Source organism: Bos mutus, chromosome 8 (genome assembly GCF_027580195.1).
Source record: "Bos mutus isolate GX-2022 chromosome 8, NWIPB_WYAK_1.1, whole genome shotgun sequence".
In the NCBI taxonomy this organism is placed as follows: Eukaryota; Metazoa; Chordata; class Mammalia; order Artiodactyla; family Bovidae; genus Bos; species Bos mutus.
Window position 1 is genome coordinate 8,688,959 of NC_091624.1, and position 144,179 is coordinate 8,833,137.

Genomic DNA, 144,179 nt, shown 5'->3' on the forward strand with positions numbered 1-144,179 from the left:
TTCCTTCCAAGGAGTAAGTGTCTTAATTTCATGGCTGCAGTCACCATCTGCAGTGATTTTGGAGCCCAGAAAAATAAAATGGAAGATCTGGACTGACACATACATACAACCACATACAAAACAGATAGCTAATAAAGACCTACTGTACAGCACAAGGAACTCCACCCAATACTCTGCAATAGCCTATACAGGGACAGAATCTGAAACCGAGTGGCTGTATATATATGCACAGCTGATTCACTTTGTTGGACACTTGAAACTAACACAACGTTGTAAATCAACTATTGGAGTAAGTCAACTCCAGTAAAATGTTTTAAAATAAACAAAAGAAAATTCAGTTTAAAAAAAATACAAGAAAGAAAGGAAGGAAGGAAGAATTGGCAGACAAGACAGAATTTGGTCTCACTAATGAGGATTCTGAGTTTCAGGGAAGAGACATGATTTTCTCAAGATAATTCACCTTGAAAATGGTTAAGATGGCTGGAATCCAAAACTGCTGTGCCAGTCCTATGCCTTTTCCACCTTTTCCATCGTTCAACTCATCATTCAGTCTTTTCACAGGAACATTAATTGACTTCTCAGTGCTTCAAGATGGAAGGCACAATTCTTGACCACGGGAAACTCTCACAGTGCCTTTGAGGAAATGGACGAGTAAGTCAGTGATAACAATAAAGGCAAAGGCTCTCATCACCTAGGAAATCATTTCAAGAAAGCTTTATGGTTTACCTAAAAATTCTGTCACAGATCAGAAGCCATTCTGAAAACCATGATATGCAGGAGCAATATTCAAAATAATTAACTAGTGGTATGGCATAGGTCGGAGAAGGCAATGGCACCCCACTCCAGTACTCTTGCTGGAAAATCCCATGGACGGAGGAGCCTGGGGGGCTGCAGTCCATGGGGTCGAGAAGAGTCGGACACGACTGAGCGACTTCACTTTTACTTTTCACTTTCCTACACTGGAGAAGGAAATGGCAACCCACTCCAGTGTTCTTGCCTGGAGAATCCCAGGGACGGTGGAGCCTGGTAGGCTGTGGTCTATGTGGTCGCACAGAGTCAGACACGACTGAAGTGACTTAGCAGCATGGCATAGGTGCCAACAATAAACAGATGCTGGCTACAGACAGATCTGTTAGTAAGCATGTGAAAAGGTATGGTGCCTACCCTCAAAGTGTTTATGACCTAATGAGCTAAAAAAGGCCAGTATACAATGTGCTAAAAATAAAAAAATATAAGCCTAGATGAGCATGGATGAGGCATCCTTCTCTCTGAAGGTAAGGTCATGAAAACTGTCTTAGAAGTAAATCTTGAAAAATAATATAGGAACTTGTCATGAAGCTAAAGTCCAGGGCAGGTTATTTAAGGGACTGGGAATGTACAAAGGCTTAGAGGCCTCTAAATTATTTTTTGAATTTTTTACTTAACATTTTTAAGTTGCTAATATCCTCAGGGATCTCTCATTTGGTAACCCATACCCTGAGAGCTATAAAAGAGAGGAGATTTGCTCAGAGTCACATTAAGGTCTGCAGCTTCAGGACGCAAACTTACTCTACACCAGAGCTCTTTCCCTTTGCTCTGCTGGCCAGACAACCTACTTTGGGTTGATTCACTGTATTCCAGCAGGCAGGGAAGCTCTCCTCTGTCCGTGCACTCATTCACTGATCAATGATGTCTTTGAGCTCTTCTGTCTTTAGTTGTCTAAGAAGTGAGAAGAGATGGAGAGGAAGAACTCTGAACAAAGCCTTGCAGACAGCAAGTCAGGGAACCCTGACCCTGAACAGGCGCATCTAACTGAATGACTAGCCCACTGTGCAGGACCCGAGCTCCTTCACTGCTTCGGGAGAGATTTCTGGCAGATACAGAGTCACGTGGGACTTTTAGAAGGAGTTAACGCATTAGATGAATCCCCAGAAGGAAGAGGAGGAGGTTGGGAGCAGTAGAGGAGCCAAGGGGTCCTATGGGAAGTGAATGCTAGACTTCTCAAAGAAATGGACACTCAGCTTCCTCAGACAGTACTGGTTCTGGCCTTTATTCCACTCACTGGATGTTTTATCTCAGGGGGGAAAAAATGTATTGCATCTAACAGACCTTCAAATAAGTGAGAATGATTTCACCTGAGGTGAACCCCTACAACCCTCAGCCTCCAAACCACATCCTCCATCCACTGGCTACCTGTGAATGAATGTAGCAGACAGACAACAAAACCAGGCTTGGGCTGAGGACTCCGTGCAGAGGTGATGTGTACACGCATTCACTCTACCCTCTCACGTGGGAAAAAGTGCTTAGTGTAGGGAGAAGAATGCAGCCATAAGAGGTGGGACGCCGAGAGGCGCTGCCTCTGCCAGCAGGAGGCTGAATGGCTATGAATTCCATTAACATCTTCTGCTGTAATGTCTAACACGGTTTGGTTGCTCAACTCTGACCTTGATGACCATCTACATGGAACGCAGCCCAGATGGCCTTGGGTAAGTCACTTAGCCTCCCTAGGTCCCCTCTCCTCACCTGTGAAATGGACGTGTTGGGCAATCTAGTTCCCTCTTCTGTTCTGAGTGAAACAAGAAGAACTGAATTATAAGACACAGCATGTCAAACGTTCACTGGTTCCTCCATTGCTTCTTTCATTCAATAAACATTTACTGAGCTGCTACAATCCCCAAGGTTCTCTGCTAGGCAAGGAAGAGCAGGTGTCACTACTGTCCTCTGGAAGCCTAGTGAGTAGGAGAAGAAACTAGATGTATACGCATATAGTTATACCATGTACAGGCAATGAATGCCCTAACAGACTTGTAACGGGCTATGGTGCATGGAAGCATTTCTTGTGGAAGACATCTAGAAAGCTGGTGAAGTTTGGCTTCTCCATTGGCTCAGATGGTAAAGAATCTGCCTGGAACGTGGAAGACCTGGGTTTCATCCCTGGGTCAGGAAGATCCCCTGGAGAAGGAAATGGCAACCCACTCCAGTATTCTTGCCTGGAGAATTCCATGGACAGAGGAGCCTGGAGGGCTGGAGTCCAAGGGGTCACAAAGTCAGACATGACCTAGCAATAAACACTTTCTTACACTTTCATGGTGAAGTTAGATCCAAATTGGATGCCAAGGGGATGTGCGAAGGTAGAGGTGAAGACTCCAGGCAGAGCGTACCATTAGCAACAGTACCAGTAGTGTACTGTCTCCAGGTATCGGAGAGCATATGGTGTGTGCAGACCCATTTTCCCGGAAGGGAGGCCGCAAAAGCCCCAGACAAAGATGAAAACAAGTGTCTTGTCTGGGTTCCTCTTACTTAAAAGCCAAGGTATGTTAAGATACCACAAAGGTTTTGGAGAAAACTCCTTTTATAAGTAACCTCTTTCTTAAAAATACACAAATAAAGCTAAACATCTCATTTTTATGTTACTGGAATATAGTTCTATGACAGCTAACTATTATATTATATTATATTATAAAGTTATGCTTTATAATGTTATTTGTTTTTCCACCGGCCTGTTTCCTGCCTTGAGGACCAGTCTGATTACACTTGGCTTTGTTTTTTTTTCTCCCTGCAATTGCAGGAGCCACTTGTAATGCGTGCCAAGTCGCTTTGGTTGAGTCAGACTCTTTGCGACCCCATGGAGCCTGCCAGGCTCCTCTGTCCATGGAATTCTCCAGGCAAGAATACTGAAGCAGTTGCCACTTCCTTCTCCAGGGGATCTTCCCAACCCAGGGATCAAATGCACATCTCCTGTATTGGCAGGTGGGATTCTTTACTGCTGAGCCACCGTGAAAGTCACTACAAGGATGGGGGCAAGGCTTGGGAGTTTCCCAGAAGAAGCCATAGGTATCACCCAGCTTTACAGCACACACTCTTATCCCATTTAAATATACACACGGTGACAAATATGTATTGATTATGTATTACATGTAAATATAGTCTTTATGCCATATAACGTGTATAATATACTATTCTAATATTGTATTCCCTACCCCAGGAGATAAAGTGAGCAGACATTGGAAAGCTAAGAGAAACAGAAGCACTCACTAATGGTAAGAAGACATGGCCTCATGCTACAACAATATGCTTTGGCTAAAACGCAGAATTAAAAACTTCCAAAACAACCAACATTTGAATCAGCCAAAATAGTTCAAAAGTTCAAATGAACTGTTTAATGACATGACTAGTTATGGGCTTTCTTGCCATCTGGGAAGTTCACTAAAGCAAAAAAATCCTAGAATACCAGGGCCAGAGAGACCATAGGAATGACCTTCATCTTGTCCCACTTTGTTCAGATGGGGAAACTGAGGCCCACAGCAACAATGATAGGTGTGGGGTGATATCTTCAGTACTGAAAACAGCTGAATTATTGAAATCTCTGTTATTAGTGATTAATTCTAAAAAAATTAAGGATCTCTGAATTAGCCCTGCAGAACAAAGACACAGCTTCCATATACAAATACAGCATGATTTTTACGCAAGCAGTGTTACGATCTACCAGGGCATAAAGCATTGTCTACATGTCGTCTGAACAATGTTCTGGGCTGTGACGTGCACTAGAACTGTGGATCCCAGGGCTGTCATTAAATGCTCCCAGGGTGTCTTCCAGTACTTCTCTGAACCTCAGTTTCTTTGTCTGTAAAAAGGGGACAGCAGGTATGCCTATTACACTTTCTGGTTAAAGGATGTAATGAGACAACGTCCATAAAGCACTTTGCGTGACACCTAATAGCGACTTCATAAAGGAGGGTCTGGCAGTAGCTGCAGGTTAAGTGATACCTCATTTCCCTCCAGGATCCCCCAAAGTACTAAGAGCTGTGACAAGCTCAAGCCTGGGTGCCCCGGCCTGGCCGCTTCCCCGCTCCCTCCCATGCCTGTGTGTGCCCTGAGGATTCCCACTGCATGCTAACCACCAAACTCACCGATGACTCAGAGCCTGGAAAGAATCCACAGCAGGCTGGAGAGCAAAGGCACAGCTTATGTTTCAAAGAGTAACTAGCTATTTTTTTTTTTCCTTATGATGGATACCTTTCAGCAATTGAGAAGAAACCTCAGGGAACTCTCTTAGAAGACGCAGCTTAGAAGACAGGATCACTGCACAGGGCATGAATGGTGTCAAAAAGCTACTCCCCTGTAGGATACCAGGGCTGGGACAATACTGCCTGTAAGCAGCTGGGCAAGGCTGCCTCCCCCTACAAAAGACACTGGGAACTGATCCGTGTGCCCAGCGCTGTTCCCACCTGCTGACAACTAATCCCTTATCTCTCTGCTGGCCCCAGAAACCCCAAACACCCCAGGCTTTTGAAAGGCTTTATTTATCTCCTCTTTCCAGGAATTCGGCTCAGGCCTTCCGCTCTCTCCAAGGTGCCACTGAGCAGCTGCTGCCCAGTGAGCACCCGGGGCTGGCTAGCCTGGGTCTCGGGTCTCGTTTCTGCGTTTCCAGCCTGCCTGGGGAGAGAGCCAGAGTTCCCCTCGCTCCCTGCGCTGCTGTCTCACAATTAGAAAATCCTTTTGGGGAGCAAAGCAAAAGTCACACTTTACTAACAGCTGCTCCCGGTCGGGGGCAGGAGAAGAGGGAAGAGGGAATTCCTACTTTTGCAATAAATTGTATGCAAATAGGTTCTTTCCCTGGCAGAGAGCAGACCGCGTCTTTCATGAGCTAACGCTGTTCCGCTGGGAGGGCTGTTCCTTTAATTCACCAACTGAAAAAGTGGGAAAGGATGTCTGGAGGCGAGGCGTCCCATTTCAGAGGAAGGAGCTCGCTATATAAGCCAGCCAAAGCTGGCTGCACCGGCCACAGTCTGCCTACTGTCACAAGCTCTCCCCGCGCAGGCACACACTCCGCGCCGCCGCTCCGCGCCCGCGCCGCCGGCCCTCTGCACAAAGACAGCGGGCTCTCGGTGACACTGGGGGGCTGCGCACTGGGAGCCCCGCTGCTCACATCCAGGTACTTGTTCCATGGAGCTGGTTCACTCAAGAATCTAGGGCTTTCCCAACTCCAGAAAGGTAAGTCTGTTTCACCCCATTACCAAAGATCACTATGATAGACTGCTTGCATTTCCGATACAAAGTGGTTGTGGTTTCCTAAATGATAAAACTTTGGCTTTATTTTGGCTGCTGGCAGAAAGTATTTGCTATGATCGGATGCACCTTGACTTGTCTTCTACTTGCCCTCTTCCAGTCTTGGAGATTTCTGTCTGCTTGTTTTAGTTCTATGAAGAGCTCCACGTGCAGGAAACTTTTTAGGAAGTTGTTATCGCTGCCATTCTTCAGAGGGAGAGTGAGAATTCACTCTTAACTTGCCACCTGGCTGACTCACCTGTGAATATTTCTGTTTAAGGGTTAAGGTAGCAGAGTTTTACAGTGGAGTTTCCTCGTGGCCTTTCCATGGAGTAGGTTAGGAGGAGATTCGTAGAAGATGGTAGAAGAACAATAAGATTTTACATCTCAGCAACCCTTACTTTACAGTTTACAAAGAGTTGTGTACTATCCGCTTGTCCCTACGACATCCACCCTGTGGTCAGACTTGGCAAGGGATGTGGGCTGGGTGAACAGAGAAGGTAACTCCTAGGGTCAGGTGGACAAGTACAGACTACAGGACGGGAGTGGTAGACACAGGCTTCTGTTCTGAAGGGCGGTGGGGTGGGTGGGTGGGGGGGGGACTCCCTAAGGATGCCTCCTGACTCATTGATCCCTGGGCTGGGCACCTGGGTGTATTTGAGGTGCTCAGAGTCAGCAGCATTCTATATCTTTCTAAAATCACCTCTCCCTTCTCACCTCTCATTGCAGAAAGCCCTGAGAAACAACTGCCCCTGGGGATGGGAAGCACAGCTCCCCTGGCAGACTGGAAAGAACATAGGGGGATTTCTCGGTCCCAGCAGTGTTGTAAGGGGATTAGGAACTTGGGTTTTGAAGCCAAGGATCCCTTTCGTATCCCCATAACCACCACACCACACACAGGACCCTGGTAAAAATATGTAACCTCTCCAAGCCTCAGTTTTCACTTCTTTAAAATGGGGACAATACATTCTGTTGTTATTATGAGGAAATGAAATATAAAGAGATTGGAGGAGCAAGGGCTCCAGAACTGGAAGTCTGGGTAATCACTGTCATTGCCCCCAACTTAGAGGGACTGAGGCACTAAGTCAATCTTGGAGTGTTTCTTGTGCGTTCCTCACCCCACCCCGACTTCTACTCCCTGACTTTCTGTCCCACCAGGTCTGAAGGCACCTCTCTAGCTGGCAGGTCAGACTCTTGGCTGTATTTTACAAGCTGGAGGTTATGTTGGCACAGCTTGGGAGAAAAGGGAGCAGCCTAGGTTGGACATAAAATGTCGAGCACTGATGCCAGAAGGCACAGGTTTTGAGTTTGGGCCTTTGCAGATTCTGAAGCTCTCGGTTATAAAGTACCATGCTGCTGCCGAGGGAGTCCTTGGAATGTGTTCCGTCCAGAGGGAGAGCAGGACAGGGAGCCTCCCTTGAAGAATGAATGCCTCTTTTTCATGTTTTTGTGAACTTCCCCCCTTTTGATGGTGTTTTCCCATCTGTGCTTTAGAAATAAAACCTGCTGCCTCCCCCGGCCGGCTTCCTGCCTTGTCCTGAGATGTGGTGAGGCTAACTTAGGAGTGGGGGAAAGCTTTGCTGGGTGCTGTTGAAACCTGTGGGAAGTCTGCTGGCATTGTGGGCATCCAGTCCTTTGCAGCAGACACAAGTGAGTGTGCGTTAAAACTGTGTGTCGCTGGGAGGTGATGGCGTTTGGGGGAAGAAAACGAATATGCCTATTCTCTGATTTGCACAAGTAGTGTGAACTGGATAAGGATTGAGAAGGGTGTTGCCAAGCTCTTAAGGTGTTAACTTTTTTTTTTCCTATGCTTTGAAAAACCTAGCTCCCCTTCTCCTTTCACCAACTCCCTCCCTCACCCAAAGGAACCAGCCTTGCAAACACTGGCTTTATCATCCATAGAGAGGAGGACCATCTGTATCTCACAGGGCTCTTGTGACCCTCGGTGAGATCATATATATCAAACTTGGCACAGAACCTGGCATGTAGTAAGAGCTCAATAAATGGAGATTTTCCTTGGTTTTCCTGTTTATGAGTTTGCAAGGACTTGGCCAAGATTAGTGTTCTGAGACAGTGGTTATCAAAAGGCAGTGGAAATATTCATCAAGTGAAATGGAAATGAACCAGGCAAAATCCTGCTATACGGCAGGTAAATGTGGGCCGATTTGATTGCAGCAGGGTTGGAGGTTCCAAAACTCACCCCAGGGCCCTCTGCCTCTGGGACATTTCCACAAAATCTCGAACACACAGAATATAGTTAAAAATTAGGAAGCTGTGTAGTGTGTGTTCAGGCTGCAGTTTTGCACTTTGACAAGGATGTGTACCCCTCATGATCCAGTGGAATTCCAAGAAGTTTCCCAGGTAACACAGTAGATAGACATATATTCCCCGGGCAGGGCGGGGGGGTGGGGGCAGGGGAGCGTGTTAAATGTTTAGTAAAGTACGAGTTTTTAATTAACAGTCATGACAGCAACAGCCAAAACACAAGGAAAGCCCACTCTCTAAATCTTTGTATACCTCATCTCACTGAAGATCCGCATGTGTCAGAAAGGGACCATTCCTACTGGACAAAGCTCGAAAAGCAGAGAGAATGAGTAACAGAGCTCAGAGGGATGGAGCCTTGTTTCAGACCCAGGTCCCCACGACCCTCAAATCAGGACCCGTTCTGCCACATTCCTGCTGAATGCTGTTGCTTCTTGAACTGCCTTTAGAAGGAAAAAAAAAAAATTCTTTCTGACTAAATCTGCCCCTCCAGCCAGACTGTGGCCACCCATAAATACAGCGGTAGCCTGATCATATAACCAGAATGGAATTTGGAAAGGGAATTCAAGCTGACAGAATGAAAAACATATCCCCCTTAATCCTACCCTTTCTAATGCTCACAATGGACTGTGAACACCTATTCTCACCTCCCCCTGGATTTCTACAAACAGCCATGCTTTCTTAGAGGAAAAAGTATCCAGCTGGCTTAATACACAAGTCACGCTGAAGTCACAGTGGTTTGGAATGCAGAGTAGGAAACAGACGTTTAAGTTAACTCCATATACAAGCCCTCTGTGATGATAACACACACACACACTCAAAAAAGTTAATGCAGAACTACATATTACATATGTGATAGGATGGTTTGCCTCTGGTTCCTCATCAGTTTTTCACTCCAACACTGCACGTTCTGAATTACTGGCCCCATTTCATGGCCAGAGAAATCGAGACCCAAGGAAGTTGAAATGATGCATCTGAGGGTTTCCATAAGTGAGGGCAGAGCTGGCTTTGAACCCAGACTTTTGGACCAACACCCTACTATTCTTTCCACTAGGCTGTATCACCTCCAGCAGTCAGGCTGGGCAGACTTCCATGAAACCCTGAAGGATGTCTCTTAGTGGTTGGCCAAGGTGGCAGAGAAGCCCTCTGCTGGCTTTGGTGTCTATTGATTTTGCAGAATAGCCCTGTGTATATCATTTTTCATGGTGCTCAGAAAAGGTCAGCTCCTGGTGTTGAAATGCTCTGCCTGGAGACAGAAACGTTCAAATTTCATGGCTGGGAGAGAGAAGGATGACCCTAGAGGCAGCGGTCAGGTCATTATTGCTGAGTTTCATTCTAGAAAAGTAGGCACGCCCTTTGCCTTGTTGGACAGGTGGGAGCTCTGACGGGGAAAGCAGGGCTGTACCTGTGCCTGGATCCTCTCTGAGAGCCAGGTATTTGAAAGCATGTTTTTAAAAGGGCTGATTGGAAGATGAAGTGAAGTCAGTGTGGCCAGCCTTGGGGCAGTGAATCCCAGGAGATCAGGAGATAGTTGTAAGCTCTAAGCCACACATTCCCCTGGTATGGTTCAGCTCAGACTCCCTGCTGTCTCACATGGAGCAGCTGCTCCAAGCCTTCATCCTGAAGACCAGTGTGTGTGATGCTGTCCTGGACCATAACCCCTCAGGCGTGCTCCTGCCCGACCCCTCTTCCCCGGGCGTTTCCATCGCTACCTATGTTGGTCTATGTCCTCAGGTCCTCGTTGGCTGCACCAAGCCTCCTCTGTTTCTTCCTGACTTTTAGAACCCCTCTAAAAGCCCTCCAGGCTTCCCTGGTTGCTCAGTGGTAAGGGATCCACCTGCAATGCAGGACACGCAGGTTTGATCCCCAGGTCGGGAAGATCCCCTGGAAAAGGAAATGGCAATCCACTTCAGTTTTCTTGTCTAAGGAGCCTGGCACGCTATAGTCCACAGGGTCAAAAAAGAATAGAATGCAATTTAGGGACTAAAAAACAGCATGGTTCAATCACATCTCACTTTGAGAAGATCACAGGGAATCCCCTTGAATCTAATCCCAGGCTAGTATGCACACCTTTGACATGTGGGAAACATTAGATGAAGGTTCGTTTCCAAGAAGGAAAGCCCCTCTAAACTCCCATAAATTCTAGGCAATAATTCCATCCAAAGCAAAGAGCAATGGCCTTACTATCAAAAGGGACTGTACACACCTACATGCCTACCTGATTCTCACCCCGGTGACCAGACTGCTTATTTTAGTTATGCCCTGAAGCCTAGAAATCCTTTTTGTGTTCCCTCCTCTGTTGTCTCATTTTTCTGGTATCTCCTTAACTTTAGCAGCCACATAAGTTCAACACGTCATCACTACCTTTGACCCTCCATCATGGAAAAAAATTCAGATGCCCACAGTGAAAGCAGATCGGGAATGGAAAATCCCTTTCATGTGTATTTTTAGTCTATTTGTGAGTGAAAATGAAAAAAAAAAAAGATCATTTCATGCCAAGTTGTTTCAGATTTTTTAAATATCCTGAAATTCACAGGCCCTTAATTATGCAGCCATGGTAACTCGAATAGCTTTGGATGGTCCTTTAACCTCCCCTCTGTCAAGAGCCAGAAATATTTCATAAGCTCTGAAAGTAGACGGCTTGTTTCAGAATTAACCATTGATCAACTGTTACCCTGGAGAAGGTGAGTTGGCAGCTACGAATTTCTACATGAACGTGTCCAAAAAGTTCTTCTAGGAGGGACTGACAACGGCAATAACTAATATTTACTGAGGACGCTACACGCATTGTGCCATTTAATCTGCAACAATTGCTTCCAGCAAGCAGAAATGCCTCTCAGTTCAAACCTAGGGGACCCGAGGCTGGAAAAGTTTAAGTGGCTTCCCCAAGGCCATGCAGATAGTGATTGCCGAAGTCAGAACTCAAAGGCAGTTCCAAGTCCTGAGCACGTGGTTATAACTGTCACACTCCACACTGAAATTCTATTCATCTCTGACAACAGACGAGGCTGGACAGAGAGCAGGGCTCAGAAAGAGTCAGAGATGTGTCTTTCAGACCTCAGTGTTCTCTTCAGCAGGTGGCTGCGGCTGCTCTCTCCAGCTCATTCCTTCAGGCCCCACTCCCTGCAGAAACTGTCAGGAAATAAGTAGTGTGTTATTTCTAGCATAGTATGGTTCCCCAGGGGCTTCCCAGGTGGCGCTAGTGGTAAAGAACCAGCCTGCCAATGCAGGAAACAAGAGACTTGGGTTTGATCCCTGGGTCAGGAAGATCCCCTGGAGAAGGAAATGGCAACCCACTCCAGTATTCTTGCCTGGAGAATTCCATGGACAGGGGAGCCTGGTGGGCTACAGTGCATGGGGTCACAAGAGTCAGATACGACGGAACAACTACACCACCACCACCTTCCCTGTAGTCTACAGTCATTTCTTAGGGCCTATTACTAGTGGCGAGGGGCTTTCCTGGGGGCTCAGTGGTAAAGAACACACCTGCCAATGCAGGAGCCTCAGGAGACACGGGTTTGATCCATGGGTTGCAAAGATCCCCTGGAGGAGGGCATGGCAACTCACTCCAGTATTTCTGGCCTGGAGAATCCCATGGATAGAGGAGCCTGGCTGGCTACAGAGGTCTCAAAGAGTCGGACACAACTGGAGTGACTTGGTAAGCATGCACGCGCATGTTTCCCCTACCAGGCTGGAAACGGCAGGAGGTGAAGCCTGATCCAGGCCTCACCCCTGATGCCAGTCGGACATGACTCAGGGACACGCACAGGTAAGCAAATGCTCATCCTACTGGCGGGCTCACACACCACTCTGACAGTTCCCGCAGAGCTCTGTACTTCCCCCACACACCTCTGTGCATCATAACTGCCCCAATGATCTCCTCCCCCCACCACCTGACTCACAGCATTGAGTACAAAGTCATGAGAGGCGGGAACCCTGTCTGCTGGAAGCTCATTCTCCCCAGAGCTTAGCCACCTGCTGGCAGGTGGCAGGCCCTCAGTAAAGTATTGCTGAAGAAACTCTGCTGTCCTAATGGAAATGAACAAAAAGCACAACATGGCTTGGCTTCCAAACTGGTTCCTACGGTGACAGAAGCATTTTTCACATGCCAGACACAGTTTCAAGAACACAGAATTCTCATACGTTTACAAAGGTATAAAATAAGTTTTCTCTGTGTCACTCTCAGATTTCCCAGCAACCAAATATTATTTCATAGTTAAGTAAACTGAGGCCACAAAAGGTTATCACCTGCACAGAGTAGAAAGTGGTGGCGTTGTGATTCTTCTCCAGGAACTCCCAAAACTGCGCTTCTCGCACTGTGTTGTTGGACATTCAGGTATTATTTCCATTTTCCAGATGAGAAAAGAGGCTAGAGGTAACAGGATACTTGCTAGAGGAACAGTCACATTTTACAAGAGTATTCAATAGAGAGAGTAATGCTTAATACAAATACAAGAATTTCCAATGGTAGGCTTTAGATAAAGAGATATATCAGACAACTTAAATTTAATCTCCCAGGGGTGCGTTCAGGATAAAAAACCGCACTTGGAGGTAGGCAGGAAAAAATGAGGCTTCTCATGCTGGCCAATGCAGGAGATGTGGGATTGATCCCTGGATCGGGAAGATCCCCTAGAGGAGGAAATGGCAACCCCTCCAGTATTCTTGCCTAGGAAATCCCATGGGTGGAGAAGCATTCAGTCCTCCAGGGCTGAAGCAGGCTACAGTCCATGGGGTTGCAAAGAGTCGGTCACGACTGAGCATGCACACACACACAAGAAAAAAAAGAGATGGGACATTGAATATTGAGTGCAAGTCAGTATATTTTGGTTCAAAGCAGATTGAATATTGAGTGCAAGTGCAAGTATATTTTGGATCTAGCTCTATGCCTATGGATGCCATGTAGGGAAAGCCTGGCTAATAGCAGTGCCCTGGGGAATTCTGCTAAGCATGCCATGCAATAAGCATATGCATAACCTTGCTGCAGAAAGCGACACACCACAGCCAGCACAAGAGACCTTAGAGCAACACTGGACTCCCTGCCAGCCAGAGACCCTCAGCAGAGACCCTCAGGAAGAGGACCAGAGACCCTCAGGAATACTGCGTCCAGGATAGGCTGGCACCAAGAAACCAACCAACCAACAACAACAATAGCAATAAAGCTTGTGAGGACCTCGGGCCAAGGACGCCATGACTGTCCACCGGGGGAAGAGACAGCTGCAGGGAGCACATACCTAATGAACTCTGATGGCACAGGAGAAACGCACCTGCGGGGGAGGTGGCTCGCAGTGGGCAGAGATACCTGCAGTGCCACCCCCAAGGAAGTGGTCTGCTCTCTGAGGTCCTTATGTCCTGGGTCCTAGGGTGGATGCACAGAGGTAGCTCTATGCAGAGATGTCACAGAAGGATGTTCCAATTGATAGGTGGGGGCGGGGGCTGGGAGTAAAAAGAATTTCCCTTGAGCCCATTGAATGTTGAAACTCAAAGGGCTTGTTGGTAGCCTCCAAGCCAGGGTCCTGGACAATTGACCTGAGAGGCTCCTCCGAGGTGTTCTGGGGGCTGCCGGGTAGAGGTGGAAAGGCCAAGCACTCAGCCTTATTTCAACCAAAGCCTTTCCACTCTTTTTTTAAAAAAATTATTTTATATTAGAGTGTAGCTGATTAACAGTGTTGTGATAGGTTCAGGTGAACAGCAAAGGGATTCAGCCATACATACACATGTATCCATTCTCCTCTAAACACCCCTCCCATCCAGGCTGGCACATAACGTTGAATAGAGTGCCCTGTGCTATACAGTAGGTCTTTGTTGGTTATCCATTTTAAATAAGCACTGTGTACATGTCCATCCCAAACTCTCTATCTCTTTCCCCAATTCGTCTCCCCGGCAACCATAAGTTTTTCTCTAAGTCTGTGAGTCTGTTTCTGTCTCGTAAATAAGTTCATTTGTAACATTTCCTTTTATATTCTGCATATAAGGATATCATATGATATTTCTCCTTCTCTGTCTGACTTACCTTCCCTCAGTAAGACAATCTCTAGGTTTGAGAGAGTCATTTCCTAGGCAGGTTGATAGGGAGTCTAGGGGTCCCCAAGGAGAGAGGGGTCTGGAATTCTCAAGGAGGAAGAAAGGACAAACTTTTTTTCTTTCTCCACATTCCTTAGGATTATATAACAATAATGTATCCTGCCTAAGGACAGTCTTTGGATTAAACCTTCTGTTATCTTAAAATGTAAATTATAGGAGTAGGTCTGATGAGGTCTTTACAACCTCCAGACATTCTTTGGATTATATAACTTCATTGTTAACTCTAGCAAGCGGGTACTCTTTCTGCCCCCTTCTGATGCCTATGTCAGAAGCTTTCTCTATCTCCTTTATACTTTAATAAAACTTTATTACACAAAAGCTCTGAGCGATCAAGCCTCGTCTCTGGCCCCGGATTGAATTCTTCTCCTCCGGGGGCCAAGAATCCTGGTGTCTTTGCGTGATTCAACAACAACCTTTCAGGTTCATCCATGTTGCTGCAAATGGCATTATTTCATTCTAAAACCCTTCCACTTATCTCTTTGGGGCACTAGCTTCCTCATGAAATGTCATTGGATGAAACAGTTCCATGGCCAAGGAAAAGCAAAAGGTTTTGGAAATTGCTGGCATAATTTATCTTCCCTCATTTTAAAGATGCTGAAACGGAGACATGGAAAAGGAAAAAGTCCTTCTAAGACCTCATGCCAGTTGGCAACAGGGTCAGCACTGAATCTGAGGTCTTCTAACTCATGCTCTTGGAAGACGGGGGCAATATAAAAAGTGTCAGAGCTAATACATTCTTTAGAAAGGAAAAATCAGCAGGGTTTTATTCCCTGAACAGCTTTAGCGCACGTGGGCTGAGCCAAGGAGTCCTCTGTATTAGTGATCTATCGTTACATAACCAATTCCCACAAAATTTGATCGTTTAGAACAACACACATTAATTATCCTGCAAGTTGTTGTAGGTCAGGATTTCAAGAACAGCTTAGATGGACACCCTGCATCATGGTCTCTCATGAGGCTGCAATCACAGGGTTGGCCAGGATTGGGGTCTCGTCTGAAGGGTCAACTGGGGAATGATTAAAGCTCACTTTTGTGGTTGTTGGCTAGATTCATTTCCTTTCTAGCTGTTGGTCTGAGGCCACCCTGACTTTATTGCCACGTGGGCCTCTCCAGCATAGCCTTCAGCATAGCCGCTTCATCAAAGCCAGCAAGAGAGAGAGCTTGCAAACAAGAGAAATATTACAATCTTGAGTAGCCTAATGGTGGATGTGATATCACTTTATCTTAGCCATGTTCTGTTGGTTTGAAGGAAGCCTCTAGCCACCCCACACGCAGCAAGGAATTACACAAGAATGTAAACAGCAGGAGGTAGAAACTGGAGCCAATCCTTTACCTGCTATTCACCTGCTACTGCCTCCATCATGCCAATGTCACCAATGTCTAACAACTTCTTATCAGTAAGTTCATCCAACCCACTTGCTGTCATATGGATGAGCAGTCAGTACTTACAGTAAACACTAGTGTGGACTTCGTCTTATTTCAACTTCTTGTCCATTCAGTACCAGGTAGAGCCTGGTATGTTGCATCAGATGTCATAGGAGAGCCATAGTCCTCTTGAATATAACCCCAGGGTAGGATCTTCCAAGGAATGACTTCAAAATGCATTTTACTAAAGGGCAAGACAATTCAAAGTGACCCAAATTGAAACTCACCCATCGTCCCCCTTCCCTGACCTGTTTCTCTCTTAGTAGATATTATAATGAAAACTTAACTCTAGGATTAACTCCTTTTCTTTTCCACATTTTTGTCACTATCCCATCATACACCAATTCTGTGAACTCTACTGCCTTGACCTGGAAATCAGTTCACTGCCTCCCACCCTCCCCATCATCACGCTAGCTCAGACTGTGATGTCTCACAGATGGATGACTGCAGCGTTTCCCTATTACTTCCCAGCCTTCCCTTCCATCTGTCCCTCAATATTGGATTATAGAAATCAAGATTCCCAGGCATAAAGCTTTTGCCAAATGATTCTCTTTTGGCCACAAAAGAATCCCTAGGAAGGCATCAGTTTTCCCCAGGATCTGGCCCAGGTCTCCAAATGAACCTGGTAACTTCAGCTGTAATCTGTGCTTTCCACACCAACCATTTTGTGCTTTTCATGTTTTTCCAAAAGCCATTCCTTCTTTCCCAGAATGTCCTTCCCTCTGTTTGTCACCTACTCATATTCTTTTGTCAAAATTCAGTTCAGGACCCACCTCCTCTAGGCAGAGTGAATGTCCCTTTGCTGTCATCCCATTCATGGCATCTTTCTATCATCACTTTATCATTATGGAATTCTCGTCTGCTCATAGGTCAACTCTTCCTTTAAAGTTTAAAAATAAGGATCTGTCTATCTAGTTTTTCTAAAATCAGATACAACTGGAATAAAATCCATTGTGTTCCAGATTTGGATTTTCCTATCTCACTAGAGCATGTTCAGAAAGCCTACAACCTGAACTTGTTTTCATGCTTAGCCCTCTAGGCTCTCAACTGTGCAAAGTGATGTCATAATACAGGACAGGGGGAAGTCAGCCCAGCCCTGAGACAGGAAACCATCTCAGGATGCAGACTTAGGGAATGTCCTTGCTTTCAGAGGTGGCCCCCAGGATCAAAGTTTGCATTGCCTGGGATTTTGAAAAACCAGTACCAAGGACAGAGGAGGCCCATCTAGGGATCTGAGGCTGAGTCACTAGAGACAGCGGAAAATCTGGCAGCTATAGCAAGGACCTGTCCACAGCTAGTGGGAGGAAGGAGAGGGCAGAGAATGAAGATAAGAAGTTTCTCTGTTTTAGGGCATGGAGCAATTCATAGCCCAGGGAAAGTGCTGGGTTAGGGTGAAGAGTATGGTTCTGGCATCAGAAAGCTCCAGGTCTGAGAGTTTGCTATTTGCTCTAAGCCTCATTTTTTTTCATCTGTATTAAAGGCAAAACATTAGTAACACCTACTCCATAAAGTTATTGTGATGATTAAATGATATAGTACAACTGCATTGCTTAGCCCAGAAATGCACTCAGTATCAACACCCTATTGTTATTGCTGCTCTTGTTATCTATCACTGAAGTAGTTCTTGGCAATAAAACTGCACTAGAGGAGTAGTTCCCCAAAGTGTGTCCTGTGGGAGAGTCTCCCCATGAGGTGCACCTCAAAAAAGTGTTCCATACAACTCAGGCTGAGAGAATGAACTTATGCTGGGGGAAGGGTAGGGGGGTGGGAGAAGGGGTAGTTAGGGAGTTTGGGGTGGACGTGTATACACTGCTACATTTAAGATGGATAACCAGCAAGGACCTATTCACAGGGAACTCAGCTCAATATTATGCAGTGGCCTGGATGGAAGGGGAATCTGGGGGAGAAAGGATACATGTATAGGTATGGCTGAGTCCCTTTGCTCTCCAACAGAAACTATCACAACACTGTTAATAGTCTATACTCCAGGATTTAAAAAAGAAAAAAAAATAAGTTAAAAAAATAAGTTTAAAAAGTGTCTGTGGCCAAGAGTGGAGAACACTTGACACTGTCCTGTTCTTGGAAATTCATAGCTCACGTATTCATTCAATACGTAATTCCAAGGGCTAGAAATACAACAGAAGACAAGACACAGAGGTGCTTTTATTCATGGAACTTATGGTGAAAGAGGTAGGCGAAAAAAAGGAAATCAAACTTACAGGATGGTCTCCAGAAGATACTTGCTGCTGCTGATGCTAAGTCGCTTCAGTCGTGTCCGACTCTGTGCGACCCCATAGACGGCAGCCCACCAGGCTCCCCCGTCCCTGGGATTCTCCAGGCAAGAACACTGGAGTGGGTTGCCATTTCCTTCTCCAATGCATCAAAGTGAAAAGTGAAAGTGAAGACGCTCAGTAGTGTCTGACTGTTAGCGACCCCATGGACTGCAGCCTACCAGGCTCCTCCGCCCATAGGATTTTCCAGGCAAGAGTACTGGAGTGGGGTGCCATTGCCTTCTCTGAGATACTTGCTAAGAAGTCTAAAACAGTGCAAGGGATCAGACAACAGCTGGTGGTGAGGGGGCTTGTTCTTTTAACTAGGATGAGACATGGAGATGATCTTTGAGCAGAGATCTGAATGCACTGAGGAAATGAGCTCTGTAGGCAGTGGTGAAGAGTTAGGATTTTATTCATTGTGACAGGAAGCCAGTGGGAGATTTGAGGTAGAAGAGTGTATGAGGTGAGACATTTTGTAGCAGTTAATGTTCAGCTTCATTCAACCCAGTACCTTCAGACATACATGAACACAAACACCGTTTCCCACTCTCAGACCTGGAGCTTTCTGATGCCAAAGCCATACTCTTAACCCTTACCAAGCCCTTAAACCTTAGCCCAGCTACCCAAGAACGTCTTGGAACATAGTCTGGTAAACATTGCACTGGCGTACCAGGCTTCATAGGTTTTAAAAGAGCTGTAAATTTAGATCTATAGTAAAAAGCCAAACAAACTCAGGCTGAAACAGGCAAGCTCAGAGTGGGAAAACCTAGCTCCAGAGGTAGAAAGAGACAAGCAGAGCGTCACTCTAATTAGCAGCTCTTCTTGGCTAAAATGGTCAGTGAGCACAGCCAGGCTTCAGCAGACTCTGGAACTCCATCTCAGGCCAAATAAAACTTGCCAACATCTGTCTAGCATCTAATAAGCATTTGCAAACAATACACCTTGGCTTAAGCATTCTCCAAGGCGGGTGGGGAGGGGAGTTATGAAACTTGAGGTCCAGCCAGACGCTCTGAAAGAAAGACAGGTCAAATATTTCTGCGCTTACACATGGACAGCCACCAGCTTGCTGTTGAAGCTCTGGGAAATGGAAGCTGACGGTGTCTGCTCCCCTTATCAAGAAGTGCTAATTTCAGTTTTCACCTTATATGAACTGCAGGACGTTTCTGAGTGCGTCACCCCAGTGTAGTGGTTGGAAACACATATTTCAGACTTGCAAATCAGGTCCAAAAGGGCCTTTGCCTCTTTTGTCAGTCGCTGAGCCTCCCTGAGCCTAGATTTAATTTCTAAATAGGTCTATTAATACCTGTCTCACCAGGTTGTCATGACAAAGGATAAGATAAATGATAACATGTTTTTAAAAAGCAGCTGGGATAAGGCTTGGAACAAAATAGGTATATAATTGGCTTCCCCAGTGGCTCAGTGGTAAAGAATCTGCCAAGGAAATGGCAACCCACTCAAGTATTCTTGCCTGGAGAGTCCCATGGACGGAGGAGCCTGGAGTGAAGCAGTCCATGGGGTCGCACAGAGTTGGACACGACTGAAGTGGCTAAGCAGCAGCAGCAGCAGGCTTCCCCAGTGGCTCAGCGGTAAAGAATCCGCCTGCTAATGCAGGAGATGCAGGTTCGATCCCTCGGTCAGGAAGACCCCCTGGAGGCGAGCATGGCAACCACTCCAGTATTCTTGCTGGGAAAATCCCGTGGACAGAGGAGCCTGGCAGGTTAGGTTACAGTCCATCGTGTCGCAAAGAGTTGGACACAGCTGAAGCTATTGAACATGCATGCATGCAGGCTTTCAACAAAATGTTAGTTTCCTTCCTGCCCATTTCAATCTGTATTTGCTTTTATAATAAGGTCATCACTTATTAACTAATTACTATATTCCAGCAAGCATCAGGAAAGTATGGGGTGACAGCCTATTTTGTAAATAAAGTTTTACTTGAACACATCCATGCTCACTCATTTATGTCATGATTAGGGCTACTTTACTACTGTAGAGTTGAATAGTTGTGACAGGCCATCTGCCTGCAAAGCCAAACATATTTACTGTCTACTCAAACAGATTTACTTAAGAAAAAGTTTATTGACTAGTCAGTGTGTTAAATTTATACATGTAATTTCCAATCACTACAATGCTGAAAATTGGATATATTATATTTATACGAATGAAGGAATTGAAGCACAAATAAAGGTTCATCTAGTAAGTCTTCATCCAAGAACATGAACCCAAATCCTATACCTAAAGGATGCTTAGAAAAATGAGAGAACAGTTATTCATTTGTATGGTCCAGCCTTGATTTGCTCCTGACTACCTCTGACTTTTATGTCTCTCAGGCTAAATTTCTTGACCTTTTGGCTACTGTTGTTGCTCAGCTGCTAAGTCGTCTCCGACTCTTTGCGACCCCATGGACTGCAGCACGCCAGGCTTCCCTGTCCTTCACTAGTGCCTGGAGTTTGTTCAAACTCATGTCCATTGAGTTGGTGATGCCATCCCACCATCTCATCCTCTGTCGCCCCCATCTCCTTCTGCCCTCAGTGTCTCCCAGCATCAGGGTCTTTTTCCAATGAGCTGGCTCTTCACATCAAGTGGCCAAAGTATATGCTGAACTAAATGATCAGCATATGGAAAGGTCCCCACCCCATCTGTTTCCTTATTTATCTATCGGTCCGTTTGTTCATATAAGTCCACTCTTTCAAAAATGAAAGCTGCAATTTCTAGAGCCTCTAAAATGCTCTCGTGTCTTAACTAATATCTTAGAAGTCATACTTTTTTTTTTTTGGAAAGCGCATAGCATGAGGCCCAAGCTTCCATCCAGGAGAGATTTTTAAGCTCCCCTGGCTGCTACTTCTCACTTAATCTCCCTCTCACTTACTCACTTTCTCTCCAGGCCAGACACATGGAGAATAGGCTGTTTCCAGGGACTTTAGAGATTTGCCTGAGATATAGATACTACAGTGCATTTGGCTTTGTGCCTCCTCTTCAAGTTCAAAACTGTGTAAGAGTTATGTGCGCCCCAAGCCCCAGTATCACCTTCCCAAGCGGTCCCATTTTAGAATTTCAGTAACTCTATATCAACGATGGTGGATATCCTGCTGATATTTATTGCATGAATACTAAATCCTCAAACTGAACAATGAATCTTGTTGCGAAAGATAGCACAGTATGGCAGAAAAAGCCTAGGCTTTGGAATTATAAGACTCAGCTCTTTATTCCGAGTCAACTGATTACTGACCGGGCAACTTGTTTAACCTTCTCAAATCTTCAGTTCTCTCTCTTGTTTTTCAAAGTTGACTTTTTATTTACTCATGGCTTCACTGTCGCATGTGGGCTTCTCTCTAGGTGTGGTGCGCAGGCTCCAGAGCCTGTGGGCTCATTATGTGGTGCACGGGCTTAGATGCTCTACAGCATGTGGGATCTTAGTGCTCTGACCAGGGGTCAAATGTGCATACCCTGCGTTGGAAAGCCAGTTCTTAACCACTGGATCACCAGGGAAGTCCTTAAACCTTCAATTCTCTTCACAGTAAAATACAAACAGTGCTTCCTAAGTCATAAGGTTGGTGTCAAAGTTAAATGGCCTCACTAATGTTCCCAGCACAGGACAAATGTTCAGTTGCTAGAGAGGCTCCATCCTGGAGCTACACAGTTATCATGGACGAGCCATTATTGGGGTGTCATTACTCTCACCTAACATGCAAGGAAATGAAAGAGGAGAAGGTTTAGGATTGCTTCCAAATCTGCACTTTCTCCACTCTGTGCCATCAAACTTATGACACACTTCAAACAGAATAATCAAATAAGTTTGGGAAACACTATGGATGTTCCCTTTCTTGGAGATTTCAGATAAACACAAACATATGAAAGACCCTAGAAGATCCTGAAGTAAAGAAGCCGGGGGTAATTTGTTTGGTTTAAAATAACATTTTCCAAGTAAGTTGAATTAGGAATCTCTTCTCTTTGCGTTAATAACTGTCAACATGTTGTAAATAGCACTCTAGAAAAGGCTGCTTAAAGTTGGTCAGCTAGATTAAACTCAAGGCAAGGGTTGGAAATAATCTCTATTTTTCAGGCTATGTGAAGCTTCTCCTGTTCTCTGTGTAAGTCATAAAGCTCTTTCATTGCCAGTAATTATTCTGGACCTTTATCACTGGGTCCTTTTGCAATTGGTCCTTTTAACTCAGTCATGCAAACCACTCCTGGACATCATTAAAGGAAGGCCGCAGAGCCAAGGGTTAGGAATGGAGCCTCTGACTCATGAGTCAGTCTACCCAAATTAAACTCCTGTTTCCCCTTTTTTGCTTTGTGACCTTGAGCTGTGCAAGCCTCTGTTTCCTTATCTATAAACTGAGGAAAATAAAGTCAGTCACCTCAAAGGTCTTGGAGAAGATTCAATAAGATAATCCACATAAGACACCTTATGCAGTTCCTGGCTCAAATGTGTTCAATCAATCTTAGTTATTATTGCAGCATTTAAATCACCCCTTTTTTGAGAAAGAAAAAGTAGACAATGAAGGTATGTCTGCCTTGCCTGGGATCATACTCATTAATTACTACAGTAGTTTGAGTTTTTTTCTGACAATCTAGTTTCCTGCTTCTAGTCTTAGAGGCATATTTCCATTTTAGGAGTCAACTTTCATCAAAATGTATCAAACATTATTGAAGTTGATTCATACAGGCTTTTATAATCGTCAGTGACTCCATCTGGCTCCCTCTGACACAGGCATCAGTCAAGCCGCATTCCATCCATTTAAATATCAGCACATAGAGTCGGAAAAGACGGCCAAAGCTAGGTAGTCTTGCTATGCCAAATATTTGCACACATACTAACACCAGCCCCCACCATGGAAGACATTGCTAATCCATCACAACACCTTTTTCCCTTGAGTTCAAACACGGCCATAGAATCTTTCTCAAAGTGGCTCCAGGCAGCCATTATCAGCTGATTGAAATTGACACATAAACTGAAAGTTGTCACCTCAAACCAGATTCAGCCTCTTAACCAACACTTGAGTAACCTCTACAGTATTATGATTTGTTTAAAAAAATATATATGTTCAGTGCTGTAGAGCTTCCTAATAGGGGAGGACAAGAAGGAAAAGGAGAGACAAGGAGAATACTAACATCTAGGTAGCACTTATTATTAATACACCAGGCATTTATAACTCCTTATCACACTCTGTCTCCAAAAACCCTGGGAAAATCTTTATGTTACACTGAAGAAGCCACAATTCAGAAAAGTTAGAGGACTTTGTCAAGGGCTCCCAGCAGGTAAACAATTTGATTTCAGGTCTTCCTAACTGAGAAGACAATTTCCTTCTCTCTCCCAACATAATTCCTCTTAAGAGTTTCCATATCCCCTCCCAAGACTCCATCTCTGGCCTTGGGTGGCTGATAATGAGTTGACAAAGGCCACCATGTTATGCAGCTCTTTTTAGAAAAGTCTCTTTTTTTTAGGGTTGAGTTATGAGTCCATCTATAACCTGCCCTTCCTAAATAAACCTCTTTATTTTTGTACCTTGCTCAAGAGTTCAGGAACCCATTTTCCAATACTTGTGCAAGAGCCAACGAGATTTCTTAAAATTCTGGATGAGAGCTGAAACAGAGGAGGTCATTGTTCCACTGGGAAATGAATTCAAATCTATTTTTGAAACAGTTTTCCAGAATTTTATAGGAACCTATATTGTTGCCACATGGTCAGACCCACTTTTTTTTTTTATTTTCTTTTCTGTCTAGGTAAAGAAATAGGACAGAGAAAGCAAGTGCTCTGCAGAATTTTTATTTCAAAAATTGAAACCAGACCATACCAGGGCAGTTTGTGGTCTGAATGTATCAATGGATCTAGTCATATTTCATCTGAGCTTTTCTTAGGTATACTAAACCACAAGTATGAATCTCATTATTGTGTCTGGGTGGAACTACTTTATGGATTAAGATTTGTGGGCTTAACTTGGTTGGTAATGAAACGTATGTTCAAGGGATGGGAGGGAGGAAGCCACGAAGCACTTCCAGTGCTTAGGCCAAACTCTAAAGAAAGAAACACTCAGGATTGGGCAGGGATGGGGGGGTGGGAGGTATTCTTAAAATTGGCCGTGTGACTTGGGTCTAAAAAAATGAAATCCAAAATTAGGTTCAGCAGAAATATTGCCGAATCAGCAGCGGACCACGCATCACTAGAACAAAAGAGACTCTAGAATTGAAACCATACACGACTCCTTGCAGCCCCAAGAGCGGCTGTGACTTGCCCACAGCAATTGGCAGAAGCGTGGCTCTCAGCTCACTGTGTAGCTTTTCAGTCTATGGCATGTGCTTCTATGTGGCCCCATGAGAGCCTCCAATCTCTAGGAGCTTAAAAATAAATAATGAAAATTCAAAATACAAAAGGAGAGAGAGTGTGACCTAAATTTAACAAATAACACTGCAATGAAACTGGAAGGATTCCTAGTAACCAAGGATGCTGCCTTTGCATTGAAATCAGAGTTTTACGCTATCTTACATGCCTGGTGAAGTCCAGCTCCTGCCAAAGGTCCAGCTGAGTATACTTCAGTCAGACAGAAAGCAGGCAGTACTGGGGCCTCCAGAACTCGAGGTATTGATTAGAATCTTATAGGAAAGAGTCAGGTCTGTCTTGGATATTTTTTGTAACACTTGTGCTTATGGCATCTGGCCCATAGAACTGATACAAACTCAGTGAATAGCCAAATGAGCAAAATGAACTAATTCCAGGAGTGGAGCTATAATGAATTCCTCGATACATCGTGCCTTAAAAGAGATCACAGGAGAGCCAATTACATTAAGGCCATTATGAAACAAAGATTATTTGTTCATCAATTCCACGAAAATAAGCATCAGCTAACTGTAGGTAAGCTCAAATCAAGAAATATATTTAGCTACATTTTATTAAAATATACTGTGCATTTATGATATTCAGAACACAATACTTGGTGTTGGGTATTAAGAGATGAATGACACAGATGTGGTTCCTGCCCTCGTGGGGCTTGCAGTATACATACAGTCTAGTTGTATGGAGATGAACTGCTAAGTTGAATGTAAGTACAAGACAGAATTTGCTTATTGCTGTAAGAGAGGAAGATATACACATGTGATAAAGCTACCCAAATCATTTTTAGAATGACATGTGATGGAAATAATATCAGATCAATACTCAGAGAATTCAGAAGAGGAAAAAAAGTTACCTGAGAAAGCTTCTAATAATAGATGATTTTTTTTGGAGCTGGATGTTGAAGGATAGAGAAATGTGCCTGCTCAGATGGGAACAGGACTACTGAGGAGACTTCAAGACATCTGAAATTCTTCCTCGGTAACAACTGAGCTCAACAGCGTCTCCAACGTGTCTGTCAGCATGCTTCGTTTCTACAGAACTGGCAGGTCATGTGGCATCTTAAGGCCCCAATCCCAGGATACTGATAGTATTACCCCCTTGAGCCAGGTGTTTGGCAGTTATATAGACAGAGCTTGGGTTTGGTCTTGAATCATAACTCCTTTCCTTGGCCCAGCACAAAAGACTTTATAAGATGGTGGCTCAGAGCACTTACGTTGGACTTGGATGGACCCATGTTCAAGTCCTAACTCCACTACTTAATGAATATCTGAACTGGCAGAGACGCTTACTTGTCCTCTGACTCAGTTTCCTCACCTGCAAAGTGAGGACAAAGATACCACCTCATATCACTTTGTAAGAGTTTAAACTGCAGATTTAAAATGCTTGGCACAAGCTCTGGCAATTAAGCACTCAGTGAATGATAGTTTATTACATTTTATTATCATTGTCATCATTTCAATTTTGTCTTGATCATACAAGGCCTCTTCAATTGGTATTTGGGGATCCTAAGCACTTCCTCCTCCAGGAAGTCCTCTGTGAACTTCCAAGCTCAGAGTGACACCTCTTCTCTCAATGCCTGCATCCGTACTCTCGCTGCTACTGGACCTTGTGTGTGTTCTAACTTCTGAGATTTCTGGAAACAGAGAAGAGGTCCTTACGCTGCTTAGTTTTCCCAGCACCCAACAACACATCAGGAGGCACATTATAAGTAAACTGCAGGTAGCTCCTGAAAGAGGCTTAACATTTCTACTCCCGCTCCTGGCTTAGAGTGTGCTGGGACACTTAGGAATATCACATATATTCAATCCACAGTACAAGGATTTAAAGTCAATTCTTCCAATGAAATGTGACTATCGATAAATAACCATTGTAAATGCATAAAAAATAAAGTTGATTCTATTTCATGACCTTTCCAGAGGAAACTACAAGCTTTTTGATAATACAGACTGTGCTTATCTTCTTCACTTTTATATCCCTCATGCTTAACTCAGGTCTTGGCATATGGTAGTCACTTAATAAAGGCATACTAAAAAGATATATAATTGGATGGATGAATGGATGGATGGCAATTGAAGAAATCCTATAGGACCAAGAAATCTAAACATCTCAACACAGATGCTCTCTAAGATCCCATTGCAGATCTTTCTTTCTGGGGACCATTATAGTGACCTCAGACTAAGAATTACTAGAAGTCTTTGTTGATGCCCTCCCAAGGGTCTCAGCAAATAGGTAAACCTTAATCAAATTCATTGAAAAAATAGGTAGGATATCCGGGATTTAATGTTTGCCTTATACTAATAGCCAATGAAACTCCCAATACTTTGGGCACCTCATGCAAAGAGTTGACTCATTTGAAAAGACTCTGTTGCTGGGAGGGATTGGGGGCAGGAGGAGAAGGGGATGACAGAGGATGAGATGGCTGTATGGCACCACCGACTCGATGGACATGAGTTTGGGTGAACTCCGGGAGTTGGTGATGGACAGGGAGGCCTGGCGTGCTGCAATTTATGGGGTTGCAAAGAGTTGGACACGACTGAGCGACTGAACTGAACTAAACTGAAGAGCCAGTGATCCTCTTTGGGTGTTTAGGTCCAGGCATTCTCTTTCATGGCATGTGTTACTTTTACTCAATTCCTTCTGGCTGCCTGAAGTGTCTAGTCCCCTAACTGTGAAGTGGAGCCCCAAGGAATTGTGCAGGCATCGATTAGCAATGTCTGCCACATACATGCTAAGGATGCACGTGGGTGCCTCAGATTTGCCACCAAGGACACGGTGATTTTCTCAGTTGCCTCTAACCCTTCTGAAGTCTGATTTAGATTCTCTAATCCAATGTCTGTTTGTGTCTATGGAAAGTACTGAAAATCAGAGCCAAACGTTTCCCGTCAGAAGCAGTGTCTTGAAAAACTAAACCGCAGGCAGTCTGTTGTGGAGAAAGCCCTGGCTGAGCAGCATGCACAGCCATCCCAGTAGCAGCACCGCCTCTTGGCCAAGACCTGCCCAAAAGAGCCCCACCCTGGGGTCATGGGCTTGCTTTTCTTGCTACTGAATGAGAATACGTAGGTGAGGAGGAAAACCAGGACTATAGACCCAGCCTCCTCTTCTCCTAAGGATTTCAGAGTGTCTCTGTCACTTGACAACTGAAATATTACAAATTATGCGTCTCCATGGAAAAAGCAAACAGTGGGCATGAGGTGGCTCCCCAAAATTCTCTCAGGAATCCCTCATCCTTCAGAAACTAGCCTTCCACAACTGCCTTCTCCAAACAAAAGACACAAGTCACCACACAATAACAGTACACCAGCTACTAAGACCTTCTTCCTGTCGCCCACTGTCCTAAATATTTCCAAGTGTGATCCCTTTTGATCTCACTTTTTTCTCACTTTCAGTTGAAAGAACTTTATTGTGGGGTTCTTATGAGTATTGCCATCTTACAGGCAAGAAAGTTGAGGCTTGTGTGTGTGTGTGTGTGTGTGTGTTCAGTCATGTCCAACTCTTTGCCATCCCATGGACTGGCATCCCACCAGGCGCCTCTGTCTAGGGAATTCTCCAGGCAAGAACACTGGAGTGGTTTGCTGTTTCCTACTTCAGGGGATCTTCCTGACCCAGGGATTGAACCTGTGTCTCTTGCCTCTCCGCCATTGGCATTCTCTACCACTGTGCCACTTGGGAAGCCCCAAGTTGAGGCTCACAGAGGCAGTGCTACACATCTAAGGTCAAAGCCACTAGATGGAGCCATATGAGGTTGCCTCTATCCAACCATATTTGACCTTGAAACTGACAGTTCCATTAGATTCAAATTAATAGCCATTGGCAGGACCAGAATCCATAGTACTTGGCTGATTCTAGAGCAGATACTCTGGAAAGCTGCACAGACTCTCCTTGGAGATTTGTCAGTTTTAGCATCTATCATTCTTCCCTGTGAGTATCTGTTTTCCTGCCTGTTTCCTTTCCTGAGCTGTGAGCTCTCTGAGAACAGGAACTATCCATCACTGGCCTCTGAAACACCTGACTACCTCTTGAGCTGTCCCACAGCCTGGTCTTAATCATCATTCAACTCCTCTCTGTTGATGCAAGAATGAATGATTTTAAGAGCAATTTAATTCCCAGGGCTGTGAAATGACTGCTAGCTCCACAAGCCTCCTAACTGGGTACCAGCTACGCGCCACCGTACTACCCAAATGGCTAAGTGCTTCTCAGTGCTGGAGCTCCTACACCTAGGGCTTGGAGGGCTTTTGGTTTTGGCAGGAAGTGTCTGCTCAATTCCTTTAAGACACAGGTTGTACTGGACTCCCTCAAGTGGAAGGATCAGATGTCCTCGGAAAAAATCCACACTTCAGGCTGTTTCTTGGCTCCTCTCTCTTCCTGACACAGTCCAAGAAGGAATTTATGGATGTTGGGAAGGACAAGGGGTGAGAATTTCTAGAACCTTTAAGAACACCCATGTAAGCAGCTCCATGCTTTACTGGCTGTGCACAATAAAATTCTCTTTCCTGTAAGCAGGAAGAAAAATGTGATCTGCCTCAGGTGTTGCCAAAATGATGTGGAAAGAAATTCATCTGGATTTTTAAACCATCAGGAATCTTCCTGGTTCCCCCAAGCCCAGACTATTTGACGTAAATGCCTAAGTCAACAAGATAAATATATTCTGTGAGTTACTAAGAGTGAAGTCATAAGTATTCTGAAATATGATTCTAGCCAGTTGGAAGTTTTATCTTTATCTAGAAATGAAACTGTTTATTCTCCAGCTGTGACCCGGAAAAAATTCAGAGATTGTTGACTCCTTCATCTAAGCAGTGGTCTTTGTCCTGTGATGAAGTGCCTAAAAATAACCGTTAGTTTATTTCATGCTGCTTCCAAAAGGTTAGCTATCAAACAGCTCTGCTGAGGCACCTCAGAATATACAATTATAAACCAAAAAAGTCTTGGGATGTGGCTGCCATGACCACACCGTGGTTTCTGCATCTACTGGATGAAGTGGTACCTCAGAGTAATGCTCCAAATAAAAACCTATAATGCCAAAATTTGGAAATATCATCCTATACTGGCAACATCTAATAATGAAGAGACTGAAACAAGAACTAATTTTTATCTTCCATAAATGATAAAATCCTGACATATTAACACTCACTCCCTCAAAAAAAAAGAAAAAAAAAAAGAGCCTTTAAGACCATTGTTTTCATCTTTTTTTTTCTTCAATAGCAGGCACCGTAAGTGTGCCAGGAATTTGCAGACCAAGGGACCAAATACAGAAGCCTATGTTTTGCCTAATCTGCATAGATGACACTGAGCAGTTAGGCACCTGGCCTTAAAAAGATACAGCAGTGCTCATCCAGCTCAGTACCAGCCCTTCACATTGACCATTACTGCTCTCCTTACTGGTTCTGTCAACTCCACATGCCCTCTTCTTTCCACTCCTGCGCACATCTTACACACCCCCGTGGAACCAGGATGTCGGTATTCCGTACGTGTGATTGCACTTTGGCCCACATCAGGGAGTCACGAAGGGAAGCTGCTGCTACTGCTGTCATCTCCCTTCATCTCCTCCTCACCCACGCGTTCCTTGCCTTTTCTCATGCTTCTCCCACTTTCTAGACACCTAAGCAGGAGAAGGCAATGGCACCCCACTCCAGTACTCTTGCCTGGAAAATCCCATGGATGGAGGAGCCTGGTGGGCTTGCAGTCCATGGGGTCGATAGGAGTCGGACACGACTGAGCGACTTCACTTTCACTTTTCACTTTCATGCATTGGAGAAGGAAATGGCAACCCACTCCAGTGTTCTTGCCTGGAGAATCCCAGGGACGGGGGAGCCTGGTGGGCTGCCGTCTATGGGGTCGCACAGAGTCGGACACGACTGAAGCGATGTAGCAGCAGCAGCAAGCAAGAAAGGTAGCTGGGTGAGGAGCAAATTCAATCCACCTACTCAATTGCATCCAACCACTTTTTAGAATCCCACCCAACCTTCAGGCTCAGGTCAGGTGCTACCCCTTTTAAGGTGTCTTTTTTCAGCCCCTCAAAAAAATGTAGTCACCCTCCACTTTGAAACTTAACAGACTTAGGTTAACAATCTCCTTTATTACCATTATATCGTAATCATAGCCATGCTGTAACTCCCTGATTCTCCCCCGCCTTCTGAATGCAAGCTTTCTAATCTACTATCTACTTGACCAGTGTCATTATTGTTGTTTCTGTTACCATTAGGTACCATATTAAGTACCTACTATGTGCCAGGCACATGCTAGTAGCTTTAAGTACACCTTCTCATCTTATCCCATCTTCTCATAACTCTATGAAATAGGCACATATATGGGGGCTTCCCTGATGGCTCAGAGGGGAAAGCATCTGCCTGCAATGCAGGAGACCTGGGTTCCATTCCTGAGTCAGGAAGATCCCCTGGAGAAGGAAATGGCAACCCACTCCAGTACCCTTGCCTGAAAAATCCATAGCCTTGTAGGAGATGAGGCAAGTGATACTTAGAGGGGGAAGTGAATGGCCACAGGTATCAGCTACTAAGTGGAAGACTTGGATTCTAACATAGGTCTATTTCTCTGCAAAGACCAGACTCTTTCTCCCATACTAGCTGCTTCATTGATAGAACTCTCCAGGGAGCTGAAGGAAATGGACTGAGTCCCCTCAAAAAGTCTGGAGCAAGGCATTGCAGAGTCAACAGAAGCAGGAGAGCCATGAGTTGATCTTGACCAGCTCTACCAGCTCCCAAGAGAAGGGTGAGGCTGGGCAGGACAAGATGTTAGACATAGTCAGAGTGGTTCCTGGGCAAGTTATCTTTGGTTTGATTTTAGAAGAATCTCATGGAGCACTTGGAGCTGTAACATACGCAGAAAGAAAAAGAAAAAATACCTTGTATTGCAAGTGTAGGAGGGGGATAGGATGATAACCTGGGGCAAGGTCTATGTCCTTTCAGATTTAAGGAGGACAATAGCCATAAAGACCACACATGTATCCAGGTACATATACTTGTACCTGGATATGTTTGAATATAGAAGGTATGAAATTAGTACACACATGTACTTGTTTATGTTACTGAAAAGGAGTCATCTTCTCTAGTCTCCTGGTACCTGGATGTGAGGTACACACAACTGTATTATAATAATATAGGAGACTTAACAGCTGTCCTAACTTTCTTTTTAGACTTTCTTTGACCTCTCTAAGCTCCAGTTTCCTCATTTGTACTATGGGCTTGATATTACCAAGCAGACTTCTAAACTAGTACTGGTGAATAGAACTTCCTACAATGATGGAATTGTTCCTTAGCCACAATATCTGATATCATGGCCACTCATCACATTGCTCTTAAGCACTTGAAATGTGAGTAGTACCACTGAGGACGGAATCTTCAGTTGTATTTGATTTTAATAACCGCCTGTGGCTAGTGACCTCCATACTGCACAGTGCAGCTCTAGACCAGTGAACTCAAAGACTTTTCTTCCTCTTAACCCTTTTCTCTCATGAAGAAATCTTTAAGGTTTTGTTGTTGCTGTTGTCATTATTCTCCAGATGAATCATGCTTAAGAAGTTAACAGGAAAGAAGGCATCTAAAGAATCACCAGCACAATCACAAGAGTTAATCTGGCTCTAACATTTTCTTTTGATAAAAATAGAAAGCAGAGTATGATCCACGTGTGTATTTTTCTGCATTTAGCATATATGCCAAGACAGGTTACAGAGCATGGCAACCTGCATGGCTTGGATAGAGCACTTTGTCCTGGATGTGTGACCCCAAGAATCTATGTATTGAGCCAATACAAAGGCTGTGTGTCTTCCTGCAGTCCTCCTTGGCAAACATTGACAAATAGCTCCTTTAGTCTTTAGGCCATAGAAGACAGAACATAGATGACTTGACAGATGGGAGATAGATAAGAGTTTTAGGTATAGCATAGAGATATAGACTTAGGTATAGGTGTAGGTGTGGGTATAGATGTAGACATAAAGATGAAGATGTAGATGTATGGATATAAAGGTAGAGAGACAATCTCCCAGGACATATTCGCCTGGGAATTCTGAGAAAGAGAGCGCTTCACTTCACTGCAGAACCCATCCTTGCTTAAAAAACAAAAACAACACAAAGACAGACTTACATATGCCAAGATAGGATTTTCAAGAGTTGGAAAAAGAAAATCCTGGAAAAAAATGCTCACTGAAGTCCATATTGTTCACTACAAAAGCTCTCACTGCTGCCAAAGACTGTCCTGTTCCTTCTACACACAGCATCTCACACAGACTCCACAGCAGTCCTACAAGAACACTCCTAGCATGTTTTATTGATGCCATGACTCTGGCTTGCATTATAGCTAACAGTTTGTCCAAGGAAGTGGTTGAACAATGACTCAAACTCAAGGCAGTTTGTCTATATATCTGTGCTCTTCAACACTCTTCATCTTATATACCAGTGACCTGGAGTTTGCTACATTATCCAAAGCCCTTCTATTGGGTAATTCCAATTAGAAATGTATCTCTCAAGTCTTTTCTCTACATCTACATCTCTATTCCTGCTGGACTTGTGGACATAGCAGGAGAAGGAAAGGATGGGATGAACTGAGAAAGTAGCATTGACGTATATACACTATCATGTATAAAACAGAGAGCTAATGGGAAGCTGCTGTATAACACAGGGAGCCCAGCCTGGTGCTCTACGATGACCTAGAGTGGTGGGAGTCAGGCTCAAGAGGGAGTGGACACACACACACACACACACATATAGTTATGATTATTACTGATTTGAGTTGCTGTATGCAGAAACCAACACAACATTGTAAAACAGTTATCCTCCAATTTTAAAAATTTAGCAAAAGAAATGTATTTCTCCTATTGTGCTGAAGTTTGCCTTCTTATAACCAATCCTCCTCTCCTCCTGCAACGCACACACATACTGGCTTGTTCTGTCCTTTGAGGCCACAGGGGACGAGCCAGCTCCTGGTTCCCCAGGGTTTATACAGAGTGATCCTGTTCCTCTCCACCTTGGCTTTCTCAACTACCGAATAAATATGCACAGGTCTGCATTCTTTCCTCCTGAGAGATCTTTTCCAGACCTTCCATCACCTGATCCCTGCCTAGGAAGATAAGAAGTGCTTCTGCTTGCGCTTTCTAAAGACTCATTCTCTGATTTTAAAAGCCGTACTATCAGAACACGATCCTTCGTGTCTAATTATAGGTAACAAACTGCAACCTAAAGTAATTTTCCCCAGGTCTGTCCTCAGAGAAGGCATGAATCAGTCAGCTATCTGTATGAGAATATTTTACATTTTTAAAGGTTGTTATTTGCTTTGTATGTTTGCTTCTCTGGTGTAAATATTTCCAGTTCTAGTACATTTATCTTCATAAAGTTTACCCCCTTACACATCAGTGATTTCTGCAGCTCCTCTTTGATCTAGATCCAAGTTGCTGCTGGGCTTAGGACTGGATTCAATGAGGAGGTTAAACTGAAGCAAAAGTAGGCTATTAGCTTGGACTCGTGCTAGGTTTTGTTCCTCAGAGTACAAAAAAAATAGCAGCTATTTTTTAATGTGTGCCTACTATGGCCTCGATACCATTTTGGGTGTTTTCTGTGCAGATCTTTAATTCATAATTCCCTCTGGAAGGATTTCGATCCCTCATTGTACAAGTGAGGTCATGGTTTAGAGAGGATTAATAGCTTGCCCAGGCTTCCCAGGTGGCGCTAATGGTAAAGAACCCGCCCGCCAGTGCAGGAGACCTAAGAGACGCAGGTTCAATCCCTGAGTCGGGAAGATCCCCTGGAGAAGAAAATGGCAACCCACTACAGTATTCTTGCCTGGAGAACTCCATGGACAGAGGAGCCTGGTGGGCTGTAATCCATAGGGTCTCAAAGAGTAGGACACAACTGAAGTGACTGAGGATGGACGGACAAGTAGTTTGCCCAAGTCAGAGTTAGTGAGTGGCATTTGTTCTCTGGTATGTCTAGCTCCAAAGTCTAGACATTTTCCACCATGTTGAAGCTATAATGAGTCTTTCCTGAAGCGCAAAAATATCCCGTTGCCCTCAGACCACCAGGAGCCAATATGGGAAATACACAACCCTCAAGAATCACATTTCCTTCCTCCAAACAACAGAGCATTTGGCTTTGCCAGTGCACGTCTCTTACATACAGAGTGAGAAATCCTCACTCAGCCCATACTCTGGTCAGTATTTCCCTAGACTCGTTGCCTTTAAGTCTCAACCAACGATTCTAACAGCCTTTTAGATGGAAATTTAAGTCATTTAGCAACACACACAAAAGTCTTGGGTAAAAGTCCAAAAGCATTTCAAACTTGGCCCGTGGCCCTTCCTCATAAAAAAAAAAAAAAAAAAAGGCAAAGAATTGATGGGAAGAGAGTGAGAAAGAAGGACTCTGTGGAAGGCTAAGAGAGTTCAAACAATTGCAATAGAATACCCAATCAATAAATATTTGTCCAGTAAACAACTAAGATGGGCTATGGTAGCTTGAAAGAAGACAACTTGCCAAGTTCTCCTCTTCATAATAATTTTCATCCAGTGGGCTTGCCTACATCAAAGATCCACAAATTCTTCTTAGGAGCCTAATTTGAATAATAAAGCATACTGACAGCCACCTTCTCTCCGTGTCCTCATACGGCCTTTCCTCTGTGCACAAGACAGAAAAGCCAAGTCAGAGAGAAATGTGGAGTCTCTTCCTCTTCTAAAGGACATCCTAATCTTCATCAGATTAGGATGCAGCCCTCATGACCTTCAATTAACCTTGATTACCTCCCTAAGAGCCTTATCTCCAAATATAGTCACACTGAGGGTTAAGGCTTCAGTTATGAGTTTGAGGGGAGGGGAAGAAAAAACACTCAGTAAGAATAGTTTAAGTACTTGTTGATTGCAGAAGACAGCAAGGGCTCATGGATACCATTTCTGAGTCATCTCTTGCCCTTGGTCATAGCTTGGATAACTGGTCCTGGAACATTCTGTCAAGTTCTTCTAAAAACCTGATATTTTAAAGTTTTAGAAATAAAAAGGAAGAGAAACTAAAGTTCAAAGATATAGAATATTGTTTCAACCGTCATATTACAAGATGTTAAGCTGGAATAAAAACTCAATTTGCCTTCTAAAGTCTTGGATTTTAACCTTTGCTTCCCACAGGAGAGGCAAACAGCAGATGGAGTTAATTTCAGATTGGAGAATCAATAATGAAGGGAGAAATTCCTCAACATCTATGCGACTGTGACCCTCACATCACTCAGTGTGCTCACTCAGCAAATATTGAAGGGATTCGGGAATATATGAGTGATTTCCTCAATGTTTTCACTTACATCATTACTTTGACTCTGATATTATGATCTTCACTGTACAGAAGTAAAATAAGACAAATAAAAGTTATATAACTCACCCAAAGGCCCAGAGTTAGGGCTTAGATCCAAACCACATCTGATCTGTCTTATTCCAAAGTTTTGTCCTTTCTCCTTTCTCCTTATATTTCCAAATACTGAATTGTGAGTAAAATCATTCCTTCATGATTGCAAAATTCTTTTAGAGACCATTTTATGACCACACTTCAGCACATACTGAAGGAATAAAAGGAGATCTTCAAACACAGGAAACAGAACATCAAAATTAACTAAGAACTGCAGATATTCAACAGACTCAATTAGCAACAGATACTAACAAGCTTTGGCTTTCCTTTGTTTACTCGTAGGAGAGGACTCCTTCAAGAAGATCAGGAGCAACTGATTTGGATTCTGCTCTCTGCTTCCGAATCTCCGATTCTACCTAAGAGTGAGATACCCTAGGACCACAAGCACCCTGAGACATTCAGCCAAACTCACCTCCACCATGGGGGTCATGACTCGGCTATGGGCAGGCCTCTTCCTAGCACTGCTTGCCCTTCCGGCCGAAGGTGGCGTCCTCAAGAAAGTCATCCGGCACAAGCAGCAGAGCGGGATGAACGTCACCCTGCCAGAGGAAAACCAGCCGGTGGTGTTCAATCACGTCTACAATATCAAGCTGCCCGTGGGGTCCCAGTGTTCGGTGGATCTGGAATCTGCCAGCGGGGAGAAAGACTTGGCCGCACCGTCAGAGCCCCGGGAAAGCTTCCAGGAGCACACGGTGGACGGGGAAAACCAGATCGTCTTCACTCACCGCATCAACATCCCCCGCCGGGCCTGTGGCTGTGCAGCTGCTCCTGATGTCAAGGAGCTTCTGAGCAGACTGGAGGAGCTGGAGAACCTGGTGTCTTCCCTGCGGGAACAGTGCACCTCGGGAGCGGGCTGCTGCCTGCAGTCTGCCGAAGGTAGGAGCTGGTGACGGGTCCAGCCCCTCACTGTATGGATGGGAGGAACGGTGAGCCAGGCAGGATTCTCAGTTGTTTCCAGAGTGGGTTCCCTGGGGAACCAGCCTCAGAAGGTGTTCATTCAAAAGAGATTTAATGGACCCACGACTGTGGAGAATGTAACCATATCTAATAGGCTCTGGGAGAGTCATGGTGACAAATGTTTCAGAGGAATTTTCAGGCCTCTGAGAAATCTTGCTTTGAAAAACCCTATCTTACTTTTAAGTACTAGTTTCTAAAACTAGGGCTTCCCTGGTGGCTCAGCTGATAAAGAATCCACCTGCAAGGCCAGAGACCTGGGTTTGATCCCTAGGTTGAGAAGATCCACTGGAGAAGGGAAAGGCTATCCACTCCAGTATTCTGGCCTGGAGAATTCCATGGACTGTATAGTCCATGGGGTCACAAAGAGTCAGACACGACTGAGCGACTTTCACTTCACTTCTAAAACTTCTTTGACAATGACATCTGCTCATGCCATACCCTGAAACCCTAATAATGTATTTTGAAATTTCTCACCCAAAGATCATTCTCTGAAAGGTAGTAATGTACCCCCATCACCCTGCTGTATAAATAAGGAAACTAAGGCCAAAAAGGAAGTTGGGATTCCCCAAGGTCCTGATCTAAGTGGCCAAGTTAGGACTTAAATGACAGTATTCCATACCCTGGTGTTCTCACAAAGTTACAACCTACAGTGATGTAAAATTTGGGGGAAATAGGAAAAAACGTTCCAGTTTAAAGGCAACAATGATGATGATCACATGTGAACTACGTCCTTTATATATTGGGTTGGCTTGTAGCCTACAGAAAACCCAAATGAACTTTTTGGCCAATTCAATACCAGGCACTATAATTCACTGTCTCATTTAATCCTCCCAACAACCCTTTGAGATAAAGTTTAATACCCCCATTCTACAGATCTAAGAAATGAGACTCAAAAAAAGTTAAGCAACTGGCACGAGAAGACACAAAGAGTGATGAGAAACAGGAGCTTTGGCGGTGCCTGTGTTTCCCAGAACTCTGCCTGTCTCCAGGTGCATCTTTTTTTTAAGGAATTTTGCCACTTTGGAATTCTGTCTTCATTTCCATTCCCTAAAGTTGATAAAAATACACGGGTCTCAACAACGCTAAATCAGAGGTGAAAATATCTATTTCTGCCACTCATAAAACAAGCAAACAAAATACTAGAAAGTATTTTGACAGATTATTTCAAGAGCAGCTCCAATCAAGAGCAACCCGAATCATCATAAATTGAGGCTACTGTAACTGCATGGACACCAGGCCCTTCTGCAGCGGTCAGGGCAACTTCAGCACTGAAGGCTGTGGCTGCATGTGGGAACCCAGCTGGAAAGGCTAATCAGCATAATAATAAGCCCTAATCATCATAAATTGAGAGTACCGTAGGACATCCTTTAGGTTTCCAAGGCAAAAAAAAAGTTTATGTACAAATTAGTTCATCTTCCACTTCTTTCAACCCCTAGTAAAATGCAGAGGGGATTTACAGAATAGGACTAATAGAACCCAAAGGAATTGCTTAAAAAACTCATTAATGTAGTGCTATCCATTAGAACTATGAGCCACTTATATAATTAATCATAACTTTTCCAGTAGTCATACTAATTAAATGAAAAAGGAACAGGTAAAATGATTTTAATCATTCATCCAATATAAGTAAATAATCTTTCAGCTTGGAAACTATACAAAAATTATTAATGGATATTTTACATTCTTTTCCTGTATGCTTTCTTTGAAATCCAGAGTGTTTCTAGTTCACATTTAGAGCACATCAAAATTCAGGCTCAGTTCAGTTCAGTTCACTTCAGTCACTCAGTCATGTCCGACTCTTTGTGACCCCATGAATTGCACCACGCCAGGCCTCCCTGTCCATCACCAACTCCCGGAGTTCACCCAGACTCACGTCCATCGAGTCAGTGATGCCATCCAGCCATCTCATCCTCTGTCATCCCCTTCTCCTCCTGCCCCCAACCCCTCCCAGCATCAGTCTTTTCCAATGAGTCAACTCTTTGCATGAGGTGGCCAAAGTACTGGAGTTTCAGCTCAGGCTAGCCACAGTTTAATGGTTTAGAGGCCAAATATGTCTAACAGCTACCATACTAGATGACATAGTTTTAGATTCTCACTTTTCAAGCCAACTTTTTTCTTAAAATTTACTTCCTTCCTGCTGTCAGGAAGGAGATACAATGTATTAATGCAACTGTATTTAGATGCAGATAAAATGGAGCAAGTTTTTTTTGTTTCTTTCCCTTGATTGCATGGAGGCCATACCGCCCACTGCTGCAACTTCAGCCAAGACATTGTGGGAAAAGATGGATGCACATGAGCTCTGTGGGGGCTGAGTCTAACGGAAAGCTGTCCTAGCAGAATCAGAAAGCCACTACTTAGCTGCCTCATTTCAGTTACTGAAAATTTAGAAAACTTTGGTCACCTAAGCACATATACCGACTTAAAGTGAACCAAGACCCTCTGCAAGAGGAAATCAGAATCAGCACAACGGTGGGTCCTTAATGTCCTCATTTAACCCAATCGACCCCAGGTGAGTGGGCCATGGGTCCCACCTGACGGATGGAGAATCTGAGCTCCAGAGTGTCTAAGTCATTTTGCAAATGCGGCACAGTTATTGAATCAAGGCATCAGAACTGAGTTCAGTTCAACAATTATTTCTTGGTGAAACACTTATTTTCTTACATGGCTAACCTTGGCTAACTATGGGAGAAGTAAAAACACAGCCCAGCAAGATGCATTCCACAGGCAATGGTTCGTAACCCTTGGAGTCACAGGAATACCTGAAAATCTGATGAAAACGAGTCTTCTCCCCAGGGATGGAAACACACACACACACACACACACACACACACACACACACGTACACACACAATTTCAGAGAGTATAGCTTAAGAATGCCTGCCTAGTGCCATTGGTTGTGAAAGTGTTAGTCACTCAGTCATGTCCAACTCTTTGCAACTGTATGGACTGTAGCCTACCAGGCTCTTCTGTCCGTGGAATTCTCCAGGCCAGAATACTGGAGTGGCTTGCCATTCCCTTTCTCCAGGGGATCTTCCTGATCCAGGTATCGAACCCAGGTCTCCTGCATTGCAGGCAGATCCTTTACTATCTGAGCCACCAGGGAAACCCAAAATAGAAGACCAGCCCAAGGTGGGGCTCCAACCCATGACCCTGAGATTAAGAGTCTCATGCTCTTAACAGACTGAGCTAGCCAGGCAGCCTCACCTGATTCCACACAATAACCAATTGATTTTCAAGCCAGACGGAGCCTGAGAGGCCACCTTGCTCTAATGGAATTTGAATCTGGGTTTTGTGGGTAGAAGCCAAGAAAGTGAGCTGCCCCTGCTCAGAGAGAGACTCTGTTCTCTTCCCTGCAGGCCGCGTGGACACCAGGCCCTTCTGCAGCGGCAGGGGCAACTTCAGCACAGAAGGCTGCGGTTGCGTGTGTGAACCCGGCTGGAAAGGCCCCAACTGCTCTGAGCCCGAGTGCCCAGGCAACTGTCACCTGCATGGCCAGTGTCTGGACGGCCAGTGCGTGTGCCACGAGGGCTTCACCGGCGAGGACTGCGGCCAGCTGGCCTGTCCCAGCGACTGCAACGACCAGGGCAAGTGCGTGGACGGGGCCTGCGTCTGCTTTGAAGGCTACTCCGGGCTCGACTGCAGCCAGGAGACATGCCCGGTGCCCTGCAGCGAGGAGCACGGCCGCTGCGTGGACGGCCGCTGCGTGTGCCAGGAGGGCTTCGCGGGAGAGGACTGCAGGGAGCCCCTGTGTCTGCACAACTGCCACGGCCGCGGGCGCTGTGTGGAGAATGAGTGTGTGTGCGACGAGGGCTTCACGGGTGACGACTGCGGGGAACTCGTCTGCCCCAACGACTGCTTTGACCGCGGCCGCTGCCTCAACGGCACCTGCTCCTGCGACGAGGGCTTCACGGGCGAGGACTGCGGCCAGCTCGCCTGTCCCCACGCCTGCCACGGCCACGGCCGCTGTGATGAAGGCCAGTGCGTGTGCGACGAGGGCTTTGCAGGCCCAGACTGCAGCGAGCGGCGCTGCCCCTCCGACTGCCATGAGCGCGGCCGCTGCGTGGACGGGCGTTGCGAGTGCAATGATGGCTTCACCGGCGCAGACTGCGGAGAGCTGCAGTGTCCCCGCGACTGCAGCGGCCATGGACGCTGCGTGAACGGGCAGTGCGTGTGCGACGAGGGCTACACTGGTGAGGACTGCGGGCAGCGGCGGTGCCCCTCCGACTGCCACGGCCGTGGGCGCTGCGTGGACGGGCGCTGTGAGTGCCAGCCTGGCTTCCAGGGTGATGACTGCGGCGAGATGAGCTGCCCGCACGATTGCCACCAGCACGGGCGCTGCGTGAACGGCATGTGTGTGTGTGACGACGCCTACACGGGCGAGGACTGCCGCGAACTCCGCTGCCCCGGGGACTGCAGCCAGCGCGGCCGCTGCGTGGACGGGCGCTGCGTGTGCGAGGACGGCTTCGCCGGCCCCGACTGCGCGGACCTCGCCTGTCCTGGCAACTGCCACGGCCGCGGGCGCTGCGTGGACGGCCAGTGCGTGTGCCTCGAGGGCTTCACCGGGCCCGACTGCGCGCAGCGCAGGTGTCCCGGCGACTGTCACGGCCAGGGCCGCTGCGTGGACGGCCAGTGCGTGTGCCATGAGGGCTTCACCGGACCCGACTGTGCACAGCGCTCCTGTCCCAACGACTGCAGCAACTGGGGGCAATGCGTCTCTGGCCGCTGCGTTTGCAATGAGGGATACACCGGGGAAGACTGCTCCCAGGGTGAGTAGCAGCCTCCAGCGAACTGGCGTCAGGTACTGGCACGTGCTGTAGATCTCTGTGTTACCCTAAACACACAAGCACACACAGAAGCACACTCTCTTTGAAGGAGCCCTGGTCTCTCACCCTGGTGTCTCAGAGCTTCCATTTGGGGGTCAGAGGCTCAGAGAGGTTCTGGAATTGTCCCAAGGACACACAGCTTATAGATCACACAGCTGGTACCTGAATCTGGGTAACTCCTCTATACTGAGTTTCATAACCGGTGCCCGAGATAAGGTAGATGAAATGATTATCTACCTTTTGCTAAACATCAACCTTCTTTCCTACTCTACACACTGACATGTAAAACTGATATGACATCATAAACTAAATCCCTCTATTTGGATGGAGTTAAAATTCAACTCAATTGAATGGACAGTGAGATTACATAAAACAAACTATTTTAAACGCATGCTCAGCTAAAGACCAATGTTGATCACCTATGAAGCAGACTTGTCTCTTAAATCATCTTTTTGTTGCTGTCCTTGATCCCAAGGACTCTGAGTGCCTTAGAGGAGTATTAGCCCAGCAGTTAGCACAGGGCATGTATTCAAGTCAAGAGAAACACACAAAGACCAATAATGTTCGTGTTTAATGAGGGTCTTTGTACTTCCCTTATCCACCATATATACTTGTAATGGAGAATATCAGCTTGATTAAAGCCATCAGCACATGAGAATAAACACGTGGCTCTGTGTGTGACATGGCCAAGCCAGGGAGGCCTGTATGGAAGGAACACCAGTCTGGCAGGGAGAAGTAAGTTCCAAATCTGATGAGTCAGCGAAGTAGAGCAAGTCCCACTCACCTCTAAGAAAAGGAAAGAGTTGGACTAGATGAGCCTACAACACCCTTCAAGGGCTAAGGATATATGACTTGAAGTTCAGAGCAGAAAGCCAAGCTCAGGCTGCACTTTCTCCTGCAGATGGCCTGAATCTGAACTAAGGTCCAAAGAATAGAAACAAGTTGAAAGCCACACTGCAGACCTGGAACTTGACCCTGAAGGCAAGGGGTGGCCCCCAAAAGTTTTGAAGATGAGACACAGTAGACTGGACCTGTCTCTTCCCCTGCCAATCACAGAGGCCCCAAATCTCCTTAAATGCAGACTCATCAAGTACGCCCCTGCTGTGACCCATAGAGTGTGTTACTGACACCATCTGACCCAAGCTGTCCTTCCTTTTTCCTGCCAGTGTCCCCTCCCAAAGACCTTGTCGTGACAGAAGTGACGGAAGAGACCGTAAACCTGGCCTGGGACAATGAGATGCGGGTCACGGAGTACCTCATCGTGTACACACCCACCCACGAGGATGGCCTGGAAATGCAGTTCCGGGTCCCTGGAGACCAGACGTCCGCCACCATCCGGGAGCTGGAGCCTGGAGTGGAGTACTTCATCCGTGTGTTCGCCATCCTGGAGAACAAGAAGAGCATTCCAGTCAGCGCCAGGGTGGCCACATGTGAGTGCACAGAACCCCTCTTGGCAGTCTCAACTGCCCCCTGCCTGCCCAGTGCATAACCCACCCCCACCGGCATGTTACTGCCTCACCTTTGCCCCACAGGCCAGTGGCTGACTTCATACAGTTATACCAGCTAAAACTCTGGAATCCAGTGACGTCCACTGAATTAAAAAAAAAAAAAGTTGAAATATAGTTGATTTACAATGTTGATTTCTGCCATATGGCAAAGTGATTCAGCTATACACACATACACACACATATATATATATACATTTTTTTACAGCTTACTGAATATTTTTAAAGACACTCATCACATGCTAACTCCTATAACTCACAATAACCCTGTGAGACAGGAGCTATTGCTAACCCATTTTACAGATGAGGAAACTGAGACCCCCAAATGGCTAAGCCTCTTGTTCCAAACCAAACAGTTAATAAGTGGTCGAGATGGAATTTGAACCCTGGCAGTCTTAAATACTCTGTTCTACTGTTACTTTTCTGTGGAACTCACTGTACAAATATTTAAAATATACAAAAGTAGAAACATTAAGTTTCAAGTTATTCTTCCTTTAAGAGTTCAACATCAGAAAAATTACCTCCACTCTTAAAAAGCAAGTTGTGGTTAGAAATTGGTCCTTTTTTGCTTCCTAAGAATAACCTTGGCAGCTTTTTATTAAACTTGTGCTTCAGGCCAGGAACCATGGCTAGCAGTCATTGTGGAATACATCATTTAGTCTCAAAACATTCCCCAGGGGCAGGCATACTTACCCTCCTTCTCTTGGGTGAAGAAACTAAGGTTCAGGACATTGTGTTCAACTCAACCAAGCACACAAAAGTTGTAATGATCGAGCTTATGATCATTACATACAATCAGCCCATATGTCTGATTCTAACATCTATGTTCATATTAAGTTTAAGCATATGAAATTACAAATATTCAATCATATGGCTGGCCCTTATATTAATTTTCATGATGCCTCAAAGTCAACAGCATCCCAGAAGAACCCTTAAAAAGACTCCAGCTCTGACGATCAGCCCCGTGGGGTTTGGTGGAATGATGTCTGTCCCTCCCCATCACACAAGGACTCATTCTTACCTCCTCTCTGTGCTCTTCCTGACAGACCTGCCTACACCTGAAGGTCTAAAATTCAAGTCCATCAAGGAGACATCTGTGGAAGTGGAGTGGGATCCTCTGGACATTGCTTTTGAAACATGGGAGGTCATCTTCCGGAATATGGTAAGGAGCACAGAAGAGAAGCAGGCATGTTCGTCCATGAGAACCAGAAAGATGCTCATGGGGTTCTGCAGACTTTTCCATCAACTCTGCTTCCCTGGCTTTGGGTGGGGGACAAGGCTCTAACTAAAAGGGCTTCCCTGGTGGCACAGTGGTAAAGAATCTTCCTGCGAATGCAAGAGACACAAGAGATGTGGGTTCTATCCCTGGGCCCGGAAGGTTCCCTGGAGAAGGAAATGGCAACCCATTCCAGTGTTCTTGCCTGGGATATACCATAGACAGAGGAGCCAGGTGGGCTACAGTCCACGGGATTGCAAAGAGTTAGACATGACCAAGCACACACGCACTCAAGGCTCTAATTAGACCCTGCATATTTGCATATATTTCACTTGATTTTAAGAAATCAAAAAGCATGGCATTTAGGACTGAGTGCCTAGACAAACAGATGGCAAGTCATCTCTAGGTTCTGATTGCCTGTTACAGTCTTGCAAATCTCCACTCAGAGGCAATAATGTGTATATAATAATGGTATATGTAGTAACTGATTCTATACAACAGAAACTAACACAACATCGTAAATCAACTATACTCCAATAATGTTTTAAACAAAGAAAATAAAATGGTCTCTGTCTCAAATGCCTCCAAGCATATCTGAGATTGAGCATCCTTTCTCTCTGTGCCTAAAAGCACATATGAGACAGGAAAGTGGGTCCCTGAGTTCAAAGCCAGGCTCTGCCACTTACAACTATGTGACGATGGGACAATCACCCGACTTTTAGGATGCCAGTTTCTTCATCTATGAAAGGAAGGACTGATTTTGTGGCTCCAGAGTGCCTGTGCTTCTCACACCTCTCAGTTTTCTTGAGTGTCAAAGGGGTGAGTAGAGAGGTCTATGGGAGGGCGTCTTTATTGTCTCTCTGTCCTCAGCACCCACCATACTGATCAGGTGCTTAGTAAGTGCCTAGTGAACAGATGGAAGCGTGAAAGAGGAAAGAAGGACACAAAATGAATGAATCATATAAACGAGGGGTCTGGCATTGCCTTAGGTCTTATGAAGGTGCCTCTATATTTCAGAATAAAGACGATGAGGAAGAGATCACCAAGAGCCTGCGGAGGCCGGAGACCACGTACCGGCAAACTGGCCTGGCTCCCGGGCAGGAGTATGAGATATCCTTGCACATTGTGAAAAACAATACCCGGGGCCCTGGCCTGAAGAGAGTGACAACTACCCGTGAGTATTACCTTTAATACCACTGTAAAGCTTATTGGACTGCAAAGCACCTCTAGTTGATAGCATGCTCTCTTACAGAGCTGCTGCTAAGTCACTTCAGTCGTGTCCAACTCTGTGCGACCCCACAGACGGCAGCCCACCAGGCTCCCCCGTCCCTGGGATTCTCCAGGCAAGAACACTGGAGTGGGTTGCCATTTCCTTCTCCAATGCATGAAAGTGAAAAGTGAAAGTGAAGTCACTCAGTCGTATCTGACTCTTAGCAACCCCATGGACTGCAGCCCACCAGGGTCCTCCATCCATGCGATTTTCCAGGCAAGAGTACTGGAATAGGGTGCCATCGCCTTCTCTGCTCTTACAGAGCAGCAGTGTCAATTCACTTTTGCTACCTAAAAAACAAACTCCAAACTTAGTAGCTTAAAACGATTGCACATTTGTGATCAGGGGTTGGACAATCTTCCTCTTCTCCACTGGACTCACTTAAAGCATCTGTGTGGGCTGGTTGACCTGGGATGGCCTCAGCCAGGATGGTGTCCTTCTGCCCCACACAGTCCCCCAGCCTCCCACAGGCTAGCCTGGACCTGGCCTCACAGCAGCTGAGCAAGTTCACAACCAGCACTGGGTCACTTCCACCAAAGCCAATCTCAGGGCCAGTCCAGATGGAAAGGGTGGGGAAACAGACCCATCTCTTTACGAGAGACGCTTCAGTGTGACATTTCAAAGGGGGCGCTGATACAGGAAAATACCGGAGATTCTAGCAAATGAGCCACCACACCATCCGATTTAATATTAGTAACCAGTCTTAATGAAAGAGGTAGGGCAAATATTAATGCTGTTCTTTTTCAAGAGTAGAAACTGAGGCTTAGGGAAGCGGAATCAGTTTGACTAACACCATGTGGTTAATCCTGTAAGGGCAAGAAGTTTTAAGCCCGGGTTTAGTTTTATGACTTTAACCCCATTACCAATAACACTGACTAGCCTCTGGGTTATATAGTGTTAATTCTTCAACAGGAACCCAAATAAAATGTAGCGCAGCACTAAAGATGTCAGAGCTGCTTGGGGGTCGATGTGGCACTGTTAGATCGTTTGGTGGGCGGACTAAAAATCCTGAATTTGGAATTGTTCTACAGAGAAGCAAATTTTTATAAATAAATAAATAAAATTATTCTGTGCTGACATTTGGGAAAATCTCTTTATCTTCTTCAAGATAACACGTATGCCAACTGCTTAAGGAATTGACTCTTCTTGGCAGGGAGTGATTGGAAAATTTACATCTGTTGACTAATGACAAGAAAGAACATCTTGCATTTAAATATTTGCACATTTTGCTTAACTCAGATCCAACAATTCAATTCATAAGACTGTCTTTTTTTATAAGCAAGTGTTTTCCATCATCTTGACAACATCCCACTGTGGTAGGGAGAAGACGGGCACCAACAAGAAAAACATCATTAGATCACCAGAAAGGCAGAGAAAAGATCAAACACAGAGACAGCACACTGAAACACAAAAGGCGTTTCTTTCATCTGCCCTTTGCTTTTTAATCTGAATTTGGGGACTGGTTGCTTTATTTTCTTCTTCTTGCAGGACAAACACCCCAACATCTGACGTTTCATAATCACATTAATACTAACACTGAGAGGCAGATTCTTACCTGTTTATTTTGCTGATACCTGGTCTTTTTCCAAATTTAAAGAAAGGATCTTAATGTTTTCATTTTCAGCTGCTTCCCTCTCGGCTCTATACAGAGATTGTATAACAACCATTTCTGATGCGTAAATGTTTTTGAGAGGCACTGACATTTAAGGAGAAGGAACATGGGTTTTAGATCCAAACAGTCCTGAGTTTGAATTCTAGCTTCAGCACTCACCACCACTTTAGGCAGATTCACTTCTTTAAGCCTCAGACTCACCATCTGGAAACTGGGTTCATAGTATCTTCCTATGGCATAGTCATGAGAGTTAAGACTTAAAGTGACAAAGCACTGTGATTGGCACACAGTACCTCAAGACCATGTTAACCTCCTGGATTGAAGGGATCCCAAGCTAGGAGAAGATCAGCGTCCTTAATTGAATCTCTATTTCTTTAATGAAAGGGCTGTTAAGAAAGACAGTAGGTATGGCTTGGGTGTTTCCCAACACCTCAAAGAACATAGAACACATGCTTCACTGTTGAATTGCAGCATCGGTTTCATTATGCACTTTATACTTTCATCGTCTGTGAGCTGAGACTTACGTATCAACGCCTAGGGTTCAAAAAATAGACATTGCAGGTTTCTCACAATCGACTCTGAATTATTCCTTCTCATGCCTTTTATAAAACCGAGTCCCCTTCATTCAATATTGTTTTCTCATGAATGCTGAAAACACAAACCTAACTATGTTTAAAAAAATGAAGAAAGAAACATTGACTGGATGCCTTAATGTCTTAATTTTATGCTTGGTATGTTTTAATGCATTAAAATTTTTACATAATTAGAAAAAAGTTAAAACATAGATGACAAAGCCTGATGGTATGCTGTGGATTCAGAAAGGTCAAAGACCCACTCTCTAAATGAATGAATGACTATATAGATGGCATGATGCAGTTTGAATAAACTGTAGAGAAATCTGTTTTGGAATAGTTAGAAAAGTACAGTATTCAAAAGCTCTTCTTTTTTATTTTGGTAAGAACACTAATCCTGAGCTCTATCCTCTTAATCCTGATGCTGGGAAAAATTGAGGGCAAGAGTAGAAGGGGATGACAGAGGATGAGATGGTCAGATGGCATCACCGACTCAATGGAAACATGCTTTCAAGAGTGTAATACAGTATTGTCGACTAGAGGTACAATGGTGTACAACACATCTCTAGAGCTCAGTCATCCTGCAGACTGAAACTTTTTACCCATAGGGGAGGGAGTGTGTGTTTATCTGTTTGCAACAGGGTCAGAAAAGGGTTTGTGTTAGAAAGTGACCTAGAAGAGGGATTTTGAAGGATGAAGAGGAGATTTCTAGGGAGAGGAGCAATCTCAGGAAGAAGAAACAGGGGAACCAAAAGTTCAAAGGCAGCAATGCACTGTTGGAGGAGAGGTACGCTGTCGGAGCAGGAAGCACAAGGCCTTTGGGGCAGGAGGAAGACTGAGATGAGGACTTGGAGACTGACAAGGCTTGAGATAGCCATGACCTTCTTGCTTGAGTTATTTCCATCAAAGCTAACTTTCCATACATTATCAAGATAGTCATTGCCTCAGTTTTCTGCTCCATTATTCTGATGGAGAAGTCACCAATTAGGGAGTTTTGTCTCACTGGAAAACCAGAGAGACTGAGTCGATGTTTTTCAAGTGAAACACCCGCTGTGTGTTTCTTACACTTATGATAATGATGATAGTCATAATAATAATAATAATCATGACTATTTATCATATAACTACTATGTAGCAGGCTCTGTGCTAGATGCTTGGCATGCATTATTTCCATTAACATTTGAAAAACCAAACAAAAAAAACCCTACAAGTTAGCAGTCATCCTCTGTGCTTAGCGCCACAGAGACTCCGATGATACTTACAGCTTATCAGATGGGAAACTGAGATTCCAAAAGACAAAATAAGTCAACTGGCCAGTATACAGCTAAATGTACACTCATGCACTTGGAAGACTGCAAGCCCCCTCTCTGCTCAGCCATTTGGCACTGGCCCTGGTCTCTAAAACTGCTGTCTCCTCTGCCTGTCACAGGCTTGGACGCCCCCAGCCAGATTGAAGTGAAAGATGTCACAGACACCACCGCTCTGATCACTTGGTCCAAGCCCCTGGCCGAGATTGATAGCATCGAGCTCATGTACGGGATCAAAGACGTGCCAGGAGATCGCACCAGCATCGATCTCACACACGAGGAGAACCAGTACTCCATTGGGAACTTGAAGCCGGACACCGAGTACGAGGTGGCCCTCATCTCCCGCAGGGCCGACATGTCCAGCAACCCCGCCAAAGAGACCTTCACAACAGGTACTACGCCCACTCCCGGCTGCTAACAGCCCCAGAAAAGGAAGGATCGCCAGACTCCTCCCCATTCTATGGCAGTGTGTCTCCCAGCCACCTTTTACAATAGAAAAAAATGGAAAGAGGATGTTTATTTTAGAATACTGTAGCAATTGATTGATTTTTCAAAGAAAAAAACTTACCCCCAATAACCTTCTAAGGATAAAGAAAGTTTTTTGCCTGCATAGAAGATGCTGGTCTGAGATTCTCAGACATTTTGGTTAAAATAAAATTCAAATAAATATTATAAGAGTAAAATGTAGTATACGGAAAGTATGAATGGCAAAGATGCCTTCTAACCTCTTAGACTAGGGCACCATTTTCAAGGTACCAGAGTGTCAATCATTCATTCACTAAATATTTTTTCAGAGCTCGGTAAGCTCTCTGTAAATCATTAAAAATCCAGTGATGAAGGCAGCACACCTGTTCTTCCAGCCACAGAGCCAATTTGCAAGCTTTTGTATAGTTTTTATTAAGTATAAAATCATTGGCAAACATGAATGATTGAGGTATCACGGCGATTTAATAATGAAGTGTCCAGTGAGTAGTATTTGTCCAGATGTGTGCTTCAGCTATTGAGCCAGAGGGGTGAGTGGGTCTTTTCTCTCCAATGGCAGACACCTTTCGCGTCTCACCATGAACTATCAAGGACTCCCAGTCTCCTGTGCCTGGCGCTCTCAGTACCAGTGCCCTTTCCTCTCCCAAACAGGCCTGGATGCGCCCAGGAATCTCCGCCGCATCTCCCAGACAGACAACAGCATCACCCTGGAGTGGAGGAACGTCAAGGCAGCCGCCGACAGTTACAGAATTAAGTATGCACCCATCTCTGGAGGCGACCACGCGGAAGTAGAAGTCCCCAGGAGCCAACAGACCACAACCAGAACCACGCTCACAGGTGAGCTCCACACCCCTACCCGCGCGGACCCGGGGGCGTATCCCCACCTTGCAGCCCTCCAGAGAGAGAAAAATAGCCAGTTCCCCATTGTCCCTCTCCCTCGGGCGTCAGTGAGTCAGGCCGTGGAACAGGCCAGCCATTGAGAAATCGTAGCCTTCAGGGCCTAGCTCAGGGGCCTTTTTATGGTCCTCTGAAAGTTTGTCCAGTTTTGTACTGAATCTCAACCTGCTCGTTCTCTCCTAGGGCTGAGGCCAGGAACTGAATATGGGATTGGGGTGTCTGCTGTGAAGGGAGACAAGGAGAGTGACCCAGCCACCATCAATGCGGCCACAGGTGAGCCGGCCTGGCTTCCCACCACCATGGGACAGGCACTAACAGACACGACCGGGGCCAGGAGGCAGGAAACCACCTAAAAAGAAGTGTAGATGCCCAGAGGAAAACAAGGCTTCAAGGATCACCCAGCCCAGATGTTCACATTCAAAAGGAGCATAAGGACCCAGGATCCAAGGCAGACCACTTATACATATCCTTTTTTTATCTTTTTATTTGGAGGTAACTGTAGGTTCACATGAACTCTAAGAAAGAATACAGAGAGATCTGTGCCCTTTGTCTAGTTCCTCCCAGTGTAACATTTGTGTAACTTAAGAACACTATCACAATCAGGAAATTGACACTGATATAATCTATCAAGTTTATTCAGATTTCGCTCCACTGTCTGTGTGTTTGTACGTGTATATTTAGTTCTATGAACTTGGAGCATGAACTTGGATGAATTCCGGGAGATGGTAAGGGACAGGGAGGCCTGGCATGCTGCAGTCCATAGGGTCTCAAAGGGCCAGATATGACTTAGTGACTGAATGACATTTAGTTCGATGTGATTTATCACCTGTAAATTTGGAATCCACCACTTCAGTCAAGAACGAATAGTTGCATCACACTGAGTCCTCCGTGCTACACTTTCCCATCCCCATGGTCACCACCCTCCCTCCACTTCACCCTAACCCTTGGCGTCACTGATCTGGTCTTTGTCCAGTTTCAAGAATGCTACATAAAAGGAATCATGCAGCACACGAACTTTAGAGACTGGCTTGTTCACTCAGAATAATTCTCTTTAGCCACCAGGGAAGCCCCATAATTCTCAGCATGAGTGTGAGAGAGTATGAAGGTCCCTCAGTTGTGTGTGATTCTTTGTGATCCCATGAACTGTAACTGACTAGACTCCTCTGTCCATGGAATTTTCCAGGCAAGAATACTGGGGTGGGTTTCCATTTCCTTCTCTAGGGGATCTTTCCGATCCAGTGATTGAACCTGGATCTCCTGCGTTAGAGGCAGATTCTTTACCATCTGAGCAACCAGGGAAAGAAAGGAAAGGAAAGGAAAGTCACTCAGTCATGTCCAAATCTCTGCAACCCCATGGAATGTAGCCTACCAGGCTCGTTGGTCCTTGGGATTTTCCAGGCAAGAGTACTGGAATGGGTTTCCATTTCCTTCTCCAGGAGATCTTCCCAACCCAGGAATTGAGCCTGGGTCTCCCGCATTGTAGGCAGATGCTTTATCATCTGAGCCACCAGGGAAGCCCCACTAACTCTCTTGAGATCCATCCAAATTGTGCCTTCTATCAGTAATCAGCTCCTTCTAAATGCTTTTGCGTATCATCTCAGTATGGATTTATCACTATAATCTTTTTAATCTTCCCAAACACAATGAGGTACCGTACAATGGCATTTCATACAGGTGAAAACTGAGACTCGGGTGAGATGCCTGAAGCCACACATCTCTACAGCAGACCTAGGACTGTGGCCCACAGCCACCCTTCAGTCCCAGAAGCAGCCCTGCCCTGAAGCCTGAAGGGTGTTCAACTCTCTGTTTTCCTCCCAGAGCTGGACACACCCAAGGACCTTCGGATTTCTGACCCTACGGAGACCAGCCTGACCCTCGTCTGGCAGACGCCGGTGGCCAAGTTTGACCGTTACCGCCTCAACTACAGTCTTCCCTCGGGCCAGCCAAAGGAGGTACAGCTCACCAGAGACACTACCTCCTTCGTCCTGAGAGGCTTGGAACCTGGGCAGGAATACAGCATCCTGCTCACAGCAGAGAAAGGCAGACACAAAAGCAAGCCGGCACGGGTGCAGGCGTCCACAGGTGAGGTGGATGTGCTCTGAGCTCTCTCCAGACCCTCTGATGACCCTGAGGCTGGCAGACCCATCAGCCAGATTGTCTTCAAATAAGAAGATCAGATGGGAAGACAGGGACTTTCTCTACTCATGAATCCTCTAAATGCCGTTTGAGTCACTTACAGATCTTTTCCTCTTGTCCACTGACATGTCCACAGCAAAGTTCCCTAGCTGGGCAATCAATAATGGCTTTTAAATATTTCTTCCTAGGAGAACTTAAAGCATGAGAGTTTGTGCTTGTCTTTGGTTCTTTGTATTTTAATTTCGTGTTTTCATGGAAATGAATGTTATTTTTTTTTTCTTGTTTTCCCCCTCTTTAGCACAGTCCATTAACTTTTCATTTTATTTCTTTTCAAGATGACCAAGAGGTTCAGAGTAATTCTTTGGTTATGACCCATTAAATATTTTTATTCCAGGTCTTTTGCCCTCCTCTCAGGTTACCTGAAATGCTGCACACAGTCCTGTGAGCCTGTCACAGAGCCCTTCTCCTTTTTCTCTTACTCGTTAAGTGATGAACTTTGTTTATCCATGACAGCTTAATCCTGACCTCCAGTATCCCTTCTAGCCCAAGTATCCTGTTCTTTGTACCTGCCCCCATGTTTCTTCAATGGCTAAATTGGGGGGGAAAAAAATCAGTTCTTCTTTTATGAATATGCATATTTAATTTTGGCTCCCAAATAGTCAAGAGGTATAGGTGGAAAATGTTAATTCTTCAGAATGTGATAAAAGCTTAGTTTCAGTTTAATTAGTATTTATTGAGAACCCATTGAATACATGGTATCATGCTGATATTTGAAGAAAAATTGATCGTGTACTTACTTAGCACTGTTATTTTGGCTCCTGTGCTCCTGCTCTTAGTCTGTGGGGAAGACCAGATAGTCTGAGTGTTAGATGGAACTCACCCAAAGAAAGGAAGTAATGGGGTAATCAGGACAAGCCAGAGAAAGTGTCTTGACAGAGACACTATTCCAGCTGAATCTCCATAAGCAGAAAAGGGGTTGCTGTGATGGGAAACCCTTTGGAAATGCCTTGAAAAGTCTCAGTCATTTATAAATACTTTCACCTACACATAACGGAAATCTCAAGTTGCAGAACTCTAGCAAGACACAGGGTGGTTTCCTCTCTCATAAAGTAAGTCGGAGGTTAGGTGGTTCGGTGCTGGCCCAGCAAGTCCAATTATCGGGGATTCGGGCTCCTTCTCTCCTTCTCTTGCACTAGTCTTAGTCCTTGGCCTGCATTCTCAAAGCCACCCCCATGTCACAATATGGCTGCTTCAGTGCAGCCTTCACATCGGTGTTATAGGCGGCATGAAGGAGGAAGAAACAGGAACAACGGATAGTGCCTCCCAGACGAGTCTGTCTGGAATCCTCCCCAATGACTTCTTACATTTTACTGGCCACTTCTAGCTATAAGTCAGTCTAGGAAAGGTAGTCTTTGAGCTGTGTGCATTGCTGCCCACAGAGTTTGTAAGGAAGAGGGGGTGGGTATTTGGTAGACAAAGAATAGCCTCTTCAGAAAAGACTTCAGCCTGCAGGCTCCTCTGCTCGTGAATTTCCCAGGCAAGAATACTGGAGTGGGTTGTCATTTCTTCCTCCAGCAGATCTCCCTGACGCAGGGACTGAACCTGTGTCTTCAGTGTCTGCTGCACTGGCAGGAGAGTTGTTTTTGTTTGTTTGTGTTTTTTACCAGCTGAGCTATAGATCCATTTGCTAAAGTGAACTTAGGTGGTCACTTCTATTGACTCTATGCATGGACTGCTTCCAGCCAGCTATGAGATGAGCATCAAGGATCCTTGGATGGGGCAGGGGTAGCTTAATCATAGACGAGGTGGGGAGAATAAATTGGAAAGAAATAAATCAATGGTAGAGATTTGAATGGTTCAGCTTGTAAAACATGAGCTTGTTGTAAGATGTGAAGGGGCCACAAATGAATCAGAGAAACAAGAGAATAATTTCTTCTTCTTTCCCTCCTCCTCTTCTTCTCCCTCCTCTTCTTCCTATTCTTCCTCTTCCTCCTTCCTTCCTCCCTCTCTGTCTCCCTCTCTCTTTCCTTTTCCCTCAGTTTCACAAATGCTAGATTATAGAGGATTTCCTGGCTCCTCTCAGTCATCTTACCCTCTGGCCATGACCACTTTATCTCTTATCTCCAGCAGGGAATCCCCAGGCTTCAGCAGCTCAGGGAGATGAAAGCTTTCAAGTGAATCACAGGCTGGAATTACTTTGCCTCTGACTAAGAGCCCAGTTTGGCATCCCAGAGGCTCAGTGGTTTCATTTTCCCAGCCGTGCCTTTTTTAACACCATTTAAAGAAATCACGTTGTATATTTAAAGACATTCCTCACTCATTACAGGAAAAAGTGTGCAAAGTTCCTTGTATGGGTTCTTCCTCCACTGTCTCTGAAATATTTCTTTCTATGGCTTTCTCCATAGAACTATTTTATTTCATTAAGAGTGAGGTGGACATTTCTGTCTGTCTCCTGAAGTCTATCTTCCCAATAAGCATCTCGTACATTATCTTCCCAGTAAGTATCTCCTACATTTACTCAGTCGGTAATGCGCTACAGCCATGTTCCATGCTAAGTTCTGGGGATACTAGGGCAATGGAGACAGGTCTGTGTTTCCAGGGAGCTCACTAGCAAACAGACACTTTCATTGCTGTAACTGGGGGTGTGGGGGTGCAGTGGGAGCAGAGGATACCTTCTAAGTATCAAGACAGGCTTAATACGGGACAAAGCCTTTGGGTAGACACAGAGGAGGCAGGCAGGACTGTGTTGTGGAATACATAAGGAAGTAGAAGTCCAAGCACCTGGCCTTGCTAAATACAGGGAGAAAAATGAAACAGGAAAAGTGGAAGCCCTCAGGGGAATGTACCATGTGGCTATGAGCCTTGAAATGTCAAAGGGCTGTAGGTTCAAACTCAGAAGAAAGGGCTTCCCAGCTCTGCATCTAGATTCTTAATAGCAGAAGTCTGAAAAACACTGCTCACTATCTGTGAGCTTTACAGAGAAAATGAGAAATCGGCTGCCCCAAAGCATCTTCCCCAGAGAATTCCAGGACTCTAAGTCATAGCACTGAGCCAAAGCACAAGCCTTTTCCTGGATGCAGCATCAAGTTAAAAGTATGCATTACCTGACTGCCCATCATACCTGAAATATAATGCAGGGACCCTACCACAGGCTACACAGCCCTAAATAATTTGGTCCCTCCCGTCGCCCTGACTTGTCGCCCCCACCACTTGTCCGCTTGCTCGTTTTACTGTGGGCACCCTGGCCCTTCTGCTGTTCCTTACATATGCCAAGCAGAAGCCTTTGCACATGCTTCTGCTGCTGCCTATATACCCTCCTCTCCCAGGTCTTCACCCAGCATCTCCCTCATTTCACTCAGCTCAAGGGTCATCTCAAAAGACATCTCTGTCTGCCAGTCTAAAAGGATGCCCTGTCCTCATTCACCCCTTCAGGCTGCTCCAGAGTTCCTCAGGACACTTGCCTGGCCTGATAGCACTCACTCTTTGGTTTACTTATCTATGGCCTGCCTCCTGTGTGCATGTGTGCCAAGTCGCTTCAGTCATCTCCGACTCTTTGAGACCCTATGGTGGACTGTAGCCCGCCAGGCTCCTCTGTCCATGGGATTCTCCAGGCAAGATTCCTGGAGTGGGTTGCCACGCCTTGCTCCATGGCCTGCCTCCTACTTCCGACCAGAATGTAAGGACTGTCTCTTACTCAGTGCTGCAACCCCAGCGCCTTGAATACGTGGCACAGGCTTCAGGAGCCTCTGGGGACCCCAGCTCCTCCAGAGGCAGTATTTCCACTGAATCTTCTGGTCTTTTGCTTTCACCCCTGCAGCAACAGCCCAAATTCTCTCCCTTAAGAGTTAAGGGAAAGGAAGCCGTTCTCCTGGAGTCTTTAATTAAGCTTGTGCTCAGTCGTGTCCGACTCTTCGCAACCCCATGAACTGCAGCCCACCAGGCTCCTCTGTTTACAGGATATTCCAGGCAAGAATACTGGAATGGGCTACCGTTTCCCGCTCCATAATTAATCTTACTCTGAATAAAACTGGGAGGAAAGAAAGAAGGAAAGATAGGAGGGAGGGAGAAAGAAAGAGGGAATAAAGGAAGGAAAGAAAAAAGGCACTAGTGGTAAAGAACCTGCCTGCCAACGCAGGAGACCTAAGAGATGCAGATCCAATCCCTGCGTTGGGAGGATCCCCTGGAGGAGGGCATGGCAACCCACTCCAGGATTCTTGCTTGGAGAATCCCGTGGAAAGAGGAACCTGGCGGGCTACAGTCCATAGGGTCGCACAGAGTCAGACGCGACTGGAGCATCTCAGCATGCACACATCCCTGTTAGCACAAATGAGTGTGTGCCAAGTGTGTGTCCCATACCCAGCATCTGTAGTCTAACAAACTCAACAAAACCCTGCTTGAAGTGGAGGCCATGATTTGCTGTGAGCAGTAAGGGACATAAAGCCAGGAGAATATGCAGATACACAAGGCCAATAAAGCATCTTTCCACACCATGTAAAACTCAACAGCGATACCCCCATAATTCTCAAGGGTCTGGGGGAGCAGAGAGGTGGAATTTTGTTTTTAGAAACAGCTGGAAGTAACAGAGAACACTCTGCTCTAATTGGCCTCTTTGATTTTTCTCATGGAGCAAACTGAAATTTAGTCAAATATTTATCCATCCAACAAATATTTATTTCTTACCTGCCATGGGTCAGGCAGCACTGGCATAAAGAACAGAAGGACACAACCCCTCCCGTCAGGAAATGATGCATACTGCAATGAGAATGAGAGAATGGAAACCAAAATTATAAGACTGTGACTAGTTTGTTTAGAGGCAAGTGTGGGAAGCTACAGGAGCACGGAGGCAAATACCCATCCCAGACTTGAGCAAAGTGAAGGCAGGGTATCAGAGGAGGCTTCTTGGGAGAGCTGGTACTTCACCGAGTCTTCAAAAAGAAACAAAAATTGGGCAAGTGGAGTGATGACATTTTCAGCTAGAGGAACAGCATGTAGCAAGTTCAAAAACATGAGAAACTTTGTTAGTGCAACGCCAGCCATACAGTCTGCTGTATGATGGAGCTGGAAAACAGGGTTCAAGGTCACGGACATCATCAGTATCTTCTACAAAGGGCAGTGAAGATCATGCTAAGGGGCTTGGGTTTCGTTCTTGACAGTGTTCAGTCCCCCAAAACTGTTAGAGCAGGCAAAGCTTTGAATTTCCATTAACTTTACAAGAGGAGATCAAAACAATTTAATCTCCCTTGGGTGGTCCTCAGGCTTGAATTTGGCCATTCTGCTGCTGTAGGAGAATCACTGTTTCCCATGAGTGAGCATTAAAAGTGGAAGCCTCATCAGTCAGCACTTGGTAATGACGATCTACATGATGGTAGAAATCTAAAGATTTAAAGTTGGCACAGCCAGAAATTCCTCCAGGCCAGCTGGTCAACTCACCGTGAGCCCAGAAATGGGATTTTGAAATTCTGATTTCCCAGGCCCACTGACATTGTTCAGAGGGTAGATGCCAGTGCACAGCTGTAAGGAAAAAGACAACAGCCTTTTCATAAAGAAAGGCCAAGAAATTCAGTGTGGAATATACAACGGAAACCCTGGGCTTCTGGGGCAGTAAGCCCACAAGTGTGTCATTTGCTGTTGAAATGCAGAGTCCGCATTTACATGAAGCCTCTTGGTCTCCATCTCAAGTGTTGCTTGCCGTATTTTTATTCATAGCATTCCCTCTCTTTTCATAATTCTTTCCCACCTCCCTTTATTTTAACTACTGATTTTATTCATTGGAATTACACTATTACTTTTGTGTCAGGCATTTGTTTAGTGAAGTGTTTTGGGTAGGGCACCAATAGCCAAAAATTTTGGTGGACTATTATGACTATTATCATTTGCTGAGCAACATGACATTATATGAAAATTAGTCTATCAGCTGTGCCAAGCGATGAAGCAGAATATGAGGGACATTGTATAATAGTATCTGAAGCATGTACAAAAGCTGATGCAAAGAGAAAAGATGGTTCTCATGAGAAAGAGACATTTTCTAAGGTGGATCTCCTCTTTCCAATCATCTTTACTGCAACAGCTTAATAGACAATCTGTAACCCTCCCTTTCCCGATTAGGTAATTCTCCCCACATCTCTTGCAACCTGGTATCTGAAAGTTCTTCCATGGGGAAAAAAATATATATTTTATGTCATAATTTAGAGAGAGAGCTTAAAAAGCAGTTACCTGAGAGGAAACACAGACTTAATTCACATGAAGGGGATCAATTGTCAATGTCCACTAAGTCCCTGACAAGCAGTTTTGACAACAGCAGGAGAAGAAAAAAGAAGAAAGTGGGATAAAAAAGGAGAGTTTGTGAGCCACAGAATTGATTCCCTTAACTTTGCAGTCTGACCTAGATTGGTTTTTGTCCCATGTCTCTTTACGGATGAGGGCTCTTGGCATATTTGAAAAGGTCACACTCCTGAGGCTAGTTGTGCTGAAAGTCCAAGTTCAAGGGAATGATTGCTGCTCCTGGAGCACTGCGCCCGGCTGCACAGAGGCCACGGGCTGAAAGATGGCTGACCATTTTTCCTTTCTTTCCCCAGAGGTATGGATAGATACATCCCTTTGAGCTTGGAGCCCTCTCTTCCTCACCTGGACTATGTTTGTGTGGTTAAGAACTGCTATGTGGTCTCGGACAAGGGCTCCAGGACACAGATTTGGGCTAAAGGAAGTGTCCGTAAGAATGACAGTCAAGGTCAGGTACGGCATATACTTTCTGCAAGGACAGTCAGTGTTTTAGGCTTTTCAGGCCATAGGGTCTCAGCTCCTCTGTTGCACCACTGCAGCACATAAGCAGCCATGAGCAGAACATGGATGCAGAGGCATGGCTGAGTCCCAGTGACATTTTACTTATGACATCAAAATTTGAATCTCATACATTTCATCTTCATGAAGTGTTCTTCTTTAGATTTTTGTAACCATTTGAAAAATTTTAAAGTGTTGTTAGCTCACTGATTACCAAATTGGCAGCAGGCTGAATCTGACCCTCAGATCCTAGCTAGCAGTCCCCTGTTGTAGATCAAACAGGATTTGAAGTAGTGTCAGGTTTTGCCAAACTAGAACAATCAGGAAGAACATTCCCCAGAAAGTAGAAAAGTCTGAATCAAATAGATTCTGGAGAAGAAACGTTTTCCCTTCTGAACCGATATCTTCAATCTAACAGCAGGCTAAGATTTTTGAATGAGAAGTCAGCTTTAATGGACACAGGAGGCTGATTTGAAATAAGCAGCAATATAAAGTATATATGGAGAGAAACAATGTATTCACTTACATAAGCTCAAGTCAGTTCTTACTCTGTTGTTTAGAGGATGTTTCCAGATAAAATCCTCTCTTCCCAGGTGATACAAAGACCACTTAGGCTCATTCCAGAGATGAATAAAGACAGCAAATTCAGCTTTAATTGAGCTTAATAACTGTTCTCCCAGGGCATTTCTTTCTGTCCAAAGAGGAAGAGCTCTGCAGAGACTCAGCTCTTTGTTCGGGACAGCCTTACTTGTCTCGTATTAATTTATCTCTGATCTGTCCACAGTGGTTTATGTAAACTGATTTGAGCCCCACAAACTGACAAAAATCCCAGCATAAAGAGACTGTGAAACGTGCCTTCCCAGGGAGATGGAGGAAGCACAGAAAGGAAGGGAATCTAAGAGGAGCCAATTTTCTCAAAATACAGCAGGCTGGCCAGCTCAGACTAAGGATCCCAAGAGGAGCAGCTGAAGGCTCTTCTTTATGATCTCACCCCTAGGATGAGAGACGCTTCTCAAAATGGAAACTGCAGCCTAGAGCAGTGCTAACACAGACGTGTAACACTTTCTAAATCCACAGGACGCTGGTCAATGGAAAAACATTTTCAAAACACAAACTCCAATATGCAACAAGGCAAAATAAGTATTATATTGACTTTCCTGCTAGTGTTTTGATGGCAACAGCATGACTCAGGGGTCCGGTGAGTAAAGCATGAGACCGGGCCCCACAGCCCCTCCGCACCCAAAGCGGGTTTGCATTTCCGAGTTCCCAAATGGAAAGCATTTTAGGCACGGTTTAACGGACGCCATCTCTGTCATTATTCAGACCACACCCCTGAACTGGGAAACCTCACCGTGACCAAGGCTGGCTGGGATGGCCTCAGACTCAACTGGACCGCCGCTGACCAGGCCTACGAGCATTTTGTCATTCAGGTGCAGGAGGCCAACGGGGTGGAGGCGGCTCAGAACCTCACGGTGCCCGGGAACCTGCGGGCTGTGGACGTCCCCGGCCTGAAGGCCGCCACCCCTTACAGAGTCACCATCCACGGGGTGATCCGGGGCTATAGGACCCCAGTGCTGTCTGCTGAGGCCTCCACAGGTACCTCTTACCTTTCTGTCTCTAGCTTCTGTTTTTCCCAACAGGAAACTGCCCAAGGATAATCAGACGCAGCTCGTTTTTAAACAGACTTGAATACCCCAAGATATAGCACTGTGGTGCTTGATAATGGGAAGAAATAAGGCTGCACAGCTCCTGGAGCAGCTTTCACAGTGCCCGTCATATGAACCACAGCCTTTCCGGCTCTGCAACGCCCAGCCTGGGGACTATGTGCTGAGCCCCTATGGCAGGGCCTTTTGGCTTCACAGGCTTCCTCCTGGGTAAGGAGGCTAAGGCATTAGATCTAAAAGGAAAAATAATCATAAGAATCTTCTTGTCTTCTGGAGGAGAAGGCAATTCCTTAATAAAATAAGATCACAAATGTTTTCCTACACCTCACCCCGTCGGCTCTATTTCTCAAATTTAGGAATCTGTGTGATGCATGGCTCTCTAAAGAAAGTCACATTCCTTTAAAAAAGTAACGTCAGGCCTGCTTTTCCATTACAGAGTCCCTGGATTGGCGTGTGTGATTTGATCATTAAACGAGTTCTTTGTCCTTCTCCAGGAGACACTCCCCACTTGGGAGAGGTCACGGTGTCCGAGGTGGGCTGGGAGGCCCTCAAACTCAACTGGACGGCTCCAGAAGGGGTCTACGAGCAGTTTCTCATTCAGGTGCAGGAGCCTGGCAAGGAGGAGGCAGCCCAGAACCTCACTGTCCCGGGAGGGCTGAGGTCCGTGGACCTGCCTGGGCTCAAGGCAGCCACTCACTATAGCATCACCATCCGTGGGGTCACTCGGGACTTCAGCACAGCCCCTCACTCTGTTGAAGCCTTAACAGGTACTCTAGACTGCTTCACTAACTTGCTTCCTCCCACTTAACAGGGATCCATGCTCTTCCCTCATCTACACTGGGCTCCGCTCCTGCCCCAGCGGGGAGTGCCATGATTCACCCAGAGGTCCTGTCCCTTGTTTGGCCAGGTCCTAGTCCTAGCATGGGAGCCAATTCCGTGGAAAGCTCCATGTTCTCTTCTCTTGCATAAATTAAGAGGTGACTTTTCTTTCAAAGCAAGTTTCAGCCGTATTATCTAAGAAGTTGGAAAGCACACTTGGCGAATGGGGGAAAAAAAATTGATCTGAGCTCATTTTAAGAATGCACCAAAGAACTCCCTGAAGCCCCATCTGTATGTCAAGAATGGAAGTTGTGAACAATTCTGAGAACTGTCTATGAAACACAAAGGCTGACTAGAAATGCCCTGGCTTCAGTGCCAATAGCTAGAGTGTGCTTGACACCTGCTGTAAATCACACATCTGTGATCAATACCAACCAGACAACTCTCCCGACCTCAGCCACAGTGCCATCTCACCTGAATCCCAAAATGCCATTGCCTTTTTTTAGTAACTTGGCAACTCTGTCTCCTTATGCAGAGGAGGTTCCAGGTCTGGGGAACCTCACAGTGACCAGGGTTAGCTGGGATGCCCTCAGACTGCACTGGACCAGCCCCGATGGGATCTATGAACGGTTTGTCATTAAGATCCGGGAGACTGACCAGCCCCAAGAAGTTCACAGTCTCACGGTTCCTGGCAGCCAGCACTCCGTGGAGATTCCAGGCCTCAAGGCTGGTACCTCTTACACAATCACCCTGCGTGGCGAGGTCAGGGACCACAGCACTCAACCCCTTGCTGTGGAGGTCATCACAGGTATACAACCCTCTTCCCTATGCCAGGGGCCCCAGCCTGTCATTGGAATAGAGAAAATTCCCCAGGAGTCAGGGACTGCTCTCAAAGCTATTGGCAGTCAGCATGAACACAAGCTCTAACTCCAGAGGGTCTGAGTTGGAATTCCACCTTACTGGCTGAATAACCTTGGGTATCTCATTTTATACCTCTGAGCCTTCTTTTCTCACCTTTGAATCAGAGATAATACTCTGACCTCAGAACACTGTCATGAGCAGTAAATGAGGTAATGGATGAGAGTTCTTAGCAAGGCACCCATTCTGTAGTAAATTTTGAATGGCAAATAGCTAAATTTATCCAATAGCAACACATCATAGTATAATTAACATACACAGCAGGGTTGTGACACAGAATACGGTCAGAAGTTTCTAGAGAAATCTTAGCATTAGTGGCCTCAGAGTCACTGATGGCCATCCATCTGGTAGTCAGACCACTGCAGAATAAACTCTGAAATGGTCTATCATCATATGCAGAAGTTAGCCAAGTCTGTCTCTCTCTCCTTAGCAGATCCTTGAAGCAGGGCTATTTCCAAGAAAGGACAGTCATGTTGGACTTCAGTGTTTTAGATTCAGTTTGGAGAGGAAAAACAATTCATCTCAATTTGTCCCCTGAAAATATGCAACTCCATCTGTTACAGAAAACTGTGCTGGTCATGAGGTTGCTAGAAACAGCTTTAAAAGGATCATGGAGAAATGGGTCTGATTTGGGGGATTAGGGTTTTTATGGGCTTCCCTTGTGGCTCAGCTGGTAAAGAATCTGCCTGCAATGAGGGATACCTGGGTTTGATCCCTGGGTTGGGAAGATCCCCTGGAGAAGGGAAAGGCTACCAACTCCAGTATTCTGGCCTGGAGTGTTTTTATGCTGGGCTCTAAGCCCATGCCCTTCTCTACACACCCTGTGTTTTAATGCCACCCAAATAACCTAATTAAATGAATTGTCTTTCTTGCTGAGATATACTGAATAAACCTGGTCCTTGCTAGAAGCTGTATAAGAAAAGTTATGTGGCAGTACACTTTACCTGGCCAGATTATCAATGGCCTGTGTTTCCTGAAATATTATCAAACCAAACAGGAGCAAAAGGGGCCTTTGGGACACATGAGATCTCAGAGCAGAGTATGGTGATCTACATCTGTAGTTTATAAACTTTGTGTCTTTAGCAGGAGAATTCCTTTTGCGTGGGCAGTCTTACAAGGAGACCCACCAAGAACAGCCCTTCTTGGTGAGCTGGGAAGGAGGAGAGGGCCTTCCACACCCATGTCTCCAACCCAGTTCTTCCATAAAAGGACCAGTTCTACAGTCTAAATGCAGCCCCTCCAAAAGGTCCAGTTTGCCCAGAGCCCCATTAGCACCGAATCCTGGAATACCTGAGAACCGGTACCTCATACTTTTTCTGATGGAAATCTTGCAGATATTGTCTTTTCTGACTTTGAATCCATGGTCACTTCAGCCTCAAAAAAAAAAAAAAAAAGGCTGGGAGATTACATTTAATCCTGAGTAGCAGTGAGTTTTTCCGTATCTGGAACGCAAACTTTCTATATCAGTAATGACTACATTAAATTTCCTTCCCACATTGTTCAGTTCAGTCGCTCAGTCATGTCCGACTCTTTGTGACCCCATGAACCGAAGCACGCCAGGCCTCCTGTCCTACATTGTAGAAAAATGAATGGTGTGCTCTGCTCTGCACCATCTGCAGAGCAAAACATAATCACTTTTAATTAAGAGTAGACACTCATTTCACACACAGGGCCTTGATTTGTGAAGCAAGCATTCTTCATTCAGACACAAAGTGCTGTCAGGAGAAGCTGGGAGGGAACATGCCAAGCCAAGAACTCAGTACGGACAGTTTGATCCCTGACAGATGAGAAAAGTCTGGAGATACAACATCAGACTTGTCCAAACCTGATTCAGCACATGCTTTGTGCACCCAGTCAGCTACCCTGTGGCCAGCAAAGAGAGGATCTCTCCTCTCTTTGTTCAGTAATGAGATGAAGCAGGGAATTCTCTCCCATGTGACCAAGAAGTTCCAAGGAGGAACATCAAAACATCTGTATATCCGTGGGTTCCACATTCTCAAATTCAACTAACCAATATCAAAAATATTAGGGGAAAGAATTCCGGGGAGCTTCAAAGAGCAAAACTTGAATTTGCCATGTGCTGGTAACTACATACCTAGCATTTACATTGCATTAGGTGTTATAAGTCATCTAGAGACGATTTTTAAAGTATACAGGAGGATACACGTGCTGCTGCTCCTGCTAAGTCGCTTCAGTCGTGTCTGACTCTGTGCAACCCCATAGATGGCAGCCCACCAGGCTCTCCCGTCCCTGGGATTCTCCAGGCAAGAACATTGGAGTGGGTTGCCATTTCGTCCTCCAGGGGATCTTTCTGACCCAGGAATGGAGCCCAGGTCTCCTGCATTGCAAGCAGATTCTTTACCATCTGAGCCATTAGGGAAGTCCCTATACTTTTAACCAATTCTTACTTCCCTTACCCTGACCCACAATGCCACCTTTTCCATGGCCTTTTAGGTGCTAGTCATGCATGATCCTCAGAGACCTCCCCATGGGTTGTCAATGGTTAAAAATATTCGGGGAAATATTGGCATCACCAAGTCAAGGATAAGCAACACAGATGATCCCCTTTGTGACCGTCTTCATCTCCCTAAGAAAGCTATGGCCAGTTACCGCAGTTCAAACTGAAATTTCCTGAGATCAGGAATGAGCACACACACACAAACACAAGAAAACCTTTTGCCCCTTTCTGTCTTCCCTAGAGCTGGGCTGTGGGACGTTCCTTCCTCATGTTTGGTTGGCAGGACTGACAAATTCCTCTCTGTCCTTCTTCAGCGGAGCTCCCCCAGCTGGGAGACTTAGTCGTGACTGAGGCTGGCTGGGATGGCCTCAGACTCAACTGGACCGCAGCTGATCAGGCCTTTGAGCACTTTGTCATTCAGGCGCAGGAGGCCAACAGGGTGGAGGCGGCTCAGAACCTCACAGTGCCCGGGAACATGCGGGCTGTGGACATCCCGGGCCTGAAGGCCGCCACCTCTTACAGAGTCACCATCCACGGGGTGATCCGGGGCTATAGGACCCCAGTGCTCTCTGCTGAGGCCTCCACAGGTACCTTGTTCTCCCTGTCCAGGGTGATTTCTCTCCAAGAGATCGTGCGAGGAGTCAGCTTGCATCCATACCTAAGTCCTTCCCATGTGCCCATTAGCTGCTGAACTTGCATGCTCAGAGCCTGCCCGTGGGCTGTGCCTTGGTCCAGATGCCTTTGACATCTCAGGAATGTACGTGCAAATGTGGCCTTTTCTGACCTCTAACCTCTCCCAGACCTTACCTGTCTAGTCCTGTAACTGCACCTCTTTTGAATGACAGCTTTCCATTTCATGAGCCAGCTTGATGGTCTCCGTTCTCTTCCCTCGAGGTTGGATGAAACCAGAAGCCAACCTTACCACAAGTGAGTTCTGGTGGAGCACATGTTATTTACTTTAGAGTCTTTTTGTTGCAAGTTGAAAATGGTGCTTTACTATTCCTAATCCCTCAAGGATATGGGCACCGTGGTTCTTGCATTTAAAAAGAAATGTTTTAATTTAAATGTTTCTCTAAAATGAACTGAGTGTAATAAGAGAACTGAATTACCCTCCTCCGAGCAGTTCTCTCAGATACTGAGTCATTGTTAGAACATAAAATTAGCAAATAGCTAGACCAGAAAAGAAAAAAAAAAATCACATAATTATGACTGGAGACTGTACCAAAGAAAAAGCCATTCATTAGCAGAAGTACACACAGCAGTGTTTGAAGCGATGAATGTCCCAGGCTATGAATGTCAAAGATCCGATGCCCTTTCTGTTCTTTTAATGAAGAGCTGCTCCTGGACTGTTGGCCTTTGGATGGCGCACTCTCCGCCCAGACCCAGGAGGGTGCATTTTAGTGTGCTCATCAGTCTGTGCCCATGACAGAGCATTCAGTGTTTCCCTGGACCTTGCTCAAGAGCACAGCCCCCCTGGCCCTGGTTTGTGCCTCCATTGGTCTGAAGTTGAGCAGAGGCTGGTTAGTTTGATTTTGAATATGCCTTTCCCATTTTCCGATAATTATTGCAACTTAAATTTCGTGTGAACTTTTATGTCCTAGTTGATTCTACTAAAAACATGGTTCTCCTTTTCAGCCTGCACCATTTCAGTAACTCTTACTGATACAAACATACAGCACAGACAACTGATGCATGAATGGTGACCTGAAATGCCTAAGAATTAGGGCTGAGGCTGCCCTGGATGGATCTGGGGCCCTTTTATCTAACATCCATAAACCATTCCCTCTCAGAAGGCAGAGACATCACCCACCACTTTTCATCTTTCCTGTAGATCTTGTGGTTTGGGTGTTCTTAGTATTTTTATGTTTTGTTTTTTGTTTTTTTATTTCTTTATAATGATACCAACATGCTTGCTTCTGATGAGTCGGTCTGTGGGGAGGAAGAGCCATAATTCCATCTGGTCTGCATTTCATCAGATCTCTTGGGAAGGGAGAGCTTTCTCCTGCCCTGCTAGAGAGACAATACTAGCTTTGCAAACCCTGCTCCTGCCTGCCCTCTGCATGTTTTATTCCTGTTGCTCAGAAAAGCATTGAGACAAAATGTTACTTCTTGGCCGGACAGGGCTGCCTGATGGCCTCATCCTGGCTCAGCTCTCTCCGTTGGCAAGGCAATACTAGCCTTCTTGGCCCCCGGAGAAGCAGTTAAGAAAGGACAAGCTATTTTAACAGAATCTGAGAACAGCTGGCCCTTGTCAGAAGTACGAAGAATCACACTGACAAATTGCCAGTTCTCTTTAAGTCACAAAATCAGAAGCCTCAAGGTACCACCGTGGGAGGGGAATGGCATCAGAATTATTTAGTCATCATCTGAATAGATGGGAACTCCCTCAAAGCAGAGGATATCTGCCTGCTGGCGGGAAGCAAGTGCACATGGTCTCCTGAGTGCAATTTAAGAGGCTGAAAGCTGCCAGCACTCGTATCTTTTGACGGACGGCCAGCATCCCTGAGGTGCGGCTCCCAGAAGCACTGGGGCCTCGGCAGAGCAGTTCCTGCCGCCAACACTGAGCCTGTCTCCTCACTCAGGCCAGATCTCAGGCAGGCCCTGATCAGGTGTGGCAGCTCCAGAGCAGGCAAATCTACTTGCTATACCTTCCTTTTTACATTTTTCCTTTTAACAAATCCCCCTTTTCTCTCCTATTGGCACTGACTGGTAACATTGCTTCGTTGCTTCATTTTGCCCTGACCCTGCACTGGCAGATCTTTCTACTCAGCTATTAACAACTACAGTCTTAAAACCCAAGCCCGTGACTAATTCAGATTTATTTGTTTCTTCTCTCCTACCCCTCCTTTTTCAGCCAGAGAACCTGAACTTGGAAACTTAAGTGTTTCCGACATCACTTCTGAGAGTTTCAATCTCTCCTGGACCGCTACTGATGGTGCCTTCGAGACCTTTACTGTTGAAATTATTGATTCCAATAGGTTCCTGGAGACCATGGAATATAACGTCTCTGGTGCTGAACGAACAGCCCACATCTCAGGGCTCCGCCCTAGTAATGACTTTATTGTCTACCTCTCTGGACTCGCTCCCAGCATGCAGACCAAAACCATCAGTGCCACGGCCAGCACAGGTACACGCACATTCGCCCATTCCTAACACCCTCTCTCCGGAGTCTTTTTTGCAGGATGAAGCCACTCCTTCACTCCCACGGAAGCCCAGGTCACAGGGCAGCAACTGTTCCCTGACACTAGCCTGGAGCACTGTTGACCATGCCTCTCTTCCAGCAGCAGCCCACATGGTGACTTTCCTACTTTATCACTGACCAAGCCATTTCCAGCATAATATATAGTGTGGCCCAGATTGCCAAGCTGAATCTGGAAAAAAGAATTCTCTTCCTCAGTAACGAAAAACCTCTGATGAGAGCTGTTCTTGACTTGGGAAGATGTCTATATTGGTCAAAGAGGTCTTAAAAAGTATATTGCGTGTTATATGATGGCTTTTGTCTTCCCAGTGCCTTTGAGTTCCCCAAACCCCAATATTCCAATGATTGAATGAGGACTTGGGAATTGAATTGGGAAAGTGAGGACAGTCAACAAAGGTTATTCATCAGAGGAGTGTAGGAGGAAGTCACGCTATTCAGACCACCCCAATTCCAAGGCTACCTCTAGAAGAAAAGACCAGAACATGCTGGCTTGCTCCCAGAACAGTGAATGGCAGATGGCAGAAACAGAGTAGGCGTGTTTATATATGGAACTTGGTTAACTGAAGAGTGACCTGCCCTCAGCAAGTCTGTGTTATCTGTGACATGCACACTCTCAGAGATGCTCTCTGGCATGCAGCAAAAGACAATTCTACGTGAATTCAACAAGGAGAGCCTTGTCCATTTCAAAATAGCATTCTTAGCACATTTTTGGACAATGCCTTCTCCTGACAGATAAAATTAGATATCACAGACTGAAATTAAAAGTCATTTGTGGAGTAAACAGGAGATTCTCTTCTTCTCACAAAAATGTTCCCATATTCTAGAAGAATTCAAGAAAAAGATTAACATTGCAGTATCCAAACTCCCTCATTTTAAGTTGCCCGAGGCTGAGGGAGGGTCTGTCCTCATTCTGCATGAGACTACAAATTGTTATCAGCATGGACCGCGGGAAAAACAGTGAGCTAGCCAGCAGTACCTCATTCTCATCCCAACCAGATGAAAGTTCATCAAAACCTACAGAAATCAAACACATGTATTTCTTTCTCATGGCTCAAGTTGGTTTTCAAAAAAGGGCAAGTTCCTTTATCAGAGGGTAAAGGTTAAAACTTGATGGATTTAGTCTTACATGTTTTGATTTTAACCTAATAGAGTTTTACATTGACATGCTGTTTGTATTTTCTTTTTTTTCTTCTCACTTTAGTAGCTGAGCCTCTCCTTAGCCACCTCACTGTCTCAAATGTGACTTCGGGCAGTGTGGCCATCTCATGGAAAGCTCAGGAGTCTGCCTTTGATAGCTTCCTTGTAGAAGTTAGGAATTCTGACCCCCTCCAGGAGACGGTGGTCCATTCTCTGCCTGCGGCGTCTCGCAGCTTTGTCATCACCAACCTCAAAGCTTCTTCTGATTACACTGCCCACCTCCACGGGCTGATTGGCAGGCAGCATGCTCAGACCCTGATGGTCCAAGCAACCACAGGTATTTCCCATGATGGGCTCTTCACTGTCTGGTGAACTTCCTCTGAAGAGGATTCCCCCCGAAATCACCTTCGACCCACTTTTCACCCTTCTATTCCTCTAGATCCTTCTCAAATTTGAGAGAACCACCCCGACTAGAACTTTAAAAGAAAATCTCTCACCCCAAATTAAGGAACTTCGGTGTCGACCTCTTTTTCCTAAATATCTGCTCACATCTGGCATTGTCTGTAGAGAGTTAACCTAACGTGCCTTGGTTGAATTTCTAAACCATCCTCTGATCTGCTCTTGAACATGATCATCTGCTTGTGGTCTTTCTAATCAGTTTTCCCATGTCTTGTTTAAAGGAGTGTGTGCATGCCCTTGTTGGTCACAGAGATCCACATTCTCTTTCTCTCCACCAAGCTTTTAAAAGTGGTGTTACTAGCATGCAGAGAAAAACACCCCAAAGCACACCCGAGACTCACACAAGAGGACCCAGTGGTCTCATCTTGTTCTTGAGAACTTTTATTTGCTTGTGTTCCCTAGAGACTGCTCTTTTTGACACTGACTCTGTCAAGCATGCTTTGTCATCCACTGATATCTATAACAGAGTGGCAGAGTCTTCCTTTCATCTGTCATCTTATCCAAATCTTGGTGCATGCGGTAAACATTCGGAGTATGAGGTTTTTGGAAATGTTTGTTTTTCCCAGAAGGGGACAGCATGCCAAGAAGTTGTTTCAAAGGGTTAGACGTGGTAACAGAAAAACATCCCTAGCTTGCATGGAACGCTGACTGGACCCTCACTACCATTCTCTGAGTTTCTTCTTGCATCTCACTTTTCAGCTTGGTTGCATCCTTTGGGAGACAGTTAGAGGTTCAGCTGACCTTGAAAACCCAAGTCTTATTCTGCATGATTGTTAATGTGTCGGCATTGCCAGTTTCCGTCTGGTAGCATAGGAAGAGTCCTAACATTCATCCTTAATTCAGGAGATTCCTTCCACAGCAACATATAAGGAAAAAGCAGACAGAGATTCATCGGAGGATTTCACTTTTTCTGTGGTTGAGGTAATTTGCCAATGCTGTAGCTGAAAGCTATAGCATCGTTAACTTCTCAATCTAATTGCTAAGTAGGAAATCTCATGACATTACTTCTGGCTACACTCTGCCTCTGAGCCAGATCCATTTGTCCTTCGAGACTTCATGGCTTCGAGTTACGCTCTGCAGTTGTCCACTTAAAGTTTATCCAAATGAGCCCCTTCTTTCCTCCAAATCCTGGAGCTGCAGCAAAACAATATCTGAGTCCTTGGAAGAAAGAGTTTGCTTCTTCCCAACACTAAATGCTAATCCTAGTATCGCAATTATCCTGGACTGTCGCTTCTCTCTAAAATTCGTCTGGGTTGAACTTATTTTAATGTCAGTATTATTTAATAAATGTGCACTTAGGTGGCCAGACCACATACGTCTCAGCTGAAACTAGTACTGTAGTCCCCCTACATTAAAGACAAGCTGTTCTCATCACAGATCATCTAGATTTTAAGCGACAAGAGAAACTTAACCTTAGTGGAACCATCCATCTTTCCAAATTAACCAATAAGTGAATTTCATATCAGAAAACACAAAGTCCAGCTTCAAGTTTTCCTTTAACTTTTACATATACCAGGGATTTTTGAGTGGAAGACAGCTTCACCTTTATAGTATTCAGAGTGAGATGTAGATTTTCTACATGGTGCATACATTTGGGTTTCTGAATACTACAAAGGATTTCTCTTGTGTGGATATTAACCTTTAATTTCTACAATCCAAACAGATCAAAGACTAAATCAGGAAATTCCAAAATAGCGTTTTCTAAGACATGCTCAGTGGCACACCAGCAACTTGAGATGTTCAGAGACTATTCCTCAGATAGGGTATCCATTCATCAATAAGTTAATGAAATGCTATGCTTAGTCACTCAGTCGTGTCTGACTCTGCGACCTCATGGACTGTAGCCCGCCAGGCTCTGTCCATGAGGATTCTCCAGGCAAGAATACTGGAGTGGACTGCCATGCCCTCCTCCAGGGGATCTTTCCCACCCAGGGATCAAACTCAGGTCTCCCGCATTTCAGGTGGATTCTTTACCATCTGAGCCACCAGGGTAGCGCTATGAAATGCTGGGCTAAATGAAATTAAGTAGGTTTCTTTACAGAACCGGCATTCCTTTAAAATGCTAGTATACTTCAAGAATCTCTAGGGTGAGATATATTATTCAATATAATGTGAAGCTATCTTGTCTTGGAACATCTCACAGAGCTAAGTGTCCCATCACATACCTTAGAAAATGTACTCTTAATACATCTTTACAATAATTCTATCTACTGCTATAATGGCTTCTTGACTTTTCTTTATACATGACCAGCAAATGGTCACGTCTCTACTTAAAAAAAAAAAAAGGCAAATCCACACCTGTAGAGAAACTGGTATATTTCCTAGCTTTATGACCGATGCAGGTGTGGACAAAGCTTGATACGCTACCTTTCAGCAAATATTTGGAGGGATTGATACTTTCATGTTCCATGGCTACATGCTGGAGAAATCGTCTGCTCCCTCTAATAATGTGTCTCTCTTTCTCTCTGCCCCTGTTCCTTTCCCCCTAGAGCCAGAGCCACAGTTGGGCACGCTAGTCCTTAGCAATATCACTCCTGACAGCTTCAACGTGTCATGGACCACTCAAGCTGGGCCTTTTGCAAAGATTGTTATCAATGTCAGCGATTCTCACTCGCTGCACGAGCCCCAGCAGTTCACAGTCTCAGGAGACGCACAGCACGCTCACGTCACGGGCTTGGTGGCGAACACTGGCTATGACGTTAGTGTGGCAGGGACCACCTGGGCTGGGGGCTCCACCAGGCCCCTCACTGCCTTTGTCGTGACAGGTACTCTTTCAAAGGCTCTGGTTTTGTTCGGAATTCTAAACTGGGGAAGGGAGGAAAGGGGATAGGCGTTCTAAAGGGAAATTCAACCCCCAGTATAGTCTTGATTCCATATGTGAACTTCTACATGAAAACAGAGCAAGTGCTATTTCCAAGAGAGACCCTTCACAGCCACTCTTAGGAAATGAAGATGGTAGACTCAACAGTCGTATAAAGCTTCCAAGGAATTCTGTGCCCAGTTTTATAGGCTGTCTGATTCACAGTTTGGAGACTCTGGCTGGAGAGTGAGTTTTAAGTTGGTAATGGCCCAAGGCAGGAATTTTGCCCATAAATCATGCTAGGTAAAGCAGCCCATAAACTACCTGCCCCAGAAATAAAATGATTTACTTTTTCTTCCATAAAGGGGTTACTTTTTAAAATTGACATCTACAACAGATTAAGGAAGGTTCAACCTTAGAGCAGACAAATCCCAATTTTAATTATACCCGATCTATTTATTGAACTCGACTTCTTCTCTTTGAATTACATAAAGAAATGGTTTTCTATTCCCTTTCCTGAAATTATCCTCAATCAATGGCAAAGGCTGAAAGGGGTATCAATTTACCAAATCTCTAACCTGCAAAGCCTCAGAAAATATTTAGAAGTCTCTTGCTTTCCACTAATGATCATTTTTAGGAGACCAACTTTGCTGGCTGATTTTCACATGAAACCAGGCGTCTCTTGAGGTCCAAATTGCTATAAATTGCTGTTTATTGACATAAATAAGATATATCAATAAGATCAGCTAAGTATTTAATTGGAGGCAGCATAGGTTTCCTAAAAGAGTGAGAATCTTGAGATCAGGCCTATGTGGTTTCTAATTCTCTCCCACATCTTTTTAACTACATGACCTTGACCAGCTCTTAACTTCTCTGAAACCCCACTCTCACATATATGAAAACAGAATACTAACAGGCACCTCTGACAGTTTCAGGATTTAATGGATATGGTGAAATGTAACTGCCTGGCATCCAGGCGGCATTTTACAGATGCTGAGTCCTTTCCTCTGTCTCCCAACAGTATGAGAAAAGTAGGTTCTTAAAGATAAGCAGCAACAACAATACAATAAATAAATAAAAGCAACAGCCTAGATAGAAACAATAGATCTGGCAGTCATGACTTTTCCTATTATTTTTAAGAGAACACTACGTTTTTTTTTTACTGTAAGATCAAAGAGAAGTAATGTTTTCTGTACAGTTGTCTAATGTGAATTCAACTGTCCTGTCTTCAAATGCAGAACATGGTCATTCCTTAGTGGGGCAGGGCAAGGAACAGACAGACAGATGACTGAGAACTTCACTGCCCCGGAGGGAAAGTATGCCCTGATGCAGATCCTCAGGCCCTTACTTGTAGCTTCTTGCAGGGTCTCCCACAGAACAGAGAGAAGAAAAAGGGGCTGGGAGAGCTGGTTTAGGGAATCCTGGATCCAGTTACAATATTGTCTCAGCTAATCCTGGATGTGAAAAGACTCTGCAGTTTAAAAGAAGCATATTTTTAAAAGAAATTAAAAAAAAACCCTGAACACGAGGGACTATAAATAGCTAGCCCTTGATGGACTAATTAGCCTGAATGCCCTCCTGTTCATTGGAATTCTCTGCTTTGATGGCCTGGAAGTTCACGGAGGCCAGTTATCAGAGAAAGGCGCCACGTATCCAAACAAAGTTCTGCAGCAGAATTTGAGACCCTTGTCTTGCAGACAAAGGAGCCTGTCAGCACAGTGTATGTGATTTCATCTTTGCCTTTGATAGAGTTATGATTTAGAGTAGATCTTTTTTTTTTTTTTTAAAGCCTCAAGACAAACACCACGCAGTTCAAAATAAGTACAGGAAATCCAAGCTGTGACAAAATTTAATCTCTGCTTAAGGGGTGAGGGCATTCATTCACTTGTTCATTCAGTCACCACACATGTCTTTTTAAAACGTTTTCCTTTACATTCCACGTATTAGACTCTGGGCATTAGTATAAGGTCATTTATCTCTTTGAATGTTTCCATTTAGCTTCAGTGAAATAACAGGCTCTAAACTAGATGTGGCTAAAGCACCCTTGGCCATGGAATTCCCACCCCCCGTACCCGCTCTGATAAAAATAAACACATGCACTCTTGCTGTGTTTCGTTTTACTGGAGGGAAGGCCCTGGGCCTTCTCCAGCGCCCCTGCTCACGCCTCAGGTCTTGCCAGCACCAATGGGGTTGACTAATTAGACTTTGGCTTAGGGTATGGAAAAAACACTGAACCTGGCGTCAGATGACCTAGGCTGGATCTCAGCTCAGCCACCTAGTGGATATGTCGCTCACTGAGTCGTCTAGTCGTGCCCAGCTCTTTGTGACCCCATGAACCATACCCTTCCAGGCTTCTCTGTCCATGGAATTCTCCAGGCAAGAGCACTGGAGTGTGTTGCCAGGCCCTCCTCCAGGGGATCTTCCTGACCCAGGGATTGAATTCATGACTTTTATGTCTCCTGCATCGGCAGGCGGGTTCTTTACCACTACACCACCTGGGAAGTCCCTTTACTACTGGGTCATGGAGAAATCCCTGACCTCTCTGCTTACTGTGTTGTCATAGGTGCGAAGAGAGGATAGTAATATCTACTTACAGTGTCATTATGAGGGTTCAATAGGATAATGGATGTGAAGCCTTGTCAGTTGAGAATTATTAACAGAAGTTCAGTTGATACAAGCTCACTCCTGTGGGGAATTCCAATGTGGAAAAAGACCCTTTGGTACCTATGGAATAAGAGGACCAGAGACACATGTTTGGTGACTGAATGAACAAATAATGACAGAATTTACTGAAGATCCTACCTTTATCCAGGAAAACAAAATTAACAAATCTTAGTATATGCCATAATCATAATTGGTTAAATTTGGACACACAAGAAAATCTTACCTCATCCCTTTATCTCAGCTGGTGAGGATATACATCACTAACTGGCCTGGTCAACTTAATGCTAAATAAGATCTAGCAGTGGAATAAAAACATATAAAATACACTAAAAAGGGAGTATGTTTTAAAAATAAATAAGCTGATTTTCTTCAAGACCATAAGTTAGTGGGAAATAGACAAAGGAGTCCAAACCCATTACAAGATATTCAGTTTTCTTGGGAAAAATCCATGGCCTTTGGAGTCAGACCCAGCTAGAGCCTTGTGCTGTCACATACTAGCCCTGCGACTTTGGCCAAGTCAGTCAACTTCTTCTGAAGCTCGGCTTTCTTACCTGTATCGTGGGAATGACGTCCATCTCAGAGACTTAAGAGATCTACACAAGACAACGGCACCTGGCAACTGATAAGCTCTTACCAAAAATGCATTTTCTGAGCACATTAACACATTTGATGATTGATTGTGCATCTCATCAGTTTTTGTGGAGACTTGTGCTGTCCTGGCAGAGTCAGCGCCGCTAACCTGAGTTCTTTTCACCCCTCCCTTCTTTCAGAGGCCCTGCCCCTTCTGGAAAACCTAACCATTTCCGACATTAATCCCTACGGGTTCACAGTTTCCTGGATGGCATCGGAGAATGCCTTTGACAGCTTCCTAGTCACGGTGGTGGATTCTGGGAAGCTGCTGGACCCCCAGGAATTCACCCTTTCAGGAACCCAGAGGAAGCTGGAGCTCAGAGGCCTTATAACTGGCATTGGCTATGAGGTCATGGTCTCTGGCTTCACCCAAGGGCACCAAACCAAGCCCTTGAGGGCTGAGATTATTACAGGTATTTTGGCTCAAGTGAGCCATTTTCTCCTCTTCCCAGTTCCCTCCATGTAATCCTTCTATGAGACCGCCATGGTTTTAACACTCTTGTCCATATTTCCTACTTAATCCATAGATGTGGCCTAGTCTTTGTGTCCCCACCCCCACCCCCAGCACTGTCTCTCGTCTCACGTCTCTAACGAGTGCTCCTTTCCTCCCACTCCAGAAACGAGAAGGTCGAAATGTCTCCACTAGGTGTCCCGAATCCTTTGACCGCATCTTGTCTGTAGCTCTTGTGTGTTACCCTCCTCTGTGTTCATCCGGCTGGTCCCCAGCTACGTTTCAGCCTTCTCAAGAGAAATATACCAAGGAGTATATTTCAAAAACTTATTTACTGCATTTGTCATCTCAAAGCCTCAACTGTGGTCTTGCCAAACTTGCCAGGTGGGCTTGTCATTGGAAAACCAACTGTGAACTTATACTGGTAAACACTAATATCATTGAGATTCTTCAACACAGACTAAATCCATAATTTTCAGCATACTCATAATTCCTAGAGAAATATAGCATGAACAACTTTAACAGTCAAAAATCTGTGTTTCCCAAAGTCTTTCTAGAGGGGACTAACTCCATATTCAGAGGTCCTACTTAATAAAGAAGTTCCATGTTCAAATAAATTTCTGAAACACTGAGTTACAGATCCTTGACCACAAGTCTCTAGAGAACATTGTAAAGTGCATGCTTCTCTCCAAGAGGGGCTTACCCAGGAAATTTTCCCACATTTATTTGACAATGAATGATGATCAAACAGGTACAGTTTGCTCTGAGTGTACTTTGGGAAACTCAGGTCTAAATCTACCTTGACACTGAGTTTTGTCTAGTTAAGCCAATCCAAGATCACAACTTTGGGTCTAAAGTATGTAGTACAAGAGGTTCCAAGTCTTGGTTCTACCATCTGAACACTTACTGAATGGTTAACAAAAAGCAAGCCAGTCAAGAGTAGGAGCCTCCTTTAGTATAGCAGCTCCAAGAAAAAGAGCATAACATTTATAATGTTTTAAAAGCCAAATGCTCAAGATCAAGGGAAATATAATCAGCCGTATCATCGTGGGCAGCTCTACAGATCGTTAATGCTGGTTTATTTGTCTTTGCAAAAAGAAAAGAAGAAGGTCTCGCAGACATGGGCGTTCAGCCACTGGCAGACAGAGAGCAAATGTAAACAAGTTACTGGCTTTGAAATTGTTTAATAATGCAGGGAAGGGGTCTTTGCTGAGTCCAGATGTGGATTTACAGAATTGCTTTTAGACAAAACTCACACATGTAAGCACCCACTTGACTTGTACTGAATGTATCAACTCTCTTTCTCCTCTCCTCGACCTACTGGACATGTCCATGTTGAATCATTTTATTTTCGGTACCTCAGGACACTTCTCACTCTGAGAGCCGGGACACGGCTGCATATCAATACCCCCACCAGAGAGACTATGGCACAGGCTGCTGAGTGATCTTCTCTCTCCTCCTTCCACCATTCTCTTCCCTTCTAGAAGCCGAGCCGGAAGTTGACAACCTTCTGGTTTCAGATGCCACCCCAGATGGGTTCCGTCTGTCCTGGACAGCTGATGAAGGAGTCTTCGACAGTTTTGTTCTCAAAATCAGAGATACCAAAAAGCAGTCCGAGCCACTGGAGATAACCCTCCTTGCCCCCGAACGAACCAGGGACATTACAGGTCTCAGAGAGGCCACTGAATATGAAATTGAGCTCTATGGAATAAGCAGTGGAAGGCGATCCCAGCCAGTCACTGCCATAGCAACAACAGGTACCATATATAAATGGGAGAGACTAGAGAAAAGTTCTCTGTTCCTCTTCTCACAGGGCTGGGAAATTATTAGAGATTTGCATGCAGACAAGCTTGGGTTTGAATCATGACTCTTGATTATAGACTGGATGATTGTGATTGTGATCATGGCTAAATGTTTATGCAAAAAGAGCATGATGCCACTTACCTAATAGTGTTGTGAGGATTGAATGAGATGATTCATGGAAAGCCCATAGGGAGGGCCTGGCACATAGCAAGGGCTGAGCTAATGAGAGCAAGTAACATTTTCGTTATTGTCATTAAGATAATCATTACAATCATTGCTTTTTCTTCAAATTCCAAAGATCCTTCTTTCTGCCTGTTATGTTTTATCCAGAGATATACTTCCGTGTTCTTTGGTCAAATGTTCAAGCTATGCAGGGTATAATGGAGAAGTGGTACCTCTACCTCTAAAGATTAATACTTCTAAAATTCTACATGTGAATAGTCAGTACCTTGATCAAGAAGGAAAAAAGAAGAGGTTAGCAGGTTTGGCGGGCTCACACATTTTATTTATACTCACAGCAACTCTAAAAAGCACTAGAGGCAGAAATGAAAATTCTATTCAATGTGAGTTCTTTCCAGAAGAATAAAGAAAAATGGCCATTACCAGATGGTTTAAAATGATAATATTAAGATTAACATGATTCTTTAAAGAGAAAAGGACAGACCTTCAATGGTAAGGTAGGGTGAATTCCTTCAGGAAACCAAGGCAGGTACAGAAATGGAGCATTTGCTAGAGACAGCTGCTTCAGAGGAACCAGAAGAAACAATCATAAAACCACAAGCAGAAGTACAAGGGACCTGAGGAATGGTGTATCCCAGACCCTTCTGTTTGTGCATGAGGAATCTGTGACCCAGAAGGGTGAAGTGATTGGCCTAAGGTCACACAGCCAGATTTGGAGTAGAACCTAAATACCAAGCTATTTTACTACTATTAAATAGAGGCAGGCTAGATAACATAACCAACTACTATACACGCTTGCCACCTCTGACATGCAAAGAGCACAACACTAGACTACACCTTCCCTTTGTCCAGAGTATCTTATGATGCCAACTTTCAGGACCAAATGAGCTCTGAGAAGCCACCTGTAGAAATAAAAATTGGTATTTGTAGACGTAGAGGAAATGCTGAGATCCAGGCAGTAATTCAGCCAGAGGAAATATCCTGTTTCTTATTAACACAGAGGCCCCATCTCCCGGGACATGAGTCCCTGTCTCCTCCTCCCTGTGGCTTCCCACAAAACAACTCTAGATCAGAGGCAGAGGCTGGTTTTGACCCTGGTTTATAAACACTGCTTTTCAAAGTTTACTTCTGATCGGCGATTTTGTTTTGCTGATCTTTTTTTTTCCCCAAAGGCTCTGCAGTTTTAAAGCAAAAAAGAGAACGAATAATCATGAGCTCTTTTTTTAAGAACAAAAGAAAAGGCTCTGTAAGATAGCCCTTTCTTTGACTTCTTTCTCTGGGGCATTGTATTTCACAGCTGAAGAGACGCGTCTGTGTCTGTGTGTGTATGTGTACACACATGTGCTCTGGTATTTGGAATGACGGGAGAGGTGACTCTGGAGCACAGTAGACATCTCAGTCACCTCATCAGCTTCAGAAAGTTTCCCTTTTGTCTTTTCACTCTTTCTCCTTGTAAACCCTTCTTTCTGCTCCTCTTTTTCTTTATAAAAGCTGCTGCAGCATCTCCTCTCACTCCCTGAGCACAGGCTGGCAGCCCCGAGTGCCCCCGCACAGAGACAGTGGCTGGAGGCAGTGTAGCCAAGTGGTTAAGCCTACAGCCTCTGGGCAGATCTCTTGGCGTCTGACCCCTGCTCCTGAGCAAGTCTCCTTTCCCCTCTGAGTGTCTGTCCCCTCCCTTGGCCAATAGGCCCTAACTCAAAGGTCAGCTATGAGGTTCCCGTCAGATCAGGAATGTTGAGTATATTTCCTTGCCCATTGTAACAATTTTAGCTGATACTATGGGTGTTTTAATTTACATTTTTTAATGGTCCACTTGGTTGAAAATTTAAAGGTTAAAAAGAAGAATATACAATGAGGTCTCTATTCTGCTGTCCTCACTAAGTTGCTCTATCTAGAAGCAGTCAGCATGACTACTTTCTTCTGAATCTCTGCAGAAATACTCTTACAGACAGACAAGATTAGACCGGAGTCTGTGTTCTCTCTTTTTTCCAGGTTTTTTTTGGCACAGTGATTAACACACCCACTCTTCCACACACTGGTGTGTGTGTGTGTGTTCCTTGCTTATTAATAGATCTCAGATATATTCCCACATATCTTGTTTATTTAACTATTCCCCTACTGCCAGACCTTAGGTTATGGGTTGTTCTCTCCTCTGCCAATCCCTGCATCTCCAGTGGCTGCTCTTCCTCTTCATGGATTGAGCCACTTCTTCACAATGGCCTTGGTCCCCCTTTGGGAAGCCAGAGGAGCTTCTCTTATCTCTGGGAAGTTAAATGCCAATACGCTTCTGGGTACCATCTGGATGGTCCCTAGAATAGAAAAGAAAATACTTCAAAATCCAAAACCAGAGTAAGATGACTCTGTCATTTTCTTCTGGAGGTTCCTACTGCCTACCTTGGGGATAGTGAGGACCTTCAAATGTTTCTTAAACTGCCCCATCACCACCCTAACTGTACACCCCTTCCGCACCCTGAAGCCAAGGGGGAAACCCCTCTCCAAGCCCCAGAATGTACCCCCTCTCACCCCATCTCACTTTCCCAGCCAGGCAGCCTCCCAGCCCCTCCAGTCAGTTCCAGTTCGATGCACTTGAAACCACAAACCACAGAGCTGCAATGGCATCGTGTCTGGAGACACGTGCTCAGCAGTCCTTCCTCTACAGGAGCCAACTCTCTGTGCCTCGTGCCTTTGGCTCTGACTCTCATTAAGTGTAAAGATGATAACCACCTATTGTAGAGCTTGCACTTCATGCCACCCATAGCAGTGCAACTGACACACTTTTCCTCACTGATTCACGTGACACAGACAGTCCAGCTGAGCGACACATTCAGCCCCATTTCACAGAGACCTAAGGGGCTAAGGTGCTGTTATCTAGTAAAGCCAGAATGGGATTCAAAACCAGGTCAGTGTACCTCCAAGTCCTTGCTCTTAAACCATGCTGGCTACCATCTCCTTAGCTTCTCACAGGATTCACATATATTAAGTATTTATAAAACTATGTTGAAGGTAAAAGGTTTTTAAATGATTGTGAATGGAGACATTATTAAAGAAATTTGCTCCAGATTTGGGGAGGCAACATTTTATGCAGAGAACAAACAGAAGTCCTCTTCAACCTCCTTGAGAATTTCTAGCAATTTCTAATGCTTCCCTAATGGAACTTTTATTGAAAACCAAGAGTCTACTCAGAAAGAGAGTCAGAGGCATTGCCTTTCCTGGGTCCTCCTAGCTTTTCAATAGGCAAAATTTGGTTATTCTATGAGGCTCCGCCTTCAGGCTCCCGTTGGCCCTCCCTTCCCCTTCGGTGCTGGAGACTCGTGGGCCCTGTTTACGGCAGCAGGACACATGCTAAAATAACAAAGTGTCTTCCGCACCTAGGAAGGTCTGTTGTCTAAAAATACCACTGACCCTGGAATTCCACCACCACTGCGCCGTTCTTCAGACGACACGCGGCTCTCTGCCTGCTGTCGCTTTCCAGTGTATCACTCAGGAGTGCGTGACAGATGAGGTTACTAATTCTCATGGGTTTGTTTTGTTTTGTTTTAAAGACAGGGCAGATAATATTGCCATTGTGCAACTGAGAAAACTGGGATCTAGATAGGGGAGCTGTGGCCAGATGCACCTTCTAAAGTGTGCCAGGACCTGGCCTGATGAGTTTCACAGAGTGGAGGTCCGAGTGAACCAGGCTTGCTGCAAGAGAGCCCCTGTGCCTGAGTTTACACACCTCACTGGGGTTTGTTTTTTTTTTTCTTATTCTGCCTCATCTAGATCTTTCCTGGGTGACTACTTCAAAATTCAGGTTGCCCATGGTGGGGGGAAAAAAAGAGTCACATGGGAAAGAAAAAAAAAAAGCAAGCATTTACTGAATTCTCACTGTGTGCCAAGTTCTGTGCTAGGATTTTACATCAATCATCTCTGCTAATCCTCAAAACATTCCTGAAAGTGGGCACCACTTTTCCCACTGAGATGGAGCAAGGGAGGCTCCTATGAGGCACAGGAGCTGCCCTAGTCGCCCAGCCTCTCCAGGGTGTTCGGACAATCAAGATCATCCCACTCCAGAGCCATGTGGCTTCCAAAGCCCTCCAAGGAGAAGGCAAAACCCCAGGCAGCCACAGAATCTGGGGGTGGCTAGCAGATCACAGGAGAATGCGTCGGAGGAGGGAGAAAGAGCAGAAATGGAGAGGGGAAAAAAAAAACTCCCCAAAGTGGGCTGTGGGTTTCAGAACTTAATGATCAACGTGGGCTGCAGAGGGAAAAAGATGAGGAAATGAGCTCCCTGGAGACCCGAAAATTGTTTCCTGGATTGTATGGTTAAGCATGGTCAGCTGAAGAGGGCAAAAAGCTAAGCCAAAAAATACACAGAGAAAAGCCAAAGGAAACTGGGTTTGCGGGGGAGGTATTTACGTAGCAAAAAGTGTTCCCCAGGGCATGGCTTTCCCCACAGGTAGACCCAGTATTCAAGAGGGGCTTGCCTTGGGCATGGTTCTGAGCTCCCTCCTCTGGCTCTGAATCTCCATCTAATTCTGGGAATGAGTTTGTCGAGGTCAGTTTCCACGTAAACATTATTTCCAGAATCCCAGGGCTATGCCCAGCTCTGCCGCCCAGTCCTGGGACTTAGATCACATCACAAGAGTATTCATTGGAGAACTGAGCCTCAGTTTGCTGCTGCTGCTGCTAAGTCGCTTCAGTCGTGTCTGACTCTGTGCGACCCCGTAGACGGCAGCCCACCAGGCTCCAGTCCCTGGCATTCTCCAGGCAAGAATACTGGAGTGGGTTGCCATTTCCTTCTCCAATGCATGAAAGTGAAAAGTGAAAGTGGAGCCTCAGTTTGGTCTCCTGTAAATTGGCTACAACCACACCTTCTTCTCAGTGGTTTCTGAGTGAGGGTTAATCCTTATAAAGCGAAAGAACTGAGCACTTACCAAGTCTTGAAAGTGAAAATGTTAGTCGCTCAGTCATGTCCAACTCTTTGTAATGCCATGGACTGTAGCCCACCAGGCTCCTCTGACCGTGGAATTCTCCAGGCAACAATACTGGAGTGGGTAGTATCTCCTCCTTCGGGGGATATTCCAGACACAGGGATCAAACCCAGGTCTCTCACGTTGCAGGCAGATTGTCTACCATCTGAGCCACCAGGGAAGACCCATCAAGACTTGATATCATTTAATATCAAATTTTCTTTAATCATAAAAGGAATTAAAAGGCAAAGATTTGAAAAAAAAATGATAAACATCAAAAATGAAAGGAAGGTTATTTCAAACTGTGAAACTACCCACTTACCCTCACTTTTTAGATGTCAGCTATGCTAACATTCTTTTTGGATGAAACCAAATGGCAGCTCTGCAGCTCTGGGCCCTGTACCTGAATGAAAGAGCAATTGTTTCCATCAAGTCATAACTTGACCACAAATCACCACATCCTCCATCCTAAGGGCTTGGCTCAGATGTAAACTGAGCTTTCATGGATAAGGAATTCAGGAAGAATCACTGATGAGCAAGAGAGTTAACTGTTTCTGGGTTTCTCCTGTGCTTTCTCCTCAACAGCCATGGGCTCCCCGAAGGAAATCATTTTCTCAGACATCACTGAAAACGCAGCCAGTGTCAGCTGGATGGCACCCACTACCCAGGTGGAGAGCTTCCGGGTCACCTATGTGCCCATTGCAGGAGGTAGGGCGCTTGGTGGGGAGAGGGAAGGGATCTGGAGTGTTTGGGTGGAATTGTGACTCAGACAATTCCATCCTCCTCTTCATATTTGAGACCATCTGAATAGACTTCATTTGTAAAGTGCTATGAGATCCTTGAAAGAAACTATACCTTGAGGAATCATGTTAAAAAGATCATTTCCAGTCTCATAATTCTAAAATTCTATGAGCAATAGATCCCCAATAATGTTTTCACACAAGGACAAAAGACTCTAAACCCATTGACCTTTTTTGTTTGGCAAAACTGATCTTTGCCTCTTGGTCCCCAAATCTGTCTGTCTCAGCAAAGGATGGGAAGCTGTGACTTTGCAGAGTTGAAAGTTCTAGTTCAGGCACATGGGCCATAATAGAGACCACAAGACCACGGGGGGGGGTAGGGGGAGGAAGCATATTCAAATCTATCTAAAGACATTCTGGGAGGTAGTGAGCTCCCTATTGGTGGAAGTGTACACAAAGATGATAGTTGATAAGTATATGCAAAGTGTATACAAAGATGATTATCTCTTCAGAGACACGCTGCAGCATCTCTGTCGGGAGTTCGGTCAACTGATACACAAGCTCCTCAAAAGCCCCCAGATTCTAAAAAACAAAAATTTTGGACTTTTTAATAGATATAAGAGTACAAATTAGACCATGATCATCTTCTTCAGTCGTAGAATATCTGCTAGTAAGAGATAAGTCTATATATAATTAAGCGAATACAATGGATTAAATATATCAGATATACATTACACAGTGAGCTTCCCATATCCTTTGTGGGAAGAAATAGATAAATAAAATTTATACAGCATGCCAGCTCTCTACTGAATGGAAACTTGCCATTTGTAGCACATTGTGACCTCATAATTTTTCCTCCCCTGGCTTAGTTTTTGGCCTCTGCATGGATGGAAAAAAACATTATACAAAGAGTAAAACCTCTTCTCTTATGCTAGAGGGTAGGAGCAAATGAGAAGAAGTGAAGAAAATGCTGGATAAATGCAGTGTCACTGCCAAACCGGTTACGCCCACTCTTGGGACAGGTGTGCTTAAGTCCCTCCTGCTTTTCCTGTGTTCCAGGTGCGCCCTCAGCGGTGACTGTGGATGGGACCAAGACCCAGACCAGGCTGCTGAGACTCTTACCTGGAGCGGATTACCTGGTCAGCGTCATCGCCCTGAAGGGCTTTGAGGAAAGCGAGCCTGTCTCGGGGACGCTCACCACAGGTGTTTTTCTCACCTGCAGCATCATTGCTCATGATCCAGCAGTTAGAAGAAAAATGTTTTTGTTTAGGAAATTCTAGCGGAAAGTGGGCTGGCCTGGGAGCACCAGAGGCCTCCTCTGTGACGCAGTTGTAGCCTCTTCTGAGCTTCATCCTCAGCCTCCCTGGGCCGCCATGTCCCAGGGAATTGTGGGGAAAAGGGTGGAAGCTGGGGAGTCATACTGACCTGGTGCGAATCCCAGGTTCTGCCCCTTCTGGACACAGAGCTGTCGGTCAACGTCCTGAGGATCTAGTTTCTTTCTTGGAAAACGGGTGCAGTTCTTCTCGCACTGCAGGATGCTATAAGAACCTTAGGAAACTGTGTGTAAAGCGTCTGTAAATATAGATCATTGCACGCATTAATCCACCTCCTTCCCTTCCAAGCAGATGCTTCACACAGACACGTGAATCGTTATAGCTATAAAGTAACAACTCTCGATGTGGCAGCTACAGTATTTCAGGGCTGTTCCTCAACCATTCCCATGTAAACCAACATAGCTAACATCCTTCTCATAGCTAATATCCTTCCCATTTTACAGAGGGAAAAACTGAAGTCAGGGCAATCGCATGCCTTGGCCAAGTCCACATAACTAGTAAATGCTGGAAGCAAACCTGAGCTCAGGTCAGGCTGCCTCCAAATTGTGCGTCCCTCTTAGATAAAGGATGATTTTCCTATTATAACCTGATTTGTACAGCACATTATAAGGAGGGAAAAAATAATGAATTGCATTGAAGGAGAATGAAGTGGAAAATTTCTCTTTAGGCTCCCATGTCTCTAAACAATTTATCCTTTGATATATGAGAAATTATCCAGCCTAATCCATTAAGGGATCTGAAGAATGGGCCTCATAGGAAATTTTAAAAATATCCTAATAGTCTAAAAGGGTTGCTAATATGCAATTAAAACCTCCCGTCTGAACCCAGAGTCCTGACCACCCTGCCACACAGATCCTCATCCCCCGCCTAGAAATCTTTCATTTGTGACTTCTCCATGGCAACTGATTGCAAAGCCTGGGTCTTTTTCCTCTGGAGGCCCCATTGTCCTCATTGTTAAAGGAGACTCTGTCCACGTAAGATGAGACAGGAAGGACCTCCGGGTGGACGGGGTGGGTGCCCCCAAATTACTCCACCCCTTCCTGAGACCCTCAGGCCGGTCGTTTCATCTCCTGGGGCTCAGGCACCTCAGCTGTGAAGTCAGCTGATGATGGCTGCCTGCCCTCCATCTTCCCAGAGCTGTGGTCCCGGAGTAACTGAGTCATAAATGTGAACGAAATTGGAAACCAGTCACATGTAGGTTGGTTTCTAAGAAGGGGGTGTTGGGTTGTAGCAGTGGTCAGTTCAAAGGGCCAAGAACTGTGACTCTCCATGCCTTCTCAGCACAAGTCACTTAGGAATCATTCTGAAAACTCCAAATAACTTTAATAGTCATGTTAAGACCAACTGCAATTATTGAGTGCTGCCCCGAGCACATTTCACACACATCGTCTAGCTCATCCTTACAGCAGCCTTCTGTGACAACTGAGGAGAGTGAGGTGTGGAGAAGGAAGATGACCCAAAGGCACACAGACCCACAACAGGGAATCCAAGGTAGAGCCTGGGACCACCGGCCCCTGGAGCCTGCCCCTGTGTTCTCCATAGCCCACCGAACCAGAGCTATTACTCAAAACCAAAGACATCACAGGCAGCCCTCACTCTGTACCTGTCCTGGTTTTGTGAAGCCTTTCCCTGGAGAAAGTAATGTGAACTATAAATATAAATCCTTGTCATGTGTTCAGCTCTTTGCAGTTCACAGAGCACCTTTCCACCTATAATATCATGTGAAAACCAAAGTATAATTGAAAACAAAGCCAAGCAGAGCTTCTATACCCATTTTACAGATGAGAAACAGAGACCCAAGATGACCCAGACAGCAAGGGAAGGAGTCATGTCTCAAACTCAGGTCATCCTGGCTCCAAGGTCAGAACTCTTGCATGCTTCTGACACTGTGTCCCACACCAGGAGGCCAGGAGCAGGGTAGACAGCAGAGTAGCTGTGGTCTGATGCGCTACCCCATGGCTGACTATCTCTCCAACACATCACTGTGTTTCCTTGCAGCTCTGGATGGCCCATCTAGCTTGGTGACAGCCAACATCACTGACTCAGAAGCCTTGGCCATGTGGCAGCCAGCCATCGCCCCTGTGGATAATTATGTCATCTCCTACACAGGGGAGAGAGGTAAGGTCATGTCCGAGACCCTCCCTCTCTGAGGAGCATCTGTCCAGCTCTAAACTTCCTGTTCTTCTTTCTTTGTGCCACTTTTGGTTGCTTTTGCTGTTTAGTCACTCAGTCATGGCCGACTCTTTGCGACCCCATGGACTGCACACGCCAGGCTTCCCTTCCTTCATCATCTCCCGGAGTTTGCTCAAACTCATGACCGTTGAGTCAGTGATGCCAACTAACCATCTCATCCTCTGTCATCCCCTTCTCCTCCAGCCTTCAATCTTTCCTAGCCTCAGGGTCTTTTCCAGGAAATCATCTCTTTGCATCAGGTAGCCAAAGTACGGGAGCTTCAGCATCAGTTCTTTGAATGAATATTCAGTGTTGATTTCCTTTAGGATTGATGTACAAAGATGCGAGGGTAGGTTGGTGAGTCCAGCAATGTTCTTATGGTTCTCAGTTGCCACCTGAGAACAGACTCATGGGCTGGGGCAGGGGCTGGTGAATGGATGGGTGTGAAGGGGCCTGTGCAAGTGGTGGCGAGAGCAGCCCAACCTGTATCTTCCCGCTGTGGTCAAATGGAAAAGCATCAATACCACGATTATACCAAGGAGGCTAACAGGCCATTTAAAGAAAAGCAGATGGTGCATCTGCAGCCTGTTCCTCCTCTCCTGCTGGTCTCTGCTGTCACCATGAGCCACCCTCTACAGGCACAGCTCTCACCTCTTACAAAGGAGTCCACAATCTGAAATCTTAAATAGACTACTTCAGGCAGCTTTGGGGAGACTGCACTTCCTGGATGCCGCAGACAGGGCTGATCTGACTAAGAAATCAGAAATGATCTCCCCTTGCCTTTTTAACCATCTGTGCTCATTTACTCAGCCGGCAGATTCAATACTGGTAACTTGTTTGGGGCACCAGTGAGTTATAGCCACTAGCACGTAAAATTAAATACAAATAAGAGAGAAAAGAAAGATTCCTTTTCAATGAACAAGTCCCTATTCTTCAGGAACTAGATTAGGAAAAAATATGTTATTTTAATGTCACAGTATATGTGAGTTTCATATCTGATGGTTGTTTTACTTTCAGTAACAGCGTGAGAGCATACCATCAGCTGTGCAGGGGGTCTCTGAAAATCTTAACTCAGCCCTGGCGACCTCCTGTAAGAGAGGGTTCCTTGTGAGGATTGGCGGATCAGGGGGTGGGGCTAGAGGAATTCTTGGGTTTCTTTTTTTCTACTTTTTTTATTTTTAAATATTCCCCGTGAGCAAACTCTTATAAGTCAGGGAAGATGATGTTGTCTCACCTAAAATAAACCAGAGTATAGTTCATCGGAATCATGGAAACTGTGGCTGCAGGCATAGACATGTCCTCATCCAGAAGAGTGTGTGTGTGTGTGTGTGTGTGTGTGGAGGGGGATCATGGATGACAAGGAGGGTGAGCATCTCAGCCCAGTTTGCCCTGAACTTTCCCAGTTTTAGCCTTTTAAATCCCATACCCTGAGAAACCTCTCAGGCCTTGGCGAGCCAGGCCATCTGGTCACCTGTGACAAGGAAGGTGACACCTGGATGCCATGGCTTGGGGTCCGCCCTTGGTCCTGACCCAATGAGACTGAGAACCAGTAATCAGGTTTTGGTCTGTCTATACCACCTGATTTTTCTGGTTCCCCAGCCTAAAGATATGACATTTAGCAAGTTATAAAGGATGTGAGAGTAAGTGGGAAAAAATGGGAGAGCAAGCAAGGGGACAAATTAAATCTGGGTAGCCTGAGGCATGGGGATGTTACCTGCAACTCTACTCTAGCTGGATCCTGTGCAACACTGTGCTCAAGAGAGAGAAAGGAGTGTAAGTCATCTCAGAAATCAAACCTGCTTTTCTGTAGGACCGCTGAAAGCTTCTGTGTTAGGAGGTGCGTGCACTGTTGGCCAAGCCCACTGATGGCCCAGACAGGGAGAGGTAACTGCCGTGGTGTGTATATTTCCTGTATAGTGCCAGAAATTACCCGCACGGTGTCCGGGAACACGGTGGAGTATGCACTGACCAATCTCGAGCCTGCCACAGAATACACGCTGAGGATCTTTGCAGAGAAAGGGCCCCAGAAGAGCTCAACCATCACCACCAAGTTCACCACAGGTACAAAGACACTGAAGAGCTGGAAAAAGCCCACCCACTGCCTCTATCTTTAACAGTATCCCTCTCCATCTATTATTTCTCAAGTCAGCTCCCTGCAATGTGATGACATCAGCAGCAACTCAATCCACCAATGCCCCCTCAATCAAGACTTAAGAAATACACCATTTCCTTTTGAACTGAAATGACCTTGCTCTCCCCACAGACTAGGAAATGATTTTAAGAGGAGGGCTTTTTAAGTGGAAAACCAGTCCCCACTGGCCCTAAACCCAGTAGTTAATGATCCATGTTCTAGGCAGGGAAATATTTTTAAGAGAAAGATTTTAAAGGCAGATTTTCCTAGATGTCCGCTGGATTTTTTATATACATTGAGATCTTTTTTTCAGATTGCAATGGGGAAAGGAATGGAAGCGGTGTCCACTGAGTAGGGGGGAGGGCCCATACCAGCGTTCATCTGTCCTCTTTAGAAACAAAGGGAGGCATTCTAATTATGTTCATGGCTGTGTCTTTCTCCCCTAATTCAACTAAAGCCAGTTGCGATCCTATTGGGCTCAGGAAAACATGGCCCTTAGGATGAGCTGAAACACAGAGAACATGTGTCTTTAGAGGTCACGTGGCTCAACCTCTTCATTTACAGATGGGAAAGGTTTCACCCGAGGTCATATAGGTCAATGCTAGGGAAAGGACTTGAACTCAGGCCTCCTGGTAGGGACTTTATCCTACACCTGATGACCTGTGCTGTGCTGTGCTCAGTCACTCAGTCGTGTCCAACTCTTTGTGACCCCATGATGGACTATAGCCTGCCAGGCTCCTCTGTCCATGGGGATTCTCCAGGCAAGAATACTGGAGTGGGTTGCCATGCCCTCCTCCAGGGGATCTTCCCAACCCAGGGATCAAACCCAGGTCTCCCATATTGCAGGCGGATTCTTTACTGTCTGAGCCACCAGGGAAGCCCGTACCTGCTGACTTATTTGATATTAAATGTCTTCTCTTCTCCAGACCTTGATTCTCCAAGAGACTTTACTGCTACAGAGGTTCAGTCGGAAACTGCCCTCCTCACCTGGAGACCTCCCCGGGCATCCGTCACTGGTTACCTATTGGTGTATGAATCCGTGGATGGTACAATCAAGGTATCTTGATGTATATAAACAAATCCCCATGGCTGAATGAAATAGTTACATGAGTCTCAAAGTCAGGAAGAATTATCTGAAGTCTGTTTCTCCTACGCTAGTGTGACTAGGGAGCTGGAAAGAAATTAGTAGGAACTGGACACCATGCCAGACTTTCTGAATCATAAGTTGTAGCCTCCGGTCTCATTTTAACCAGACTCCAGTTTTGATAGCCAGCCAAGGTCAAGAACTACTGCTCACAAGACTTGAGGGCATTTTAGGAGCTGGACTCTTTGTCCTTTAGTGTTTTATTGAGCAAAGGCCAAAAGCTTCTTCTGCATCTTTGCCATATATCTCACAGATGGTATCATTCTGTTATATAATGATATATATATCACCATGTGCTTATGACATCAACTGTTTACAGCAGTTTTTATTTCTATTCTCTACCCATGAATTTTTTTCCTTCTACTTTTTAACTTGAAATAACTTTAGAAAGTGAAAGAAGTTTTCTAACCTTTACCTTCTAAACATGTTATTGATGTCTTAATGTTGGTCACCATCCTTTAAATTTCCAAGATCTTTTCCTTATTTTCTGCATGTTGACCTTTTTCTGGCATATTGTTTCTATATCCTGTATCTTCTTCTCTTTATGTCTAAGAATATATGTTCTTGGGATTTTCTTCCTCTGCCTGCAGAGTGTTTCCTCCAAGGTCTCTTTTCTGGTTTGCTGCTGTTTGGTTTGATTTGGGTCACCATGTTTCATGTTGGAGACTTACCCCTAATGTTGGTTGACCTTTTTGTACTGGAGCCAAGAATGAAATAGCTGATTGGGAGGTCTAAGAGCACAGAATGTGCTTGTCAACTTTGGAGCTCGCTATAGAGCAATTGGGCACAGTCAGTTCAGTTCAGTCGTTCAGTCGTGTCTGACTTTGTGACCCCGTGGACTGCAGCACACCAGGCCTCCCTGTCCATCACCAACTCCTGGAGCCTACTCAAACTCATGTCCATTGCATCGGTGATGCCATCCAACCATCTCATCCTCTGCCATCCCCTTCTCCTCCTGCCCTCAATCTTTCCTAGCATCAGGGTCTTTTCAAACGAGTCGGCTCTTCGCATCAGGTAGCCAAAGTATTGGAGTTTCAGCTTCAGCATCAGTCCTTCCAACAAACATTCAGGACTGATTTCCTTTAGGACTGACTGGTTGGATCTCCTTGCAGTCCAAGGGACTCTCAAGAGTCTCCTCCAACACCACAGGGCAAAAACATCAATTCTTCGGCACATACACAGCAATTTTCTTGGGAGGATTCCCAAGCATCAAGACTGTAAGCTCTATTTCTCAGGCTCATCACTCTCCTTGGAGGATCCTCCACAAAACTCCTTCACACCAGGCTGCCAGAAGCCTCGCTGGAGAAGAGGCCTGGGCTCCCACTGTGTATACACCTTCAGTTCTCCTCTAGCCAGTGCAGCACCTGAGGCTCCCCTGCAGCTGGGCATGATAGATTTGAATCCAGAGTCTCCTCTCTAGCTCAGCCTGTCCAGACAGGAAACCTCAGCCTTTCACCTGGGCTGGGAAGGACAGTCATCCAGACTGCTGGGGGATGAAGAGAACTGGGAATCTGTTTATTGTACAAAGTTGTAAACAAACCTTCGTTCAACCACACCCCACACGGGCCTTCAAAGGCATCTTTGCTTGTGCGTGCACTCCGTTTCTGAGCTTGCTGGGCTCTGCAGCATTCATCAACCAGCCTCCGAGCGACTCCATCCACTGAGGCTTCCACCGTTCTGTCATCTCCGCTGTCACTCCACCACCCACACTTCTCACCGATCAAGATTCTGGTGACATCGCATGCCTGCTGCTGTCTCCTCTGCCACTCCCCTCTTCCTGTGGGTTTATACTTTATATCTCTCCCTCTCATTTCAGTGGGTATCAGAAGCAAGTAGAAATAAACTGGCATGTTCAATATGCTATGGTTAACCAGAAGTGGACACACATCTCTAGTTATCGTCTTGGCCCTTCTAGGAGTCAGCGTAACGGTAAACTAGCTCACTGTGTGAGCAGAGACAAGTCCCTTGCCTTCTCTGGCTGTCAGTGTTCACATCTGTAAAATGAGTGCATTGGAGGCCCCAGCCTGTGAGGGCCCTTCCTGGTCAGGCATCCTGCTTGCCTGAAGCCATGAGTCTCATTTCAATCTACCCTAATTGCTTAGAAACAGACTTTGTGCAGCAGCTTAGAAAGCTGATAGGTAATTGTATCCCCAGGTAACTTAAGGAAGGCAGCTTTATACCTTATCCTTCCGCAGGGACCAGACCTGAAGCTACACAAAAGTTACTGGGTCACTGGCATCATACGGGCTCTCACCTGGGTCTATCTCCCTGCATGTCCAATCCCCAGCTTTATCTGTTTCACTCAAGAAAATCAGCCTGGTAGAGGAGGAAAGAGTCCTGGACAGGGAGTTAGGAGACAGATGCAAGACCACCCCGTCACTGACAAATTATGGAGTGCAGGTCTCTTAGCTTCTCTGAAACTACTCACCCCTCCAAACCCACCCACCCACTCCCATATTGGAAAAAATCAGAATAATGTCATATTCCTGGTGGTGAGGATGCCAGTGAACCTTCCAGGGGCCTCCACACTGACTCCTTACTGCCTAAATCCGAGCAGCTATGTTTGCAGGTTGTAGAGAGCATTGTTGTATTTGGTTAGCTAGGAATGCAGGTGGAATTCCAATCCCTGACACCAGGGTCATCTCCTAAAAGGTGACTGCACAGGCACTAGACGTTTTGAAAAAGAGGATCTGAAAGAACAAGGATTTCCTGCAAAACTGAAAGCGATCCCGTCCTCTGGACATCCGCACAGTGACGCGTCACAAACTGCAGGTGGACTTAGAATGGGCCTAGGCAGCTGCGCACCTCTGCCCCTCCTGGATACGCCCATTCTAGACAAGAGACCTGCTGGGGCAGCTCACGCCATCATCACACCCCGATCAGGCTCTGACGATTCAGTCACTCTAGGATGGGGCCCAGGCACTGTTTTATTTTAAAGCTTCCCAGAGGGCTGTGAAAAAGAGCCATATTAGAGACGACTGACTTCAGTTCAGTTCAATTCAATTCAGTTGCTCAGTCATGTCCGACTCTTTGCGACCCCATGAATCGCAGCACGCCAGGCCTCCCTGTCCATCACCAACTCCCGGAGTTCACTCAGACTCACGTCCATCGAGTCGGTGATGCCATCCAGCCATCTCATCCTCTGTCGTCCCCTTTTCCTCTTGCCCCCAATCCTTCCCAGCATCAGACTCTTTTCCAATGAGTCAACTCTTCGCATGAGGTAGCCAAAGTACTGGAGTTTCAGCTTTAGCATCATTCCTTCCAAAGAAATCCCAGGGCTGAACTCCTTCAGAATGGACTGGTTGGATCTCCTTGCAGTCCAAGGGACTCTCAGGAGTCTTCTCCAACACCACAGTTCAAAAGCATTAATTCTTCAGCACTCAGCTTTTTCACAGTCCAACTCTCGCATCCATACATGACCACTGGAAAAACCATAGCCTTGACTAAACGTATCTTTGTTGGCAAAATAATGTCTCTGCTTTTCAATATGCTGTCTAGGTTGGTCATAACTTTTCTTCCAAGGAGTAATCGTCTTTTAATTTCATGGCTGCAGTCACCATCTGCAGTGATTTTGGAGCCCAAAAAGATAAAGTCTGACACTGTTTCCACTGTTTCCCCATCTATTTCCCATGAAGTGATGGGACCAGATGCCATGATCTTCGTTTTCTGAATGTTGAGCTTTAAGCCAACTTTTTCACTTTCCTCTTTCACCTTCATCAAGAGGCTTTTGAGTTCCTCTTCACTTTCTGCCATAAGGGTGGTGTCATCTGCATATCTGAGGTTATTGATACTTCTTCCGGCAATCTTGATTCCAGCTTGTGCTTCTTCCAGCCCAGCATTTCTCATGATATGCTCTTCATATAAGTTAAAAAGCAGGGTGACAATATACAGCCTTGACGTACTCCTTTTCCTATTTGGAACCAGTCTGTTGTTCCATGTCTAAACCTTTGCCCTTTGTGTGATTCATCTTCCTACCAGATTAAGCTGAGATCATGGCATTCACTTTTTCAAAGTACTTTCTAGGAACCTCCATTCCTTATCATGATAAACTTCAAAGTCCATAGGTTGACACTGAAGGTCTTTTATAATCTGGTGTCTTCCCACCTCTTCTGCTGCTCCCCTCAGTGAAGTATGGTTGAGGCAGCTCATTGCCTCCTCCTATGACTTGAATTTGCTCTGCCCCTTCTGGCCCCAGGAGCTTTGCTCACAGGGTACTCTCCTCATGTCTAAGTCCCTGACATGAGCATGGAGCCTGGCACAGAGTGGGGCTCAGTGTATTCTTGCTGAACAAAGAAATGAATGGATGGGTGAATAAAGGAATATATCATCTATACCCTGTGGATTTATGTGACCAAAGGCTATTTTATCTTTCTTCTGCCCTTAGGAAGTCGTTCTGGATCCAGACACCACCTCTTACAGCCTGACGGATCTGAGCCCATCCACCTACTACACAGCCAGGATTCAGGCACTGAACGGGACCCTAAGGAGCAAGACAGTCAAGACCATCTTCACCACGAGTAAGGGGCTCTGGGTGGGGGTGGGGGGCCGGCGGGGGCCAGCCAGGCCTTGAAATCACACTCTGTGAGACTGAACCAACCCTCCACTTCTCCTCTGACTGCTACTTTAAATGCTTCTATCACATTTTGATAAAAATCAATTACCTGCAGTTACCTGAAAAGCTGGAGGAATGTGGATGTAGCAGGTTACAGGACTCATGGTGGGAGGGAAGGAGGGCCAGCAGTGGGAACAGCTGGATTCACTCCCCATCGCCACCTGCTCTGTGTGATGGAGGAGAGTTACTGCCATTCTGCAAGTCTCAGTTTCTTTATCCATATGATGGGATTAATAATGAGCCCTTCTTCATGAGGATCTTGGGAGAATCTCTGTACTGAACTCCTAGCCCAGTGGGTAGCCATTGTTGGGGCTCCTTATGAACTCAGTGTTCTCCTTCAGCATGTGGGCATTTATAAAGCCTCCTTATCCTCTAAAATCACAAACAGGCCTCCCATGTAGGCCAGGACTATCTTGCCCAGTTTTCTGGTGGGGAACAGAGGCCCCCAGAGACTAAATGACCCGCTCAGGGTTATACCATGAGTTAGAGTCTGGTCTGGGCTCCAGTGTTGCAGGAGCAGGGAACCACACCCAAACCCAGCCAATGGAGAAGAGGAAAGGAGGAGGGGGGCTTTGGAGAGCTTTGAACTGGGTATACAGACTATATCCCAGCGCTGCCTCCTGCCCTTCACACTTCACTCTGGTCACTCCGCACACACCTGCTGAAGGAGGGGTGGATGCTAAAGCACCTGTCTTCCAGATCTAATGCCAGGTGTGAATGTGCCCTAAAGATGCTCTCAGACCAGGTTGTGAAACAGACAAGAAAATACCTAATGAGACAATCTCAGGGGAAGGTAACATACATTGAGGAGGTCAGAACAACAACAAAAAAGAGCTGCTATGATCATCACTTCTCAAGTCTACCTGCTAATAAGCATAGTCCCAAGATCATCCGTTTCTATCCAGTGTTGAATTTTTTGCACCATGTTACCACAAATAGAAATTCCCCAGACATTCCTATGTTAGCCTTCTAAGATTCCCAGGCTCAGAGCAGTTATATGACTTCTCCAGTGTCCGAAGGCAAGGAAGCAGCAAGTTCAGGACTAGAACCCTTCCTTGTTTTTGGCTTCAGAATCCTTTGAAGAGTCTGAGATGCATGCAGCCTGCCAGAGTGTCCTGACCCACGGTGAGCCACGCCCTGGGTGCTAGAGACCCAGTCATCCTGGCCAACACCTGGGTGTCCATCAGGTGTTCATGGAGTGCTGCCTGCATGCTCCTGATTGATCATAGTCAACCTGACACAGCCCTCAAGCAGATCAGCGCTCCTCCCACTGGTATCATGGTGGCTCCCATCAATACAAAAGGCTGAAATGGGTCCCTTTTATCCATAACCTCTGCGCCTCGCTGCACTCCCACAAAATAGTTTTAATCCCCCCCTTGCACACAAGAGAACAGAGTCTCAGAGAGGTGAAGCTGCTTGTCCTTAGGTGCCTAGCCAACAAGCACTTAGCCTGTGACTTCAAAGCTCCTGCTCCCGAGAATCATTCCTCCTTCTCATCCTGCAGTTGGAGTCCTGTACCAATTCCCCAGGGACTGCTCCCAGGCAATGCTGAATGGAGACACGACCTCTGGCGTCTACACCATTTATCTGAACAATGACAAGACCCAGAAGCAGGAAGTCTTCTGTGACATGACCTCTGACGGGGGTGGATGGATTGTGAGTATCATGGAGACAGGCTCCAGGCCTCTCAGACAGGAGGGGTGGGGGCAGAGGAGAGGCGGGGAGGTCCCCTCCATGCCCTCTGACCTTAATGTGCCTGAGGGTTTGCAAGACAGTGCCTGTCACATGGAAACACTCAGGAATTCTCTCTTAAAGTAATGGGAAAGAAGCTGAGGATAAAGAGCAGTTCCTCATTTTCTCGTAATTTATCTTATTTGATCCTCAAACAGCTCTGTGATGTATAAATGGCAGTGATGTATAAATGATGTATAAATCCTCGAGCCCATTAAGTTTACTGATTAACACTGGCCATCTACCAGGCACTAGCGTGCTAAGAGTTTTCCATGAATGATTTCAGTGCCATTACCATATGAGCTAAGTAGTACTTTTTAAAATTATTGCTGTTATTCGGTCGCTCTCTTCATGACCCCATGGACTATAGCATGCCAGGCTTCCCTGTCCTTCACTATCTCCCAGAGTTTGCATAAACTCATGTCCACTGAGTCAGTGATGCCAGCCAACCATTTCATCCTCTGTTGCCCGCTTCTCCTCCTGCCTTTAGTCTTTCCCAGCAGCAGGCTCTTTTCCAATGAGTCAGCTCTTCACATCATGTGCCCAAAGAATTGGAGCTTCAGCTTCAGCATCAGTCCTTCCAATGAATATTTAATTATTAAATTTTATTTTTTAGAGCAGTTTTAAATTGGCAGCAGAATTGAGCAGGAGGTTCACTGAGTCCCCACATGTATGGCCTACCCGGACACATCACAATCACCCAAAGCTGGGTGGTGGTCTTACTCATCCCTGTCTCGGGGGAGAACGCTGAGACTCCGAGAGGGGAGGTGGCGTGTGTGCACTGACTTGCACGCCAGATTAGTGAGGACAGAGGTGGGGTCCGGTGCCTTTCCCACAGTGAGCATTTCCTCCTCTCAGAAAGACACCTTCTCGTTCCTTCAATGGCTTAAGCTCACCCGGATTCATTGCTTGTGTTTATAGGTGTTCCTGAGACGCAAAAATGGACGTGAGGACTTCTATCGAAACTGGAAGGCCTACGCTGCTGGATTTGGGGACTTAAAAGAAGAGTTCTGGCTTGGTAATACAGCCTGCGCGTTCATGCCCCAAATGCCCATTCGGCAACCCTGTCGTCTGTCCTAACCCACAGCGAAAAGTGGGAGAGAAACGGATTAGGAGGAAACGATAGCTCTGGTGGTCGACACAGAATATCAGATTCTCAATGGAAAAAACTTGAGATTCTCTGGGTCATTAAAAATAAAAATCTGTTCAGAGGAGAGCCAATAGCCGGACCCTAAGAATAAGCCTAGCCTTCCGTCAACCCCTGGGCCACCTGGAGCATTATCCTCACTGATGTCCTTCACCTATGCTGACTGGGTCCCTCAGAGCCACACCCTCCAAGCCTCCCAGCAGCCCCACAGTGTACAAAGCTCCCATCTTGCACCTGGGAAAATAGCCCCAAAGAGGTTAAACTGCTGACCGTAGGGATCTAGCCAATAAAGACGTGAGTGGCACCCGAATTCTCTCAGCCAGCACTACCGTGGCATCCCCCACCCCCCACTGTGACTCACACTTTGCCATAACCTGCCCCTGGCACAGGGCACCGTCATACATTCCAGCATCTGAGCCTGGGAATATCTGCCCCATTGCCTTTCACAGGTAACGAGCTTAGAGTGGAAAAGGTACGCTCTCCACCTTATTTCCTTTGATATTCACAGCACACTAGGAGATGGGCAGGGCAAAGAGGTCAACCCAATCTTAGCTGAGGCTCGGACACTGCATATGTGTCACCTGATGCTGTAACAGCAAGGAGCCGAGCAGGTGCGTCAGGCAAAGCTCTTTAGTACACATGGAGCCGCTGCTCTCAGGCGGTGAGGAGGAATGAACGCCTCGGTCACTGTGCTTCTTCGGTAACCCTCGCCTGTCGTCCACAGGGCTGGACACTTTGAGCAAAATCACAGCCCAGGGGCAGTACGAGCTCCGGGTGGACCTGCGGGACCACGGGGAGTCGGCCTACGCCGTCTACGACAAGTTCAGCGTGGGAGATGCCCGGACGCGCTACCGGCTGAAGGTGGAGGGGTACAGTGGCACGGCAGGTGAGTGCAGCGGCGTGGCAGGTACGCACAGCCACTCGCGGAGCCCACGGGACCTCGAACACGTCTCGGGCTTTCAGCTAGTTCCCCACTCAGCAGTCCTTCCTGCATCGGCCCATCCACTTATCCACAAACATTTGATAGGTACTAATCTGGCAGAACTACAATTTAACAGGGCTAGGTAGATACTTGGGAGAAGGAAATGGCAACCCACTCCAGTACTCTTGCCTGGAAACTCCCATGGACAGAGGAGCCTGGTAGGCGACAGTCCATGGGGTCAGGAAGAGTCGGATAAGACTGAGTGACTTCACTTTCACTTTTCACTCTCATGCATTGGAAAAGGAAATGGCAACCCACTCCAGTATTCTTGCCTGGAGAATCCCAGGGACGAGGGGGTGCCTGGTGGGCTGCCATCTATGGGGTCGCACTGGGTTGGACATGACTGAAGCAACTTAACAGCAGCAGCAGCAGCAGGTAGATACTTGATCACCAAAACCTAGGGTAGGTTGGGAAATAGGACATTTAAGATGTATTTGTAGCTACCTGAAAGTGAAAGTGAAGTCACTCAGTCCTGTCTGACTCTTTTCGACCCGTGGACTGTAGCCCACCAGGCTCCTCCATCCATGGGATTCTCCAGGCAAGAATACTGGAGTGGGTTGCCATTTCCTTCTCCAGGGGATCTTCCTGACCCAGGGATCGAACCCAGGCCTCCTGCATTGCAGGCAGACGCTGTAACCTCTGAGCCACCAGGGAAGCCCTACTCCGTGTTTAGATACCAATTTTACACAGAGAGGCAAGCAGTGTCTTGGGAGCTTTAATACTCATGCACTCCCGTGCCTCTCTGTTTATTACACACATATGACCCCTGGGGGATCCTGTTGGTGAGCTGACACAGTGTGTCTGGGGTGAAACGGAGACGCGCCATTTCTGACAAGGGCCCTCGTGATACCGGTGTCGTGGCACTGCTGGTCCGTGGCCTGCACTTTGAGTAGCAGACAGTCCACTCCATTACCCACCCAGATAAGTCTTTTCTAAGGCCTTCCTGCCACATGGCCTTGCAGCCTCAGCTGGCACATCCACATGACCAGAGAAGCTCCCTACCTCTCTGGCAGTCCTTCACTCTTTGACTAGTACAGAACCTAGCTCAGGTTTGGAAGATGTCTTTGACTTGAAATGACCTTTGTGTGGTTTTCTGGCACCATGTTACAAGAGAAACAAACAAGGAAACCATATGCATTCAGGCAAATGAGGTGCAGCCTCTTTTTGCTGATGTTTCATATGCATTGTGAAAGTGAAAGTGTTCATCGCTCAGTTGTGTCCAACTCTTTCTGACACCATGGACTGTAGCCCGCCAGGCTCCTCTGTCCATGGAATTCTCCAGGCAAGAACACTGGAGTGGGGTGCTATTTCCTTCTCCAGGGGATCTTCCCAACCCAGGGATCAAACCTGGATCTCCTGCATTGCAGGCAGATTCTTTACCATTTGAGCCACCAGGGAAACCTCATTTCATTTGCATTATAAATTATATAATAAATGATACATATATGATACAGATCATATATATGTATCCAAGGAGATATTGCTATTATACAGGTGAGGAAACTGAGCCTCAGAGAAGTTTGGCGATTTGCCCAAGATGTAACAGCTTGAGGAAGGTGGGCCCAGGGGACAAGCCTAGCTGCTCACAGGTGGTTTTGGTAACAAGGGAGATCAGGTATAAGAGCCTGACCACCCCATGCCAAGCCCTGCCGGCTTTGGGGTGGCTCCCCATTACGTTTATGAGAACAGAGGAGACAGATGCTATAGCACATTCCCAACCTCTGGGCCCTGAAAGAACACACCCATAATGGGAAAAGTCTCCAGACATGATTTGCCAGAAGCAGGTCTCAACCTAAGGAGAGTCAGAGCTCTTTAGAGGTCAGACTGGTGGTAATGAAGAGAGAGACCCAGAGCAAACATTGTTTTCATTCTTGCATCGTCAAGGAATTCTCACATTTTCTTACCTAGCAACAAATACCTCTTTTGTTGAGATGGCTTCAGGCAAGGAAGGTCTTGTTACAGGGCAAGCAAAGGCACTTTGGGCAAGAAGGCAGCAGGAATGTGGCCTCCACCCATTGCTCTCTGTATTTCCAACAGAAAAGGAGCCATAATCTACCCCTTCATTTCAGAAGCTCACCCTTGGAAACACCTCCTCCTGTGTGTACTGAGGGCAGCCAGCCCTTCCCCAGGAGAGCATCTTGTTTCATCATATCTAGCTTCATATACTTCATCATATCTAGCTTTCATCATATTCTAGCTCTTGGGAGCTTCATCAGTTAACAAGGCACTCAAGTCCCGATGGATAAAGAATCTGCCTGCAATGCAGGAGACCCAGGTCCAATCCCTAGGTTGGGAAGATCCCTATCAAGTCCCCATGATAACTTGCTCCCATATATCAGGGTAGAATGCCTCAATGTCTTGCAACTTTTCTGCCCAGCATTGGCCAGGGTTGGAAGTGAGCGAACACAGAAATGGCACTTAAATACTCCTAAAATTCAATATATTAAATTACAAGCTAGATTCCCATGTAGCACTACATGTAAACAGGCTTTTTGTCTAAGAATCAGGGGAAATTGGTCCCATCACTTTGAAAAATAAATGTACAATATACTAGCTATTTGGTGACATCTAAAACCTGAAAGGTTTGATTGTAAGTATAGCTCTGTAGGCTGAGACTTAAGGCAGACTGGCTCAGGATACCTCTGGAAACGCAGCATGGCAGAGTGGTAAACTAAACTCATTAGAACTTGCTAAATATATGTGTAAATAAATGAGCGAGTGAGTGTGAGTTAATGAATAAGCGTGTGTGTGCTAAGTCACTTCAGTCGTGTCCAACTGCAGCCCACCAGCTCCTCTGTCCATGGGATCCTCCACGTGGCTTGCTATTTCCTCCTTCAGCGGATCTTCCCGACCCAGGGATTGAACCTGTATCTCCGATGTCTCCTGCATCGGCAGTCCAGTCCTTCACCACTAGCGCTACCTAGGACTAAATGGGTAATAAATAAATACATCCCTGGAGGAGGGCGTGGCAACCCACTCCAGTACTCTTGCCTGGAGAATCCCATGGACAGAGGAGCCTGGTGGGCTGCAGTCCATGGGCTCTCCAAGAGTCGGACACGACTGAGCGACTAAGCATAAATAAATACATGGAAAAAAAAACTGAAGTCTAAATACTTGCATTTGGGGGAAAAGCACATCATTATTAAATACAGGTTTCCCACCTTACTCTCTGAGTTCCTTTGCATCAAGTGAATGCAGAAACAGTCATGAAAGTAACAACAGTCATAGCTATTTGCGCTCCATACCGCCTGTTCAGCATACACTTCGTATCAGTTGTTCCCACAGCCCCGAGGTGAACCAAATCAATGTGCCGTGCCCATTCCATTCCACAGATGGGAAAACTGAGGTTCCACAAGCGGCTTGATTTGTGCAAGGACACAACCAGGGTGTGAGAAAGATGGGATTGGAGCGAGACCCTCCAAACATACCTGCAGCCCTCTTTCTACCACCTTGTGCCACTTCTATCAGAAATGAGGCTCCCGGCGGTACTCATGTTCCATCCAGGCCCGTGTTGGATCCTACCTCTGGGCCTGTCATTGGAGACCGGCCCACCCAAGGCCCTTGGGTTGTCGCCCTGGTGCTCCCACAGCCCCCCAGGAGCTCCAGCCCTGAGTCGGTACGCTCTCTCCCCCAGGTGACTCCATGGCCTACCACAATGGCAGATCCTTCTCCACCTTCGACAAGGACACAGACTCGGCCATCACCAACTGTGCCCTGTCCTACAAGGGGGCTTTCTGGTACAAGAACTGCCACCGTGTCAACCTGATGGGGAGATACGGGGACAACAGCCACAGTCAGGTGAGAGCCTGCAAGGGCCCAAGCAGGGCTGAGACGGGGAGGCAGGGACCTCAGGGGCAAGACCTCAGGTTCTTCACATCAGGGAGAAGTCCATGGCACCCCGGGCCAGGTAAACCACAGAGACAGCGTGTATTAGCCCATGAAGATCCCGAGGAGAACCACTGGTCAAGGGGATGCCGGGCATACAAAGCTTTCCCTGGATTATCTGTGTCTGAACCCCACAAGGAAACAGACGGCAGTGGAGGCTGTTTGGGTAGAGCAGGGGGTGATGCAGGCCCTGGCCTGGAGGCACCTCCAGAGCCCCAAGAACATCTTAGAATGAAGATCCCAGATTCTAAGTTCCTTCCTCTTATGAATCCTAAGACCGAGGTCCAGAAAAAGCTGACTTTCCTGAGGTCATGGGCCAAAGCTGGGGACAGACAGAAATCCTCCAGGCCACACCCTGCCCCCAAATTTCCCTGCACCATACAGGATGCTGTGACACAATTTCTGCAATCATAGAAACAGATTTATTTTTTACAGTTTCTGTGGAAATGGGTAAACAAAACCCAATTCAACTATTTTCTCACGCTGAGCCCTGCCTACATGAGCAGGTGCCTGAAAAGTGGATGAAGTCAGGTGGGCCCAGCTACTTAACCATGATGGCCGCTTCTCAGCAGCCATCCCTGCACCACACAGCAGAGAACGGTATTCGCACAGAGCCATCCAGACTGATCCCTGGGCTGGGTCTCAGGGAGCCTTACCCAGCCTGCAACCCAGGTGGTGGTTGTTGTTCAGTCACTAAGTCATGTCCGACTCTCTGACTCCCTGGACTGCAGCATGCCAGGGTCCTCTGTCCTCCACTCTCTCCTGGAGTTTGCTCAAGTTCATGTCCACTGAGCTGCTGATGCTAACTAACCATCTCATCCCCTGCTGTCCCCTTCTTTCATCTTCAATCTTTCCCAGCATTAGGGTCTTTTCCAATGAGTCAGCTCTTTGCACCAGGTGGCCAAAGTATAGGAACTTCAACTGTAGCAATAATCCTTCCAATGTAGATGCAGGGTTGATTTCCTTTAGGATTGACTGGTTTGATCTCCTTGCTGTCCAAGGGACTCTCAAGAGTCTTCTCCAGTACCACGGTTTGAAAGTATCAATCTTCAGCACTCAGCCTTCTTATGGTCCAGCTCTCACATGGTCCTGACTACTGGAAAAACCATAGCTTTGACCTTTGTTGGCAAAGTGATGTCTCTGCTTTTTAATCCACTGTCTAGATTTGTTATATCTTTCCTTCCAAGGAACAAGTGTCTTAATTTCATGGCTGCAGTCACTGTCAGCAGTGATTTTAGAGACCCAGAAGATAAAATCTGCCATTGTTTCCACTATTCCCCCTTCTGTTTGCCATGAAGTGATGGGACCTGATGCCATGATCTTAGCTTTTAATGTTGAGTTTTAAGCCAGCTTTTTCACTCTCCTCTTTCACTCTCATCAAGAGACTCTTTAGTTCCTCTTCACTTTCTGCCAGTAGAGTCAAATCATCTGCATATCTGAGGTTGTTGATATTTCTCCCAACAATCTGGGATCCCTTTGTAAGAAGGCAAAGGTCCAAATCACACCAAATGGCCCCAGGGATTCCGATCGGGGGTCCTAGGCAAGATGCAGCATCTCATCATCTTGCTTACTTATACTTTTGTTCTTGGGCTTGTTTTGGCAGCTTTTGGGTTGTTGGGTTTGGGGGTTTTTTTGTTTTGTTTTTACCAGCTGCATGGACAAAGGAGCCCGGCAGGCTACAGTCCATGGGGTTGCAAAAGAGTCGGACATGACTTAATGACTAAACAAGAACAACAGCTCTGTTATTAATGGTTTTGATAGATGTGTTTATGTTGAGTTAACTACCTGGAAATGATTTCTGTGACCTTAAATGTACACCTTATCTTGATAATTTCTGACACTTTCAAAGCATTATCACCTTCTCTCTCCCGTGCGCATCACCTTTGCTCTGTGAGGGGACCAGGACATGGCTTTTTGTGTCTATTTTACAGAGGAGGCAAGACTTGAAGGACACATGTGAACACCAGTCTTGTATTTTCTCTACCCTATATGCGGCCTCAATAATACACCCACTCTGAGAACTACTGCACTCCTTTATCTCCTGGTTCCCTAACATCAGTATAACACAAGGTCCTTTGGGAGGGGGAAAAAAAGGTACATGCCAGAAGGAAACTTCCTCGTCCATCCTTCCATCCAACTTTGGAAGAAGGAGCTGACATAGAAGGCCACAGAGTTCACAGGAGCTCAGTCCCAGCGCTGGCTCTGCTCTGGCTGTCGTGTGGCCTCCGTGAAGCCACTTTCCCTCTCTGGCTTCAGTCTCCACCGTAGCATTAGGAGGACTCACTTCCAGCTCTGAACCTCAGTCGGAGGAGAGGACGAGGGCAGAGGAAGGGAGAACAGGACCAAGCTGAGTTCATTGCAAACACATCTGCCCTAAATTGAGTCGGGGAGTCTCAGATCCCATCCGCCTGTCAGGTTCAGAGGCTGTCCAGTATCAATCAATGCCAAAAATTAGCATTAAACAAAGCATCTGTATTTTCCTCCATTTCACCAGCCACTATCTTCTCTGTGGACGTGTTCCATCCCAGCCCTACGAAACCTGAAGAGAAGAGGGCTCAGTGCATGGAGCGGGGTGGGAGGGGGGTAGGGGAGACCCCACAGGAGGACTCTCTGAAGCTGACCCCCACCCTAGGAGGACAAGGGGTCTGTGGGACTCAGAAGGCAGAGTCGACCACCTGTCGACTTTGCTGAAAAGCCAAACCCAGAACCAGGAGGCCCTGAGACAAGTACAGTCTTTTCTTGAGGAACATCTTTGGCCAGAGTTCTGAGGCTATGCCTCCATACTTGAGATGGGGTAATATTTACTGAGCGCCTATGATGGGCCCAGCAGGGTGGCAGGTCCTTTACAGACTCATTTAATCTTCACAGTATTCTTCTAAGGTTAGCATTATCAACCCTAAAGAAGAAAAATAGTAAAACTGAGGCCCAGAACCTTTTGATAACTTGTTCAAGACGTTTATCTCTCAAGTAAGAACACAAAGATTCAACTTTATGTGTCAGGTTGCAAAACTTGTGTCCACCTATGTTCTTTGTAAAACATGTCATAGGAATCCTGTGAAGTATAGACCCACCCACCCCACCCACCCCCCGCCGCCCACCGCATATAGCCACTCAATTCCGTAAGCTCTGATCATGACCCAAATTCCTGCAGCATGTAATCCTAATGATGGCCAGTTTCATCAGCCACCACTTTATCTCAAGGTGGCAGATCAAAGTTCAGTGCAAACTCAGGTGACTTCTGACTAAAGTTAAAAACGAAAACAACTGATTCAGCCAGGTCTCTTGAAAGTTTTGATTATGCAAATCAATAAACAGATCAGCAGGATACAGCCGTGAGCTTCCAAGTGGTCAAACTGAAACAGAGCTCTTCTTCCTTTAAATTAATTTTTATTGGAGTATAGTTGTTTTAGAATGTTGTGTTAGTTTCTACTGTACAACAAAGTGAGTCAGCTACATGTGCACACACACACACACATGCACACACACACACATATGTTGCTGTTGTTATTTAGTTGCTAAGTCATATCTGACTCTTTGCCACCCCAAGAACTGTAGCCAGCCAGGCTCCTCTGTCCATGGGATTTCCCAGGCAAGAATTCTGGAGTGGGTTGCCATATCTTTCTCCAGGGGATCTTTCTGACCCAGGGATCAAACCCATGTCTCCTGCATTGGCAGGTGGATTCTTCACTGTTGAGCCACCAGGGAAGCCCCACGTGTATGTGTATATATATATATATATATATATATATATATACATCTCCACTCATTTTTGGGTTTCCTTCCCATTTACATCATCACAGGACATTGAGAAGAGCTCCCTGTGCTCTACAGTAGGTTCTGGTTAATAGAACCTACGATTAACTAGATAAATAGTTACCTATTTATACATAGTTGTCAATAGTGTATATATGACAATCCCAGTCTCCGAATTCATCCTCTCCTTCCCCCCTGGAATCCATATGTTTGAAATAGGGCTCATTTTGTCCCCCTAACTAAATAGCAATGGTCAGTGAATACTTTGTCTGATGGAAACCAATCTGAAGGTCTTCTCTCCTTCACAGGGTGTTAACTGGTTCCACTGGAAGGGCCACGAGCATTCAATCCAGTTTGCTGAGATGAAGCTGAGACCCAGCAACTTCCGAAACCTCGAAGGCAGGCGCAAAAGGGCATAAGTTTCCGGGGACAACTGGGGGAGAGGAGAAGGGCCCAGAGATTGAAGATAATTTTACCAAAGCATCAATGTGAGCAGTCCGACCATTAAGCCACACCTGGGCGTCTGGCAGGAGCTAAAGTTGACCATGGATCGTCGGGGCCTGCGGCAGCTGGCCTCAGCCACTCCGCGATGACTTCCTTCACACCAAAGACCACAGTGTCCGGCAGGTTTCCATTCTGTTGTTTGATTCGGCAAAAGTCTTGCAGCAACAGCATCACAGTGGTATTCCTTCTCTTGGGTGGCTCTGGGGATGGGAGCGGGGTAGCCTGTACAGTGGTAGCTTGTCTTAGAACCAGCTGGATTTTACACAAAGCTGTATAATTAATTATCATTATTTTTGTTAGCAGTGATTCAATGTGTGTCTTGAAGCCGTCCCTTTTTTTACGTTCAGAAAAGCAATGCTGTTTCAATTTTAAGGATACGATTAATATTATTAATATAATAATGATGATGATGATGATGATGTAAACTAAGGATTTTTAAAGAGATCTTCCTCTCCAAAACACATCTGGACAGTACCTGATTGTATTTTTTTTTTTTTTTTTAATAAAAGCACAAGTACTTTTAAATTTGACTGTTGGTTTTCCTTTCATTGACTGTTAAGCCTGAATTCCACCAAAGACAATGTATCTGAACAAAGTGGGCGAGGAGGGAAGGGAGAGGTAAGGAGGGGTGGTGGCCAAGAGGGAGTGGGAGAAGGAAAGGGAGACTGCGGGCTGGGAGAGAGGAAAATATTTTTTAGTTTGAACAAGTCTGGAAAATGCTTGTAACTTAAGATTCGGGACTTCCCTGGTGGTCCAGTGCAGGGAACCTGGGTTCAGTTCCTGCACAGGAACCAGAACCCCCATGCCTCGATTAAAAATCCCATGAGCTGCAACTAAGACCTGGAGCAGCCAAATAAATTAATATCTAAAAAAAAAAAGATTCAGCTTCCCGCTCAACACTTCCAAGACTAGCAGTTTATTATTTTAAAAGACACCTTTATACCCATTTTCTAAAGTAATCTCCTAAATGCCACAGGCAAGGTAAGAACTGTGATCGAGCGAGGGTGGAAGTCCCCAGAGGCCTAAGCTCTGACCTTGCCTCCACCATTCCTTAGTTCCTTAACCTCTCCAGGCCTCAGTTTTCTGATCAATAACGTGGGGATACATGGACTTGTTAATTTCATAGCATTTCTGTGGAAAATAAAAGACATCATCCCATGAGGCCCTTTGCAAGGTGCCCAGCATAAGTATGGGTGGTGGCTACTATCACTCAGTACATGGTGGACTGGGCAGGGGGTCATAGGATGGAAGGACCTGTGGGTGGCGACTTTGTTGTTATTGTTGAGCTCTCAGTTGTGTCCGACTCTTTGTGACCCCATGGACGGCAGCACACCAGGCTTCCCTATCCCTCACCATCTCCCAAAGTTTGCTCGAACTCATATCCATTGAGTCAGTGATGCCATCCAACCATCTCACCCTCTGTCGTCCCCTTCTCCTGCCTTCAGTCTTTTCCAGCATCATGATCTTTTGCACATCAGGGTCTTTTCCAATGAGTCTTTGGGTCAGGTCAGCTCTTTGCATCAGGTGGCTAAAGTATTGGAGCTTCAGCTTCAGCATCAGTCCTTCCTGTGAAGATTCAGGGTTGATTTCAGTGGCTACCGTCCCAGTAATTGTAGAACTAGGATTTAAACTCAGGTTTTCTGGTCCCCATGTCCTTGCTCTCCCCCAAGTCCCTGATGACACTCCCCCCTTCCCTGGGATACATGTGCCGTGGTGCAGAATGAGGGGTGTGGGGAAGTCACCAGGATCCATCATTAGGCTCATATGACCTGAAGTCTCAGGGACAATGTCTCCTAGGAACGTCCCCTTCTCCCCCCGCTCGACGCCCCTAAAGGAAGAGAGCCCTGAGTCACCCAGTTTGGTCTGAATACCCCTAGTGATGGAGGGGACTCACTGCCCAGAACAGCAGACCTGTTTGTACTCAGACAGTGTGAGTCAGAACCACACATTACACATTTCTCTTTTCAAACAGGGATTGGGGGTGGAGGGAGGGGGCGACTCTCAGTTCATTCTCTTAGGGATTTTCAACAAATCGACTTTATTTAATGGAAATGTTTGGCCCAATAGGGCTCACTCAAATGGAATGTGATGGCTCAGAAAGGAGAATCAGAGGAATTTATGGCTCCAGCCAGATCCTTTGCTGCTGCGTTTATCTTGCTTTAATAAATGCCGTCATGCTATATACACAGTTTGCTCTTCCAGATCATAAGACTTGTTGCCTGCAAGCCAGCCATAGCAACACTAGCCTTGCTGTGTAAACCCAAATAAACTGGCTCCCTGGAACAACCAGACCTTACATGGGGGCTTAACCCTCTACTGACTGCCGACTCGGGAGCCCCTGAGCCTCAGCCTACCCCTCCCAAGAAAGACAGATACAGTAAGCTGGTAAGGTGTTCCCCAGAAGCTACACAAGAGTCAAAGTCTCTTGGTGAAGAGGCCACATCAAACAAGAGTCCTTATTCAAAAGGCCTTCAGAAGATTGCAGTTGTGTCCACACGGGGACTAGCTGGGCAGAAGGCCTGAGGCCACGGCATTCAAAACCTCCACAGTGGGTCTCTGCACTCCACAAGTACTGGTCCGAAGTGTGAGTTTAGTATTTCTTAAACACATCTTTCAGTGACTGGCTTGGTGGCTTTGTTCAAGCACCCACCTCCATCTTGAAAGGTCTTGTGAAATCCTAGTCCCCCCTCAAGGTGCAAGCCCGCTTCCACTTCCATGATGCAGTCTGTAGCTCTCCATCAAAAGCGCATTTCCAGGGTGTTTGGTCTTCTCTTTACCCTTCTCCATCTGCTCTGCTCCTTGCTTCCTGCTCTGTATCCTAAAGACCACCCTTCAAGAATGAGACCAATGGACTCCCATGCCCCCAGGCTTCTGGCAGGCAGCACAGGGACGTGGAAGGAAGGAGACTGGTGGAGATGGGTGGGGGATGAGTCAGGGAATTCCTTTTCCAGAGCCATCTCAGCAAGGAATACAGGCCAAAGAGCCTCTGAGGTGCACAACCACCTTCAGCATCGGCCCACAGAGCCCCGTCCTTTGGGACCACGATCCAGCCCACCTTCTCCCCTTCTCGGCTTGCCTTGCCCCGCCACTCTCCTTCCAGCACACCTGGCCAGCCCCAGCGTATCCAGGGGGCTCCGTGGGGGCTCCGCTGATGGCTCTCGTCTCCCAAGATTCTCGTTTCCCTTTTCATTTAAAAGTCCGTGCTGAGTAACCCACATGTGCCCGGCGCTAAGTGGACAAACCAACACACGTCCCGCCCTCACGCAGCCTTCATGCAACCTTCCTGCCAGGAAGAGGCTGGCGTTATGGGTTATACATTCACATCAGACAAGCAAATGGATTACTGCAGACTGAAGGCACGCCCTGGAAGCCAATACAAGGGACTAGCAGAACATCTAGCCGGGACCGGACTAGGATAGCTTCCCCGAGGAAGGGCACGTGAATCACAGCCTACATGATGAGCAGGAGTTGACCAGTGACAGAGGGAGCGGAGGCAGAGGGTAGGGTATTCCTAGAGGCCCTGAGGCTGCCAGGCTGCTCAGAAAGAAAGCCAGAGGCCCAGGAGCTAGGGAGACTGCGGCAGCAACAAGAACCCAATTCCACAGGTTCTTTGGGTCCAGAATAAGGGTTTTGCTCTTTTCCCCGAATACAACAGGAAGCTACCAAGGAATTTTAAGCAGAGGAGTATAATGTTCATGCCTGTTTGTTTGTTTGTTTGTTTAATCTTTTTGAGAATGAAATAATGCCATGTGCAGCAACCTGGATGGACTTAGAGATTATCACACTGCAAGAGGTAAATTAGACAAAGACAAATGTCACATGATATCACTTATCTGTGGAATCAAAAAAAAAAAAGAAAGAAAGAACTTTTTTTTTGCAAAACAGAAAGAGACTCACAGACATAGAAAACAAATGTATGGTTATCAAAAGGGAAACAGGAGTGGAGGGAGGGATAAATTAAGAGGTTGGGATTAACACATACACACTACTGTGTATAAAATAGATAAGCAGCAGGGCCTACTATATAGCACAGGGAACTCTATTCAATATTCTGTGATGACCTATAAGGGAAAAGAATATGAAAAAAACACATATGTGTAAATGAATGAGTAAATGTGTGAATCGCCATGCTGTACACCTAGAATTAACACAATACTGTAAATCAATTATTCTTCAATTAAAGAAAAAAATCTTTTTGCTGCAGTTTGTATTGGGGCTGGAAGTACAGATGGGAGAGAGCTGTACGGAGGTCACTGCAGGAGGCCAGGTTAAAGGTGACGGAGTTTGCGTAAGTGTGTTCCTATTAATAGACACGAAGCATATGGTTCTGAGAGATGTTTAGAAGGGAAAATCCATAGGGCTTGAAGTCTCAGCAAGATTATCCACGTCTGCTGCTGCTGCTGTTTAGTCACTAAGTCCCGTCTGACTCTTTGCAGCCCCCATGGACTGTAGCCTGCCAGGCTCCTCTGTAAATAGAATTTCCCAGACAAGAATACTGGAGTGGGTTGCCATTTCCTTCTCCAGGGGAATCTTCCCAACCCAGGCAACCTGTGTCTCCTGCTTGGTAAGTAGATTCTTTACCACTGAGCCACCAGAGAAACCCTGCTTCATTGAGACAACAGGGAAAATCCCCTGTAGGAATTGAGGGCAGCTCAAAAACAGGAGTGTTATTCATGTCTACACCCCTGTTTTTGAGGTGCCTTCAATTCCTACAGGGGATTTTCCCTGTGGTCTCAGTGAAGCCAGACTAATTAAGGATGTGGCGAGCTGGAGTCAAGGTTCCATTAGGTCTCGGAACAGGGAGGACTGCAGGGCCTGGGAGTGCTAAGGCATTGCTCTTCAGCATTTGGGTAGGAGAATCGGGGAGGCCCCTCGAGGTTGCTGTGGCTAGCATGGGGACAGTGGTGATGCCAGGGCAAGCTGAGGCTGGACACCATGGGTGAAGGCGTGCAGGGCCTCACCTTGAAGGTGAAAGGTTGTTGAATCACGCGAATACACCGGGATTCTTGGCCCCCAGAGGAGAAGAATTCAATCCGGGGCCAGAGACGAGGCTTGATCGCTCAGAGCTTTTGTGTAATAAAGTTTTATTGAAGTATAAAGGAGATAGAGAAAGCTTCTGACATAGGCATCAGAAGGGGGCAGAAAGAGTACCCCCCTGCTAGTCTTCAGCTGGATGTTATATAGTCACTAGCAGTCTGTTAATGAAAGAAAGGAATGTCTTAAAATTCAGAATGGCACCAGGCCCCTCACCCATAAGATGCATTTTGGGATAATCGTGGCACCAAATGGTTTATCCTGGGCCATAAAACAATTAACTTGAATCTTGAAGAAGGGCAGACCACCATACAAATAGTTTCATTTACATAGATTAGGGGAACAATATCCATACTGGTTTGTCAAGTAGATTCTGGGCCAAGAGGCGGAACCGACTTGGAGACAGAGTTTGGGGTAAAGTCATAGCACATTAGCATAGCTTAAGACGGACATTTCCATAAGAAAAAGGCATTGGTTATCTCTAGGCTCGAGAATAGCTAACTTCAGGCGAACCCTGGTGTCATTATGGCAACACAGTATTTTAAGAGAAACCTCCCTTTAAATTTGTATAGAGAAGGAACAAATATTGCTAGTTTGTTTCCTCCTGCTACTTAAGAGAGATAAAAATGTCTGACACTTGCAGGCTATTTCCTCCATTTGGAGACCCCTGGCCTTCCTGCCTGTTACCCTCTCATTTTCATCGACTCCAGTCCCCAGGTCCTGGTCTACAAAGACTGTGAAAAGTTTGTCCTTTCTTCCTCCTTGAGAATTCCAGACCCCTCTCTCCTTGGGGACCCCTAGATTTCCTATCAACCTGCCTAGGAAATGACTCTCTCAAAGGCTTTGCATCTTCTGGGCAGAGCTGAGAATGCCAGAGGTGTTTAGGCCAAGAGATACATAACCAGCACATCCTTGAGACAGCTCGCTCCTGCACTGGAAAGGCATCTGTCTGTCCACTTTTGTCCACTGGGGCCCTGGACTCCTGCTGCCTGCACCTTGCCAGGATTTGGGTGCTGTGGTATATCAGGAGCCAGCAGAGGGCTCACTCCCTCGTCCTCCTCCCTGCCCAGAAAGTGCTAGTCGCTCAGTTGTGTCCAACTCTTTTCAACCCCAGAGTAGCCCGCCAGGCTCCTCTGTCCATCAAATTCTCCAGGCAAGAATACTGGAGTGGGTAGCCATTCCCTTCTCCAGGGGATCTTCCCAACCCAGGGATCGAACCTGGGTCTCCTGAATTGTAGGCAGACTCTTTACCGTCTGAGCAGAAGAATGTAGATAGAGCTGGGAAGGGGGACAGGGAGAAGCTATCCTCTTGAGAATCGCTCCAGCCTCACCAAGACTGGAAAATAAACTGCAAGATGTTACAGAAAGAAAACACACAGAAAGACACACATACACACAGTCAAAACAAGTAGCTCCCACAATTATCCCAGCACGTTTGCAGTTACAGATAAAGCTGTGTGTCAGAGCTCTGAGATGGCCTCTCCAAGGTCACCAGACCTGAAAGGCCAGAGCTGGGACTGAAACCTGAGTCCGTGGGCCCCTGGGATGCAGCACCTTGGGGCGCATCCATCCATCTGTCCGTCCATCCATCCACAGATCTATCCTGTCTCCACTTTTCCACTCAACACACCCAGAACACCTCCCATTTGCTGGTCCCCTCACAACACTCACAGTTTGCATAGCTGATGTGAACATAACAACTTCTTCAAGTAGTCATGTTTGTAGTCAGGGCTGAGCTTGAATTCCAAGTTTTCCAGTTTCTGAATGACCTAGATCTGGGTACTTAATTTTTTTGAGCATCCCTAAAAACGAGAATAAAGAGGACATATGCTGATGAGAATCGGTGATGATTTAAAGGGCTTCCCTGATGGCTCATATGGTAAAGAATCTGCCTGCAATGTTTTATGGGCAGCGCCTGACCTGGAGAAAATGCCCACGCAGATGATTCTCTAACATTGAAAGATTTTTGTCCAAAGCGGAGCACCTGGGTGAAATACTGCAGTCAACCAGCAGATGGCAGCCTCCCCCGGCTTTAGGAGAGCGCTTCTTTGTAGATGTGTTGATGGGGCTAGGGGCTCCCAGGCTCACAGGACACTCTCAGGAAAACTCCTTCTCTACTATTACTCTAGTCCCTCATTCCAGGAGGGGTTCACACCCAGTCCAAGGCAGCAAGGCACGGCAGGCACCCCTTCTGCCCTCGCCTCCCTCTCTGCTACACAGAGCCTCCCATCAACAACCACAAACCCTCTTGCTCATCACCTCTTGCAAAAGTACACTGAGTGGGGAGATGGGCAGAACAGGGTGGGGACAGGGAGGGAAGGTTATGGCCCTTGTGTCCAGTCCCCACTCAGATTCTGCCAGGACCCCTGGCGAGGACCCCACTTCCCCGGCATGCATCCATATGCATGGATGTCCCATCACTAATTAACTTTTGCGTGTTAATCCCCGATTGCTGCTTGTGAAGGCCAAGCTCCTGTTTTCTACTTCCCTGTGCCTTTGGTTTGTCCCAGGCCTTGCAGCTACAAAACTTCTGTCCTCCTTCCTGACCGCTTCCTGCAGACAAAGGGAGGCTCGTCTAGACTGCAGACCAACACCTGCTGCCCTCAGGCGCTACTGTTTTACTTTCTCTTCGCCTCTAAAGCCTGGTTCAGACAGCAGTCACTCCAGATTATCCTGAGCATCTTGAGCAGCGTTGAAAAGGAAGCCAAGGACCCTCTGTCCCAAGGCCTAGCCCCTCAGTGCCACCTTCCTGAAATGTTGAGTTGTGTTCCTCTGCTTAAAAGCCCCCAGAGCTCACCTTCTGGCTTGGAGCAGAGCCAAGGTGTCACAGTGGCCTTCGAAGCCCGGAGTGATCTGTGTCCTGATGCTTCCTTGGCCTCGACTCTTTTATCCTGATCACAAGATGTTCTGACACACTGGCCTCCTGCTGCTCTGTGAATCCAACAATCAGCGATGGCTCTGCCACTGCAGACCCTTGGCCTGGAGTGTTCCCCACCCACCCAGGTGTGGCCCACAGGCACACGTCCTTCACGTGTCCTCCCAGCGTCATCTTGATGAGCCTTTCCCTCATCTCCTACATAAACACACACGTGCTCTCCCATCCCCAGGACTCTCTTTTTCTCCATAGCGTATATTTCCACTGAACATGCTACTGGTCTACTTACGTGTGTATATATTTTCCAGAAACCAAGCTTTATGACAACAGGGATTTCAAATGCATTTCCCCTCTGCTGTATTTCAGCACCTAGAATGCAGCCTGTTCCGTTGTTTCTCAGTCATTACATGTTAATGGAATACATTTGATCAGACCTAGGAGGAGAGGTCTTTAAGCCTCATCTTATTTTGCTATTCAGTTCACTGACTTTGTTCCCAGATCATCACTGTAAGTGGAAACAAACAAACTCAGAAAAGAAGTAATTTCTCCCAAGTGGCCAGACAGTCAATATGGATTTGAACTCAGTCCCATTCACCCACCTCTTTATCTCCTGGGTCAGAATCTAATGGCAGGATTTTAAGAAACAGGAAAGGAACTGCTCTACCAAGAGCCCCAGACAGCAGCCTCTCCTGTGCCTATGGGCTGAGACTGTCCCACAGCCAAGGAGAGAGAAATCCAGCAGGACATTCAGAGGAAAAAAACACCATAAATATCAGTCATTTCAAAGACACAGCACTATACATGCCCCGTGAAAATGACTTCTCCAGGGACTTTCCACACATGCGGCCGCTTGGAGAGCATCCTCCAATTTTGGTCAGAGGCTCCACCACCCCACCACACAAAACCCTCCTTTCTCAAGGGCTGATGGGAAGTGAGCAAAAGCAGCTGACCTCTCAAGTTTTTTTATTTACAAGCATTAACTTTGAAGGGTTACTAAAATAGAAAGAAAGGAAGGGAATTTTCCAGGTATGGCTGGAACATCACTGAATTGAACTGACCTAGGTGTGGCTACATAAGCGAAAGAGGCTTATCCAAAAGTGCATCTGCTTTCCAGAGCAAAATGAGGCCTGGGTTACCCCAATTACCTCAGTGCGCCCGGGGCACTGAGCGTCTCCGCAGCTGTACTTTCCCACAATCAAGGACTTCTAAGCAATTGGGAGAAGGCAGAGTGGAGCAGGTCCCGGGTGTGGAAACAGAATTTGAGACACAAGGACACAGCAGACCCAGCTCAGCGGAGCCAAAAGACTCCACTCCACCTGGACACCCTTCAGGTGAGCATTAGAATCAGCTTTCAAAGGCATCCATCTCCACCCCAAATCCCAGTTCAAGGCAGCAAAGGGCTTCCAACTCAGTTAGCTCCCAGGGTTAGCTTCAGAGCAAGCTGAGAATTCCATGAGGGCATGGACTGTTCTTCTGTGTTCACATCTGTAGGACACAGAGCTTCAACACAGCAGCTGCACAATTAAGGTTTGTTTATTAAGGAATCAATTTATAATAAGGGCTTCCCCAGTGGTTCAGGGGTAAAGAATCTGCCTGCAATGCAGGAGACTCACAGGAGATGCGGGTTCGATCCCTGTGTTGGGAAGATTCCTTGGAGAAGGAAATGGCAACCCACTCCAGTACTCTTGCCTGGAAACCTCCATGGACAGAGGAGCCTGGTGGGCTACAGTCCATGGGGTTGCAAAGAGTCAGACACAACTGAGTGACTAAAGAACAACAGCAAATTTATAACAGCTGCCTGGAAGTTATTGGGAAGAGTTGTGAGGTCACAAACAGGCCCATTCGAAAAGGTTGCACTCAATTAATAGATGTTTCATTAATATATTTGTCTTTTTTTTTTCTTAATTTACTTTTGGCTAGTCTGGGTCTTCACTGATGCTCAGGCTGCTCTCTAGTTGCAGTGACCAGGCTTCTGGCTAGTCTGGGTCTTCACTGATGCTCAGGCTGCTGTCTAGTTGCAGTGACCAGGCTTCTGGCTAGTCTGGGTCTTCACTGATGCTCAGGCTGCTGTCTAGTTGCAGTGACCAGGCTTCTGGCTAGTCTGGGTCTTCACTGATGCTCAGGCTGCTCTCTAGTTGCAGTGACCAGGCTTCTGGCTAGTCTGGGTCTTCACTGATGCTCAGGCTGCTCTCTGGTTGCAGTGACCAGGCTTCTCACTGCATCTTGTGGAGCACAGGTTCCAGGGTGTGGGCTCAGTAGTCGTGCTGCCTGGGCTTTATTGCCCCTCGGCCTGCGGGATCTTCCAGGACCAGGGATCAGAACGCCTGTCCCCTGGATTGCAAGGTGGATTGCGAACCACTGAACCACCAGGGAAGTCCCAATCAATCTTTCAGTTTTTGAATGCTGCATATTGAGAAAATCGGGATCGTGAGAATTTTAGAATCCCCAGCTCTTTAGACAAAGAAAAATGGAATGGCCCCTGCTCACCGCAACAAGGGAGAGACCCTCTGTTTCCAACTCTCTAAAGGTCTGTCATGGAAAGGACAGAGCAGACTTACTCTGTTAGGTGACAGAAGAAGAATGAGAGTCCAACAGTGAAATCTACACGGGGACAAATGGCCCTCACATCAGAAAAGAAATTCTAGTGACCAAAGCCACCCAGAGAACAGGCAGCCACGGAAGCAGTGAGCCCCGGACAGTGGAGGCATCTCAGGGCTTGGCAGTGGCCAGAGATTAAACAGAGCAGTGTAAGGTCCTTTCAGCCCCCAAATGGACTTTGCACCTCTGGTTCAGCTACAAGGCATCTAGAATATTTCTACTTCAGGCTTTCAGGCTCCATCCTGAGGCTCTAATACAACAAAAGGAAGGGCTATCAAGAAAGAATGAAGATACCACAAAACCCAGATGTTGGTCTTATGAAGAAGGTGGCCCCTTGGGGAGACAGAGGCGTAAAAGAAAAGAAAAACAGTGTCGACTGGCCCTTCCTCCAGGGAACACCATGGTCGGGGAGCCATATTTGCAAGCTGGCAACACTACGAACCTCCTAAGAATTCTGGGTTTACTTGGTTTCTCCGAAGCCAGCTCGTTATAGGAAGAGAAACCTGCAGCCTCAACTCCGACTTATCGCCAGAGAACCTCACTGCCTCCCCTGCCAGGACTCTGCTACAAGGGATTGCTCCAGGCTAGATTTCACTTTCTAAACTTCTCTTGGGAAATTACTGGAGGCTTGGTCACAGACACTGTCTCCATAAAGGAGATCTTCAGTGTAAAAAGTATTTAACATTATCATTCATCTCCCTTTCTCAGATACACTTCATTCTTTCTTCTCCACTTAACCTAAACACCAAGAGCATTCAAATGGATGTAAATGACTTCATGGACAGAATATAATACATGTTTTTAATACTAAGGCTTCAGATTGATTATAGCAAGGTCACTAGGCAAGGAATTAGAAAACTGCCTCCCCAACCAGACTGCAGATGTGGTGAAGGCAGGAATCACTTCTTAGCAGAATCAGGCACGGAAGACAGAAATGTGCTAAATCGATAAACAAACCGATTGATTGATGGTTTCAAGTTCTAGTTCTGCTACAGAACCAGCTATGTGATCTTTGTTAAGCTACATAACTTCTCTAAGCCTCGATCGCTTTTATCCATAAACTGGAAATAATAATAGCTACCTCAAATGACTACGACAAATGCAACAATATGTATAAAGTGTCCCAGTAAGTGTCTGGCATAGACTCGGTGCTGAGTAAATGGTCTCCTTCTTCTGCTCCCTAGGACCACACGGTACATACATGGTGACTGGCTGCTGAGCATCTGCCTGGCTGGTTTACAGATGGGACTGATGCGGATTCTTGCAGTTAATTCAGGAATAGCAGACAGGCGCATTCACGTGCCCTAGGTTCAGGGAGCTGCTCCATGGAAGAGTTTGGGGCAGAGGGAGGGAAGGAAATCTAAAATTTAAGTATACGTCTGCTAGGTGAGAGGCAGCTAACACTTATAATGTGTTTTTCATTTACCCGATGATTTTTAACTTAGTATTTCAGCTCCAAAAAGCAAAGTCTCTGGATCTTCCAGAGGAGTCACGTAAGATTCACACATTTGACTGCTTTTCATTAGTAAAACTGGATACACAGCCATAGTAAACTCCACTCCGAGTCATTTATACATAAAGGAACCACATAATAGATTCCTATTGTGTCTGACCCCCACCTCCCTGCCCCCAGTGAGTTCATTTCTGCAAATGGATGTGTACCTGAGGTTGTGATCAGGAAGAGAAACATATGTCATCTGGCATGTTTGCTCACTGTCTAAACTGCCAGTAAATTAAAGACAAGTTCATTGGCCACTATTCAAATCGTCACGGCTTAGGTCTGAAGCATAATCTACTCCTTCTAGATCCTTCCTGTTTCCTTTTGCAACCCAGTGACTCAATTTTGCTTCTGTTTAACCCATAGGTAGGTAGGCTTAGTTGCTAAGTTGTGTCTGACTCTTGAGACCCCATGGACTGTAACCTGTCAGGCTGCCCCGTCCGTGGGATTTCCCAGGCAAGAATACAGGAGTGGGTTGCCATTTCCCTCTCCAAGGGATCTTCCTAACCTAGGGATTGAATCTAAGGATCCTGCACAGCAGGCAGATTCTTTACTGATGGAACCACCGGGGAAATGTAAACCATCACAAAGCTCTTTGCAAAAAAGTAAGATAGAAGATAAGGAAAATGAAAAAGTGTACACCGGCTCCCAACGTGGGCTCCTCTAGTTTGAAAATAATACCTGATTTCTCTCCCTCAAATTCACCATCTTTAAATGAGTGATGATGCCAAAAATAATATCATCAAACCCTTGAAACAGTTCTAGATATATGCTAAGTACTATTGTAAGTGCTTCTCAGGTAGAAACACATGTAACTTTCACGCATACACACACACGTGCGCACAAATCCTAAGAGATAAATGATGCCAGTATGTCCATTATCCAGAGGAGGAAACTGAGACACAGAAAGATTAGATAACTTCAAAACTACACTCTTGAGGCGGTGGTTTACTTAAAGCATTTAGGATTAAAATGGAACACTAACTTAGAACCTCATCATCCAGGAATCATGACTCCGGCTGTGGACAGTCAGTCTGCCCTCTGTATCTACAGTTCCGCATTCCCAGATTCAGCCAACCACGGATCCCACAGTACATATTTACTGAAAAAATAATCCCTGTATACAGGATGTGAACAGTTCAAACTCCTGTTGTTCAAAGGTCAACTGGACATGATACACTGCAAAGGCTGGCCACGGAGCCAGCCCACACTGTAGACCCTGGTTTTAAGGGTAAAGGAGTATGTCTTTCCTCTACCACTCAAGCTTCACTCTCAGAAACTGCAGAACCCAACTGTACGAACACTGAAAGAGGCTGTTGGTTGCAACTGAGTTAGAAGGGAAGAGGATCCATACACGTAAGGGCCCGACCTACTGCTTTCTCTGTCTCCCAGGCCGACACATTATTCTGCAGGCTCTTCCTGACTTGAGGCCTGCCTCCCAGCGTGGGGAATTGAGACAGGGATCTCGAGGTCCTTGAGAAACGAACACCTGAGCTGGCCTACAGAGCAGTGACCGCTCTCATCTGGGGCTTGGAAAGCTATGGTCTCTAGAAGGCAGGGCCCTGCTCTTCTGCATTCCAGAATTCTAGGGGCCACTTCAGGCCACTTCCCCTTTGGACTAAGACTCAAAAAGAGACTCCTTCCTGGTCTTAAAATCCCATTACCTTCAGGGTTTCAAAATGACCTACAGGATAGAAACGTGTCTTCACTGGGGTGTGTACACAAGTCGTCACTTCTCCCAACCTTGAATGACATCACTGGTGTGGTCACATCAAGGGAGACAACCAGAGATGGGAAAGTGCCCTTCAAATGACAAAGCAGAACTAGAAGGCACATCTTGTCCTTCCCCAAGAGACTCCTGCCCGCCTGGCACTGTCTGTGGAAATAACACCGGACCTTCAGTCTCCTCCTGAGTTCCCACTTCCTACTGCTTGGTTAGTTTTTGCTAGGTACTTACGTCGCCTGCGTTCCTGACTCTGACATTTCCTACCCCAATATCTGACAATCAATCAAAGCTATAGCACTCCTTTGGCATCTTCTCCCTGGACCAGCACTGACATTTGACCCCTAGTTTTCTATAAAGATGAAGAAGGAAATGGCAACCCACTCCAGTATCCCATGGACAGAGGAGCCTGGTGGGCTACAGTCCATAGGGTCGCAAAGAGTCGGATGCGACTGAAGCAACTTAGCACACACACACTTCTGTAAGAGGGCTTCCCATGTAGTCCTGCTAGTAGTAAAGAACCCATCTGCAAATGCAGGAGACATAAGAGACATGCGGTCAATCCCTGTATCGGGAAGATCCCCTGGAAGAGGGCACAGCAACCCACTCCAGTAGTCTTGCTGGGAAAACCCCATGAACGGAGGAGCCTGGTGGGTTACAGTTCATAGGGTCGCAAAGAGTCAGACATGATTGAAGTGACTTCGCATGCATGCACTTTTGTAACGACCCCAACCCAAGCCTGGTGCAGGTCTTGTGTGAACCTGTCCCAACACCCAGACAACCTATCTAGGCTAGTAGGTTTTCAGCTCCACTGGCCAGTTTGCCGGAGAAGGGTCTGGAAGGGAAAATGGGGAGTGGAGTAATCACAGCTGGGCACCTTCAGATAGGATGCTAGGAAAGCCCCTTTCAAGAAGGTGACTTCTGAACCTAGACCATAGAGTGAGCAGGGCATGGGCGGAGTGGAAGGCCCCAAGTGAGAAGCAGCTTGCTGAGCTGCTCCTGTGGACTCTGCCTGTATCCGACATCCTCCGGCTATCAGGGTGGCTGCAGGGGGCGACTGTCCCTCAAGCACGTGCCTCTAAGCCTCCCCACCCTCTGCCTCAGGGCTTTCTTCAGAGCCTGGGAAGCCTCCTGGGGTCTAACTCAGGGATGTTTCTGAAGTGGGAGGTGGGACTGCCCTGAGAAGCTCTGACATCCCAAGTGGGATGAAGACAGCGCTACAACCTCTCCTTCCCTGGGACAATTTCGAGGTGCGACCAGCAAGGCTTCTCACAGGAGCCCTGGTGGGATGGAGCCACAGCTGCCCAGGGCAAGAACTGCAGACCAGAGCCCGAGCTGGTCCTCCCTGCCACATCCTGCCCACGCCCTTACGCCTGCATCCCGGGACCAGCTGCAGAGCTCTCCTCTCAGGCTCGGCCTCAGGCCTGCCAGACTGAGGCGGTGAAGCTCAGGGTGGCTGTAATGAGGAGCAGGAGGGCCATCTCAGACCAGGTCCATGAGCTTGACACAAGCCAGACCGTGAACGGGCCGTGGGGAGGCTCGAGATTTCAGGCTGAGCCGCCCGGCGCGGTCAGCACGGAGGAGCCCCGCCTAGGAACCAGCCCACCAGCCATGGTGGCTGGAGGGGTCCCGCCTTGACTGGATCCTCTGAGAAGCCCACTGAGATGCAGGGAAGGAATTGGGACAGACAGGGAGGGGACACTGAGGCAAAAGTCCGCTTATTGAAATGGGGCCACCGGGAAGCCACAAGGTAAGGTTCTGACTCATCCCTTATACAAGTGCCCAGAACTCATGTCTCTAGCATGTTGGACATGGCATAAAAAGAACCGCAGCTTTCCTGACTGCCGCCTCTTTTCACTCTGCTCAGCAGTTTTCATAATGAGACTCTTTCGTTCTCATAACGGCTGTGTAAGGCATTCTCCCTGTGGTGTAGATGAGGAAAGTGAGCCCACTGAGCGCTACAACCTGAGACTCTGGATTCCCAATTCCATGCAATAGGCCAACCAACTACCCTTCCAGCCTCCAAGGGCATGGCAGCCCGGCTTCAAGGTCAACCACTGACCCTGTGGCTGCAAGCTTGATGGCTCCAGGTGGCAGGGGCGGGGAGAGGTGGGAACTGATTGCCTGTGTCCACACGCACACACACAGCACATGGACACACAGCATCTGGGGAGAGATGACCCCCTGTGCCTCAAATGCAGCGGTAGTGACCACGCTCGAGGCAGTCACACTGCAGCTCTCTTTCCATCCATTAGTGAGGTTTCTCAGATCTCCTTTCAGGGTCTGAAGTAAAGATGTCCTTCCAGGTCAGGGTGGACAGGCTGCTGAGTTCTCTGTCACTTGGAGAAGAAACCACAGCCAGGCTTCCACCTGCAGGGCACACATCCGTTTATAAAACATATTCCAGGGCTCGAAATCTCAGGGCTGCGGGTGGGAAGAGCAGGCTGCATGGTTCCCATTCCTGAGAGGAGTAAACAGGATCAAGGACACTGAGAGGCAGGGTAGTGTGGTTGAAATACTAGCCCTGGGCCGTGGGGCCAGACACGCCTCCTCCAGCCTGCTATGCCCCTGACTGGCCCGGACTCACGGCTCCCTCTACTCACCTTGGACACTGATGTTGCAGGCTGGGGGTGGGAGATGGAAGAGTCTGCAGATGAAGGAGCCTGACTCCCCCAACAACCCCAGACAGCAGAGACCAAGCCCACCCAGCAGGAGCATCGGGCCGTGATATGATCAAGCCATCGGTACAGCATTTTGCCACATGGTGTCATGGTGTCTGCTGTGGCAGTGAGCCAACCCTGGCCAGTACAGTCTTATGCCATCAAGACAGCTTTCTCCTGTGACCTGAGTCCAGAGAACTCAGCATGTGCATCTGGCACTTACAAGTTGGGCTTTGCTGCAGGCGTGTTCCCCGGCTTCTGTGGTGTTCGCTCCTGCCCCCAAGCCTTTCCCCGTGCCCTTCTGCTTCGGCCCTAAGATCAGTGAGACTATAAAGCCATTCACCACCCGCTCTCCTCCCTGTCAGAGAAGAGCCAAAAGTCAGATCGAAGGGCTCCAGACCTGCACCCAGGAGGCTGGTATTGACTTTAGCCTGGCTTCTAATTCACCACGTCACTTGCAGCCTGCTTCCTTGGCTCCTTGGTCTAGCTTTCCCATTATTATGGAAATTACAGGGTTAACTTCACTGATACCAAAGCATCTTGCTCACATTTTAAATCCTAATATGTACACCCAAGGCCCAAGACAGAAAGATGTAGGTTAATTAGTCAAAGCTGTGGGATAATTAATGAAGGTGAGTTGAGGTGGCGAGTGTCAGCTGATGTCATGCTGATGAAGGCGAAGGACCAGACCAGCTTCATATTAGCAAGTCCCAGTGTTGGAGAGGAAGAGGAAGGTTGCCAGGGCCATAGGCTGTGGGGTCCAGACTGACCTGGGTTCAAATTCCACCTTCACTCCCAGTGACTGTGATGGCAGGAATTCACGTCACATCTCTAAGCCTCTGTTTTATCACCTACAAAATTCTATATCTCAGAAAGTTGTGGTAATTAATTAAAAGAGCTCATTTGAGTAATACATGTTGCAAGTCGTGGCAGGGACTTCCTTTTACTCTCGTCATGCTGGGGTGAGGGAAGCAGCTAGATTGGGAAAGCAGGCGGTGCCTTTCCTTCATTCGTGTATCTGTTCATTTATCTCAACATTCTGTGCCAGGAGCAGGCAGTACAGGGGTGCCAGCCCACAGCCTCAAGGAATTCAGCATCTGAGGAAAAGACGGACACAGGCACAGGTTCTTGAGGCCCTTGTGTGAGAACAGCCTCATACAATAAAGCCAGCAGTCCGCGCCTCGAAGCACAACATAGAGAGAGAAGCATCTGTGTTCATGGAAACGCATACCGTGCCCCCACTTACTTTCAGCAGATACGTTCCAAGACCCCCAGCGCATGCCTGAAATCACAGGTCATACGGAACTCTTTACACACAGTGTCTTGTCAGAGTCGCTACTCTTGCACTTCGGGCCCATAAGCGTGACTTGAACAGAAGCACTGAGACACCACAGGAGTGGACTGACAACCGATACATCTACAAAGTGACTAATAGGTGAGAAGCCCTGGACAAAGGGATGACTCACATCCTGGCTGGGACGCAGCAGGACAGCCGGAGGTTTCATCATAATGGTGAGCAAATGAAAACTTATATAAATTGCTCATTTCTGGAATTTTCCATCTAGTAGTTTTTGGACCCTCATGGACCACAGGTAAAGTGAAACTGCAGGAAGTGAAACCACAGGTCAAGGCAGACTACTGTGCAGAGATGTCCACTGAAACCTGGCTGCACATTTTAAAGTAAGGAAGAAAACAGAATGCCTATCAACAGGAAAGTAAATGAAACGTAGCAGCTGGATAAGTAGAACCATTAGAATGTAGTCTCATTAAGAATGAACGAAAAATGCAGTTATTGAATTATAAATACAGGTGGGTACCATCTGGTTGTATTTTAAACACATACACAGTATTTTGTATTTTTCCTGGATGTGTGCATTTGTATAGATAAAGGTATTTTCCAGTGGACAAGAACACACATCAAACTCGTGAACCTGGTTGCTTCTGGGGAAGACAGGAGGAAAGCGGGTCTGGGGATAAGGGTAAAGGGGGGCTGTATTTCATCCGTAGTGTTTCACGTGTGTCTAGAAAACTAGAAACAAATATGACAAGGCCTTAGCGTTTGTTCCTCTGGGTAGTGGTAATGCATGGGATATTATTCTTTTTACCTTTCAATATTTTTCTTTTCTTCCTCAAAATAAAAGTCACGGAAGTGTAGCAACATTGTAGAAGAATGATGGGCGTGTCCCTCCTTCAATTTGCCGAAGCTGACCTTGGAGTGAACGCCAGCTTTGAAATGTGTTGCTTTCCCTAAAGAACCCAGAGATCTAATCTTCAAGCCAGTGAGCCAGATAAAAATGTGGACTTTAAGTTTTATATAATTTATACTTAATTTGCACCAGTAATTGAAATACTAATAAACGCTTTAGAAATTTCTCAGTTTCTCTACAAGAGAAAGGTCCAATCTCTAAAGTGATGGTTTGACCCTGCCATCCCCAATTCTTCTTCAGGATGACGCCTAGGTGCGGCTTATGGAACCTTAGGATGGAAGGGAAACGCTGGAGCCCCAAGGCACAAAGCCTGCTGGAGGCTGGTATCAGAAGAAACGCCATTGATCTCCCTGGCTCCAGGCTGATCTTCTAGCATTTACAACCAAGTATGAAACACGTGCAGTTGGAGGTCTGTGTGTTTCTCTCGCTCTTCCTCGGCTTGGGCGAAGTCTGGTAACTCAGCCCTACCACCTCGACACCTTTCTGAGGTCTGGCTGTGAGTCCACTGGACCTCAGCTCCAGTGGTTTGTCATCTCTGCTGTTCTCCACAAAACGATCCTGGTCCTGCTATGATGGATCGGCTAACCAGTCCCCGGCCCCAGCGCCTAGCTACTGGGGACGAGTGAACAGCACACAGGACCCGCAGGAACAGAAGGCAACTCGAGAGGACTCAGCCTCGTGGCCTCCCAGACGCCACCCTGCATGTTCACTGGTAGATACCTGCCCTTACGTTTGTCTGATACCCTGTGAGGCAGTTCTGTCGGCAGCTCCCCAGCCAGAGTGGGAAACAACAAGAATAGCGTTCTGTTCTAGACGTTTCTTTCATTTATCTAAAGTACTTCTGTTTTCTTGGTCAAATACCCACACAGATGATTCAGTCCCCTCTCCTTCCCTCCTAGTCTCCTTTCCATAAAAGTCTTGGCTGACGTGGTGGTTAATTCTGTGTGTCAATTTAGCTAGGCTATGATACCCAGATATTTGATCAAGCATGTCTGGATGTTGCTGTGGAGGTATTTTTTTAGATGAGGTCAGCATAGGATGAGATGGGTGGATAGCATCATTGACTCAATGGACATGAGTTTGAACTAACTCCGGAAGATAGTGAGGACAGGGAAGCCTGGCATGCTGCAGTCCATGGGGTTGCAAAGAGTCAGACAAAACTGAGGGACTGAACAAGAATAAACATTTAAATCAGTCAACTTTGAGGGAAGAATATGGCTCTAGAGCCTTAATGTAGGTGGGCCTCAACCAATCATTTGAAAGCCTCAAGGAAAAAACTGACCTCCCTCAAAGAAAAGGGAGTTCTGCAGGCAGATGGGCTTCAGACTCAAGCTTCAACACCAGCTCCACCTTGGGTCTCCAAGGGCCAGCTGATCACCTTTTTTTGCCTCTGGTTTGCAAGGCTATGGTCTTACTAAGGAAGACAGGACCTGGGATGAAGGGCTTGAAAGAGTTAGGAGACTTTAAGGAAACCATGGTTAAGAGAGAGACATTTAAATGTGTTGTTACAAATTCTCATCGCTCATCGCTATGTGGCCTTTTCACATCTCTGAGCTTCTTTTAGTCTCACAAAGTTCCTCCACTAATCAAGATATGATCAGGATATTATCATCCTTTGTGGTAGTACTTGTTTTTGGAGATTCTACCACGTCACAGGGCAAAGTTTTCCTGGGATCTTGGGATGGTGACTGTTTGAGGAGTTTGAGGTTTTGCAGAGGTGGGGATCAGATGATGAAGTCAGTGTTTGGGGACCACAGTGAGGGTGGCAGAGACCAGAAGTGCACAAGGGAAGTGTTAGGTGGCCCAGTCATGGCTGGATTCTAAGATCCAGATGGAGGGTCAAGCTGAGGCTAGCACGTGGTCAGCTGTGATAGGACCCGCGCTGTGGAGGCAGTGGGATCACAGTGGAGACACAGAGAGTAACAGCAGCTATTTCTTCCCTCATCTCTTGTCCTGGAAGATGGGATCCCAGTAAGCTTGTCTTTGATCCCCCCTCAAAACCTCTGTGCTAAAGCCAGCTTCACCTTCTGCCCTGCCAGGTAAGGAGCGAATGTTCTAGCAACTACATGCCTGGAGTCTGCGGATGGGGAATTCCCCTGGAAGCCCAGAATGAGCCCAGGCCAAACTCTGGGCTTTTTTCTGAGCAAACATTTTGAGAGAAACCAAACATGATGATGTGGAAGAGCGACCGGGGCTGTCCCCTCTCACAGAAGCAGGGCTGATGAAAACACAGGGATTAGTACAGATGAATCATTGCCACTCCTGTCCCTGAGAGCGTTTGTTAGCGGCAGCCCAATAAAGACCGGATCTCCGAAAGCGCTGACAAGTCACCCACTGAGCCTGGGAGTTAGAGATCGCTTCCGAAATTGGTGGGAGGAGAAAGCGGGAGTGGAGACATGGGGGCGTATCCCCCTTCCAGAATTCATGTTCCTCCTTTTGGTAAGATAATTTCCTACTCTTTCAGAAGTGTGGGTGATTCTAGAATCTAGATGAATTGTGCCTGCAATCCCAACCTTCTGTCTCTCCAGTGTGGGTGGGAATTCATGCTCCATTATGACCTCTGCCCTTTGACAACAAGAACGGGTATGCCTGGGGAAAAAGGATGGGGGGTATCTGCTCTGCTTTGGGTTATTAACAGTGAGGGCAAGTGAGAGGTCTTTGGAGCACTTCCTTAGATGGAAACTAAAGTGAACAGAGCTTTAAAAGAGGCAGTATTTCATTTGGTGTCTTGACTATGATGGTGTCTTGACTATGACATTATCACAAATATCACAAACCAGTATTTGTGATCAAAATATATAGAACAATACACACGGGCACAGAGACAGAGAGAATACGAGACAAACAGAGAAGTACAGGCAAACTTGGGGGAATCTAAATACAGAGGAGGTTGTACCAATCTCACCATCCTGGGGTCAATAGTCTCTCATACCATAGTTTTGCAAGCTAATTCCATTGGGAGAAATTAGGTAACAGGTACACAGAATATCCCCTTATTATTTCTTAAAAAAAAAAAAGTTTATAGAGATATGCATCATATAACATAGAATTCGCTCATGTAACTTGTACAATTCAATAGCTTTTAGTGTATTCACAGAATTGCATATCCATCATCACAGTTTTAGAACATTTTAATTATTCGCCAAAAGAAACCCTGCATCTTTTATCTACCATTCTTCCATACCCCCTACCCCAAAGCCCTAGGAAACTGCTAATCTATTTTCTGTCTCTGCAGATTGGTCTGTTTGGGTATCTCATAGAACTGAAATTATACAACAGGTGGTCCTTTGTGACTGGCTTTTTCACACATTTGTTGTAGCATGTATCAATATTTCATTTCTTTTTCTTGATGAACAATATCCCATCGTATGGCTATACTGCATTTTATTATCTATTCATCAGTTGATGGACGTTGGGTTGTTTGCATTTCTGGCTGTTATGAATACTGTGACTATAAATATTTATGTATGAGTCTTTGGCTGGACATATGCTTTTGGTTCTCTTAAACATACACCTGGGAATGGAATTGCTGTGTTTGAGCTTAATCTTTTGACAGACTGCCAGACTGTGTTAAAACAGCTCCACCATCTTACATTCCCATCAGCGGTGTGGGAAGTTTCCAGTTTCTCCATGTCTTTGCCAACACTTGTCGTTTTCTTGCTCCCTTTTTTTTATTACAACCATTCTAGTGCATGTGAAATGGAATCCCACCGTGGTTTTGATCTGTATTCCCCTGGTACCTCGTGAGGCTGCCTGTCTTTTCATGTGCTTATTGGTCATTTGTATATTTTCTCTGGATCAATGTCTTTTCAAATCTTTTGTCCGCTTTTTTAGTGGTTCATATTATTGATCTCTGGATTATTTAAACACTGCCATAGTGTTATGAATCTATAATTATCTCAATACAAAATTTAATTTTTTTAAAGAAAGAATATTGGGGAAAATGGAAGGATACTTGGGTGAAAAAAGCAGCCAAGTTTCAACAAAGAGGATATACAGATGGCAATCAAGCACATAACAGATGTTTGACATTATTAGCCATTAGGGAGAAGGCGATGGCACCCCACTCCAGTACTGGTGCCTGGAGAATCCCATGGATGGAGGGGCCTGGTGGGCTGCAGTCCATGGGGTCGCGAAGAGTCGGACGTGACTAAGCGACTTCACTTTCCCTTTTCACTTTCCTTCATTGGAGAAGGAAACTGCAACCCACTCCAGTGTTCTTGCCTGGAGAATCCCAGGGATGGGGGAGCCTGGTGGGCTGCCGTCTATGGGGTTGCACAGAGTCGGACACAACTGAAGTGACTTAGCAGCAGCAGCAGCAGCAGCAGCAGGGAAAAGTAAATGAAAACTACAGTGGGATATAACTACATACCTGTCAAATTGGCCAAAATAAAAATTAATGACAAAACCAAATGTGAGTAAAGATGAAGGGAAACTGGGTCACATACTTTGCTGGTGAAAGACACAAACAACATAACCGTTCTGGAAAACAGTCTGGCAGTTTCTTGTGAAAAACATGCAACTGCCCCAAAAACCAGTGATCACATTCTTAGGCATTTATTCCAGAGAAACGAACCTTTACGTTCATGCAAAACCTGGGTGAGGTTATTCACAGAAGCCTTATTTGTAATAGCTGAAAACTGAAAACAACCTATTAAAAAGCTGGGTGGACAAACCACAGAACTAGTCAGGGTAATAGGAACAAGCTATCGACACGCTAAGCAACCTGGGTGAATCTTCAGAGGGTGAAGCTGGGTGGAAAAACAGCCTCTAAAGGTTATGTACTGTGTAACGACATTTATGTAGCGTTGGAAATGACAAAATTGCAGAAAGGGAGAACAGATTAGTGATTGCCAGGTGTCAGGAATGGGATGCAGTGCCGGAGAGGAAAGCGGAGGTGAATATAAAAGGGCAAGACCCCTGGACAGACCCTATGTCTTAATTGTATCCATGTCCTGCGCCCTGGTCTGATATGGTGTAACAATTTTTCAAAATGTTACCAGTGAGGGAAAAAGATAAATCCAGTAGCACACCAGATCTCTTGGACTTGTCTACATTATTTCTAATAGTAGTGAATCTACAGCTAACTCGGAAGGGAATTTAATTTAAAAAGAGAAGGGAAAAGGCAGTTCCTTCACAGATCTACTTACATTTCTACCAGTTATTAATTGTATGATTTGGGGCAAATTAACATTGTCAGTTTTTCCACTTGTAAAATGGGGATAATATCTACTCATGATGGTGGTAAGGATCAAATTTTTTAAAAAGTGAAAAAAACTTGTAACTCACAAAGCATTACAACTGCTGCTGTTGCTTCTACTGCTCTTGCCTCACCCATTACTAGAATGTTCTCTGTCCTCAACATATATCCCTTAGTGGGTGCTTCAATATCAGAAATGTTCACTCATCATCATTTGACTTCTCTGTTGATAATGTAGCCATTGTAAGAAAGATACCAGAACACGCTACTTCATATTTGGGGTGGAGTGATGGTGGTTACTAACCCATAAGCATTCAAGTGTTTGAAGGGTTCAAGATTGGGAGGAAACAACCAAGATCCAGGCACTCTTCAAAGCCTCTCCAAAAGGAGGGGCATGGAGAGGCCACCCCGAAATGAAGTCACAAGTGATGGATTCTTAGGACCTGGAGGTGAGGACTTTTGACCTACTTGCCTGAATATAAATTTGCCCTAAACCTCCTTGTCTGCTAAGCAGGAATAACTATGCCTTCCTCACAAAGCTGGTCTGAGGATCACCTACATGAGCTAATTCAGTGTTTCCCAAACTCCAGTCATTCCTGCATCAGCATCTTCATTTTTACCAAATTCACTTAATTCAAGAATTGTCATTTATTTACTTTTTGTTAAATCAACTGTCTTCTTTATATAACTGCCCTTGTTTGTCAAAGGAAACAAAAACAGGTACATGTTTGTTCGCATTTTAACATCTTTGAAGGCAGCCTGTTCATGCTCAATGGTGTGTGACAGTTAATCAGCATAATTTTTTTCTTTCTTAATGGAATATACAATAATGATGTGTATATAATCAGCAATGTTTAAATTCTCTTACATATGGAAAGTCACTTCTTTAAGTGGAAATACAGGTTGTTTATTTAAAATAGATGGAAACATTTAAATAGATAGGTTTTTATTGTTACCTTTTAATTGAATTTCCAACATAATTAAATTTCAGCCAGAGTGTGCTGCCTGCAAACCTGTTAGCCTGAGGCCTGCTCCCGATCTATTTAAAAGGAAAATGTAGAGAGTAAAGAGGGTTAGTAATGACTTACTATCACTAAACTGATAGGATCTACATGGTGTAATACAGTATATAATTCCATGTTGCTAATAGTTCCACTGCACAGCACCCAAAACTATCTCCATCAGCAGGAAGTGTCTGCCTTGAATCAATTGTAGGGATGTGGATGAACCTAGAGGCTGTCATTCAGAGTGAAGTAAGTCAGAAAGAGAAAAGCAAATATTGTATGTTAGTGCATGTATATGGAATCTAGAAAACGGTACTGTTGAAACTATTTGCAGGGCGGGAATAGAGGCGCAGACGTGGAAAACGGACGTGTGGGCGTAGGGCGGGGAAAGGGAGGGTGGGAAGACTTAAGAGCGTGGCGCCGGCACGTCTACACAAGCACGTGTGACGGACAGCGAGTGGGGAGCTTCGTGTGACACAGGGAGCTCAGCTCGGTGCCCGGGGCTCTGTGAGGACCTAGCGGGGTGGGATGGGGGAAGGGTGGGAGGGAGGTTCAAGACGGAGGGGATATATGTATACCTACAGCTGATTCACTTTGTTGTATAATAGAAACTAATGCAACATTGTAAAGCATCTCTATTCCAATTTTTAAAGGTTAAAAAAAAAAGCAGTGAGTAACCCAGCAGATAAAACCTGACTCACTGCTTCTGGGAATTAGAGATGATACACTTGCCACCCCTAGCAGAATAGAAGGGTGCAGTGTAGTGGGTCGATAGAGATACTGTGTAGCAGTTAGAAAAGTCAACTAGAAGGTAGATAGGGTCTCAAAATAAAATATTGAGTGAAGGAAGAGGAAACTGAATAAGATATGTATCATGGCATCATACATATAAATTAAGAGCTTATAGATTCACCATAAACACTACACATTTTTTAAAATATATACATGTCTTTATGATGGAGTGTAAAGAGACTAGGAGAGGGAACCAAGGGTGCAAGGAAGAAAATAATATAAATAAAAACAAAATGAAAGGCTGTTTGGACCAATGATGATCCTTAGCTCTGAGAAAGAGTATAGGAATAACTCAACTATCCTTATAAAAATATAACTCTAAATGTAAAACTCCTATCAGTATCATGGAGTATACAGTAGGTACTCAGTGAATGCTAACTGCTTGACTTTAGGATAATCTACAGTGACAGTCTGGAGTGTCTTCAAGAATTCCAAGTGGTCCTGAATTCCCAGTAGCTGTTTCTAGGTTGATGCCACACATCCTCTGAGCAGCCCCTTGTGCACACACACACACACACACACACACACACACACATATCCTGGACTCCTCTAGTTCAGGATGACCCACCACCAACAATCACTCCTCCCCAACACCATGGGGTATCTGAAGCCAAGCTGACTTCTCCGAAACAGTCTTCCAGACTGAAGAGTTGATCCAGGCGGACACTGCTTAGGGACTGAGCCCCAGTATCAGATATTACGGATGGGAAACTGAGGCCAGAGAGACAGAGACATGATGGAATCGCACAGTAAGAGGCAGTTCCGTGACTGGAGCCAGCTCTTCTTCCTTGCATGCACACCTTCTCTTCTCTACACACAGTCCACAGTGCCCCTTATCCGACCTGCCCACATAAACCAGTGGCAAGGCTGTTGAGATAGAATTTCCATCCTTGATGTGGCAGCTATTCCTGTCTAGGGTGCCTCTCACCAGCCACTGGGGGACTGAGACATCAGGAGTCCATGAATATCCTAGCAGACTAGACAGAAAGAAGCGATGACTGCCAAGGGTGTCATTTCTTCCTGTCTAATCACCGAAGACGATCACCAAAAATGATGGAGAGGCAGGCCCATCGGCTGTGGGCATCTTTGACTCAGAGAAAGGGTGGGTGGCAGATGCAATAAAAGGGGTGGTCGGGAGAGGGGGCGGGGGCATAAGTCATTATGTGAGCACTGTTTCATATTCCCAAAGTGTATACTTTTATCTCCTTCCTACGGAAACTAAGAGACTTCGAAAGGCTAAGCAACTTGCTGAAATTGAAGTGGGGCGGGTGGGGACCCAGGAGGAGTTCACGTGTCTCCGCCACTTGACAGAGGTCTTAAATGACGACTATGATTGGTACAGGAGGACTGGGGAGGGTGTTTCAGCTGGAGAGAACGCAGGGCTGGAAGAGCACAGCACATGCTTGGTGCGCCAAGCCGTGGTAGTGCTAGAACCTGGGGGCAAGGGGTGGAGCAGGGGCAGGTCGGTGGGTGTCAGGGACGGCTCCCGAGGTGGAGGGAAGCACTGGCGGCAGGACTAGGGGTCTATGAGCATCACAGCGGGCGCTGCAGGGCTCACAGGAGGGATTTGAAGGTGGAGAATGGCTTCAGCAATTCCCTGTCCTCTGCCAGAGAACCCTGTGACTGAGAGAGGGAAGGGTCAAGAACACAGGTTTGGGGTCAAGCTGACTTCCGTTTGAGTCCTAACCTTGCTATGAAATTAGCTATAATCTTGGGCAAGAAGCTTATCCTCTTAGATATTACCTATAACAGGCCTGGCACGTAGTATTAATAAGTACACAAAAAGAGCTAACAGTGATGAGGATAATGATGACGATGAAGAAAAGGGTGGTGATGACAGCAAGGAAGAGGGAAGAAGGAGAGGAGGAAGACGGTGCAGTGAAAAATGTGATGCAGAGGAGAGGGTGGCTGCAGGAGCCAGGGCTCACTGAAGAACGAGGACTCTCTACATCTGTCCACTGGCAGGATTCTGAGAAACGGTCTGAAGATGCGTTAGGAATCGCTCCGCTCTGCCTTCTGCTTTGTCTGTTCTGTGATAATTTTGCAATAGTTCCCAGTACCTTGCTGGACCTCTAAACAACAGCAACAATAACCGTGCATTCAGAAACCGCACACGCTGTACACAATGCTCGGTGCTGGAAGTCAAATCCTAAAGTGAACTAGATCTTATCCCTGCCTTCAGGGAGTGTGCAGTCTAGAGGGTGGGGTTGGGGAGAGGCACAGACACGCAGCCAGCCACCTGGAGCAAGAGAGTTGAACACCAGACGACTAGGTTGAGCTTCAAGTGAAGAGCCGGGTGCCAGGGGGAAGGGGGGAGGAGAGGAGAGGGGACAGGTCCAAGAGAGAAGCAGGCACCAAATAAAAGGCATCAGGAGGAAAGAGCAGAGGCTCCAGGAGTTTAGCTTACTGAATCTGAGAGAAGACTAGAAAACCAAGTGTGAAAACAGCAGAAAGTGGGCAATTCCAGGGTTCTAGGTGGCAGGAAATCACCAATAGTTTTGACCATACCTTGGAATGAATGTACTCCAACTATTTTTCCATCTTTGTCTCTTTTGTTCAGGATGCAAAGTCCTAAAGGACCATCCTTTGGTTTCAGGAAGGCAGGAAAAGAGGAATGTTCATCATGGAAGCAGGTTCATTTCCAGAAAGAAAACCTGGTCACTGTGTTGCCTAAAGTGAGGAAAAGACATACATGGCCAAAGGAAAATAAACACTGGCTATAGTTCGGGCAGACACAGCTAGTTTACCACCCAGTCTCCTCTGATTTGGTTCAAAGAGGCAAAGTGCCCAGTTCAACACACACCACCCCTCCCTTCCTCCCAGACACTCTTACAACTAGGAGTAGCTACGAGATCCATTTCTGGCCAATGAGACTTGGGCAGAATCCAATGGCTGGGGCTTGTGGGTAACCTCTTTGAAAGAAAATGCCCCCTCTGGCATCTGGTCCTTCCGTTCTTGGCACCTGAAAGCATCATAACGCCTACAGGAGCAGCAGGCATCCTGTCAGCTGAAACTGAAAGCAGCATTCTAGAGCTGCAGATGGGAGGGGAGAAGGAGGGAGCCTGGGTCCCTCGATGACTGTGTAAATCGACTGACTTTATCATCGTGGAGACAGATGGAAACTCAAGCAGACTCCAGAATCCACACTGCGATTCATTTGACCAGTGTGTGTGGTGGGGAGGCTGGGGGACGATGGTCTCCTTTCACTGGAGCTCAGTTCTCAAATGACTCTATGCAGGAAGCTCTGCCTGAGCCCAGAAAAAAAAAAAATCAAGAGTGCCCCATTTAGTAGGCTTGTGGCTCACCACTCTTTTCGCCCTGGGCAGTTACCACAATTATCGGTGCCACTGTTGATATAAACGCCTGTGTCCATTTCCGGATTCTGAGCTTTGCAAGGGTCCAGTCATTATCTCTGTCTCTCTTTATATCCACATCCACAGCCGTATCTATAGCCATATCGATATCTACATATCTACCATCTATCTGCCTAAAACCATTGTGTTCGTGGTGACAGCATAGTGCTATGTGCAGCATCAGTCTTCAAATCTTCGCTAAGTACGTGAATAAATGAGTGAAAGCCATCAGTAGAAACCATATCTTCAGGATCCTCTATCATCTTCATTTCTACTAAGAAGATGTGTATAAACCAACTGGAGATTCCTCAGTTCTTTATATGAGCACAGACATCTCTGAATATTCGGGGACTGACTACTCAATCTGTTGTCTCTCCAGGGGCTTCCTTTGAACATCGCCTGGCTTCTCAGGATGCACACAGATTCAAAGGGCACGTCTATTTCCCTCTTTAGGAGAGCTTTGGCAGAAAAAAAAAATGTTGGCTCCACCTGAAGTTTGGGGAGCAGGCGGGTGTGATCGCTGAGGTTCATGTTCTCTGCCATTTCCCCGACTGACCCCCACCACTGTTTGATCCCTGGGGCTGGTGGTGGCAAGCAGCAAGCTTTTCTGCAGCTCTGAATCAGGGCTGCTTGTGTATCATGCCCTGTCAAAGCCACATCAAAGGCTTGAGGTGGGTTACCAGGTCTACACTGAAAGTCCTCAGGAGCCACAGCTCAGGGAGGCTCCGGGTTCCTGAGGCAGCCGCTGGCTACCTGGGGGGACCAGGTACTTTCCTGAAGAGAACACATCATTCGGCTTTTCCTGTGCTTTTACTGTAAACTCTTGGTTTATTACACACCTCAGAGGAAGGACAAGGGGAAAGAGAGACAGACAGACAGTCAGAGGAGGTCAGATCTGAAAGAAGCACAGCAAATAGCAACGGATTCTTACACATTCTGAGCAGTGAGCCCTGAGCCCCGCTTCTGAGAAGCAGAGCCTTGTGCCCAGAGAGGGACAATGGCAGCCCAAGGACCAGGAGGCTGAAAGCTCAGGAAGGAAAATCCAGGCTTCAGGATGCCTTGCCCAGTGCTCTTGCCACCCATCCTGATAGCCACTCTTCCTGAGACCCCCGAGGGAGGAGGAGAGGCAGCTTCGTGCTCTGGGGGCTGAGCAGTTCATGGCGAAGCGCACTTAGATGTCCTCCACTCTGCTGGGTGCCCCTCACTGCGCCAGGCCCCACAGTGAACACGAAAATGAAAAAGCCAAAGCTGTGCCCTCCCAAAGCTCCTAGTCCACGGAGCCAGCTACATGCACAGCTCGAGGCAACGTCAGGCCCACCCGGAGAGGGTTAGAGCCACACAGAGGAAGGACAGTGAGAACGGGAGAGATGTGGTAGCCTGGCAATCAGCGAGGACTTCCTGGCCCATGGAGTGAAGAAAGGTCACTGCACACAGAGGGACACGCACAGCAAAGGCCCCAAGGTGGGGAAGTACGCAGGACATCCTGGTGAGTCAGCGCAGTGATGACGCTTAGCTCGTTTGCAGGAGACAGTGGCAAAGAACCAACTAGGAAGGTAATTCCAACCAGCCCTGAAACCCCCACAGCCGGAAACCTGGCTTGTTCATGGCCGAGTACCCCGTACAGGGCTGAGCATAGAAGAACCAGGCACCGAATGAACAGCTTTGGGGCCTGACTGTGAAACCCTGGGGCCTTAATGATACGTGAAAATGTGTTAACAATGTCATCTGCTACTACCCTGGAGTCTGTGCAGAAATCCACCCCCACCCCAAACCAAAGACCACTTATAAATCAGTGCCTCTTAAATATCCCATATTCTCAAGCACAGACATTCTAGATCAAGACTTGAGGAGAGGTGGCCAAGCTGACTCCATCACTCACCTTCAGGCTTTATGAAAAGGCTTGCAATACATTCTTCCAAAGGATAAAGAGATCAAAGAACTGGGGCTTTTTTAGAGAAGGAATTAGCAGGTGTTCAGCTTTCCTTCACCCCATCCCATCAAAGGGGACGAAGGGGAGTGCAACCCCCTCCCTACCCAAACTCAATCCACACAAAGGGTCTTTCCAGAAGCTACTCGGGGCTCCACATGAGGTCACTGAACTCTGGTAGGTGAAAGTGAAGTTGCTCAGTCGTGTCTGACTCTTCGAGACCCCATGGACTGCAGCCTACCAGGCTCCTCCATCCATGGGATTTTCCAGGCAAGAGTGCTGGAGTGGGTTGCCAGTGCCTTCTCTGACTCTCTGTAGACATGCTCTGAAGCTAAGCACAGATGTCCCCAGGTGCCAGATTTCATCCTTGTAGGGACATCTCTGCCTGGACCAACACCACGCAAGCCAGAGAGGGTAACGGCTGTCACCAGCAGAGGCCCCAAAAATTAGGTGGAGAATCTGGTTTCTCCCACCTGCAGGCACCTGGGGGCGGGGGTCCCCCCGCACTCACTGCCGCACACTCAGTGGGCCCACGCTCCAGGCCCCACGCCAGCTTCCTAGGGCCCAGGTTAGGGTTAGAACTCTGGTAGGGAAGGGAAAACTATCTACTGGATCCTTCAGATCTCAACTTATTTTACTCTTTGCATGTCTGAAGTTGAACATAAATAGAACATATGTACAGCATGCCTTTCTCTCTCCTTTGAGGGCTTTGGAGGTTTCTCCTTGCTGCTGTACACATAGATCTAGGTCGTTCAGTTTTAAGTGCTCTGTGGTATATATACCATTGGGCTTTCTTGGTGGCTCAAGGGTAAAGAGTCTGCCTGAAATGCCGGAGACTCAGGAGACTTGGGTTAGATCCCTAAGTCAGGAAGATCCCCTAAAAGAGGGCACAGCAACCCACTCCAGTATTCTTGCCTGGAGAATCCCATGGACAGAGGAACCCATTGGGCTATAGTCCAGTGGGTTGCAAAGAGTCAGAAGCAACCAAGCATGCATGCATGCATGCCATCATGTTTCATCTATGCATTCCTGGTTTTATTTTTCTCTAAAATACAAAATGAATGCATGATCAATACAGAAAAGTTGGAATATACAAGAGGGGATTTTTTTTAAAGGCCTATTACACAGAGCAGTGATTTCAGTGAATCCATCTGGAATCAGTCTGCATCGTGGAGGTTGGGGGCAGAGGCAGGAGGTAAGAGAAAGAATCCTCGTTTGAGACAGCAATAACCTGGTCACACAAGTGGTGACTGGGAGCCAGGCTTCAAAGCCCAGTTTCTCTCAGACTGCAAACCTCAACCTTTTTTTCAATATGTCATATAATATATCAGCTATAAGGCACCTGTTAAGACATCAAACAGGGTATATGTTGAAGGGGTGGATTTTAAAGTTATGCTAAACCATTCTTCTGTTTAGATAGGAAAAAACAAATTACTTAGGAAAAAACACCTTATGGGATCCCTGAATTATATAAATGTAGGTGATACTCGGGAGCAAGGAGAATCAGGAACAGAATCTCGTATTATCGCACCAGAGCTGTTACTTCTGGAGACCAATGGTATACAAAGTCACTCACTAAGAAATAGGGGTGAAGTCATATAAGAGGTACAGGGTGGGTCTTCTGGGAGAGAAGTAACAAGAGGACTCCACCGCTGCTCAGTGAGATTCTATCAGAGGTCCAGGGAAAGGTAACAGGTACCAGAGATAAAATTGCCTTTAAGGAAAGGAAGCACACGCTAGCGTGCATGTGCATACGCGTGCTAGCTTGTCCAGGTAGAGTGAAGTGAGGGGGGTAGAAACGCCTGGGCTTGTGGACACGATTTGAAAAGAACCATCACTTTGGAGACAAAGTGATATTTTCAGCCGGGACAAGAATCTGGACCAGTAAGCACCTTACTGCAGACAGGAAAACCCACCACAGGGCTCTGCAGGGCCGATTCACAACAGCACCACTGTGTAGCCGGGAGAAGCCGATGCTCAGAACCCAGCCTTCTTTCTGGGCTGGACGTCTAGAAAAGGACTGACTCACCTTGATCTGGGTAAGCATCTAATGTTCCTAGAAAATCTGGAGAAGTGGCAAGAGTCTGAAAATAAAAAGGAAATACTACATTTCCTTCTCGTGGGCAGGTAGGCTGGCAAGTAACGATGAGCGTGAGCTTCCCTATTCATATCTTAAGCACGTTGGAGGTATTTTAGAAAAACCTTTCCTGCAAGCTATCAAATTCTGTTTTCACCTACTTTCTCCAGTTCATATTTCAAAAGTCAAAAAAAGTGGGAAGCTGTTGCCTTAAAGCCATTCTCACCCACCACTCAAAACTAGCCTTAAGAGAGAAAGAAAAAGAAAACAATACTTAGCTATTTTTGTGAATTCAATGCATGTTTCATTAACACTGGATTACAATATTCTTGGATTACTTTATTCTTGGAATCAAAATAAAGAGTGTGGCAGAGGAAAAGAAAATTGAAGGCATTAAGGTCTAGGAACTGCCTGATATTAACATAACTGACTTCCAGTACTGATGCTGTCCTACCCCACAGCGCTAATCTACAAATCCCCGAAATCTTGCTCAGATGGAGTAAAGCAGAATGGAATTTATGCAGCTGGATGTGAATTTTTGCTCTGCTGTGATGAATTCTGTGACCTGGGGCAGATTACTTAAGCTTTGGAAACTTGTAACGGCACAATCACATATAGACTATATGCGTGTACTGACTCCGGGTGTTATATGAGGTAACACTTACTAGAAGCTGGTGAGGACACAGTAGTGGGTGCAGGAGACAGACATTTATCTGTTCCTCCCTCATTCCTCCCATTCCCCTGACTCCACCCTGAAAGTGAAAGTGTGCTTGCTCAGTCACGTCCGACTCTCTGCAACCCTATGCACTGTAGCCCTCTGGGCTCATCTGTCCATGGAACTCTCCAGGCAAGAATACTGGAATGGGTTGCCATTACCCTCTCTAGGGCATCTTCCTGACCCAGGGATAGAACCTACGTCTCCCACATTGCAGGCAGGTTCTTTACCGGCTGAGCCACTAGAAAAACCCATAGGCTCCACGCTAGAAAATCCAATTTGTGGATTACAGGCTAGGCTGAAGGATGGTGATGCAAGCAATCCTCTGCATTCCACCTAGGGATTCTCTCAGTGGGTGCACCCAGCGCCTGCACACACTAGGAGAACTAGGCTGCAAGCTGGGGTCTCCAGCCAGGCTCCTGGTACAGTGCCAGGCCACAGTACTCTAAGACAAGACAGAGATCCCCAAATGCCTGTGTCTGCCTGGAGCAATCCCGTTGAACTGAATAGCTCTAGAATTCACACCAGGTGCGGGAGTTTATGTTGGTGGTGGTGGTGGTGGTGGTGGTGTTTAGCCGCTGCATCGTGTCCAACTGTTCGTGACCCTGTGCACTGCAAGCCCACCAAGTCGTCTGTCCATGGGATTTCCCAGGCAAGAATACTGGAATGGGTCAACATTTCCTTCTCCAGGGAGTTTATGTTAACCAATGGTTATATCAATTTGAAAAAGTAAGAGGTGTTCTCATAATAAAATGAATTTGAACTGGTTCCTAAACATGTTTTTCTGCAGTATCTCTTTTGGTTTTTACAACAAATCCGTGAGGCTCATTGGGCAGGTATAGACATCTCACCTTAGCAGGTGAATAAACTATAGCTAAAAAGTGAAGCGTTTTGCTCATGGTTTCACAGCTAGGAAGTAGTAGAGGAAAAGCCAGGAAGATCCCCTGGAGAAGGAAATGGCCACCCACTAGCATTATTACCTGGGAAGCCCCATGGACAGAGAAGCATGGATGGCTACAGTCCATGGGGTTGCAAAGACTTGACTCAGTGGCCAAAGTCATATGACTCAGCAACTAAAACAACCAGAGATGAAGCCAAACCTAGAAGTTCATCTTTATAGTGACCTACTGGGTCAAGGATCTCCTGGTTTTATATCCTTCCATCTCTCTGAGTATCAGCAGTGTGACTTATTTTACTGCTGGTTATTGTATCCTGACATATGCCCCAGAGGTTACCCACTCCATCTCACTAGTAAGTGCATTTTCTAGTAACCTTGAGGTGGTTAAAGAAATGCAAAGGGGAAAAAAGGAGACGTAATCACAATTCTTTCCATTCACACTTCATATTAATTAACGCTTTCTACAGATGATACACTCCCGACTCTGCAGTAGTTTTTGAAGCCAAGATCCTGAATATCCCAGTATATGCTAGGAGAGAATTATATTCACATATAATTCCATCTAAAATTATAGCAGCAAGTATTCTGATTAACAATAATAAAACATCTTCATTAAGAAACACACGTTAAATATGGCAAAGTAATAAAAGTGAAATATTCCATCATTCCAAAGTGCGTGTGTATGCGTGTGTGTGTGTGCATGTGTGTGCTGTGTGTTGTGTACGTGTGTTCCTATGCTTTCCATATTTTCTCTGCTTATGAAACTCGCTACCCTGACTCTACTCTGCTTAAACTCACCCTTTGTGGGCAAGAGAATCCTAAATCCACTTGTTGCTTCCTTTCTGCTTATAGAGTGCAATGTGGGGACACCATAACTAGGAATCTATCTGGGCAAAGATGCAGATGAGCTGCTGTTTCAAAATTTCTTCCTGGTCTTTTGATAAGCATCACTGGATCCATGCTTTATGATGGCAACCCCTCCTTTAAAAGCAGACAGGCTCTAGGGGACTGCCAGTTCCCCAAAGAGGACTTCATTTAGCAGGCGGAGTTGAGTTTTTACTATCACATCAGGGAGAACACCACCCGGAGAGGTTTTTTGTGTCTCAGAAAGGGGGAGGGCAAGGGTGACATTACTAGAGAGTCCTGTGGTCTGAACTTAAGTGTTTCAGGAAGGTCTTTGTTCTAATAGCTTAGGAGTAGAAAGGCTAGAGCCCTGAAGGGTGTGTTCATGAGTAAACAGTTGTTTGATGAACAAGACAGTTTGCCCGGTTGAGCAATTTGTTGTCCTGCGAAAGGTGATGTTTGCCCAGGTGAGCATCAGTCATACTGAGAAGGACAAAAAAAAAAAAATTTTTTTTTAATGAGCTGCCTGAGGTTCAGAACAAAGTTATTTACTGGTTTGTCTTTCTGGGCAAAGATTTTCTGGAACAAATTGTAAAGTCATGTTGGGCCTCAGCTTCAAGTATTGATCACGGAGTTCCAGCAGTGCAGATGTCTCCACCCACCCTGGGAATCAGAGGATGAACCCAGAGAGGAAAGACTGCCCTCCATCCTCACCAAGTCCTGCTCCCATGATGGGAGTGCTCCTACAGTGGGAAATACCTACCGTGCCACTGACTGAGCTGCCTTAGAGAAATAATATCTGTGTCAATACGAGAGGATGAAGATGAGCGTCAGTGATGTGTGTATGCGTGTGTGTGTGTGTGTTAGAGAGAGAGAGAGAGAGTGAGGGAAGGGGGATGGAAACCAGGAAGAATCCTCAATTTCCACTTCTCACTGGCAAGAATAATTTAATATTCATCAAACTTGGATATTCACCAAACTGGAGGGGAGGGTGTATTGTTTGGCTCCCGGAGGGATATTGGCATGTGTCTGGAGATATTTCCATCCATCTCAGCCGGGAGAATAGTGCACTGGCATCTGGTGAGGAGAAAACAAGGATGCCTCTGCTCAATATCTTACAAAGCACAGGACACCCCAGCCCCTGCCTGCAACAAATGATCATTGA

The 144,179-nt window shown here is 46.1% G+C and overlaps 1 protein-coding gene across 8 annotated transcripts; it reads left to right on the forward strand.

Moving 5' to 3' along the window:
• Positions 1–5,738: 5,738 nt before the first annotated feature.
• TNC (tenascin C) lies at positions 5,739–108,135 on the forward strand. 8 transcript variants are annotated; one of them, XM_070375022.1, is made up of 30 exons: positions 5,739–5,973; positions 36,069–36,662; positions 40,100–41,509; positions 42,733–42,996; positions 44,118–44,233; positions 45,305–45,461; positions 49,171–49,440; positions 50,183–50,368; positions 50,612–50,701; positions 52,247–52,510; positions 60,665–60,937; positions 61,500–61,772; positions 62,360–62,632; positions 65,515–65,787; positions 68,055–68,327; positions 69,601–69,873; positions 72,485–72,760; positions 76,230–76,502; positions 78,025–78,297; positions 84,061–84,183; positions 85,275–85,418; positions 87,548–87,667; positions 89,639–89,782; positions 90,779–90,909; positions 95,381–95,513; positions 97,113–97,264; positions 98,261–98,357; positions 99,211–99,372; positions 103,103–103,266; positions 107,415–108,135. In XM_070375022.1, the coding sequence occupies exons 2-30, from the start codon at positions 36,206–36,208 to the stop codon at positions 107,523–107,525; spliced, it is 7,155 nt and encodes a 2,384-aa protein (XP_070231123.1). In that variant the 5' UTR covers positions 5,739–5,973; positions 36,069–36,205; the 3' UTR covers positions 107,526–108,135. The 8 variants fall into 8 exon arrangements, with proteins under 8 accessions (XP_070231123.1, XP_070231125.1, XP_070231124.1 ...); XM_070375024.1 differs by lacking the exon at positions 72,485–72,760 and having other exon boundaries at positions 5,741–5,973; XM_070375023.1 differs by lacking the exon at positions 69,601–69,873 and having other exon boundaries at positions 5,741–5,973.
• The last annotated feature ends 36,044 nt before the right edge of the window (positions 108,136–144,179 follow it).

Coding starts and splice junctions, on each gene's coding strand:
- TNC (XM_070375022.1), top strand. CDS start 36,206: ATGGGGGTCATGACTCGGCTATGGGCAGGCCTCTTCCTAGCACTGCTT. Junction 69,874..72,484: donor GATGGTCCAAGCAACCACAG/GTATTTCCCATG, acceptor CTTTCCCCCTAG/AGCCAGAGCCACAGTTGGGC. Junction 95,514..97,112: donor CAAGACCATCTTCACCACGA/GTAAGGGGCTCT, acceptor CTCATCCTGCAG/TTGGAGTCCTGTACCAATTC.